This window comes from Salvelinus namaycush, chromosome 21 (assembly GCF_016432855.1).
Source record: "Salvelinus namaycush isolate Seneca chromosome 21, SaNama_1.0, whole genome shotgun sequence".
Classification (NCBI taxonomy): domain Eukaryota; kingdom Metazoa; phylum Chordata; class Actinopteri; order Salmoniformes; family Salmonidae; genus Salvelinus; species Salvelinus namaycush.
Window position 1 is genome coordinate 45,372,459 of NC_052327.1, and position 144,179 is coordinate 45,516,637.

The 144,179-nt window shown below is 42.7% G+C and overlaps 5 protein-coding genes and 1 pseudogene across 5 annotated transcripts; 2 read left to right on the forward strand and 4 right to left on the reverse strand.

The window, feature by feature from the left end:
* Positions 1-4,457: 4,457 nt before the first annotated feature.
* On the reverse strand, positions 4,458-37,678 carry LOC120066756 (transcription factor RFX4-like). Its single transcript, XM_039018225.1, has 18 exons — positions 37,593-37,678; positions 35,268-35,354; positions 34,668-34,728; positions 32,478-32,601; positions 31,121-31,182; positions 30,586-30,799; positions 29,683-29,760; positions 29,146-29,309; positions 28,735-28,835; positions 28,503-28,561; positions 28,240-28,384; positions 26,978-27,072; positions 24,605-24,722; positions 20,276-20,395; positions 16,667-16,828; positions 16,192-16,357; positions 10,620-10,758; positions 4,458-6,028 (listed from the first exon to the last, which is right to left on the reverse strand). Exons 1-18 carry the CDS (start codon positions 37,633-37,635, stop codon positions 5,756-5,758), a joined length of 2,211 nt encoding a protein of 736 aa, XP_038874153.1. The 5' UTR covers positions 37,636-37,678; the 3' UTR covers positions 4,458-5,755.
* Positions 37,679-43,277: 5,599 nt separating this feature from the next.
* Positions 43,278-88,040, reverse strand: polr3b (polymerase (RNA) III (DNA directed) polypeptide B). Its single transcript, XM_039017774.1, has 28 exons — positions 87,969-88,040; positions 83,706-83,738; positions 83,494-83,550; positions 82,637-82,701; positions 82,316-82,391; positions 82,002-82,102; positions 81,724-81,815; positions 81,327-81,444; positions 80,522-80,630; positions 68,534-68,656; positions 67,052-67,168; positions 66,327-66,461; positions 64,292-64,453; positions 63,729-63,929; positions 63,186-63,348; positions 62,291-62,444; positions 62,058-62,132; positions 61,768-61,866; positions 61,513-61,640; positions 60,258-60,467; positions 59,831-59,989; positions 59,467-59,584; positions 58,844-58,986; positions 52,858-52,961; positions 45,891-46,057; positions 44,455-44,568; positions 43,965-44,138; positions 43,278-43,824 (listed from the first exon to the last, which is right to left on the reverse strand). Exons 1-28 carry the CDS (start codon positions 88,038-88,040, stop codon positions 43,695-43,697), a joined length of 3,399 nt encoding a protein of 1,132 aa, XP_038873702.1. The 3' UTR covers positions 43,278-43,694.
* Positions 88,041-92,488: 4,448 nt separating this feature from the next.
* Positions 92,489-93,600, reverse strand: LOC120065923 (annotated as a pseudogene).
* Positions 93,601-95,797: 2,197 nt separating this feature from the next.
* LOC120066757 (tubulin alpha-8 chain-like) lies at positions 95,798-97,384 on the forward strand. The gene is made up of 3 exons (XM_039018226.1): positions 95,798-96,014; positions 96,178-96,326; positions 96,407-97,384. The coding sequence occupies exons 1-3, from the start codon at positions 95,834-95,836 to the stop codon at positions 97,382-97,384; spliced, it is 1,308 nt and encodes a 435-aa protein (XP_038874154.1). The 5' UTR covers positions 95,798-95,833.
* Positions 97,385-98,269: 885 nt separating this feature from the next.
* LOC120066759 (transmembrane protein 263-like) lies at positions 98,270-102,851 on the forward strand. Its single transcript, XM_039018227.1, has 3 exons — positions 98,270-98,547; positions 100,373-100,446; positions 101,039-102,851. The coding sequence occupies exons 2-3, from the start codon at positions 100,380-100,382 to the stop codon at positions 101,335-101,337; spliced, it is 366 nt and encodes a 121-aa protein (XP_038874155.1). The 5' UTR covers positions 98,270-98,547; positions 100,373-100,379; the 3' UTR covers positions 101,338-102,851.
* Positions 102,852-138,272: 35,421 nt separating this feature from the next.
* Positions 138,273-142,256, reverse strand: LOC120065924 (carbohydrate sulfotransferase 1-like). The gene is made up of 2 exons (XM_039016964.1): positions 142,115-142,256; positions 138,273-139,417 (listed from the first exon to the last, which is right to left on the reverse strand). The coding sequence occupies exons 1-2, from the start codon at positions 142,254-142,256 to the stop codon at positions 138,273-138,275; spliced, it is 1,287 nt and encodes a 428-aa protein (XP_038872892.1).
* Positions 142,257-144,179: the final 1,923 nt, after the last annotated feature.

A 144,179-nucleotide genomic window follows, 5' to 3' on the forward strand; every position in this document is an offset into this window, starting at 1 on the left:
CTGCGCACAATTGGCCCAGAGTCATCCGGGTTAGGGTTTGGCCGGGGTAGGTGTAACAGTATAACTTTAGACCGTCCCCTCGCCCCGACCCGGGCGCGAACCAGGGACCCTCTGCACACATCAATAACGGTCGCCCACGAAGCATCGTTACCCATCGCTCCACAAAGGCCGCGGCCCTTGCAGAGCAAGGGGCAACACTACTTCTAGGTTTCAGAGCAAGTGACGTAACTGATTGAAACGCTAGTAGCGCGTACCCGCTAACTAGCTAGCCATTTCACATCCGTTACACTCACCCCCCTTTCAACCTCCTCCTTTTCCGCAGCAACTAGTGATCCGGGTCAACAGCATCAATGTAACAGTATAACTTTAAACCGTCCCCTCGCCCCGACACGGGCGCGAACCAGGGACCCTCTGCACACATCAACAACGGTCGCCCACGAAGCATCGTTACCCATCGCTCCACAAAGGCCACGGCCCTTGCAGAGCAAGGGGCAACACTACTTCTAGGTTTCAGAGCAAGTGACGTAACTGATTGAAACGCTAGTAGCGCGTACCCGCTAACTAGCTAGCCATTTCACATCCGTTACATAGGCCATCATTGTAAATAAGAATTTGTTCTTAACTGACAAGCCTAGTTAAATTAAATAAAGGTTAAATAAATAAATACAATCTTACCGTAAAATGCTTACTAATAACAAAAGGGTTAGGGTTAGACTTTGCTAACATTCTACAATTGTCAACAATCAACTCGTCATTGCAGCCCAATCAGCCAGGTAAAACATTCCTGAGCGAAAACAAATCTGCCCAATTAGTGGATTTGGTAGATCCACCCTCTTCTTTTGCCACTCCCACTTTCAGACACACTCCATGTATGCAATTACCCATGACTCACCATTGAGTCTACAACCCATAGGAATCCTCACACTGTTGACTACTTTGACTACTTTAAAATAGCGGAAGCATGGTGGACGCCCACAATGTTTGGCCACTAGAGGCCTCTATCATTCTCTATGGGCTAGCTACACCCCTCTTTCGTGTTTCAACTTTCAACTGTAAACGTCACATTCTCATCGAACGAGTGCACGCGGCGTTCAAGACGTGCAATGATGTACAGTAAAAGTGCGTCAATATTACATTTTTATTTTAATGGGGTTTTGTCTTGTCTTCTTTGCCCTACTAACCATACTGCCGACAGACTTTGTCTTTGTCTATCTACACTCCAGGCATTTTCAATACTGGCCAGTAGATCACAGAATCAAGGGCATAACATGGTCATAAAAATGAATCACAAATCATTCATAGCCTAATGCTGAAAAGTCGGAGTTGAGACCTGGGGAATTGCAATGGAGTTGCCAAAATATAAAAATAAGAAATAAATTGTTGCGTTGTTCAGGATAGGCAGGCAAGCTTGATCTCTCTTTTGACAAACATATCAAGAATATTTCAAGGACAGCTTTTTTCCATCTTCGTAACGTTGCAAAAATCTGAATATTTTGTGCAATAATGATGCAGAAAAACGAATCCATGCTTTTGTCACTTCTAGATGAGATTACTGCAATACTCTACTCTCCGGCTACTCGATTTAAGCACTAAATAAACTTCCGTTAGTACTAAACACGGCTGCTAGAATCCTGACTAGAACCAAAAAAGTTTGATCATATTACTCCAGTGCTAGCCTCTCTACATTGGCTTCCTGTTAAGGCTAGAGCTGATTTTAAGGTTTTACTGCTAACCTACAAAGCATTACATGGGTTTGCTCCTACCTATCTCTCCGATTTGTGAACGGTATGTGTAGCCTATCTATCTGATGCTGTCTGGTCTAAAAGAGTATGACATTGTTGATGCCCGTAGCATTGAATGCAAGGGAAGCCAGTGAGCATTTGGCCTCCCTTGATAAAAAATAATAATTTCATTATAGCCAATCACAATTGGGCTAAACTGAGTGACCTCAGCTGTGAATGGTCCTTAATCCACCAAAAAAAAGTGTCAAGCGATGCCAGTTTGGATTTGGCTTCAGACCAATTACATCGGAAGCCAAACGTCATTGACAGAAAAAAACTTGAATTGTTGCATCTCGTGTCGTTGTCCTCTGGTGGCTAGCTAGCTAGCTAGCTAAAATCATCCTCCCCCTTTCCTAAATTAGCCATGGATGGAGATAGGGATTTGGTTTTACTGAATTCTCCACTCTGGCCAACCATGAGTTCATATTGTTCCCCTGGCCTGAGAGGATGGAAGTTCAACATGTAGCTAGATGTAGTATGCTAATGTTTACGAGCTGGCCTGGCGTAATGTTTCCCATGAAAGAAAGTTAGGCTAGCGAGCAAGCATTTTAGCCAGATAGCCTAGGACAACAAAAACAAAAAATGTGTACTGTATGACAGTCATAGACCATTTAGGCAACATGAAAGAGGAGGATGGCATTGGCATTTCTCTACGAGTAGCGTGAGTCAACATGTTTTTTCTACTTGCACGCACATCACACACACAAACACACACACACAGAAATCAGTACCATGGACAGCCACATCCTATTTAGCTTATGTTGATTGGACTAAATCATTTTTGGTATCTTTTAGTTGTCACTGTATTAGACTAAGCATAGCTGATTAGATTATGTTGAAGTTGAAATGGTGCTGGAATACTGGAGGCAGCTCCTGTTTTCTTTACATCTTGCGGTAACTCTCCGTGGTTCTAAATCAATCGTTTTTAGTAGTCCGAAAATGTCGGAGATGTTATCTTGCTTGACCATGCTGTAGGTCATGTAACTGTTTGTTACATGCAATATGTTTTGTGGACTTAACCAGACAGATATTGATTTCCGGTTTTGTAATGAAACAAATTTGTGGTTGAATTTATTCTGTTTTCTTATTGTCTCAGCCTTGGGCCTATTGTCACGCCCTGACCTTAGAGATCCTTTTAATTCTCTATTTGGTTAGGTCAGGGTGTGACTAGAGTGGGCAATCTATGTTTTCTATTTCTTTGTTGGCCTGGTATGGTTCCCAATCAGAGGCAGCTGTCTATCGTTGTCTCTGATTGGGGATCATATTTAGGCAGCCTTTTCCCACCTGTCGTTTGTGGGATCTTGTTTTTGTGTAGTGCCTGTTAACACTGCAATTACTTCACGGTTCGTTTGTTTTCTGTATTTGTTTTGGTGACTTTCATTGATTAAAACATGTGGAACTCTACGCACGCTGCGCCTTGGTCCAATCATTCTAACGACCGTGACACCTATATATCACGGTGTCAAGGCATATGAATTAACCGGTTATAGAGCAAACAGCACAATTATCACAACACATAGGTTGTAATGTTTTTTTGGGGGGGGGGGGGCTTGGCTTCCCCAGTGATTTTACACATACACCGCTACTGGATAGAGGGTGTCTTTATCCTTCCCTTGCGCCCTACCGGCAAGCTAGTCAGTTATGAATTCAATCCCCATTCTGGAACTGGAAATAGAAATTCTCATAGCTCTTGAATTTGAAATTACAATTTTCTAAATTAACTCATCCCCTACAAGGGGCAAAGGATTTTAGATATGGTAAGCAAGTGCCAAGGGGGTATGATATTATAGTTCTGGTTCTTATCTGCATTCTGACACCTCCCCAATGGCCCAGACTGCTCTAAGCTGGTGTCAAGTGTTTGTGATAAGGCCTATAGTCTTTCAGGACTGTGTGCTTTTCCCATGTTCATTGCATTTGTAACCATTGTACCGAACGGGCCTCCAGCATGCTTGGTTGTGAACTTTTATGGTGTCCAGGAAAATGGGCTCACAGCACAGAGGATCTGCATTCAAAAAAAATTAAGAAAACTTGAAGGTCAAAGGTTACAGGACCGACGTATGATGACCACACCCCAGCAGGAGCTGCTCTTTATAGAAATGTAATTCTTTCCGCAGTGTGGCTTTCGCTTCTCGCCAAGCCCCCACTGGGTTCCCAGTCATCCCAATGCTGGCAAGTGATTGGAGCAAAAATCAGCTCAGAGGATTTGAAAAGATTTGGTCTCCTTTGTCAACATCAAACTCAAATTGGGTTTTAAGGCAGGGGGAGTTGTGCAAAAATATACAGATATACGCCAGATATACAACCAAGAGCTACGATGTGGTGATCCTTTCACGCAAGCCAAACTGCAAGTCTGTTAAGGTGTGTGGTGTGTCATTGCATTTTAATACTGAACACGCCCCTAAAAATGTATTGATCAATATTTCCAAAGAATGATTAGTGTATCATCAATATCAATAAATAATAGTGACAGTTTATCAGTCAGACAAGTTACATTTGAGAATTTCAGTGGAAAGAAACTAGCCTGGCCAAAACTATGAGGTTGAACAAGGTTTGTAGGCTATACACAAACGGACTGCAGAACAGTGAAATGTTCATTACCAATGGTATGTGTTTGAGAGAAGAGAAGAAATAAATGAGAACACAATTCACATTTGCATTGGGGTTTTAGAAATTATTTATGTGGCAACAAATAATTCCACATACATATCAGTTTAAACTGTAACAGTTGTCACCACTGAAGTTGTCGAGTGCTTGTATTTACAGAAAAAAGTGACTATAGTTCATGTGTGTTACACTTTGATATTTGTTCCTTTTTATTCCTACCCATAGGGTAATAGGTCCACAGTAGCTTTGAGTGCATTATAAAACACACACAACTAGGTTAATGTTTCCTTGACTATATCCATAAAAAAACGAAAACAAAATACCAACTGTAACACAGAAAACAAAAAAGAACACAATGTTACAAAGTTACAGAGAATATATCTATAGTGTCTTCCTCCTCCCACAAATACAGCAACAGAGGTTGTGACACAGCACACAAATTATCTGGCTGAGGCACAGCACTCGATCATTAAAAAAAACTATTCATGTGAAACTGACAAGCTAATAAAGGCTCTCCACATGTTTAGCTTTGTCTCAGCCATAAACTTCTCTCATAGTTTTTTGGCTGTATGCCAATTGACATGACTGGGCTCCAGTGGTGAAACATTAAGGCAATCCATCCTGGGTTGTATTCATTAGGCACCAAACGGAAGAAAACAGACAAACGGAGCGACAACCTTAACTTATCACATAAGAAACATTCATGTTCATTTTCCGTGAACTAGGTTAGCATGTCTTCTGGACAATGTCTCAGAGGCCTACTCTGAGTAAGTGTTGACCAAGAGAAAATGGTGTGCATCGTTAAGATACTGTACTGACGTCAGCCACAGTATACAACGTAAACAGAGTTGCGTACATTAGTGTCCCAGTACAGGGAGGGAGGGGTGATGATCAGTGTTTGTTGACTTGGCAGGTTGCCGGGCAAGGATGGGTGTTCATTAATTGAAAAGGCACAGCTGGGCAGTCTCACACTGCACACTTCCACGTGAGATTCTTCCGACTGCCTCTGTTTCTATAATCCCAAAGGGTTTGCACAGCCATTTTCTGCAAACAACAAACAGCACCACCATTGAGGCGATTATTGCCTTCAACAGACTAGGCCTACGCCACAATATTCTGATTGTGTAATGTGAGAAGAAGTCCTGAATCTTGTTTGTCTGTGCTGTGGCCTGCGGATCAAGTTAACAAGGTTACCCAGTTTTGCTACTCTCCAGCCTCTCTCCCCTACCATTACACTGATACTCCTGATTAGGTGCCTCTGGGTCGTGTTGGGGAAAGGCAGTGGGACGTTTGCATCCATAGGCTTGGCAGGCTGCATGGGCATGACTGTGCCCAGGACAGCTCCGCTCTCTGAGGGCTGAATAGGAAGCCTACTTGGCCCAGCCTGTGGTGGCCTCTCCATTGATGTAAGCGAAGCCGGGAAAGTGTTGTGAGTGTTCGTACTCAGAGTTCCTGCGAGGGGCCAGGGGGGAGTACATGTCTCCAGAGGCGGCGTAGCGGGAGGAGTGCATAGGGGGACTGGTGTAACAGCTGTTGGCTGGGGAGACATCCGCCCACCGTGGGGCCACGGGCGTAGGGTGCAGCCGAGGAGCACCTCCCATCAAGCATGGCTCCATCCGAGACATCTGGCTATTGAGCGGGTACTGCCGAAGAAGAGAAGAGAACAGAAGAGAATATTGGGTTTTAGGGTGATGGTATTATATGTAACATGTATGTATCATATCTAGGGCTGGGCTTTTCCCTGAATGCATGACCTGACAGGAGAAACACCAGCCCCTAGTTAGGCTATAGCTGAACTCCAGAGATTTTCCTGGTCACGTAAAATGACCAGGCAAAACTCCTGGCCCTGATGTAATAATTGATGTGAAACATAATAACATATCCTTACTTTCTCTGTAACACTATGATGTTTATAATTCACAATGAATACATGCGCCGAATACAACAGGTGTAGACCTTATAGTGAAATGCTTGCTTACAAGCCCTTAACCAACAATGCAGTTTTAAGAAAATACCTAAAAAAGTAAGAGATAAAAATAACAAATAATTAAAGAGCAGCAGTAAAATAACAATAGCGGGGCTATATACAGGGGGTACCAGTACAGAGTCAATGTGCGGGAGCACCGGTGTAATTGAGGCAATATGTACATGTAGGTAGAGTTATTAAAGTGATTATGCATAGATAATAACAGAGAGTGGCAGCAGCGTAGAAGGGGGGGGAAATGCAAATAGTCTGGGTAGCCATTTGATTAGATGTCCAGGAGTCTTATGGCTTGGGGGTAGAAGCTGTTCAGAAGCGTCTTGGACCTAGACTTGGTGCTCCGGTACCGCTTGCCGTGCGGTAGCAGAGAGAACAGTCTATGACTAGGGTGGCTAGGACTAGGAGTCTTTGACAATTTTTAGGCCCTTCCTCTGACACCGGTTGGTATAAAGTTCCTGGATGGCAGGAACCTTGGCCCCGGTGATGTGCTGGGCCGCACACACTACCCTCTGTAGTGCTTTGCGGTCGGAGGCCGAGCAGTTGTCATACCAGGCAGTGATGCAACCCGTCAGGATGCCCTCGATGGTGCAGCTGTAAAACCTTTTGAGGATCTGAGGACCCATGCCAAATCTTTTCAGTCTCCTGAAGGGGAATAGGTTTTTGTCGTGCCCTCTTCACGACTGTCTTGGTGTGCTTGGACCATGTTAGTTTGTTGGTGATGTGGACACCAAGGAACTTGAAGCTCTCAACCTGCTCCACTGCAGCCCCGTCGATGAGAATGGGGGCGTGCTTGGTCCTCCTTTTCCCGTAGTCCACAATGTATGGTGTAAATGGTAGACATAAATAAGACACTTCCTGGAACTGTTGGACTAGGATAAGTGGTCAACCGGTAGTATTTTCGTTGCCCAGGGTGACCAACGACTAACAGCGAGGACAGAATCAGCTCCTCTTACAAAATATTTGGGACTGGTCGGGAAATCCAACAAAGTGTTATCTCCTTCCCTTCCTCTTGAGAGACCCTCTTACACAAAGCACACACATTGTGCCCGATTTAAGTTCAGAGCAGGGTGGAAAAAAGTGGAAGTAAAAGTATTTCCTCTTTATTCCACTAAATATAAACACACAGGCAACAGTCAGTTCTATTATGAGGGATGGTGGCATGGAAAGAGGCCGTCATCACAGGTCAGGGAGAAGGATGGGTGGTTCAGCGACCTCTTGTTCACGCGCAGAAAAGAGACCATTGAAAAACAATATTTTAATAAACGCCCCCCCTGCCCTGGTCTATGAGTTCTATGGCCACTGGCTCAGAGAGATGAAGAGACTATTGAGTGGTGTGAAGGGGATGCACAGTGGAGCACAGAGCTGGGCCCCTCTGGGCTGGGTCCTGGGCCCCCGGCCAGATCACCTCCCACTGTCTGCTGCTTCCGCTGGTGTGGATAGGAGAGGAGGATTCAGACTGCTGAGGCCCAGCGGATCTCTTCCCACTACAAAAATTAACACCATTCACTGCTGTGGCTAACAGTGTATGAGCTCCACCACCATCACCACCACCACCCTGCTGCTGCACCCCTCCACCTCTCGCCTGCTCTTACTCTTCTTTTTTCTTCTGTTGACCTTCTTGCTCAGTCTCTCTCTCTCTCTCATTCTCTTTCTCTCACCCTCACCAGGGTAAATGTTCTCCTGGCTCTAACTAACCACTCTTGGTGCCACACCAGTTCTAACTCTCTGTCTATCCCCAGAGCATGCCACACTGTTGGCACCAACGCTATAAAATGTGTTTTGCATACTAACAAGCCCCGTTCTCCTTTTCACTTCCTGTTCATATTAACATTCCTCTCTGATTTACTGCCTGTGAAAAATTCAACCTTACAAAAGCTAGGATGGAATTTATGTCCCGCCTACAACCCAACCGGGAATAAACTATCACTCTTCGGTATTATATAGGGAGGTGGATAGATATAAGTGCATAGATATGAGAGGGAGGTCATTATAATGGCATGTTGAAGAAAAAGAAACAAGAATCAATGTAAAAAAAAATGTCATAGCTTAGCATGACTTCTGATTCATTCTGCTTGATTCAATGCCTAATATTTCAATGGTTCTTGCGCCTCTGTAATGATGTACTATGGTGATTAGGTGATTTCCAGGCTTTTCTATAACACAAATAACCCAGCAGACAGCCTCATTTTGAACAGTCTCTTTGTAATGGATTTGATACAGTGTTGCACTGCCTTTCTTCCTGCTCTGCTCTGACGTCAATTAAATACCATGGAGTCCACTCCAGGACCCAAGCCAAGAACAACTATTGCCACCAACAAAGTCTAACAGGTGTGGTGAACAGTGTAAAAAAGCGGGAATTGTAGACTCTGTGGCTAAATGTCACCATCATCAAACAGGCCATAAAGATATACAGTATGTTGGAAGTTTGACAAAGGGTCTTAATGTGTTGAGTAAATATAAAGCCAATCTCGGCACCCAGAACCAAATCTCGTGTGTGCTCTGAGAGACTTATATAGGGCTATGTGCGTAGTATAATGGACATGCGTAGTATAATGGACGTGTGTAGTATAATGGACGTGTGTAGTATAATTGATGTGCGTAGTATAATGGGCGTGCGTAGAATAATGGGCGTGCGTAGTATAATGGACGTGTGTAGTATAATTGATGTGCGTAGTATAATGGGCGTGCGTAGTATAATGGACGTGTGTAGTATAATTGACGTGCGTAGTAGAATGGACGTGCGTAGTATAATAGATGTGCGTAGTACAATGGGTGTGAGTAGTATCATGGACGTGTGTAGTATAATGGACGTGTGTAGTATAACGGACGTGCATAGTATAATGGGCGTGCGTAGAATAATGGGCGTGCGTAGTATAATGGACGTGTGTAGTATAATTGATGTGCGTAGTATAATGGGCGTGCGTAGTATAATGGACGTGTGTAGTATAATTGATGTGCGTAGTAGAATGGACGTGCGTAGTATAATAGACGTGCGTAGTACAATGGGTGTGAGTAGTATCATGGACGTGTGTAATATAATGGACGTGTGATATATAATGGACGTGTGTAGTATTATGGACGTGCATAGTATAATGGGCGTGCGTAGAATAATGGCCGTGCGTAGTATAATTGATGTGCGTAGTATAATGGACGTGTGTAGTATAATTGATGTGCGTAGTAGAATGGACGTGCGTAGTATAATAGACGTGCGTAGTACAATAAGTGTGAGTAGTATCATGGACGTGTGTAATATAATGGACGTGTGTAGTATAACGGACGCGCATAGTATAATGGGCGTGCGTAGAATAATGGCCGTGCGTAGTATAATGGACGTGCGTATTATAATGGACGTGCGTAGTATAATGGGCGCGCGTAGTATAATTGATGTGCGTAGTATAATGGACGTGCGTAGAATAATGGGCGTGCGTAGTATAATTGGTGTGCGTAGTATAATTGATGTGCGTAGTATAATTGATGTGCGTAGTATAATTGATGTGCGTAGTATAATTGATGTGCGTAGTATAATTGATGTGCGTATTATAATGGACGTGCGTAGTATAATTGATGTGCGTAGAATAATGGGCGTGCGTAGTATAATGGGCGTGCGTAGTATAATGGACGCGCGTAGTATAATGGACGCGCGTAGTATAATGGACGCGCGTAGTATAATGGACGCGCGTAGTATAATGGAGCGCGTAGTATAATGGACGAGCGTAGTATAATGGACGCGCGTAGTATAATGGACGCGCGTAGTATAATGGACGCGCGTAGTATAATGGACGCGCGTAGTATAATGGACGCGCGTAGTATAATGGACGAGCGTAGTATAATGGACGAGCGTAGTATAATGGACGCGCGTAGTATAATGGACGCGCGTAGTATAATGGACGCGAGTAGTATAATGGACGCGAGTAGTATAATAGACGCGAGTAGTATAATGGACGTATGTAGTATAATGGGCGTGCGTAGTATAATGGATGTGCGTAGTATAATTCATGTGCGTAGTATAATTGATGTGCGTAGTATAATTGATGTGCGTAGTATAATTGATGTGCGTAGTATAATGGACGTGCGTAGTATAATGGACGTGCGTAGTACAATGGACGTGCGTAGTACAATGGATGTGCGTAGTATAATGTCACTGAATTATCTCCACTGTGATTCCATCCAGTACACCGTTAGTAAATCCTCAGGTGAATGTACAGTAGGTGCTGTGGCCTGATTTGTGATTGGGAGTCCAAGTTGGGATTGACCTGTGCAGAGGTGCGGTGGTAGGCGGGATAGTGGAGGGGGGCAGGGATGCCTGGTTCGTGGGCCAGACTGGGGTACTGGCTCTGGATGGAGTGGGGGTGCTGGTTAGAGTAGCTCCCGTAGTTATAGCTCCCAGTAAACCTGGAGAGAGTACACAAAAACAGGTCAACATCATGTGTTCAATGTGGCTCAGTTGGTAGAGCATGATGCTTGCAATGCCAGAGTTGTGAGTTCAAATCCTACGGGGACCAGTATAAAAATGTAAGTCACTCTGGATAAAAGCGTCTGCTAAATGACAACAATTTTAATGGAGTACTTTAAATGTCTTCTGTCTATTTTTGAGTAAGAAATCAGATATAGTGCCTTCAGAAAGTATTCATACCCCTTGACTTATTCCACAGTGTTACAGCCTGAATTCAAAATTGATTAAACATATTTTTTTCTCTACAATCTACACAAAATACCCCATAATGACAAAGTATTAAAAAAAACATGTTTGTAGAAATGTTACAAAAAAAAACAAAAAAAAATCATTAACATAAATATTCACACCCCTGAGTCAATATATGTTAGAATCACCTTTGGCAGCAAATACAGCTGTGAGCCTTTCTGGGTAAATCTCTAAGAGCTTTACACACCTAGATTGTAACATATTAACAGATTATTACAATTTTTTTAATCTTCAGACTCTGTCAATATGGTTGTTGCCATAGATTTTCAAACCAATTTAAGTCAAAACTGTAACTAGGCCACTCAGGAACATTCAATGTCGTCTTGGTAAGCAACTTCAGTGTACGTATATTATTCGTAGCCATCTATTTACCACCACAAACCGATGCTGGCACTAAGACTGTACTCAACGAGCTGTATAAGGCCAGAATAGATTTTTTATTTTTATTTAACCTTTATTTAACTAGGCAAGTCAGTTAAAAATAAATTCTTATTTACAATGACGGCCTAGGAACAGTGGGTTAATTGCCTTGTTCAGGGGCAGAACGACAGATTTTTACCTTGTCAGTTCAGCAAACAAGAAAATGCTATTCCAGAAAAGGCGCTCCTAGTGGACGGGGACTTTAATGCAGGCAAACTTAAATCTGTTTTACCTCATTTCTACCAGCATGTCACAAGTGCAACCAGAGGAAAAAAAGCTCTAGACCACCTTTACTTCACACACAGAGACGCATACAAAGCTCCCCCTCACCCTCCATTTGGCAAATCTGACCATAATTCCATCCTCCTGATTCCTGTTTACAAGCAAAAACTAAAGCAGTAAGTACCAGTGACTTGCTCAATACGGAAGTGGTCAGATGACGTGGATGCTACGCTACAGGACTGTTTTGCTAGCACAGACTGGAATATGTTCCGGGATTCATCCAATGGCATTGAGGAGTATACCACATCAGTCATCGGCTTCATCAATAAGTGCATCGACGACGTCGTCCCCACAGTGACCGTACGTACATATCCCAACCAGAAGCCATGGATTACAGGCAAATTCAGCATTGAGCTAAAGGCTAGAGCTACCGCTTTCAAGGAGCGGGACACTAATCGGGACATTTATAAGAAATGCCGCTACGCCCTCAGATGAACCATAAAACAGGCAAAATGCCAATACAGGATTAAGATTGAATCCTACTACACCAGCTCTGACGCTCGTCGGATGTGGCAGGGCTTGAAAACGATTACGGACTACAAAGGGAAACCCAGCTGCGAGCTGCCCAGTGACGCGAGCCTACCAGACGAGCTAAACACTTTCTATGCTCGCTAAGAGGCAAGCAACACTGAAGCATGCATGAGAGCACCAGCTGATCCAGACGACTGTGTGATAACGCTCTCGGTAGTCGATGTGTGCAAAACCTTTAAACAGGTCAACATTCACAAAGCCACAGGGCCAGACGGATTACCAGGACATGTACTTAAAGCATTCGCGGACCAACTGGCAAGTGTCTTCACTGACATTTTCAACCTCTCCCTGACCGAGTCTGTAATACCTACATGTTTCAAGCAGACCACCATAGTCCCTATGACCAAGGAAGCAAAGGTAACCTGCCTAAATGATTACTGCCTCGTAGAACTCACGTCCGTAGCCATGAAGTGCTTTGAAAGGCTGGTCATGGCTCACATCAACAGCATCATCCCAGATACACTAGACCCACTCCAATAAGTAATCCGCCCCAACAGATCCACAAATGACGCAATCTCAATTGCACTCCACACTGCCATTTCCCACCTGGACAAAAGGAACACCTATGTGAGAATGCTGTTCATTGACTACAGCTCAGCGTTCAACGCCATAGAGGCAGCAAAGCTCATCGCTAAGGACCCTGGGACTAAACACCTCCCTCTGCAACTGGATCCTGACGGGCCGCCCCCAGGTGGTAAGATTAGGCAACAACACGTCTACCACGCTATTCCTCAACACTGGGGCCCTACAGGGGTGCGTGCTAAGTCCCCTCCTGTACTCCCTGTTCACCCACGACTCCAGCACCATCATTAAGTTTGCTGACGACACAACAGCCTGATTACCGACAACGATGAGAGCCTATAGGGAGGAGGTCAGAGACCTGGCAGTGTGGTGCGTACGGCACAGTACATCACTGGGGCCAAGCTTCCTGCCATCCAGGACCTACAGTTGAAGTTGGAAGTTTACATACACTTAGGTTGGAGTCATTAAAACTCGTTTTTCAACCACTTCACAAATTTCTTGTTAACAAACTATAGTTTTGGCAAGTCGGTTAGGACATCTACCTTGTACATGACACAAGTAATTTTTCCAAAAATTGTTTACAGACAGATTATTTCACTTATAATTCACTGTATCATAATTCCAGTGGGTCAGAAGTTTACATACACTAAGTTGACTGTGCGTTTAAATAGCTTGGAAAATTCCAGAAAATGATGTCATGGCTTTAGAAGCTTCTGATAGGCTAATTGACATCATTTGAGTCAATTGGAGGTGTACCTGTGGATGTATTTCAAGGCCTACCTTCAAACTCAGTGCCTCTTTGCTTGACACCATGGGAAAATCAAAAGAAATCAGCCAAGACCTCAGAAAACAAATTGTAAACCTCCACAAGTCTGGTTCATCCTTGGGAGCACTTTCCAAATGCCTGAAGGTACCATGTTCATCTGTACAAACAATAGTACGCAAGTATAAACACCATGGGACCAAACAGCCGTCATACCGCTCAGGAAGGAGACGCATTCTGTCTCCTAGAGATGAACATACTTTGGTGCGAAAAGTGCAAATCAATCCCAGAACAACAGCAAAGGACCTTGTGAAGATGCTAGAGGAAACAGGTACAAAAGTATCTATATCCACAGTAAAACAAGTCCAATATCGACATAACCTGAAAGGCCGCTCAGCAAGGAAGAAGCCACTGCTCCAAAACCGCCATTAAAAAAAGCCAGACTACAGTTTGCAACTGCACATGGGGATAACGTGGTCTGATGAAACAAAAATAGAACTGTTTGGCCATAATGACCATCGTTATGTTTGGAGGAGAGGGAGGGAAAGAGGGAGGAAAGGGAGAGGCTTGCAAGCCGAAGAACACCATCCCAACTGTGAAGCACGGGGGTGGCAGCATCATGTTGTGGGGGTGCTTTGCTGCAGGAGGGACTGGTGCACTTCACAAAATAGATGGCATCATGAGGAAAGAAAATTATGTGGATATATTGAAGCAACATCTCAAGACATCAGTCAGGAAGTTAAAGCTTGGTGGCAAATGGGTCTTCCAAATGGACAATGACCCCAAGCACACTTCCAAAGTTGTGGCAAAATGGCTTAAGGACAACAAAGTCAAGGTATTGGAGTGGCCATCACAAAGCCCTGACCTCAATCCTATAGAAAATTTGTGGGCAGAACTGAAAAAGCGTGTGCGAGCAAGGAGGCCTACAAACCTGATTCAGTTACACCAGCTCTGTCAGGAAGAATAGGACAAACTTCACCCAACTTATTATTGGAAGCTTGTGGAAGGCTACCCAAAACATTTGACACAAGTTAAACAATTTAAAGGCAATGCTACCAAATACTAATTGAGTGTATGTAAACTCCTGACCCACTGGGAATGTGGTGAAAGAAATAAAAGCTGAAATAAATCGTTCTCTACTATTATATTGACATTTCACATTCTTAAAATAAAGTGGTGATCCTAACTTACCTAAGACAGGGCATTTTTACTAGGATTAAATGTCAGGAATTGTGAAAAACGGAGTTTAAATGTATTTGGCTAAGGTGTATGTAAACTTCCGGCTTCAACTGTATATACTAGTGTCAGAGGAAAGCCCAAAAAATTGTCAAAGACTCCAGTCCCCAAGTCATAGACTGTTCTCTCTGCTACCGCACGGCAAGCGGTACCAGAGCACCAAGTCTAAGACCAAGGACTGCTGAACAATTAATTAAATGGCCACCCAGACTATTTACATGGACACCTCCCCCCAATTTGTTTTTACACTGCTGCTACTCGCTGTTTATTATCTACGCATAGTCACTTTACCCCTACCTACAAGTACTGTACAAATTACCTCGACTAACCTGTACCCCCTGTATATAGCCTCGTTATTGTTATTTTATTGTGTTACTTTTTAGAATTTTTTACTTTAGTTTATTTGGTCAATCTAATTCTTGAACTGCATTGTTGGTTAAGGGCTTGTAAGTAAGCATTTCACGGTAAGGTCTACACCTGTTGTATTCGTCGCATGTGACAAATAAAGTTTGATTTGATTTGGAATTAATAACTTCACCATGCTCAAAGGGATATTCAATGACTGCTTTTTCAAAAATATTTTCCAATGTACCTATAGGTGTCCTTCTTTGCGAGGCATTGGAAAACATCCGTGGTCTTTGTGGTTGAATCTGTGTTTGAAATTCACTGCTCGACTGAGGGACCTTACAGATAATTGTTTGTGTAGTCATTCAAAAATCATGTTAAACTCACTGAGTGAATCCTGAACTTTAGGCTTGCCATAAAAAAGGGATTGAATACTTATTGCCTCAAGACATTTCAGCTTTTCATTTTTTATTAATTTGCAAACATTTCTACAAACATAATTCTACTTTGACATTATGGGGTATTGTGTGTAGGCCAGTGAAAAAACATCTCACTTCAATCCATTTTAAATTCAGGTTGTAACACAACAACATTTTGAAAAAGTCAAGGGGTTTGAATACTTTCTGAAGGATCGGAAAATCTCAATGAGTTTATAACCCCTCTATGAGAGCTTAGCATTCCCCTGTGAGAGCTCATAATTCCCCTGTGAAAGCTCATAATCCCCCTATGAGAGCATATAACCACCCTATGACAGCTCATAAGTCATCTATGAGAGCTCATAAGTCCTCTATGAGAGCTCATAGCCCCATGACAGCTCATAACCCCCTATGAGAGTTCATAACCCTGCTATAAGAGTTTAAAACCTCCCTATGAGAGTTCATAACTCCTCTATGACAGTTCATAACCCCTATGACAGCTCATAATTCCTTTATGAGAGCTCATGACCCCCCTATGAAAGCTCATAACCCCCATAAGAGCTCATAACCCCTCTATGTAAGCTCATAACGTCCCTATGAGAGCTCACCCGTGCTCGTCCCTGTGGGCGTAGACTGGCAGTCGATGGGTGGAGGAGGGAGGGGGCACGGGTGCACCGCTGCGCATGCAGGGCTGCTGCTGTCCGCCCTCGGGAGGAGTGCCGCCTGACGTTGTCACTGTGTACGTAAGGGACCAGGTATATGACTGAACAGCGCCTGGCACACACACGTAACACATACACAGACAGAGACAAATGGATTGGCACAGAGGAATTTACCATGCCGTGACCATTAGAAACCAACCCAATGCATGAGCACAGGCAGGATAGGCCCATTCTAATTAACCATTTAATTCAACTGTCACGTATTAATTAATGTATATTATGTTGGACATGATCATAACATTACCTACAGAACATGACCACTGACGAGTGACATTGCTTCTATTGTAGCTCCAGTATAGTAATAGCTCTATATCCAAGCAACCCTCCCCAGTCCCCCAGTGTTGCTGTCTGTCTCTCTCACCTGTGGTGGCTGTGGCCCCTGTGTACTCTGGGGACTGGGCAGCGGTGGGAGAGCTTGCGGCTGGAACCCCAACTGAGGTGACAGACTTCGGTGGGGAAAATGGCCCTGGGGACGTGGAGGTGGGCGTGGTCTCTGTCAGCATCATCTCTTCCTCTTGTTCAGCTATTAAAGGAGTCAGAGGTCAATAAGCTATTAAAGAGACAGCAGGTTCTTATGTCCTCAAGAGTCAGTGTACTAAACAGCATTCAATATTAGTATTGTCAATAGAGAGGGTGCAAAGCTGTCATCAAGGCAAAGGATGGCTACTTTGAAGAAGCTCAAATAGAAAAAATATTTTGATTTGTTTAACACTTTTTTGGTTACTACATGATTCCATATGTGTTATTTCATAGTTTTGATGTCTTCGCTATTATTCTACAACGTAGAAAGTATTAAAAATTAAGAAAAAATCTGGAATGAGTAGGTGTCCAAACTTTTCACTGGTACTGTACATTTTTGTTGTTGTTGTTAAAATGCATTTGTTGTTGCTGCAGCAACAATACTGATGGTAGCAGGAAAGGTTATTCCAAAGTCCTATAAAGTAGTAGTAATAGTAGTAGTAGTAGTAGTTAGGGTTGCACATTTTGGGGAATATTCAGAGGTGGAAACTTTCCGTGGGAATTATTAAAATATGGGAATTAACGGGAATATATGCAAATTAATATTAATACCATTTAAATGTAGATGTGTTTGGCATTGGATATATTTACCATACCATATGGAGACAGAAACACAAACCTTTTTACCTTATCATAAGAAAGACATAATTGCAAATTATTAAATCCTTCCAATATATATATATTTTTTTAACGAATTGAACTTTAATTAAATTAGTTGACTTTTAACATAGGATTATTTCACTGAACAACAAAAGAAAGGGAATATTGAAGGATCCTCATTGATCCATCGCATCTCCCAAAAAACATTTTCTACATACATCCGTAAAATGATAGTCTAGAAACTAAAGCTTGGTTGTCTTCCTCTCAGGCTTCCATGTCTTCTCCCTGGACCTCCTCAATGTCCACCTCTTGAACATCAGACTCTGAGGCCTTATCTTCACTGTCACTTTCCAACCTTGTTGAGGATGGCTCGTTGTCAGGCTCAAAAAGCCTCAAATTTGCCCGGATGGCCACCAATTTTTCAACTGTTGTATTGGTCAGCTTGTTGCGTGCTTTGGTGTATGTGTGTTCCCAAACAAGGACCAGTTGTGCTCTGAGGCGGCTGATGTTGGTGGGATTTGGAGGATGATGGAGGCAACAGCCTCAGATCCACTAAGTCCCTTCCACCAGGTGGCTGATGAGATATGTTGGCACGACTGCCATATTGCATCTCCATCCCAAAGCCCTTGCTTGGAAGTGTACTTCGCCACACTGCCAAGAACCTTGCCCTCATCCAGGCCAAGGTGATGAGACACGGTAGTGATGACACCATAGGCCTTGTTGATCTCTGCACCAGACAGGATGCTCTTGCCAGCATACTTGGGGTCCAACATGTACGCTGCAGCGTATATGGGCTTCAGGCAGAAGTATTCAAGCTTTTGAATGTATTTCAGAACTGCAGTTTCCTCTGCTTGGAGTAAAAGTGAAGTGGGCAGGGCAGTACAGATTTCTTCTCTTACATCTGCAAGCAAGTCTGAACATCAGACAGAATGGCATTGTCTACCTCAATCCGTGCAATGGCTACTGGTATAGGTTTCAGGAGTATCAGGCTGCTTACCATTCTCTCCCAAAATACATCATCCAGGAGGATCCTCTTGATGGGGCTGTCCATATCGGCAGAGAGACTCCTTCCCCTCCAGGAGACTGTCAAACATGATGACAACACCACCCCAACGGGTGTTGCTGGGCAGCTTCAATGTGGTGCTCTTATTCTTCTCACTTTGCTTGGTGAGGTAGATTGCTGCTATAACTTGATGACACTTCACATACCTAGCCATTTCCTTGGCTCTCTTGTAGAGTGTATCCATTGTTTTCAGTGCCATGATGTCCTTGAGGAGCAGATTCAATGTATGAGCAGCACAGCCAATGGGTGTGATGTGAGGGTAGGACTCCTCCACTTTAGACCAAGCAGCCTTCATGTTCGTAGCATTGTCTGTCACCAGTGCAAATATATTCTGTGGTCCAAGGTCATTGATGACTGCCTTCAGCTCATCTGCAATGTAGAGACCGGTGTGTCTGTTGTCCCTTGTGTCTGTGCTCTTGTAGAATACTGGTTGAGGGGTGGAGATGATGTCGTTAATTATTCCTTGCCAACGAACATTCAACCACCCATCAGAGATGATTGCAATACAGTCTGCTTTCTCTATGATTTGCTTGACCTTCACTTGAACTCTGTTGAACTCGGCATCCAGCAAATTAGTAGATAAAGCATGTCTGGTTTGAGGGGTGTATGCTGGGCGAAGAAGCATCAGAGGTGTGAGCATCAGAGGTGAACCAGCTCGAGCAAGACATTCATCAGTATTTCTCTGACTACATTCCTCCATTGAGTCAAAAACAAAATCTGATTCCAGGAGGACCATGAGCTGTTGCTATCGATATAAATGATTCATCATTTTCACCTCGAATAGAAGTAGAGGGACTTTGCAGAGGTTGCTTGTTGTGAGTGCTGAGAGAACTTTATGCACTTGGCCAGATGATTCTGCAACTTTCTTGCATTCTTCACATATGATTTGGCACAGTATTTGCAAATGTCCTTCTACATTAGCTGCAGTGAAATGTCTCCACACATCAAATAGTACCCGTGGCATTTTCCTGTAAAGATTAGACAAAAATTAGTAAAAGATAACCAAATACAATTCCATGTACAGATAAATAGCTAAGCAATTAGATTAAACAACTCCTTTGTAAGATACATGTTTTAAAATGAAACATGTATGGAAACAGGTGAATTAACACTCCTCAGTTAGCAGGCTCAAGCAAGCTAAAACCCACATGGTAGCAAAAACTAACTAGCAGAAATTGTTAACAAGTTAGAAATTATTTAAACGCACTTTGCTGTAGGCTACTATTGACTAGTTAACAAAAAATCATGTATGTCATATAAAATATATTCACCCCACACAGTATTGTAATCAAAACTTACCAGAAAGCATGTAGTCCTTGGCTCAGACAGTGTAGTAGTGTGAGCTCAATAGCAGCTCATTAGTGTGCAAGATCTTGAGAATCAGCTGTACATGTGATGGAAGAGTGCACTGCACATGTGATGGAAGAATGCACTGTGCATGCAGAGGGTTGCAATTTAATTAACTTGGGCATAGTTTAACCAAAATATGCCACAAGACCTAGAATTGCCTTATGTGTATCCCACAAAAAAAGGTTCACTGTTATGAGCTAACTTTTTTGATGAATTTAAGCAAAATTCCCCAAATTCCAGGGCTTAACTTCCCATGGAAAAATTCCGGAAATTTACCAGAAATGTTCCAACCCTTGTAGTAGTAGCGGTAGTCGTAGTAGTAGGAATTGTTGTTGTTGTGATTGTAGTAATACTAATAGTTGCAGAAGTAATGCAGTGCTGTAGTAGCAGTGTTGAAAGCAGCTCCAGTAGTAGTTGTTGACAGGGTGGAGGTCTAACCTGTGCTGCCCTCTGCCTTCATGGCCCTCATGAGCTCGTTGGCCCTCTCCTGGCAGTGCAGGGACTCCAGCAGGTACAACACATAGTCATCAAACATCAGGTGGATCAGGTGGAACGAGCCTACAAACAGGAAGAAAGAGAGAGAGAGAGATTAAGAGAGAGTGAGCGAGAGAGAGAGAGAGAGAGAGTCTCAGAGCATTCACAGTCAGCCCAGCAAAATCACAGTCTACCTGAACAGAGCAATACTCAATCATGAGGCATCAAAGCCAAAGGAACTGCACAATATTAAGAAGTGCTATAGATGGAAGGAAAGTAGTGTAGAAACCTGCCAAAAAATAATCAGGCAACAACAAATTCAATCCAATTTGGACAACTTCCTGGACAAAACATTTCACCGTAATAGTGAAGGTGTAAACGTGACAGTAGAAAGCCTAAACAGTATATTTGACCTTTGAGCTTCCATATCAAATAAAAAAAAATCAAGCAGACAACATAAGAAAATTAACAACAATGACAAAAGGTTTGATGAAGAATGTAAAAACCTAAGATAGAAATTTAGATACCTATCCAACCAAAAACATAGACACCGAGAAAACCTGAGTCTACGCCTTCACTGTGGTGAATCACTAAAACAACGTAGAAATACATTACGGAATAATAAGGAACAGCACGTCAGAAATCAGTTCAATGTAATTGAAGAATCCATAGAATCGAATCACTTCTGGGAAAATTGGAAAACACTAAACAAACAACAACACGAAGAGTTATCTATCCAAAACAGAGATGTGTGGATAAACCACTTCTCCAATCTTTTTGTCTCTATACAAAGAATGAACAGCAAAAACATATGCATGATAAATTACAAATCTTAGAATCAGCTATTAAAGACTACCAGAATACGCTGGATTCTCCAATTCCATTGTATGAACTACAGTACAAAATACAAACCCTCCAACCCAAAATGTCCTGCGGTGTTGATGATATCCTACATCAAATTATAAAATATACAGACCACAAATTCCAATTGGCTATACTTAAACTCTTTAACATCATCCTCAGCTCTTGCATTTTATAATATTTGGAACCAAGGATGATAACCCCAATACACAAAAGTGGGGACAAATTTGACCCCAATAACTACTGTGGGATATGCAGCAGACTCGTACATTTCCTCAGTGAAAACAATGTACGGAGCAAATGTCAAATTGGCTTTTTACCAAATTACTGTAAAACAGACCACGTATTCACCCTGCACACCCTAATTGTCAAACAAACAAAACAATAGCATAGTCTTCTCATGCTTTGTTGACTTCAAAAAAGCTTTTGACTCAATTTGGCATGAGGGTCTGCTATACAAATTGATGGAAAGTAGTGTTGGGGGGGAAACATGATAAAATCCATGTACACAAACAACAAGTGTGCGGTTAAAATTGGCAAAAAACACACACATTTCTTTCCACATGGCCGTGGGGTGAGACAGGGATGCAGCTTAAGCCCCACCCTCTTCAACACATATATCAACTAATTGGCGAGGGCACCAGAACAGTCTATAGCACCCGGCCTCACCTTACTAGAACCTGAAGTCAAATGTCTAATGTTTGCTGATGATCTGGTGCTTTTGTCCCCAACCAAGGAGGGCCTACAGCAGCACCTAGATCTTCTTCACAGATTCTGTCAGACCTGGGCCTGACAGTAAATCTCAGTAAGACAAAAAATAAAGGTGTTCCAAAAAAGGTCCAGTTGCCAGGACCACAAATACAAATTCCATCTAGACACCGTTGCCCTAGAGCACACAAAGAAATGTACATACCTCGGCCTAAACATCAGCGCCACAGGTAACTTCCACAAAGATGTGAACGAGCTGAGGGACTAATTATCAAAATCCAGAAAAGAGACGTTAAATTCTACAACCACCTAAAAGGAAGCGATTCCCAAACTTTCCATAACAAAGCAATCACCTACAGAGAGATGAACCTGGAGAAGAGTCCCCTAAGCAAGCTGGTCCTGGGGCTCTGTTAACAAACACAAACAGACCCCACAGAGCCCTAGGACAGCAACACAATTAGACCCAACCAAATCATGAGAAAACAAAAAGATAATTACTTGACACATTGGAAATATGTATATTTTTTTAACAGAGCAAACCAGAATCCTATTTGGCCCTAAACAGAAAGTACATAGTGCCAGAATACCTGACCACTGTGACTGACCCAAAATTAAGGAAAGCTTTGAGTATGTACAGACTCAGTGAGCATAGCCTTGCTATTGAGAAAGGTCACCATAGGCAGACCTGGCACTCAAGAGAAGACAGGCTATCTGCACACTGCCCACAAAATGAGGTGGAAACTGAGCTGCCACTTCCTAACCTCCTGTCAAATGTATGACCATATTAGAAAAACATATTTCTCTCAGATTATACAGACCCACAAATAATTCACAAACAAATCCAATTTTGATAAACTCCCATATCTATTGGGTGAAATACCACAGTGTGCAATCACAACAGCAAGATTTGTGACCTGTTGCCACAAGAAAAGGGCAACCAGTGAAGAACAAACACCATTGTAAAAACAACCCATATTGATGTTTATTTATTTTCCCTTTTTTACTTTAACTATTTGCACATCGTTACAAGACTGTATGTAGACATAATATGATATTTGAAATGTCTTTATTCTTTTGGAACTTGTGTGAGTGTAACATTTATTTTATTGTTTATTTCACTTTTGTTTATCCATTTAATTTGCTTTGGCAATGTAAACATATGTTTCCCATGCCAGTAAAGCCCCTTAAATTGAATTGAAATTGAATTGAGAGAGAGAAACTAAGGAAACAGTCCTTGCCAGGATGGATCAGTGTCCCTATCATCCGACCAACAAGTCTAATCATTTTAAAGGGAAGTAATGAGCTATATAAAGTTCAAATGAAGATTCTAAGATGTGCAGTGTATTTGAGTGTTGTCTGTGGTTGTGGGCCTAGAAATCATCCATTCAAAGCTATGAACACACACTTATACATTTGAAAACACAGTTTACAAAAAAGCCTGAAAGATCAGACTGTGTGTTTCATTGATCAATCAATCAAATGTATTTATAAAGCCCTTTTTACATCAGCCGATGTCACAAAGTGCTATACAGAAACCCAGCCTAAAACCCCAACAGCAAGCAATGCAAATGTAGAAGCAGGGTGGCTAGGAAAAACTCACTAGAAAGGCAGGACCCTAGGAAGAAACCTAGGGAGGAACCAGGCTCTGAGGGGTGGCCAGTCCGCTTTTGGCTGTGCCGGGTGGAGATTATAACAGTACATGGCCAAGATGTTCAAACGTTCATACTGTAGATGACCAGCAGAGTAAAATAATAATAATCACACTGGTTGTAGAGGGTTACTAGTCCTTCCAAACATCTGACAGACTGCCTCATAGCAGCACCCCTAACTCAACAGGCAGTGTGAGGGAGCAGAACGACTGGGCGGTCATTGTCATTAAAAGAGACAGGGGGGCTGTTTCTTGTTTCCTGGTACAAAGTCCTTGCCCCAAATATGACGGCCGACCCCTGGGTCGGGTATGGGAGATGACTGAGATTGTGGCTGGAGAAGGAAAGGAGCGTGACACAATCATGACATTGTGCTGGTCACTCCAGCCACCGTGTGCATAATAAACACCAGCGGCTTTTCAGGGAACAGAGGAGTGCAATACTGCCTGGTCATAAATTGGAAAAGACAACAACAAAAAACATTGGGGAAGAGGGGGCTGGGGGGTAGCCATTGTTAATTAGCTGTTTTCACACAGAGAGCTGCTTTATCAAAACATTGCAACCAGCTGTGGCTTTGATATTCACAGACAAGCCTGAAGGGGAGAGGAGAAGAGGGGGAAGGGAAGCCATTTTCTTTCTTTTTTACAGCCCCTATCTCTTTCAGTGCCTTGGTCATGCACCGCTAGCTAGTAAAGTAAAGGCTAGGGGGGCCATACCAGCAAGGCAGCCATCTTACCACCACGCTTTCCCTGTTTTGGATTGGGAGAACATCGGAAGGCTGAGTCTGCGCAAAACATTCCTATTTCCCCAAATGGGGGGAGGGGCTTAAACTACTTTTGGACCTACATGCATAGTAGTATATTCAAATAACTCAGTTCAGTAAGTTTTGGTGCAGTTTTGGGGCAATGTTCTTCACAAACTATTTTAGTTACTTGGACCAAAACTAGAACTAGGCAACTTCTGTCTGACACTCATGACACCAGAAATATGGTTCAATAACATTACATAACCCCCTAAAAACAATTTTCCTGGTGTTGGCTGATACATGCCCCAGCCCAATGCTAGATTCAACACTCACCGAAGCTAGGCGCACTGTGGAGGGTCATATCCCGGATGACTCGGGTCCCGAAGCACGACCACATGAGCAGGAACTGTTGGGCCACCTTCTTCAGGCACCCGGGCCTCTTTCCTGCCACCTTAAGGAGATATTTCCATGAGAAAAGAGGGGGAAGGGAAGGGAAGAGTTGGAGAGGGAGGGGGGAGAGAATTAACCACTGGGTCCGTATTGGGGCTTAACCCTCAGGAACGAAAAACATGTCAACAAGTCAACTATTTAATTTGCCCCGGGGGACACACCTTCTCATTGAACCATTGTCTGGGGAGTCCGTGACGTTGCCATGGCAACCACATTTTACAAGCCCATATCTGGCCGCAAATGGGAGCCATGAAGACAGCATTAACTAGGATGGCAGCTCGAATGTGGCTCTGCGTCAGCAAGTCATGGAGAGATGGCCATTAAAATGCATGGTTATTTTTCTGAAGGGCCATAATCCTTACTGATTTGCTGTACAAATATACTTCAACAATAAAATAACACATGAACGGTCCAGAATGGCCTTGGTAAATGCAAAACAAACATCACTGTGGAACATTTTAGGGGGCAACTGAAGAAATTATTTTCTATAGTTTCCACTTATGATTAGCCTACAGCATACAGTAGCCATAGTAGAAAGCACATGCCTAAAGATGATGGCTGGAAGTTTTCTAATGATGCACCCTAGATGTTAAAAGGGGTGTGCACCTCTCGGTTAGGGGCTCGTAAGTAAGCATTTCACTGTAAGGTCTACACCTGTTGTATTCGGCGCATGTGACTAATACAATTTGATTTGATTTTGATTTGATTTTTATATAAACTCAGCAAAAAAAGAAACGTCCTCTCACTGTCAACTGCGTTTATGTTCAGCAAACTTAACATGTGTAAATATTTGTGTGAACATAACAAGATTCAACAACTGAGCCATAAACTGAACAAGTTCCACAGATACTGTATGTGACTAACAGAAATGGAATAGTGTATACCTGAACAAAGGGGGGGTCAAAATCAAAAGTAACAGTCAGTATCTGGTGTGGCCACCAGCTGCAGCAAGTACTGCAGTGCATCTCCTCCTCATGGACTGCACCAGATTTGCCAGTTCTTGCTGTGAGATGTTACCCCACTCTTCCACCAAGGCACCTGCAAGTTCCCGGACATTTCTGGGGGGAATGGCCCTAGCCCTCACCCTCAGATCCAACAGGTCCCAGACGTGCTCAATGGGATTGAGATCCGGGCTCTTCGCTGGCCATGGCAGAACACTGACATTCCTGTCTTGCAGGAAATCACACATAGAATGAGCAGTATGGCTGGTGGCATTGTCATGCTGGGGGTCATGTCAGAATGAGCCTGCAGGAAGGGTACCACATGAGGGAGGAGGATGTCTTCCCTGTAACGCACAGCGTTGAGATTGCCTGCAATGACAACAAGCTCAGTCCGATGATGCTGTGACACAATGCCCCAGACCATGACAGACCCTCCACCTCCAAATCGATCCCTGTCCAGAGTACAGGCCTCGGTGTAACGCTCACTCTTTCAACGATAAATCCGAATCCGACCATCACCCCTGGTGAGACAAAACCGTGACTCGTCAGTGAAGAGCACTTTTTGCCAGTCCTGTCTGGTCCAGCGACGGTGGGTTTGTGCCCATAGGTGACGTTGTAGCCGGTGATGTCTGATGAGGACCTGCCTTACAACAGGCCTACAGGCCCTCAGTTCAGCCTCTCTCAGCCTATTGTGGACAGTCTGAGCACTGATGGAGGGATTGTGCATTCCTGGTGTAACTCGGGCAGTTGTTGTTGCCATCCTGTACCTGTCCCGCAGGTGAGATGTTTGGATGTACCGATCCTGTGCAGGTGTTGTTACACGTGGTCTGCCACTGCGAGGACGATCAGCTGTCCATCCTGTCTTCCTGCAGCGCTGTCTTAGGCGTCTCACAGTACGACATTGCAATTTATTGCCCTGGCCACATCGGCAGTCCTCCTGCCTCCTTGCAGCATGTCTAAGGCACGTTCACGCAGATGAGCAGGGACCCTGGGCATCTTTCCTTTGGTGTTTTTCACAGTCTTATTAAAGCCTCTTTAATGTCCTACGTTTTCATAACTGTGACCTCAATTGCCTATCGTCTGTAAGCTGTTAGTATCTTAACGACCGTTCCACAGGTGCATGTTCATTAATTGTTTATCGGTCATTGAACAAGCATGGGAAATAGTGTTTAAACCCTTTACAATGAAGATCTGTGAAGTTATTTGGATTTTTACGAATTATCTTTGAAAGACAGGGTCCTGAAAAAGGACCCTGTCTTTCAAAAAAGTTTCTTTTTTTGCTGAGTTATATGAAGTATTTACATCCTCAACTGACCTTGACAACACAGCGGTCCACCATGGAGTCCAGCCACTCGATGTAGGCCTCTATAGGAGACTGCTCCTCCAACAGACGGTCAAACTCCTGGTACACTGAGAGAGGAAGGAGACGAGAGCTGCATTTAGCCACAGTTTGTCAACACATAGCCTATGTCATCCTTCAGGGGACATATATTTGTAACTGGTGGAGAAAGCTCCATACTTGTCTACACAAATTGGAGTCTTGGCAGATAGCAATTTGGATCAAATGAAGAGGTTGAATAATTGTCGTGTGTGACTATGGACCTAAACTACCCTTACTTAAATCAATCAAACTACCAAAACCAGCAGCATATACAGTATGTCTTGTATATGAGGCTGTGTCTTATTTGTTGTCATAGTCACCGATCGCTGCAGCTGTACACAGCCCATCTGTAAATAGCCCATCTAACTACCTCATCCCCATATTTGTTTTTTGTTTTTCTGCTCTTTTGCACACCAGTATTTCTACTTGCACATCCTCACCTGCACATCTAGCACTCCAGTGTTAATTGCTAAATTGTAATTACTTCCCCACTATGGCCTATTTATTGCCTTACCTCCTTACTTCATTTGCACACACTGTATATAGATTTTTCTATTGTGTTATTGACTGTACGTTTGTTTATCCCATGTGTAACTCTGTGTTGCTGTTTTTGTCGCACTGCTTTGCTTTATCTTGGTCAGGTCGCAGTTGTAAATGAGAACTTGTTCTCAACTGGCCTACCTGGTTAAATAAAGGTGAAATAAAATGTTTAAAAATGGTGCAAAATGTCTCTCTGTCTAATAGAACAGAACGAGAGTGGGACGTGGAAATGGCCTCTTTATGCCAATCTGTGAACTGTGACCCTAGCACGGCCATTTGAGGGGGTTGACGCTGAAACGAATTTGAAATGGTCCACGGGGTGTTTCAGAGTAGAGTCAACTTGCTTAACCTTTTAGCCTTCATCATTAAGGCTTGACTTTCCTGGCCGTGGGAATGATTGTCCAATGGCTGACATCTACTGTGTGTTATTGACAGCTGTGTGTGTGGGAGTGAAGTGCATTTCTCTCCTACAATGCTATGAGGGAGAGCAAGCAATTTAAGTTAAAAGTATTGGAGCACAATAGGGTTTTTTGGAATGTGGATTCTAGGCTTTTGGACTAAACGTAACTTATTGTGAATGCTACTACAGGGATTGTGTGTGTGTGTGTACATTTGTGTGTCTGCATCCGTACATGTGTGCGTGTCTGTGGCCTTACAGTTGATGATGAGCCGCCGGTGCTCCTCCCATGTGTCCTCCATGGTGTAAAGTGTCTGCTTGGTGATGCTGTTCAGGTCCACGTTCCGCCAGTCCTCCATCATCTGAAAGGTGATGTCTGCACTGTGGATCACCGTCCGTGACGCCTGCCCAGAGACAGATCAACAAACACACACATTATTAGATAGTGATACACACTGCATATACCTTTATCAGTCATATTTTCATATGGATTTCATTACATTTATTCAGTGAAATAGCTACCTGACATAGATGGTTCAAAGATGTCTGCCTCTTGAGAACTTGAGAAAATCTTCTAGATACTGTGGATAAAAGGGAGAGGAAATATTAACTGTTATGTTTTCTACAGTATAGCATTTGCTTATTAAAACCTGTTTCTAAAATTAGTGCATTCTCCTTTTTCCAAGAATCAGTATATCATCGTTGTCATAAAACCAGGAGAGTAACGACTGTATTTTTCAATGCAGACTCCTACATTCAAATTTGATATTCCTCAGGTTTTCAGGCAGGTCGTGAAGTGCTACTTTAAGCCACTCATCCAGCTGTTTGGCAAACTTCCGGATCACCTGGGTCAAACTGGAACAAATCTACATTACATCACAAATAACCAAGGTTGTATAACACAAAGGTAAAAGTCAAGTTGTCCTCATAGCCCTTTTTCTCTATAGAGACTGTAACTCAGTGCATGTCGTTTCAGTCTTTTTAAACAAACAATATGCATGTCAAATATGTTTAGAACAATTATGTGGATCTCATGGACTGTCAGTCTTTGCATTTATATCTATGTCTATGAATTTGAAATGGAATGAAACAAAAACTCAGGATTGTGGCTTCAGTGATTGCTGGGGAAGGGAGAAGAGCTACACTACACTAAACAAGCACTCACCTATCAGGCAGTGCTTGCAGGACGGTGGGCATAAGAACCCCAGAGATGGCCTTGTAAAGAATGGAGTCACAGACGCCCACGATGTTGACCACAGTGGAGGAGCCCAGGACAGGGAGCATGTGCGGGGGCATGCCCTGCCAAAAGTGCAGCAGGAAGCTCTGGACCTGGAGACACCCAAGAGAGGAGGGTCATTCTCTCAACGTCACGTACAATACAACTTAAGAGACTAAAGACACTAACCCAACTTTTCTAATGAGATACATTTAGGCTAGAAGTAGTTTATTGTGACAGACTGGTAGCACAACACATTTGGTTCAGTGTTCTGAGATTAGGTAAGAACTAAACCGATTCTCATGAAAATGGGGTATCTTCATTTAGAAGTCTAAGAACATTTAGCTCGTAATAATTTTTTGTGACCACATTCAACAAGAGAGTTAAGTTTTACAGTTAAAAAAAATCCTAAACAAAGTCCTGTCACATTTAATGGGACTGGTAAATAAAGGTGCAAAAGATGGACAGATATGAAAAGTGTCTTGCCTCATCAAAGTTGGCGCGTATTACTGTGTCCAGTATCCTCTGGCAGTGAGTTCTGTACATCATGATGAACGTTGACACCTGTGGGAAAACATAAAGAAGACTGAGTATAAATGAACGGCTGTAACGTGGTCCAAGTCTGTATAAGGTTCTATCTGCATTTTAGTCAAAATTGAGCTATTGACATAGCCTTGTTCTGTTCAATGTTCTCTACCTATATAGTACTCTAAATACCCCAATTCATGTTGTTAAGTTCAAAAGAATACAAGATAAAAATCACTGCCACCATTCAAACCAAGGAGTGTTCTGAATGTTAAAGCCAATTATCTCAGAATCATATTCCTGCAGATAGAACCCATAGTACCAAGCTCTCGATCAAAGGCACATACTGTTTCCTAGTGATAGTCTTAGTGAATGACCAGGATGCTGCTTCAGTTAAGATACATTCTAATCTGAGAACTGGGTTCTACTGTCTACCGCACAGTATAGCTAGTGTTTTCAAGTGATATCATACATCAATGGATTGATACGAAAAACAAGACAATAAATCCTATCCAAAAACATCGGCACCAATAAATACCTGCAACAGGTCACACACCAAAACTACATAAAACCGTCTTTAGAGTTCAGCAACTGACAAACCATTGAAAATCATGGCCTCCTCATTTAAAGCTAGACTGTTAGTGGCTGTCTTTTGTCTGGATCTTATTATCTCCCCACAAGATTAAGAGTTAGTGAGGAGCCAGCAGCAAATAAATCCTCAAGGTCCTTCTTCTCTAAACTCAGAGTCAGTGAAGGTCCAGGGCAGATAAAAGGGGATAGCCAGAGGGGGCGAGAGGGGCGAGGGGTTGGTTGGATAAGGGAGGAGGGGGTTGTGGGTCTGGGACGTTTTAGAGTCCTGTTTACCTTCTCCTCTGGCAGACTGGCGGGCAGATTTAAGTCTTTGACATTTGGAAACTCTGGCAGGAGCGTCCCCAGTTTGGAGCGTGGTGAATACGCCACTGTCTGCTTGATGACCTCCTTCTTGCCTGTCTCGTTCACCCACGCCGCCCCCTTCTTGGAGTACATCACATCGTAGTACTGGGAGCTCTCCTTCACAGCGATACCATAGTAGTGGTACCTATAGGGGATAGTTGACAGTTAGAGAGGTGTAGAAATGGAAAAGAAAGTTGCACACTCATCTCTCCTTGCTGTGGATTTACATAACCAACATTTCAGCTAAGGACTCTTCATCAGGGTGTGAGACAGTTGCTTGTCATCATGTGATTTTGAGAGGTAACGTCCTCAAATCATAGACTTGGTGAAGATTACCGGCTTGAAGAATCATTAAAAACAGGCCCTCCACTAACACAATGATACTCCTCTTTCAATAGTGAAACACAAAAATCAAAACCAGTGTGCAGAAAGAAAGAAAGAAAAGTAGGAGACAACATTGACTTACTTTGACTGGCCCCTGGTGCCCAGTCTTCTTGTGGTCAGTTGTGGAAACTGTTGTCTAATAATCTGTTAGAATCAGAGAATTAGAATAAGTCTATCAGTGATTTCTTCTCTGTGAGATTCTTCATGTTTTTGTATGTGTATATCCCCTATGTAAAGCACCTGATGAAAATGTGTTTTCACTCTTGACAGTGCTATCATACTGTAGATGTAAGGGAAGAGATACTGTACACTTAAAAGTCCACAATTATCTCAGCTAGCGGCTGAAGTAACTGCCCTATCCAGAATGATTTCTAACCATGTACAGCTCATACAGAATGACATGAAAGTCCACATTGAACATATCAATGAATCAAGTGAAAGTATGGTCTATTCTAGACGTGAAGAGCTGTGAAGTTCCCAGAGCCTTAACCCCAGGGAGGTCTCCACTGGCTGTGGGAGAAAAAGGCTTTGGGAGCCATCCATTTTTGACACGTTCAGGGATATTATTTTTCTACATTAAAAACCTCTCCAAAATCTCTCCCTCTTGTTCCCTCTCCTCCTTCCTCCCCTCTGTCTCTCTCTCTCTTTCTTTTTGTCCATGAGATTGGCTCCTTGGTCCAGCTCCTGGTACAGAAACTTTAGCAAACAGTGGAGCTTTCCATTGTGCGGGATGAAAAAAGAGGCCAAGCTGTGAAGTTTCTGTCAGGCCCCGCTTGATAAATGAGCAGACAGGGAGGCAGGCGGGGCTCTCACTCGTTTTTTTGTCCCGAATCAATGAAGCCTTCCTAAAGGACACCCCACACTGCTCTAGCCACTGATCTAACATTCCGCAACATCTCACCCTTCCAAATTTTCTTTAATTACACATTAATCCAGGCCCCTTCTCTTTTTCAATATCCTCCGACAGGAGCTGGGGAGGGGTGGTGTGGAGGATGGATGGGGGGGGGCTAGGTCCGGGTGTTGGGGGGTGGCTGGGAGTATGTGGGTAGGGGCTTTTCTGGGTTGTGGGAACAGAGACAAGCATGTTTCTTCTAGCTGTGTAACCCATCTAGCGGTTTTCAGGGGAACCATCAGTGGGCCGTTCCGTTGCTTCCCAATAACTACATGTGGATTTTACTTTTCAAACACACCGTAACAAGCCATGAGACTGATCTACATGCATCAGTAGGCATACTTTTTCAATGCTATACTTATTTCTCCCTTTCATGTTTTACTATACTGATAGATGGTAACCTTCCTACGCACGTATAACCTACTCCACCAAAGGGACCATTTCATGTACTCTTTCTGTGATGTATTATGTTCACAAAATTAGTTTGGGCTCAATCAAACAGTCCCTCCTAAATGTCCTGTTAAAGTGGTCAGTAACTGTATCCTACCTTCCCAAAGCTGGCGGCGTTGACAGGCTGTGTGTCGTGCTTCTCACAAAAGTCCAGGTAGTGCATATAGAGAGCACTGCGGGGGATACAAACCCCTTCTGCAATCTCATAGTTCTCCTCCAGCCTGTAGGTGAAAAGCAGACCTGTCAATCAATCCCCATAGAATAACATGGACTCTGTACAGACCACAAAGACATCTCTAGACTGGCATCTACAGTATCTACCGGTATCAAAATAAACTGTTATCAAGTTTACTCCTGTTCTTATTCAGTCAAGGGCAGGTTATTTACTAGTGGACGAGATTAGAGAAATAATCGAACCTGAATTAGGAGCTACTATGTGAAAGTACATATGTGGATATATTTTATACCATCTGGGAAAGGCGGAACTACAACCATCTCCTTGGTTGAATATGTCTCTACTGTATAGCCTAAATACCTCACAAAACGAAGCATTACAATGTGAGAGAGGAGCTTCAAAGTGCTAGAAAACACTTATCAATTGCTCCCATAATAAATAGAAAAATAGATACATTTGGGAATATAAAGTTGTGATCAAGCACCCTTAATAATATACATACAGTATGTTATAAAATGTAGTATGATAAGAAAAGCTATTTCTAACATCTCGTGAACATAAAAAGAAACGTGATGTCTGTATTACTCAATAACTCTAAATACACCTGTATTTTGAGTGCAAAATAAAGCAAAGACTGTTCGTTCATCTGTCAAATTTCAGAGCAAAGTAAAATATGAATATTTTACAAGGATCCTCAACATTATTTCTCATGAACACCTGCCTCAAGCAATACACCAAAATAAAGCAGGCCATTTCAGAAGTGAGTTGAAAATGGGAAGTTCCATTACTGCTGTTGAAGTGTGAAGGACTGTGTAATCCCTGGGGACCTACAACGCTCCTCTACATTATATTCGCATGGACTCAGACTGTCTGTGTAGACCAGGTATGTCTATTTAAATAGAAATATATGTGTCTGACAACAACACTACACAAAACAACGCGCCTCCACGAAAGTCACATGAAAATGACGTCTCCAAGGAAGAGACTGGTCAAGTATTTCACCAGTGTGGAATTTCCACCAGAGGGAATGCAATATCAAATATAGACAACAAATGATTAAAAGAAGAATAATGTATTGATATAGCCAGCTTCCTGTTTTAACTGAGTCTAATACATATTATTATCTTCTGAACATAACAGGTGCAAATGCACAAGTCTCTGGTTCTATGAAGGTAAACAGATACTGCTATTTTGGTGAAGAAGCCTTTTTTTATTTTTTTATCCCATTTTCTCCCCAATGTTCGTGGTATCCAATCGCTAGTAATTACTATCTTGTCTCATCGCTACAACTCCCGTACGGGCTCGGGAGAGACGAAGGTTGAAAGCCATGCGTCCTCCGAAGCACAACCCAACCAAGCCGCACTGCTTCTTAACACAGCGCGCCTCCAACCCGGAAGCCAGCCGCACCAATGTGTCGGAGGAAACACCGTGTACCTGGCCCCCTTGGTTAGCGCGCACTGCGCCCGGCCCGCCACAGGAGTCGCTGGAGCGCGATGAGACAAGGATATCCCTACCGGCCAAACCCTCCCTAACCCGGACGACGCTATGCCAATTGTGCGTCGCCCCACGGACCTCCCGGTCGCGGCCGGCTGCGACAGAGCCTGGGCGCGAACCCAGAGACTCTGGTGGCGCAGTTAGCACTGCGATGCAGTGCCCTAGACCACTGCGCCACCCGGGAGGCCCTCAAGAAGCCTTTTTAGTAAACCATCCTTCCAGCCCAACAGTGGCCTGCCATGTCATATTGTAAATGTAAACTGTAAGCAACCTCACGATGCTCGCTAAAGTTGACAGTTCTCTTCTCAAAAGGTGCTGCTCAAAGGTACAATTCTGTCCTTCATCTTTACATGATCAAATTATGTGACCCTACATGAGGAGACTGCATACAATCCTTAAGCATCAGACAATATAAGAACAAAATAGGGAAATGCACTTGTAAACTTTATCAACAAACAAAAAGCTAAATTGTGAATGCCCCAAATAATAGAAAATAAATGTTGTATAGTTTATGCATTGAGAACATTAAATTACAGCATTACAGCTCTAGAATAAGAGCTTTAGGATTAACATTATATAAACAGGTTGGGAAAGAGGTGAATTATAACCAACACTTACCATTGTAGGGTAGCTGGTGTTGAATGGGGTTTAGAAGCCCTGTTGTTTTCTTTCTCCTCATCTTTTATAGACAAAAAAGAAACGTGTCAACTATTTCAAATCAATATCTTCAATTAAGTAATGGGCAATAAAAATATATATAAAAAAATAATCAATTGCTGTGAATATCAAAAAAACAGATATCTTTGATCTAAACTGAACAGGGTTCGAAAAGGTTGAAGTTTGATGCAGCACACAAAAACAATGATCATTTCTCTCTTTATCCAGCAATTCTATTGTGCAACAATATTATGATTAATGTAAATCAGTGGATTATCAGGGACATCTTATTGACACATGTTTTGTGATGTTTTGTAAATAAAGGTGTGCACTATTTGATCAAATTCCAAACATAGTCTACAAGTGAAAAACACTAATCTTTGCCATAATTTGCGCACCAAGCCTATTATAGCGCACCTTATTATAGCAAATATCAATTTATTTTAATCAATAGGAGTCTTATTTTAGGCCTATGACAATAGATTATTTCAACATATATTTATCCATTACTTTATGACTTGCAGTAATACAACATTAAAGCGTTACACGGTCACTGCTTACTTTCGTCATTGGACGTATTCCCCAGGGACGTGTGACTGGAATACCGCTTGCTCTCGCTCTCGTTGAGGCATCTTTCAATCCAGCTCTCTAGAAAAATGCAAGATGGCCCACACATCAGAGAAAAGCCTACAGGAATTTACAATTGTAGGTTTCATTTCTATGGCCCACATAAAGATTAATTCGCATAGCCCATTTATTCATTTGGCTAAAGGTCTATATGGCGACTATTGGGTGGTGGTATGATTTGTCCAATATTTGGTTACTCTATTGGCCCTAATCAATAAAGGGCCCTATATTATACAAAAGTTGACTAAATAAATCAAGATCTAACAATCATATTCGGATAGGTTTATCAAAAGTATACTTTACTCAAGCTGCATCTGCAACAGGTGGCTTTTTTGTAAATACATTTTGAGACAAATGTTGCCAAATGCAAAAAAATACGTGACAGGGATATTCGACTATAATCGATTGTGGGGGTGTTAGCGCAGCTGTGTTTCTATTTGAAATGTTTTCACCAAAACGGCAGGAATCCTTCATTGTTCTTGGGGGGACACAAGCGCGCACACTTGCCCCAATTGAGCCCGCGCTCATTGCTAGAGCAGCCTCGCGAGCGACACAGAAGCCTTTGTCCCATTCTAATTTCTACGTAGAAATAGCTCAACTGGTGTCCTTTCTTGGGACAGAAAAACGTATATTTATCGTAGTCCTGTAGATCCTGTTTCCCGCCATGACTGCAATCACCATAGTAGCAGTTGCCAGGATTGACTGTTGGCAAGGCAACCTGTTGCATCTAATGATATACAGGTTCCATCCCATCAGAAGGGGATAGAGAAGATGTCGTGGAAATAGAAACGTTTAGAGACTGCGAACTTTTAGGATAAATGAATATCAGACACCTTTTGGCTGATGAGTGTCATGCTCATTTAGAATAAATTGCCTAAAAGTAGGCTAGAATGCTTTTTCTCATGAATAAAATAAAAAGAGTAGCCTATGCCTAATTTATCAGCTCTGATCTTTGCAAGGCTCTTATATTCAATAGCATAAGGCCAGGCATTAGGTTTTAATTGTAAGAACAGAAAATTATGGTAAGGCTACCTAACATCGTTGACCAAAGAACACGCTGTCATCAGTTCCATATAGGCATAAGTTTAACAGTATTATCAAATTAACAAACTAAAATTATAATTATTATCATCATCATCATTGGCCTATTTGTAATCAACATAATTCATTATTATTATTAGACCAATTATTACAATTAATTGAAATACATTATTAGGAAGACTTGTAACATATTTCAATGTCTTGTGCATTAGCCTAGCTGATACTTCAAATAGGTTTCCCCAGTCATTGATGAAGTTAGTCCACTGAGGTGACAATAATTCTCTATTGTAGCACTTATCCTTAGGCTGTAATTGAATCATTTGCCATGAGCACAGATAAAATAGAGCTCTAAATAACTGGATTAAATTCAATCAATGGACGAAACGGATCTCTGATAATGTATTTAAGGAATACACTCTTTCATGTTAACCAACTCAACACCAGACAGTGAATTCGTATAAACATTAGGGGGGAAAACTCCCTGATGAATATTCAATAAAGTAAAATAAATGAGCCTATAATACAGTTATTCGGTAGGAAGTTAGATTGAGAGCCCAAGTAGAAAAACTCTTAGCTAAAGCAGCAACATTCATTACTTTACGCAAATATGTAGTTTTTAATATTTAATTGAATTTACTTTAGGCTAATTCTTGCGTCACGCCATGCGACTTTATCCTGCTCCGGGCACCATACCTCACTGGACTGGCAGCTTATTTCCCCCAAGAAGTCGTTTACAAGAAGCAGGTGCATCACAGGCTACATGCGCCTCGAAGGCTTGGAAGATTTTTTTTCCCCCAAAGAGATTGCATTAAATTGCTGAATGTAGGGCTGTCTAAGAGTTGAAATTACTGCTCCTTAATAAAGGTTGTGGCACAAATGAAAGGCCCTAATGTCCTTCCATAATCAAACCATCCCTCAAAACTGTATTATTGTTGGTATAGATTTATCATGAATTAATGGCACAAATCCACAAGGCCACTTTTGTTGACATCTGAAAAAACCAAAATCGAACAAATGCAATGCCATGGTGAGTAATCCCTCACATTAACAACAAATGCATTCATCAACAATTCACTCAAAAAAATTCTCTAAAATGGTTGTAGAGAAAGTCACAAATTCCCAGGGGCCCAGTTATAGTGATCCACAACATAGAGTGGTTCCCCATGCATCCCGATAAGTCAAGGCAAAGCTGCAGGGTTGCAGGACAGCAGGACCAACCTGTGGAATCCATATCAGGCTCCTCCAGCAGCCCACAATGCATCCTCTTCCCATCAATGGCAAACTGGCTCCTCCAAGAAAATGTCTCTGTGTACGGCTCCCCCTCCTCAGTAGGTCTTCCCTTGTCTGGCTCCGCTTCCCCGTGACCACTGCCTATCCGTGGCAGGAGATGGTGAGGCTCTGGGCTCCGCCGAAAGAGGGGTGGGTGTCGGTGGTGATGGTGAGGGGAGGTGGTGAGGGGAGAGGAGGGTAGAGACTCTAGAAATCCAGCGGGGGGGAAAGCCAGACCCGTCAAAATGTTTGCTGATGTTTCATGGGAAAGTGTCTGATTTTATAGCAGCCCTGATGGGGACATGTCATTGATAGGCTCGGAAGGCTGATGAATGGCCTCGAGTCAGATGGGGATGTGGCAAGGCTCACTGGAAGCCTTTTGTGGGGCTGTTTTGAATAAGAAAGGCTCCCTCCCCAAGAAAAAAAGAGGCTTAGATCTACGCAATCCTAGCACTGTGGCCTCCCCGTCTTCCATTATAGCATTTAATACGTTTTTATACCCCCCCCCCCCCCCCCCACACACACACACTCCTCCAACCCCTCTTATTTAAAGTCCCAGCTCCTATGAACACTAGTTGGCCAGTTTCAGAACTTTTCTGAACTGTGTCTTCCTCCACTGGCCCTGGGAACTCCGACATGCCCACATGATTAGGTTTTTACTTTAGATTGTATTTTTCCACACATTACGATCACTTTCTCATTTCAATCCCCCATCTTTGCTAAGATGCCTTTTAATTTTTTTCTCAAAAAAGTCGCCTACCGAAAACCATCGACATTTGATCAGCTACACACTAGAAATTAGTCCTAAATGGCACAAGTGTGATTTTTTTTTCAGTTTTCCCCATACTCCCTCTCTCCTTGAGGCAACCTTATTTTAGTGAGCCTCGGAGGAGAGCGCTGGCCACAAAGGGGGGAAGTAAAAGTGCAAAGCCTGAGGCTGGGGGCTCTGATGGAGTGCCTGTGAGCTGGAGAAGGGAAAGCTGTGATTAGAATATGAATGGAACCACAGGAGAGGGGGGAGAGGGGGAGGGAGAAAGGAGGAGAAAAGGGGATTACGGCTGAATTACTCACCACACCGTGGATGGCAGTGGAAGACTTTCTCCTCCTCTTCAGGGTTGCCAGTCCGTAGGCGTGGGGACACTGTCGGGGTCAGTGCTCCTACCATGCATCCAGAACAGTTGGGATAGAGCATGTGGGAGAATATGTGTGGTGTCCATGAGAGCACAGGTCATGTGGAGACTCACCAACATGCAGTACAACACACTATATTTATAGCTTGCTATGCAGGATATACAGTGCCTTCAGAAAGTATTCATACCCCTTGACTTATTCCACATTTTGTTGTGTTACAGCCTGAATTCTAAATTTACTAAATATGATTTTTTCCTCACCCATCCACACACAATACCCAATAATAAAAACATATTAGAAATGTTTGCGACTTATTGAAAATGAAATACAGAAATATCTAATTTACATAAGATTTCACACCCTTGAGTCAATACTTTGTAGAAGCACCTTTGGTAGCGATTACAGCTTTGAGTCAAATCCAGTGTAGATTTGGCTTGTGCTTTAGGTTATTGTCCTGCTGAAAGGTGAATTAATCTTCCAGTGTCTGTTGAAAAGCAGACTGAACCAGGTTTTCCTCTAGAATTTCCCCTGTCCAATTTACAGAACTTATAACAGTGAAGGAATATTGTTGTTTTGAGGAGAGTGCACAATTATAAACTTGAAAATGTATTAATAAACCAATTAGGCACATTTGGGCAGTCTTGATACATTTTGAACAGAAATGCAATGGTTCATTGGATCCGTCTAAAACTTTGCACATACACTGCTGCCATCTAGTGGCCAAAATCTAAATTGCGCCTAACCTGGACTGATACATTATGGTCTTTCTCTTGCATTTCAAAGATGATGAAAAAAACACGTTTTTTCTTTGTATTATCTTTTACCAGATCTAATGTGTCATATTCTCCTACATTAATTGCACATTTCCACAAACGTCTAAGTGTTTTCTTTCAAATGGTATCAAGAAAATGCATATCCTTGCTTCAGGTCCTGAGCTACAGGCAGTTAGATTTGGGATATGTCATTTTAGACAAAACATTTTTTTTTTAAAGGTCCGATCCTCAAGAGTTAAACTCCGTAACTGTTTTAAAGTCACCATTGGCCTCATGGTGAAATCCCTACACGGGTTCCTTCCTCTCCAGCAACTGAGTTAGGAAGGACGCCTGTATCTTTCTAGTGACTGGGTGTATTGATACACCATTCCAAAGTGTAATTAATAACTTCACCATACTCAAAGGGATATTCAACATCTGCTTTGGAACTTTTTTACCCATGTGCAAAGGTGCTCTTATCATATATCCTGATGCCTAGTCACCTTACCCCTATACATATCTACCTCTATCACTCCAGTATCCCTGCACATTGTAAATATGGTGCTGGATCTGACTGACCTTGTATATAGTATGCTTACTAACTTTCTTGTGTTCTTCTTATTTTTATTTCTTGTGTGTTTTTGTTCTACCTTATGTATTTTTAGTATTACATTGTTATTGTTGACGGCATAGTTAGGTTTAGAGCTTGCAAGGCATTTCACTGTACTTGTGCACATGACATAAAAACTTGAAACTTCTTTGCAAGACATTGGAAAACCTCTCAGGTCTTTGTGGTTAAATCTGTGTTTGAAATTCACTGCTCGACTGAGGGTCCTTACAGATAGTTGTATGTGTGGGGTACTTGTTAAGCAACTTTTTACTCCTGAACTTATTTAGGCTTGGCAAAACAAAGGGTTGGAATCATTATTGCCTAATTAGTACTTAATTAATTTGTACAAATTTCAGAAAACACAATTTCACTTTGATATTATGGGGTATTGTGTGTAAGCCAGTAACACAAACATCAGGCTGTAACATAACTGTGGAAAAAGTCAAGGGGTGTAATACTTTCAGAAGGCACTGTATCCAGAATGATCAGGATGTGTATAGATCCGAGACACTCTACAAGTGAGTTACAACACAATACAGCCCTACCAAGCAAAAGGCAGTAACTGCTCAATGCAGTTACTGCTAACATCAATCAATCAATCAAATGTATTTATAAAGCCCTTCTTACATCAGCTGATGTCACAAAGTGCTGTACAGAAACCCAGCCTAAAACCCCAAACAGCAAGCAATGCAGGTGTAGAAGCACGGTGGCTAGGAAAAACTCCCTAGAGAGGAACCAGGCTATGGGGGGTGGCCAGTCCTCTTCTGGCTGTGCCAGGTGGAGATTATAACAGAACATGGCCAAGATGTTCAAATGCTCATAGATGACCAGCAGGGTCAAATAATAATAATCACAGTGTTTGTAGAGGGTGCAACAGGTCAGCACCTCAGGAGTAAATGTCAGTTGGCTTTTCATAGCCGATCATTCAGAGTATCTCTACCGCTCCTGCTGTCTCTAGACAGTTGAAAACAGCAGGTCTGGGACAGGTAGCACGTCCGGTGAACAGGTCAGGGTTCCATAGCTGCAGGCAGAACAGTTGAAACTGGAGCAGCAGCACGACCAGGTGGACTGGGGACAGCAAGGAGTCATCAGGCCAGGTAGTCGTGAGGCATGGTCCTAGGGCTCAGGTCCTCCGATAGAGAGAAAGAAAGAAAGAGAGAGAATTAGAGAGAGCATACTTAAATTCACACAGGACACCGGATAGACAGGAGAATTACTCCAGATATAACAGACTGACCCTAGCCCCCCAAACACAAACTATTGCAGCATAAATACTGGAGGCTGAGACAGGAGGTGTCGGGAGACACTGTGGCCCCGTTGGACGATACCCCCCTTTTCCCCAAAACACAATAGAGGCAGGATACTTGTCCACATGATTAAGCATACAATTTAATGTAGCAAAAAATACATTAACTCATTTTTGACCAAATGAGCAGTAACTGCCTTTTTGCTTGGTAAGGCAAAATAGTACATGAAGCAAAACTGCTAAACATAACATTGGTATTACAGTATTACAGGTTGGGCTACTAAAGAAACCCGTTATCTAATCAATGTATGTGTGTATTTATAGTCGGCAATCAAATCACAGCCTTTAATGTTAGCTAGGTTTCCATCCAACTGGCGACAGATTTTCATGCGAATATTCTAAAATCAACATAAAAACAATATCCGCATTTTCCCACCAGAGATGTTTCGATCAAATTGACTTTTTGCAGATAAGACTGTGTGTGATGATCACATAAAAATACCATTTGCGGTCACAAAAAAATAAAGTTAAATGGGTTTCCATCGCATTTTCAACTCTGATGGTTTAAAAAAAAAACACGTTGAGTTATTTGCACACTTCGGTATTGGCACGTGTGGTCTAGCCAACAGCGCACATTTTGCCTACATAATGAGATTATTTGTATTTAACAAACGGCAACCACGCATCGATGATCATGTCACTAGAACAAGACTCTCGATATTTATTGGAAAGGAGTATCAAACTCCTCACATGGCACTTTCACCACCCTGTGAAGTTCAGAATGTATTTAATCTGCAGCCTAATAAACTGCATGCTTTCCTGATTTACTTCAATATAATGGCAATTATATCAATATTTTTCCCATAATTAATTTTACCGATACAAAAATATCCCACCTTGTCGACAAAACAAAATACGCTAGACATTTGGAAAGTTTACCATACATTTTTCGGTTTCCATCAGACCTGTCATGACATTTTATCCGACAAGTAGACTACTTTCTCGTGTAAAAAGGTTGGCTGGAAACTTGTTTGAGAGATGATCTGCTCGGTCAACAGTTTGCCTGCTGATAGAATAGGAACTGGACCAATAAATCTGTAAATAACCCATTAGTTAACGTTATAACCGCCTAATTAAGATGTCTTCGAGAGCCCATATAAGGCTCCTGCATTGTCAGAACATCAACATCAAACGAGCCCAGAAACTCCCATTGAGTTGGTCACGGTAAGCTACGGCCCTACATGAGGATCTAATTAATTTAGTAAAAAAGGAACAAGGAGGCGGAGTCTTGTCTCCCCCTCGGCGGACATCCTTTTCCCATCCTGCCCTTTACTGGCTCATTAGCGCCTCATTAGCTAGGACAGGTGCAGCCACCCACTCTACCCTCCTCGCCGTCCTATTGATGTGCACTGCTTTTGTCCAATCAAAAAGCTTCAATTAAACTTTGTGGGTGGGGGTAAACTTTAAACTGTGTATGTTTGTGGTGTTAAAGCTTTGCATTGAAACGGGATGACACAAAATAGTCAATGTATTGCTAATAAGAGAAGGACAATAGGCTTTTTTAGTGTTCACACTGAACACATCCTCAGTGGTGTCTGGTATTCAGTGTGGAGTGTCAAACTCATCTACCCATACACTTTGGGTCATCCTGTGTCTGAAATGTAAATATCCTCACATTTGTTATCATTAGTCATAGAATACTGCTAAATGACAACCAATTTCTTATGTACCTTAATAAGATTCTTGCCCATATTTTACCATTCAAAACTATGCAATCAAAGAGAGTAACTTCAAAATGTAATGTCCAATATCCCATTCAAGATGAGTTTTGTTCCTGTATATTTTAACAACGTCTCCAACTATTTGAAAGGATGTTCTGAGGTCCACAATAAAAATACAAAGAAAAAAATGTTTATTAAGTAAACAACAAAACAAGTCACAAAAGTGTAAATGTAGCTAAACATGCATTCAAAACTCCTGAAATGTTTTAGAAATATTAAAACAATCAAAAATGTCAAACAAAAGCAAACCAAAAAATGTATTCCAGTAGCCAATATTTTGCTGTTCTGCAAACAAAAACAAGTGCTATTTGTATGCTTTTACAATAACTCATTTTCTGACATACTGTAGCCATTCCATTATTGTAACAGTGCTATAGTATTTCCTGCTTCATTATATTGACAGTTATCAATTTGGATAATCAATGCCGCTTGTTGTTGTCTGTCTCTTTTCTAGCTCCACCCTCCAACAGCCAGCTCCCTCCCTCCCTGTGTCAAACTCGGTATGTGGTAGCAATATGCCTGGGGACAAGGTTACTCGTTGTAGCGTGCCAGTTTGAGGCGGGGAATGATGTTCATGGACTGCAGCTCCTGGAAGAGCAGTTTGCAGGCGTAGGGTATCCGCAACGAGGACACGTGACAGGAGGACTTACAGTAGTGGCACCTGAAGACACACATCAAATACTTTATTGGTTGTAAGCAGTTAAATCTGCAGCTACAATACATGGAAACAGATCCTTGGCATCAACGTCAAGTCTGACTACTATTATACAGAATCACAGACGGACCAAAAAGGACACTCACCACCCGGAGTATCCCAGCAGGCCACACTGACCGCACACGTCCACCTCGAAGGCGTCACTGGAGATCATGAGGCGCTCCAGCAGCAACATGCTGGCCCCGTAGCCAATCAGACAGTCACGTTCCATCTCCCCCAGACGTAGGCCTCCGTCTCTAGAGCGCCCCTCCGTGGGCTGTCTGAGGTGAACAGCAGCATGAGACACGGCAGGTAAGATGGGGGGGGGGGGGTATTGGGTCAGGTATGGCTCAAGGATTACTTTCTGTACTTCGTGGACAAATTATTTTGAAGTTTCAATATGACGCAGTGTACAAAACTGCAATATTAGATAGGGGAGGTATCATACAAACACAGGCAAGTAGACATTTTGAGGTCTATGGTATTACTACATACCAACCATTTTTTTTTTTTAACTGCTAAAATGGCATTTTGAGTAAAAGTTAGCCAAACTGCATATATTGCTTTGTCTGCATATAACTTTGGGATTTATCTTACCTGGTGAGCACAGCTCGGGGGCCGCGGGCTCTGGCGTGCATCTTGTCCAGCACCATATGCTTTAGCTTCTGATAATAAACAGGTCCAAAGTAGATATAGGCCTCAATTGGCTCTCTGAGGGAGAGAACAACCCATCAAATTCTGGGACTTCACAGATAGCGCAGTGTTTCTCAACCCTAACCCCTGGGGACCCAAACAGGTGCACATTTTTGTTTTTGCCCTAGCACTCAAGACACCGGATTCAAATCAATGGCCTGATGAGTTGAATCAACTGTGTTAGTGCTAGGGAAAAAACAACCCGTACCCGTTTGGGTCCCCATGACCAGGATTGAAAAACACTGAGCTAGAGAATGACTATAATAGTGGACACTCAGTGGCCAGTTTATTAGGTACACCCATCTAGTACCGGGTCGGACCCCCCTTTTGCCTCCAGAACAGCCAGAATTCTTTGGGGCATGGAAATGTTGCTCAATTGGTATCAAGGGACCTAACGTGTGCCAGTAAAACATTCCCCACACCATTAGACCATTACACCAGCAACCTGTACTGTCGACACCAGGCAGGATGGGGTCATGGACTCAAGCTGCTTTCGCCAAATTTTGACTGCCATCAGCATGACGCAACAGGAACAGGCATTGGTCAGACCAGGCAATGTTTTTCCACTCAATTGTCTAGTGATGGTGATCGCGTGCCCATTGGAGCCACTTCTTGTTTTTAGTTGATAGGAGTGGAACCCAGTGTGGTCGTCTACTGCAATAGCCCATCCATAAAAAGGACAGCCGAGTTGTGCGTTCCGAGATGAAGTTCTGCACACCATTTTTGTACTGCGCCATTATTTGCCGGTTGGGGCCTGCCTGTCAGCTTGCACGATTCTTGCCATTCACCTTCGACCTCTCATCAACGAGCTGTTTTCACCCACAGGACTGCTGCTGACTGGATGTTTTCTGTTTGTCGCACCATTGTCGGTAAACCCTAAACACTGTCGTGAGTGAAAAGCACAGGAGGCTGGCCGTTTCTGAGATACTGGAACCAGCGCGCCTGGCACTGACGATCATACCAAGCTCAAAGTCGCTTAGGTCACTTGTTTTGACCATTCTAACGCTCAATCGAACAGTAACTGAATGCCTCGATGCCTGTCTGCCTGCTTTATATAGCAAGCCACAGCCACCTGACTCAGTCTGTAGGAGCGAAGCATTTTTTCATGAAAGGGGTGGTGTGCCTAATAAAGTGAATAATACTGTTAAATCAGTGGATACAGAAGTCATGTTCGCAGCCATGCTGTAATGCCCATACATTCATAAATACAACTAGCCTGGTTAAACCAGACTGAATGGACTAACCATTGTTTCACTTCTTGTATCAAACAGTACGATTTAACCAGGCTAACATACTCATCCATTCCATGTCTCCTACTCAAAACATGTCTGTGTGTTTACCCAGTGATGCCCGAGGTGACGTAATCCTTGCCCTGGTAGTTGTACCCATAGCGGATCAGGTCCTCGCACACGTCCTTTACCTTGCTGCCCCCGAAGGCCGTGCCGTAGTGGAACCTCCCGTCCATCACCCCCGCTTTACCAGCCAGCAGCTCAATCAGCTTCCCCACCTGGTGGAGGAGATTGGTGCCTAATGAATAGGACCCTAACAAGGCAAAAAAAGACTGAAAATGGGAGGGACTACCTGAACTTGTCCGATAAGGAATGCTAATTTTCTAAACATTTTGCTACGGTGTGCCCTAATGAATACAACTTGTCTCATCACAATCATTTCAAGACAGTACATAAACTCAGCAAAAAAAGAAACTTCCCTTTTTCAGGACACGGTCTTTCAAAGATAATTAGTAAAAATCCAAATAACTTCAGATCTTCATTGTAAAATGTTTAAACACCGTTTCCCATTCTTGTTCAATGAACCATAAACAATTAATGAACATGCACCTGTGGAACGGTCGTTAAGATACTAACAGCTTCCAGACGGTAGGTCACAGTTATGAAAACTTAGGACACTAAAGAGACTTTTCTACTGACTATGAAAAACAAAAAAGAAAGATGCCCAGGGCCCCTGCTCATCTGCGTGAACGTGCCTTAGACATGCTGCAAGGAGGCAGGAGGACTGCCGATGTGGCCAGGGCAATAAACTGCAATGTCCGTACTGCGAGACGCCTAAGACAGCGCTACAGGCAGACAGGACGGACAGCTGATCGTCCTCGCAGTGGCAGACCTTCGTGTAACACCTGCACAGGATTTGTACATCCAAACATCACACCTGCGAGACAGGTACAGGATGGCAACAACAACTGCCCGAGTTACACCAGGAACGCATAATCCCTCCATCAGTGCTCAGACTGTCCACAATAGGCTGAGAGAGGCTGGACTGAGGGCTTGTAGGCCTGTTGTAAGGCAGGTCCTCACCAGACATCACCTGCAACAATGTCGCCTATGGGCACAAACCCACCGTCGCTGGACCAGACAGGACTGGCAAAAAGTGCTCTTCACTGACGAGTCACGGTTTTGTCTCACCAGGGGTGATGGTCGGATTCGCATTTATCGTCGAAGGAACGAGCGTTACACCGAGGCCTGTACTCTGGAGCGGGATCGATTTGGAGGTGGAGGGTCCGTCATGGTCTGGAGCGGTGTGTCACAGCATCATCGGACTGAGCTTGTCGTCATTGCAGGCAATCTCAATGCTGTGCGTTACAGGGAAGACATCCTCCTCCCTCATGTGGTACCCTTCCTGCAGGCTCATCCTGACATGACCTGCCAGCATGACAATGCCACCAGCCATACTCGTTCTGTGCGTGATTTCAAGCAAGACAGGAACGCCAGTGTTCTGCCATGGCCAGCCAGCGAAGAGCCCGGATCTCAATCCCATTGAGCACGTCTGGGACCTGTTGGATCGGTGGGTGAGGGCTAGGGCCATTCCCCCAGAAATGTCCAGAAACTTGCAGGTGCCTTGGTGGAAGAGTGGGGTAACATCTCACAGCTAGAACTGGCAAATCTGGTGCAGTCCATGAGGAGGAGATGCACTGCAGTACTTAATGCAGCTGGTGGCCACCAGATCCTGACTTACTTTTGATTTTGATCCCGCCCCCTTGTTCTGGGATACATTCCATTTCTGTTAGTCACATGTCTGTGGAACTTGTACAGTTTATGTTCATACAAATATGTACACGTTAAGTTGGCTGAAAATAAACAGTTGACAGAGAGAGGACGTTTCATGATGATAATGAACAAAACTGTTTAAGATTAGATAAAAGAGCAATAACAGTTGTGTTGTAGAGCGTTTACTGTTACAGGCCTACAGGTTCAGTGGTTTATATCCTATTTTAATGAGACTAATTTAGAACTGGATAACCAGTGTGTGCATTCTCTAGCTAATCAATAACATTGATTGATCAATTCAGGGCCAGAGAGAGAAAAAACCCAGCAGGAGTGTGGCTGTTGTGGGTTGTGCAGAGCAGTAGCTACCACTAAGGTCACAGGCAGACGGACCCCCTGACCTCTAACTTTAGCATATATGATCATCCTCGCCGGCCAACCATTGATGTGTCCTGTCCATGACAACGCTAGCCAATGATGGACTACTGTCAACAAGGCAGATCAAATTAAACTGTATATAAAACAAATGTAAACAGAGGCAGTATAAGTGCTTAATTCAAGTTCCCTAATTCCCTGGACACCCAAAAAAAAAATGAAAACGTGACTGATATTCCAAGAATTGATTAGTGTTGGGCCGGCCTGGGTTTAGTTTATGGTGTGATTAACATTGTAGCCAATATAAACCATGGCAATTGCTGTGGTGAGTGAGAAGCGCACCTGTATCGCTCACAGAACTAGTATAAGATTTTCTTTGATCGTTTTCTCTTCCCCCTCTGCTCTGATAGACATGTAACTTTCATCCCTCCAATGTTGCACGTAAATTATTTCCTTATAGAATCATAGCCACGGGAAGGGTGCTAGAGGTGCCCCAGCATGCTTGATAAATTGAAATACATTTGCCAAAGTTAGAATTACTGCTGTCTGTTCAGAAATAAATTCAATAATGCCTCTTTAAAAAATTGCCCAGCTGTGGATTGTGTTCAGCCCAATAACAAGGCATAGCGTAGTTGGGAACGGGCAGCAAATCTGTCAGTGTCAAATGATGATGGCGCCGAAGAACATGGTTGATGTTTTACATTCTCCCAACCAATTGTGCTATTTTGTTAATTTTTTAGCACAACTTATTTTTTAACTTATTGTGTACATAATGTTGCTGCTACCGTCTCTTATGACCGAAAATAACTTCTGGACATCAGAAAAGCATTTACTCACCGCGGACTGAAATAAACTTTTTCCTTTAACGAGTCCGACGAGAAGGATATCCTGCTTTCACTGGAACAGGCCCAGATCCACACCTTTTGCATGAAGAAAAGACGCCGGAAAAGGGGCCGCAGATCAGGCAGCCTCCTGAGAATCTGGAGGCGAGCAAGTAAACTCCCACTGCCACCCGTTCTTCTTGCAATCATTGGAAAATAAAATGTATGACCTACGATTAAGATTATCCTACCAACGGGACATGAAAAACTAACATCTTATGTTCCCCTGAGACGTGGCTGAATGAAGATGCAGACAATAGAGCTAGCGAGATTTTCCATGCACCGGCAGAACAGAGACGCTACCTCTGGTAAGACGAGGGGTGGTGGTGTGTGCATTTGTCAATAACAGCTGGTGTGCGATGTCTAATATTAAAGAAGTTTGAGGTATTGCTCGCCTGTCTATAATATTCGTAGCAGTCTACTTACCGCCACAGAACGAAGCTGGCACTAAGACCGCTCTCAACCAACTCTACAAGGCCAATAGCAAACAAGAAAATGCTCACCCAGAAGTGGCGCTCCTAGTGGCCAGGGACTTTAATGCAGGCAAACTTAAATCAGTTTTACCAAATTTTTACCAGCATGTCACATGTGCAACCAGAGAAAAATAAAATCCTAAATCACCTCTCCCCCACCCTCCATTTGGCAAATCTGACCATAATTCCATCCTCCCAATTACGGCTTTTAAGCAAAAACTAAAGCAGGAAGTACCAGTGACTCGCTCAATACGGAAGTGGTCAGATGACGGATGCTACACTACAGGACTGTTTCGCAAGCACAGACTGGAATATGTTCCGGGATTCATCCAATGGCATTGAGGAGTACACCACCTCGGTCATCAGCTTCATCAATAAGTGCATTGACGACATCATCCCCACAGTGACTGTACGTACATATCCCAACTAGAAGCCATGGATTACAGGCAACATCCGCACCGAGCTAAAGGCTAGACCTAACGCTTTCAAGGAGCCCACTCCACTGCCCTTTCTCACCTGGACAAAAATAACACCTATGTGAGAATGCTGTTCATTGACTACAGCTCAGCATTCAACACCATAGTGCCCATGAAGCTCATCACTAAGCTAAGGACTCTGGGACTAAACACCTCCCTCTGCAACTGGATCCGGGACTTCCTGACGGGCTGCCCCCAAGTGGTAAGAGTAGCCAACAACACGTCTGCCACGCTGATCCTTAACACTGGGGCGTCTCAGGGGATTGTACTTAGTCCCCTCCTGTATTCCCTGTTCACCCACGACTACGTGGCCAAACACGACTCCAACACCATCATTAAGTTTGCTGACGACACAACAGTGGTAGGCCTGATCACTGACAACGATGAGATGGCCTATAGGGAGGTCAGAGAACTGGCAGTGTGGGGCCAGGACAACAACCTCTCCCTCAATGTGAGCAAGACAAAGGATCTGATCGTGGACTAGAGGAAAAGACGGGCTGAACAGGCCCCCATTAACATCAACGGTGCTGTAATGGAGCGGGTCAAGAGTTAAGTTCCTTGGTGTCCACGTCACCAACGAACTGTAATGGTCCAAACACACCAAGTCAGTTGTGAAGAGGGCACGCCAAAACCTTTTCCCCCTCAGGAGACTGAAAAGATTTGAGGATCTGGGGACCCATGCAAAAAAGGTTCTACAGCTGCACCATCGAGAGCATCCTGACCGTTTGCGTCACCGCCTGGTATGGCAACTGCTCGGCATCTGACCTGAAGGCACCACAGAGGGTAGTGCGAACGGCCCAGTACATCACTGGGGCCAATGTTCCTGCCATCCAGGACCTAAATAATAGGCGGTGTCAGAGGAAAGCCCATAAAATTGTCAGACACTCCAGATATAGACTGTTTTCTCTGCTACCGCTGGTTCCGGAGTGCCAAGTCTAGGACCAAAAGGCCCTTCAACAGCTTCCATCCCCAAGCCATAAGACTGCTGAAAAATTAATAGAATAGCCACCGGACAATTTACATTGACACCCCTCCCCCTTTTGTGCACTGCTGCTACTCGCTGTTTGCTTGTTATCTATGCATAGTCACTTCACCCCAAACCTACATGTAATCTCAACTAGCCTGTACACCAACACACTGACTCAGTACCGGTGCCCCCTGTATATAGCCTCATTATTGTTATTCTTATTGTCTTACTTTATTTTAGTCTACTTGGCCCCCCACATTTTTTTTTACCAACAGTGCAGTTCAAGAAGAGTTAAGGGCTTGTAAGTAAGCATTTCATGGTGAAGTCTACACTTGTTGTATTCGGCACGTGACAAATAAAATTGGATCTGAATTGAACAGCATGCAGACAAAAACAGGCCTTTCGCAATATTTCAAATACAGGTTGGAAAGCAAACGGATCCTGTTGAAAAGAGAAGACTAATCTGTCTTTAGGCTACCAAGTTATTAACTTCCAAATAGGTCTATTGAGTGAACAGCATTATTTTACAAAGTAAAACAAGAGAAGCTTTTGGCACAAGCGAATCGGCCATCACCGGTGAGTGAGCTGCGCATCATTGGGTGAGTCAGTGAAACTGGAACTGTAATGTCCTCCTCATATTGTACAATATTTCTGACTTCACACACCTAGGCATAGACTATTGATGGATTCAAGACAAGGTTGTTTTTATTGATCTCAGATTGAAATTACAGGCTACATTAACACTGACAATCACTTGAGGTATTAAAAAATATTCTGCTCAAGTCTCCAGTCTTCTAAAATGATGTGGAATTGCATGAAATGCGTTTCTCCAGAAAACCGTCCTCTGCAAAACATGCCGGTCTCGACAACAGGCTCAAACACCACTAACGCAATAATCATGTGAAATGTAGTCGAGTGCTCAAAACAAACCCGACTCAGACATTGCAAGAGGCTTTTGCCCACGGCACACCACATGGCAAAGAATCACGAAGATGGAAGGAGATAACAGCTGCCGTTACAATTTACATCTACAAAGACATGGCCCCAATTTACACGGTCGAGAAATGGGGGTTTCGTGAGTTGGTGGCAACAATCGACCCAAGGTACCAAATTGATATGGGACACGTATTAATGCCAAAATAACATGCAAGCTCATAAAAATATATATAAAATATATTTTAGGCCTCTATTTTGTTTGCAACTATAGTTTAAGTGTTTATTTACCTTTTTATACATTAATATTTTGTTACATGCTTAATTGAAAATTTGCACAAATGTTCTAAATAAAAGGAGATTGTCTTATTACATGTTGAATTATTATACTCAACAAATAAAATGTACTTAGTCAAATATGACTAAGGCCCTTACATGTGGTCATTAAATACATACTATTTATTCATTGAATTTACAGAAAATGCGCTATATCGTGATATGCATCGTTATCGGGATATGAGATTTGGGCCATATGGCCCAGCCCTATAGTGAACAGTAAACCTGCTTACTGTTGTCAATGGAGGTAATTTTTTTATTTAACGAGGCAAGTCAGTTAAGAACAAGTTCTTATTTACAATGACGGCCTACCCCAGCGACGCCGGGCCAATTGTGCGCCACCCTATGGGACTCCAAATCACGGCCGGATGTGATATAGCCTGGATTCAAACCAGGGACTGTAGTGACGCCTCCTGCACTGAGATGCAGTGCCTTATATCGCTGCACCACTTGGGAGCCCAAACCCAGCCAATGGACGTGTGTTCTGGAGGACAATGATACTCCAGCCAATAGAGTAGGGGGAATAATGAGCGCTGTGTCTCAAAAAGGGCCAATTGAAACTTGTGAAGAATGAGAGACAACACAACAGCTTCTGTTGGGCTTCTGCTTGTGTTGGGTATCAGAAAGAAATTAAGTGGATAAAGTGAGTGAGAGCTATCAAAGGCTTTGGGGGCTAGGTTTCAAACTATAAACTCTTAACAAAACAAAATAATTCATTTTCCGCACAAGTTAAAAGCCATGTGAACCTTGGGATATTTTGATAACCAAACACAAAGTCTTATCTCTCACATTCATTTCCCATGAGTGGGTCCTTGTATCCCCCAAAGCAAAGAATAGGTGATGTTGAATTGTGTGGTGGTACCATACCGTCATTCTGGAGGGGTAGCCGTGCGGGTTCATGATGATATCAGGGCAGATGCCCGAGTCACAGAAGGGCATGTCCTCCTGAGGAACGATAAGGCCACACACACCTGTCACAAACCAGAGAGGGAGATAGAGTTAGAGGCCCAAGTGTAGGTACAGATTATACTGGATATATAGCATAAGCGTATCAGCATTTTTAATGCGTGGATGAAAAGTACCCACTGTAATCAATAAGATATGCTATAGGTGAGTGACGTGAGCTTGCAATGCTGAAGTGTCTTTATACACTTTAAGTCCATTTCAAGAGTTTCTAGCCACATCTCTGAAGTGTTTTCAATTGCCAGTGTCGTGCGCTTTTAATTTCTGCCTCTAGCAAAGAATACTAAAAACACCAATAACCGAAGAAAAACATGACACTTGCAGGGTAGTTCCACGCTAACCTTTACCCCCAGTGCAACATACACTTCCATGCTGCTGTGGTCTGGTGGGGCCTTCTTTAAAGTCACATGATGTGAGAAGGGCTCCAGACCACCGGTAGCTGCCTGGGACTGGAGGCCTTAAGTGTGAGGGTAAATGTTTGCCCAGGGGCCGAGGCACTCTTCCATACCTGGCCAGAGCAAACAGATTGTAGGCCCATTTGCAAATTTAAAAAAAGAGTAGAGCATGAGCAGGAAGTGGAGAAGTGCTTAGTCTGACAGTGAGACCAGGAATACACACACAGCTTTGTCAGTCCAGCCCAGAGAGGAAGTGGAGAGGGATCAACTCAACTGGACATAAAAAAATTAAAATAAATTCAGTGCACAGGGGAAAATTCAGTCTCGCAATACACTCTAGGACCGGTTGCTCTCTAGATGGTGAATGACACGCACTGGTTCAAAACATCACTTAAACAAAAGTTCCTGTAGTTGTGTATATTATACGTGAGGATAACAAAACTAAGTTATAATATTACATAAAACAGAAATGCCTTCAACCCAGTTCCCTGGAGTGACATATAGCATTAAGATGTGGAGCAGTCATTCACTAGTGCATGACGGTGTTGTCGTCATACAATTAAAATGTGTATTCTACATATGCTTTTGTTACTTCTAGGTTAGACTACTGCAATGCTCTACTTTCCGGGTACCTGGATAAAGCACTAAATAAACTTCAGTTAGTGCTAAATACGGCTGCTAGAATCCTGACTAGAACCAAAAATTTGATCCTATTACTCCAGTGCTAGCCTCCCTACACTGGCTTCCTGTTAAGGCAAGGGCTGATTTCAAGGTTTTACTGATAACCTACAAAGCATTACATGGGCTTGCTCCTACCTATCTTTCCGATTTGGTCCTGCCGTACATACCTACACGTACGCTACGGTTACAAGTCACAGGCCCCTACTGTCCCTAGAATTTCTAAGCAAACAGCTGGAGGCAGGGCTTTCTCCTATAGAGCTCCATTTTTATGGAATGGTCTGCCTACCCATGTGAGAGACGCAGACTCGGTCTCAACCTTTAAGTCTTTACTGAAGACTTATCTCTTCAGTAGGTCATATGATTGAGTGTAGTCTGGCCCAGGAGTGTGAAGGTGAACGGAAAGGCTCTGGAGCAATGAACCGCCCTTGCTGTCTCTGCCTGGCCGGTTCCCCTCTCTCCACTGGCATTCTCTGCCTAACTCTATTACAGGGGCTGAGTCACTGGCTTACTGGGACTCTTCCATGCCGTCCCTAGGAGGGGTGCGTCACTTGAGTGGGTTGAGTCACTGACGTGATCTTCCTGTCTGGGTTGGCGCCCCCCCTTGGGTTGTGCCGTGGCGGAGATCTTTGTGGGCTATACTCGGCCTCGTCCCAGGATGGTAAGTTGGTGGTTGAAGATATCCCTCTAGTGGTGTGGGGGCTGTGCTTTGGCAAAGTGGGTGGGGTTATATCCTTCCTGTTTGGCCCTGTCCGGGGGTATCATCGGATGGGGCCACAGTGTCTCCTGACCACTCCTGTCTCAGCCTCCAGTAGTTTATGTTTCGGGGGGCTAGGGTCAGTGTTATATCTGGAGTACTTCTCCTGTCTATCCGGTGTCCTGTGTGAATTTAAGTATGCTCTCTCTAATTCTCTCTCGGAGGACCTGAGCCCTTGGACCATGCCTCAGGACTACCTGGCATGATGACTCCTTGCTGTCCCCAGTCCACCTGGCCGTGTTGCTGCTCCAGGTTCAACTGTTCTGCCTATGCTACAGTTTCAACTGTTCACCGGACGTGCTACCTGTCCCAGACCTCAACTCTCTAGAGACAGCAGGAGCGGTAGAGATACTCTTAATGATCGGCTATGAAAAGCCAACTGACATTTACTCCTGAGGTGCTGACTTGCTGCACCCTCGACAACTACTGTGATTTTTATTATTTGACCATGCTGGTCATTTATGTTCAAATGTTCATCTTGGCCATGTTCTGTTATAATCTCCACCCGGCACAGCCAGAAGAGGACTGGCCACCCCTCAGCCTGGTTCCTCTCTAGGTTTCGGCCTTTAGGGAGTTTTTCCTAGCCACCGTGCTTCTACACCTGCATTGCTTGCTGTTTGGGGTTTTAGGCTGGGTTTCTGTACAGCACTTTGAGATATCAGCTGATGTAAGAAGGGCTTTATAAAGACATTTGATTTGATTTAAGCCTGTGTCTATCTGCATTGTACATTAAAAAAGTAGTCTAACCTGGAGTATTCAGTGTAGCGGGTGTGGATGTCACACCATACATCAAGCAGTCCTAAATCCTGCAATATCCTATTTATCTTTTTAGCAACTAGACTAATTTTCCTATTTTGATTTGTGCTGTCCAATTGAGTTTAGAATCCCCTCCACAGACAGAATAACAGTGAAGACAAACTACAATGTAGAAAATAGTAAAAAGAAAAGAAAAACCCTGGGTCGCGGTAGAGAGAGGGGGGGAAAGAACAGGTGTAACGAGAAATGAGGACTGGAAAAGGGCAGAGCAACAGGCAGGAGAAAAATAGGCAAGAGGACCAAGGTGAGAGAGGAGCAGGCAAGAGAGATAAATGAGAGAGGGAGAGACTAGTTCTCATAGCAGACATCCTTGGTGTTGTTGGTTGTGTGTGAAAGTGAATGATAAAGAGGCATATAAATCAAAAAAGGCAAGACAACAGTGAGGGTCCAGAGGCCTCCATCACACCCTATACAGGTCCACACTGGCAGCAAGGACAATGGGCACACAGCACTCAACAACCCCCATCCACCACCCCTGGACTGCACAGCCAACAGCTTTGTGTGGTAAATAATTAACTTATTCTGCTGACCAGAGAATATGAGACTAGTATGAGACTGACCAGCTAGACTAGGGAGGGGGGAGGGTTTAAAGAGATTCTCAGGTACTTTTATATACTTTTTAGCCAGTAGTTCTAAAAGTAGTGCTCATGAGCCAAAAGTGGTCAAAAATTGCAGATACAGTTGAAGTCAGAAGTTTACATAGCCAAATACATTTAAACAGTTTCTCAATTCCTGACATTTAATCCTAGTAAAAATTCCCTATTTTAGGTCAGTTAGGATCACCACTTTATTTTAAGAATGTGAAATGTCAGAATAATAGTAGAGAGAATGATTTATTTCTTTCATCACATTCCCAGTGGGTTAGGAGTTTACATACACTCAATTAGTATTTGGTTGCATTGCCTTTAAATTGTTTCACTTGGGTCAAACGTATCGGGTAGCCTTCCACAAGCTTCCCACAATAAGTTGGGTGAATTTTGGCCCATTCCTCCTGACAAAGCTGGTGTAACTGAGTCAGGTTTTTAGGCTCCTTGCTCACACACGCTTTTTCAGTTCTTGTCCACAAATTTTCTATGGTATTGAGGTCAGGGCTTTGTGATGGACACTCCAATACCTTGACTTTGTTGTCCTTAAGCCATTTTGCCACGGCTTTGGAAGTATGCTTGGGGTCATTGTCCATTTGGAAGACCCATTTGCAACCAAGCTTTAACTTCCTGACTGATGTCTTGAGAAGTTGCTTCAATATATCCACAATTTCCCTTCCTCATGATGCCATCTATTTTGTGAAGTGCACCAGTCCCTCCTGCAGAAAAGCACCCCCACAACATGATGCTGTCACCCCCGTGCTTCATGGTTGGGATGGTGTTCTTCGGCTTGCAAGCCTCCCACTTTTTCCTCCAAACATAAAGACGGTCATTATGGCCAAACATTTCTATTTTTGTTTCAACAGACCAGAGGACATTTCTCCAAAAAGTATGATCTTTGTCCGCATGTGCAGTTGCAAACTGTAGTCTGTCTTTTTTTAATGGCGGTTTTGGAGCAGTGGCTTCTTGCTTGCTGAGCGGCCTTTCAGGTTGTCGATATAGGACTCGTTTTACTGTGGATACAGATACTTTTGTACCCGTTTCCTCCAGCATCTTCCGAAGGTCCTTCGCTGTTGTTCTGGGATTGATTTGCACTTTTCGCACCAAAGTACATTAATCTCTAGGAAACAATGAGTCTCCTTCCTGAGTGGAATTATGGCTGTGTGGTCCCATGGTGTTTATACTTGCGTACTAATGTTTGTACAGATGAACATGTTACCTTCAGGCATCTGGCAATTGCTACCAAGGATGAACCTGATTTGGAGGTCTACAATTTTTTGGCTGATTTCTTTAGAATTTTTAATGATGTCAAGCAGAGGCATTGAGTTTGAAGGTAGGCATTGACATACATCCACAGGTACACCTCCAATTGACTCAAATGATGTCAATAAGCCTATCAGAAGCTTCTAAAGCCATGACATTTTCTGGAATTTTCCAAGCTGTTTAAAGGCACAGTCAACTTAGTGTATGTAAACTTCTGACCCACTGTAATTGTGATACAGTGAACTATAAGTGAAATAAATCTGTCTGTAAACAATTGTTGGAAAAATTACTTGCGTCATGCACAAAGTAGATGTTCTAACCGACTTGCCAAAACTATAGTTAGTTAACAAAAAATTTGAGGAGTGGTTGAAAAACGAGTTAATGACTCCAACCTAAGTGTATGTAAACTTCCAACTTCAACTGTATATGCACCACGTCACTGTGCTCTCCCTCACTCTGCTGTGTGTGCATCTTGCTAGCTGTCACTCAAATGGTAAGAGGCTGAAGCTCATTGGCAAACATATCTAGGGGGCTGGCCCATGTAAATTACTAGTTTGAGACATTTTACCCCTACAAAGCTAATTCCATCCCAACAGTAGTCAGCCAGAACATAACCTTCCTGAGGATGGCTGCAAAAACATCTCTTCAGCCCCAAATAACTCTTCAGTGCAGTAACACCAAACAACCCAAAACATTCCACCACTGCCACAGTACAATGTTACCTAAAACTACCATTTCTTCACTCCATCCTTTCCCCAAATCTAGCATTGCACCTCTCCTGCTAGGCCTAACCCCTTGGAGACCCTTCACTCCTCCTGTAAGAGACAGTGGACATAGTCACGGGACTATAGTGACCGGTCTGCCCCAGCAGCGATCCCTTAAACGAAGTGAGTAAATTATGCACGGCACCAGTTGGCTTTCTGATTAAAGCATCATACAGGCCTCATCTAGAGGGAGGTGCAGCAGCAAAACAACGGTGGTTGTAAACAGTTCTCAGGAGAAGCAGTGTACTGCTAGGGTGTAATACATTTGCATAGTCTGGCGTAGAACAAAGAGCCAATTAATTGAAAAGAAGAACCCCTCTAAAAGATGAGAAGGGGGGGGGGGGCTGGCTCAACACACGTGCACGCACACACACAGATTGTTGCAAAGGAATGTCCCATTTCAGTTTGTAAACAATGTGTAATATGTATGCCCTCTAGTGTCAGAGTTCATGCAGATGTCTCAGGCCTTGACACCACCCCCACCCCCCCCCCATGAGTACTATATGAATATGGCTTGTCCCACCTAGCAACCTTAAGATGAATGTACCAACTAAGTGGCTCTGGATAAGAGCGTCTGCTAAATGACTAACATGTAAATTGCCCTGAGGGCAGATAAGATAGGGTCAGTTGTACCTTTCTGTCCGTGCCGACTGCTGAACTTGTCTCCTATCTCTGGTCTCCTGGTCTGTCTCAGCAGGATCTTGATGAGGAAAGCATCGTCTGCATTGGAGGAGATCATCACCTTCTCGATGTAGGAGTCTGTGGAGCCCTTGTAACTGTAGACAAGAGAACAAAGGCAACAGCTGACCTGATCTGACAAGGCTGAATACGTGAAGAGCGGACCTGAAAGGACTGGGTTGTTCACCGTCATATGGGGGAAACTAAGTATTTTGCTCAACGGTCAGAAGAGATGGTAGTAGGGCCGGGACAAAACCAGTATCAGGATACTCATTAGTATCGTGCTAAGGAAACAAAAACATTAAGGAGATTTAACTTCTTTAAGAAGACAGCCCTAAAATGTTGGAAACAGCATTTTTTTTTTTTTTTTTAAACAGGCCCAAAGAGTGAAGTCTGCTTCATGTTAAAATGTTTGCCATGGTAAAAAAATATTGTGATAGCGGTATAGTCATAGCCCTAGGTAGATGAGGAACAAACATTATATTAATAGTTCAGGGAGTTTGGGGTATTGTTACTCTGAGTGGTGTGGGGTGGGAAAGCAGGGGTGTATGAGTGATGAGGGGAGAAGGCACACCCACCTGACGGGCACATCTCTGTACTGGGGCTGTCCTGGCTGGGCACTGCCCTCCAGTGGTGTCTGGGTGACAGTGGGCATGGACTTGTTCACCAGCACCTGCTTATTCTCCACCTTCTCACCTGGGAGACACACAATATTGATGAATACCATATTTACTAATTCTGTATGCATGAATATCAAATCAAAGACATCAAATGTTTTATGTTACTTTATACATAAAACACATACATCCTTCAACACGTTTCCATGTGGAGAAAAGGACGTAACCAAATAGTTGTAATAATAAAATGGGTGACAGTGAGATTCTAGAGTAACAGAGCCGGTTGGGTCCTTCTCCAGGAGTCCTGCTGAAGGGTGCTACTCACCAGGGCAGCAGATGCCGTCAGCATCCAGGATACTGTGCCTCCAGATAGGCTTGCGTGTGGCCGCGTCCAGCATGGGACCCATCACCTTGTCAAAGGTCTGATTGGTGTAGCGCCTCAACGTGCACTTGGCGTTCTTGTAGACCAGGCATCTTCCAAATCCTGAGGCAGAATAAATGGAAGATGAGGGACCGAGTTCAGTATCGCAAATAATTACTTATACCAGAACTTTTTGTATTTCAGTACAGTAACAAGAAGACTACATCTAAACTCCATCAATGACTATGTTCAGAAAAGGGCAGCAGCCAGGAGGGCAGCAGCCAAGAAGTTAGTGACACTTGTACTCCCAATACAATGTAAAGTGTTTAAATTACATTGCTAGTTTCTCAAATTTTCCTTCTTAGCCTATAGACATAGATCAGTAACTCACCTCTGTCTAGAGAGGCCTTGTTGAGGATCAGAGCGTCCTCTATGTCGTAGCCGCTGTAGCTCATCACAGCCACTGTGGCGTTCTGGCCCGCAGGCAGCTTCTCAAAGTCTATCAGCTCTATGGTCCTAGTCTTGACCATGGGCTTCTGAGGGTAGCCCAGCAGGTACATCAGAGTGTCTATACGGTTCCTCTGGTTGTAGCCAATCGTACCTGACAGGAGAAACCATGGAAATAAAATTACAATGGATTTTCTCCCCCCCCCCCCCCAAAAGGTAAAATATTTGATTACTCGATTGTCTGAGAAAAATCATTCAAAACTCATTCAGTGCATCTTAAGAGCAAAGAAAAAACAAAAGTAATTACTAATTTTCAATTTAAGGAAACATATTTAAATCCCAGATTTATTCCATTGCTTGTGTGACTTAGCCAAATAGTGTATCACATCAGAGAGTATCCTAAAAGTGGACGAGTGGTTTTTAATCCTGCTTCTCCAGAGGCCGGGGTTGAGCCAGGGCCAGCTCCCGGGTACAAACACAGTGGAGAGGAGCTGGGCAGGCCATGGAATAATGGCTGGCCTCCCTGGAAGCCTTGACATTTGTCAGATGCTATTACTTCACAATTAGGCAACAGAGCCCTGTGATAATAGGCCCCTGGTCACACACACATATTTGCACATGTATAGGCCTGGCCACACAAAAACAGACACAGCAGAGGATATTAGGCCAAATATAGTCCTAGTCACAGTGTTTTTGTGTTAAGATGGGGAGGGAGAAGGAGGGGGTGAATGGAGGGAGGGGGATGGGGGTGACTGGGCTCGTGTGAATGATAGTGGAGTCATTTGGAGAAGTTTTGGTTCAGGGAGTTCCTGGGCTCCTCTGTGGTCTCTCCCTCACAGCTGTACACACTGACCCCCTGAGCACACTTAACAGCAGACACAATGAATTGCTAATGACACTGGGTGACTAGCAGGGAAAGGCCTCCGTGCACACACAGGACACAAAGGAGGGCCTACGCAGGCACCTCATGTTTGGATGTCCATGTGCAGATGTAAAAAAATAAAAAATAAAAAAAACACTCCATCAGACACACAAAATGCATTCTGACAAGAAATGTGTTCACATCGGTACACACTGCTCCCGTGGAGGATGTTTGAGGAGTCCTGATGCCTGATCAAAGGTGCAGCTTAAAAACAGCCACCCTCTACAGACCGAAGCAGAGGAACCAGAGAGTCTGTAGAACTGGAGAAGTGTCTCACCCATGGCCTGCTTGCCCATAGCACACTGGTATGTGTTCCTGGGGGACTGATTGTGATGGGGGTAGGGGATCAGGCCAGCACAGACCCCTAGTAGTGTGAAGGGCTCAATCTCCAAGTGTGTAGTGTCCCTACGTACAAAACAAGAGCATTGGGACTGAGAATTACATCCAGCGGCAGAGACTATATTGAGTACATATGAAAACTAGACCAGAGGGGCCTAACGTGTCAGACAGTAGAGCCATGGCCAGAAGTTACTTATTAATCATGTGCTCATAGAGGGCGATCTGACAGTCATTCTCCTCGTTCACGTCCAGGTACTCCACCAGGCTCTCATGGAGGAAATCTTCAAAGGTTCTGACAGCAACAAAAACAGAAAGATCATCAACACAAGCATTTCAAAAAGCCCACAACGTCCACCACTAATGTAAACAAGTACACTTGGCTGAGCTTAAAATCCAATCATATACAAGTTAAATTCATTGGTGGCAGATGCTAGTTTCTTTGTATTGAATAACGTTAGCTGTATGAGATAAAACGTAGCCCACCTGTATCCCTGGGTCAACTCCTCGATGTGTTTGTTCTTAACCATCGGCTGTCCTTTCTTCACAATGATATACGGTCTGGCAGGAGCAAGAACATCAGTTTAAAAATGAGTTAAACTCAATTATAAACCTTCAAAAATGTTTTGAAACCGTTTTGGTGCTGAACCCAGGCTGTGTTATAACTCTGCTCCATGCACAGACAGTGGTGGGGTGTCATGTCCTCCTGGTGCCCCTACCTGCAGAGGCGTCCTCCGTCTGAGGAGACGTAGACACAGCGGTCGGTAAGGTTGGTGGAGATGGAAACAAACTCGTTGATGAATCCGGCCCGTCGCATCAGTCTGAAGGTGTACACCAGCCTTTGGTGGTCCCGGATCACCCCCAGGATGTTACCTGTGAACAGGATGGACACACCCAGAGAGACCGACTTTGAGGCACAGAGCTCCTTACACTAAATACTTACGGACTTGACTTTGTTAGGGGTTATTTGACAGGGACAATGCAATGATCAACATTTCTCTAAATGTGTCAGATTTAAATCAGCTGGCACATTTGCCTCTGCAGTCCCCCCTGGACTACAGATGAACACACCCACACACAGAAATAATGCATAATCCAGGACTTGGAGCTAGCCACTGAATAAATCCGATGTGTGCAGGGCCACAGACTCCAGCAGGGGATCTGGGCAGAATATGAAACTTGAAGAAACAGAGGAGCCACAGTGTGGAAGGGTTTGCGAGTGCTCTGTGGTGCTTTGACACCTGCTGTTACTAATTAATAAAGCCTGGTTAGTCAGTAAACATAATTTGACAGTTATCATTGGCTAGAAAAACAGAGACTAATTAAAGGAACCAGTCCAGTCTTTCTCATGGTGCACTAGTAGCACTAACTGAATAGCTTATCATCAAAACACACAACATATGCATTCTGGAAACTGGACGTTCCATGTTCTTTCCCTTCATGTTTGAGGCATTGTATTGAAAAGCAGAGGAAGGGTTGAGATTTAAGTAATCAAACAAGGGAAAAGTCAACAGCAACAACCATCCTGGCTTGAGAGCCTACTGCTGGTTATGTGTAACAAGTGTATGCCTCTGGATGTCTGGTGTGTATGCGCAACTGTGTGTGTGCAGTCACCATTGAGGAAGACCAGGAAGACACTTGGGTAGGAGAGCTCCTCTCCACACAGCAGGTTGACATCCTCCACTCCCAGGTTGAAGGCCAACTTGACGATGGGGCCGTCCTCCATGTCTGTGGTGATGTGGGTCATCAGAGCCAGGTTCTTCACCAGACCACAGGCCTAGGACACAACAACTGGTCAGAAGCTGTTATACACAGGCCAAGGCAACACCACCTAGAACTGGGTTAAAACTGGCATTAGGGTTAGGGTTGTCCACAGCACCTTGTGAGCTGCAGTTCAAATTTCAGACATGTTAGTTTTTACACAGTAGGAGTGTTTGCATGATAGTGTGTGTATGATGTTTATGCAGGCCATGGTGTGTGTGTGTGTATGGAGTTTATGCAGGCCATGGTGTGTGTGTGTGTATGGAGTTTATGCAGGCCATGGTGTGTGTGTGTGTGTATGGAGTTTATGCAGGCCATGGTGTGTGTGCTTGCTTGTGTGTGTATGTTTGCCAATGTGTACGTGTGTGACTGTCTGTCCGTGTATCTCTGACTCACCTCTCCCTCAGGGGTGTCGGAGGGGCACAGCATGCCCCACTGGGAGGGCTGCAGGGAGCGGGGTCCGCTGACCTTCCTGGTCTTCTCAAACTGGGAGGAGATCCTGGTCATCATGCCCAGAGCAGAGATGAAGGAGAGACGGGACAGCACCTGGGTCACACCCTGACGGTCCATCTTAAACCTCTTCAGGGACCAGTTCCCCTGGGGGGCACAGAGAGAGAGACAGGTCAACTGCTTGGATCCATAAACATATTTAGCATGTGTGACAACACTGCTGATGTTAAAAAGGCTTTAAAAATAAACACTTTATATTGATTGATTGCTCTAACTGCAATTCACTGTGGCATCAGCTTTGACACAATATCTTCATGATATTTACAAAAATGAAAGAAAAGACCAACCTCACACTTGTGTAAGGTACAGAAACATTACATTCAAAATTGGATGCAAAAAAACCTGACAACCTAGAATTCCCTTTTGACCTACGTCAATCCGTATGGATAACTTTGCACTGTCTGGCATAAGGGACCAGAGCTTGAAATGGGGCGGAGAGCAGCACTCACGGTGGAGATGGCGTTGACCATGCCGTTGGTGATCTGGTCCTGGCGCATGTGTTTGACAATGTCAAACTGTGCCGCCCGCTGCTTGGGGATGATCTGGTCTGAGATCTTTTTCAGCTCAGAGTTGAACTTCTTAAAGAGATCCTCAAACAGCAGAGACAGCAACTAGCCAGGTGGGGCGAGAGAGTGTCAGTAGTACAGTCAGAACCATACGTATTAAGTGTCTCAGAGTAGGAGTGCTGATCTAAGATCAGGTCCTCCCTGTCCATAAAAGTCACTGTGATCTAAAAGGCAAAACTGACACAGTGGAAACATCGAGTCTCTGATGCAACTAACTAGACGTGAAATAACAATACTCAGAGAGCTAGTCGTATCCCCTGGAGACACAGGCAAGGTAAACCCTCTGTTCTCCTGGCTTCTGCTCACAGCTGTTCTGTTCCTCTCCGCTATCAGCTCAGAGACAATGACCATGTCCTGGGAGACAGATTTAATAACCAGGTGTGCCAACCCTGAGATAAGCCTGACCTGGCCTCTCTCCCAGGTCTCTCTCCTCTCCTTAGTAAGGCCTTTAGTGGGGCACCTCTCTATCTCTCAACCCCCAACAAATTTGCATAAATCAAAACAAACAAGCAGTCCTGGCAAAATGTATAATAAAGAAAAAAAGCTTCCGTCACACAGCCAGGCCAATTAGCTGAATGTCAGGGAATCATAATTGGAGAGACGAGAGATTGCTGGGCGTTGTGAGTACTTAAGCCCTCTATTGAAAGGAGGCCCTGCGCCCCCCTCCTCAATCAGAGAAGGTCGGGTGGGGGGAAATTAAAGGCCTTAAGACAGCCGTAATTACATTATCAGAGCCGGGGCCTGTAGGATTAGCTCAATCGCTCCAGTCAAGGCGGCCATTCCTTTGTCAAAGCTCGGGAAAATGCCTCCGCTTCCCCGGCCCTGGGATTTTGGTGCTGCTGCTGCGTAACTCTCCCCCCTGACAACACTAGCCGAGGCGGGAATACAGAGCGAGGCGGGGAGGGATGAGGATGAAAACAAAACAGGCAACAACAAAGTGGGAATTAATAGAGGGGTGACAGACAGGTGAAAGATCAGGGCACGGGGAGACTGGTGTAGAGACCGTATCGATTAGCACAGGCCTGGGATCAGTTCTCAGAGAAGTATGAAGCACTGCATATAGAGAATTGTTTAGACTGGGGAGGAAGAAAGGATTAAAACCTCTGTGGGATGAAGAGACTCTGGACACAGTACGGTTACATGCACACAATAATATGATTATTGTGAATACTCAGATTAATATAATAGTTTGGCAAGAAGAAAGAATTCCCTAATAATCCTGTTTACATGGACACATCTGAAAATCAGGCTACGAATGGAACTTGATAATTGTAAAACATAGCAAATAAAAACTTTCTATCAGTGACAGGAAGGCTATTTGATTGAGTTCGGAGACAACGTTTGTATGTAAAACTACGTCTAAGGTGCATAGTTCTATACAAAGAAACTAGCATCATCGTACGCAAAAGAGGCTCACGCTGCTGCAAAAGAGGCTCACCTGTACAGTCACACAACCTACCCTTTAATCCATTAGTAATAAATGCTGCAACTCATCTTTCATTTAATTACAGAGCAGCGTGAGGGAGTCCTACTGTGTAGACAGACCCAGAGAAAGCTCTGCTTACTGTGGAGCTGCATACTGTAGGCCACTGTGCTGGAGGAAGGCTGTGCAGGCAAATGTGGTAAAGGAAGTCTGCACAGGCAAATGTACTCAGGTAACTCTGCGCCTCCCGATGTGATAGAGTAAGTCACATTCGCACAGACAATGTGCTGGAGTCCACTAACGGAGGGTGTAAACTAAAAACACAGAGGGTCACAGGAGTTCTATTTAGCGTACATTTGATTATTCCATGGGACATTCAATGTAGCGTAAGGGGTCAGGAGGACAGAGGTTATATTAGGATAGAGACGAACAGACACTGGTGCTTCAGATGGAGCTACAGTAGAGGAGACAGAAGACCGAGACGTATTCATTCACCTGTCCAGCCAACTCCAGGCGCTTGTTGCCATAGTAGTCTCTGTCGTCCACCTTGTTCTCTCCTTGGGCTAGGATCACCCTGCGCACCATCACCGCGAGGTAGATACACTTGGCCCGGAAGTTGAACTCCTTCACCTGGAGGTGGAATATGTTAACTCGAAATGACACAACGACAAGGTTCCAGTTTAACAAAGTTTACTCTACTATATGAACACACTACAAGGTAGCCATTACACTCCAGGCTAGGTCCAACAACCACAAGACTTCCTGCGCATGCGCACTCTTGACTGAGTGAAAGCCCCGTAATAACAGAAATATAGGGATACTTAAAACATGAACTTAACAGAATAGAAAGAAATGGGATTGACTCAAACCCTGTTATGTCAATTCAGGGAGTAAACTGAAATTGTAGTTTCTTCTCAGAGAATTGAGGAAAATTGGAATTTGAACTTTAGTTTAGTTCCTGAATTGACCCCAACCCTGGTAGTAAAGTCACTGAATCATGTTAACACAAGTGTGTACCTTACAAATGTGTCCACTCATAGCCATATTAATAAAGAATAGATAAGGGTACAGGTGACAAAACTAAATCATCTTATGGTATGGTGAGCACAGTGCTTTAACCCTATCAACACCTGATACTACTGATTGTTCCATAGTAAATCCCGGGCCAGAGAGGTGTGTATAAAGCGTATTTTTGGTGTGGTCAATCTGACAGCACTTACAGGTACATGAGTGAGGATGAGGGAAGCCAACAGCTCTCTGGCCTCCTCCATCTTGGTCTTCTTGGGCCCTCCCCACATGCGCTGTCTCCGCACCTTATTCCCAATGTATTTCAGAGCCTAGGGAACACAGAGGGATGAGAAAACAACATTTTAACTGCACACCATTAATAAAAATACAATATCTCAGATCAAAGAGACAAACTTAAAAAGAACTGGAGACGTAATTCTAAAGTGATGAAAATGTGTGACATGCACGTTCATTGTGTCGAGAAGAAAAGGACCCAAATGAACACTGAGGGATCAGAGTTGTAGCGGGTCAAGTGAATCACAAAAAGCCACAATCAGATATGAGTCAGCCCTTATGCCCCCACACAACTATCACACCTGTGTCAGTAATCTTCTGTGTCATGCTCTAGAGAGAAGGTCAGAGGTCAGTGAGACTGAGCGCATCCTCCAGACCACCCACCCTGCAGGCTATAACTATTGGCTACTGAGGACAACAGTGAAGAGGCATGCCATCCTGACCTGTGTATTATGCTACCATAACGGCAAAGGCAGTCACTCAGAACAGAATCACAGTTTATGTTAATGTGTAAAAACACGGGTAAATTCTGCATGGCTCTGTTGAATTTCAAAGTTTCAATGTGACTCTGGAGCCAACAGGTTTGCCCACCCCTGGACTAATATCTATTTTATAGGTCTACTGAGGCTTAGCTTGACATATTGCGCATCAGAGGTATAATAACACTGAACAGGCATGAAAAACATGCATTCAAATCTAGTCCAACGGCCATTGCTAGGATGCTAATATGGCCCTCATCAATACATTGCTGGTTCCTCCTGCTAGACAAGGTTCTTATTTTCAGACAAATTGGTCCACTGCATTCAACAACATATGTCAAAGAGCACATGTTGGCCTATTAAGTAATGACTTGAGGCGGAATATTCTTTAATTGCTAGGCATTACAAAGGCCGTGTCCCAAACTCAAGACATCTCCTCATAAGAATACATTATATTGAGAGCTGTTAAAATCCAGGTATTTGAAACAGTCAAGTCCTACTCCTCAGACAATATAAGTGGATATAATCAGGTCAAATGGTCAGGGGAAAAGGGCCTAGTAAAGCCATGCATTCACTGGTTGTCAGAGATAGTTCACTCAAATCACAAAATTACTTTTCCTTGCTTTGAAAGAACAGGACAAAGGAGACACTACAATCCATGCTTTCGGTTTATTTACCTAACCACTGTCACCAACTTTGTCAATGTACCCCAAATAACAATGCTATACATGTAATTAATTCCAAAATCATCTTAAAGTAACTTGAAAAACAGTTTTGTTGCGTTGAGCATCACAACATGCTAACAACTTAAGCTACATGTATCACCTGTACCTCCCAGGCCAGTGTGATTCAGAAACCTCTGACATAGGTTCACCATACCGCAGCAGGTTGCAGAGAAGGCAGAGAGAGGGAATCATGTACCTGTATCTCAGTGAAGATCTGGGCTTTCTGGCACTCTTCCAGGCTGGGGGAGAAGTTAGCCATGACGTGCTCCTCTGTCCCAATCATCTGCACTATCTCCTGGTCACTCTCCACACCCATAGCCTGTGTGAGGAGGATAGAGGGGGTTGAGCTACAGGAGGACATTATATTAGAGGGTTTGATATAAAGGAGATGACATGTGGGAGGGAAGGGATGGAGGGAAGGTATGAGGGCAGAATAGAGGAGGTGGTGGAAGTTTAAGGGCAATGATTGAGGTGGATGACAGAGGTATCAGGGAAGTATGGAGGAGTAGGGGAATTTGAAGGAGGGCATATGGTGGAGAGGTACAAGTGAAAGAATGATGAAATGGAAGAGAAAGAGGTATAAAGGATTTGACAAAGAGGATGGGAGAAGAAAAGAGGAGTGGCTGGAAGATGGAGGAGATAAAGGGAGAAGTACAGACTAGAGGTCGACCGATAAAAAAAATGAAATCGGCCCCGATATTAAGTTTTCATAACAATCGGAAATGGGTATTTTTGGGCGCCGATTTGCTGTTTTTTTATTTTTATTTTTTAAAACACCTTTATTTAACTAGGCAAGTCAGTTAAGAACACATTCTTATTGTCAATGACGGGCTAGGAACGAGGCAGAACGACAGATTTTTTACCTTGTCAGCTCGGGGGATCCAATCTTGCAACCTTACAGTTAACTAGTCCAATACTCTAACACTGATTACATTGCACTCCACGAGGAGCCTGCCTGTGCTGCGAATGTAGTAAGCTAAGGTAAATTGCTAGCTAGCATTAAACTTATCTTATAAAAAAAACAATCAACCAATGATTGTCATTGCTCCAATGTGTACTTAACCATAAACATCAATGCCTTTCTTAAAATCAATACACAAGTATATATTTTTAAACCTGCATATTTAGCTAAAAGAAATCCAGGTTAGCAGGCAATATTAACCAGGTGAAATTGTGTCATTTCTCTTGCGTTCATTGCACGCAGAGTCAGGGTATATGCAACAGTTTGGGCCGCCTGGCTCTTTGCGAACTAATTTGCCAGAATTTTTCGTAATTATGGCATAACATTGAAGGTTGTGCAATGTAACAGGAATATTTAGACTCATGGATGCCACCCGTTAGATAAAATACGGAACGGAATAAACGTTTTATTTTCGAGGTGATAGTTTCCTGATTAGTCAAAGGTATATGGTTTAGAGAGAAATAGTCGACGCGTTATAATTCCTGTAATAACTTGCGGCTGAACTTGAAAGGGGTTCCTTCATTATTTTACAGTTCATGTCTTCAATAGAGAATGTCTTGATCTACTTCAAATAAGGTCTGTGTTTCGTGCAGGCTTAAACCGCCTCGACTTTTGATACCCGTGTAAATCTCACTAGGATAAGGTAACGTTTGTCAACATATTTTCATAAATCCACTCTACAAAAAAATTATCTTCGCTTATATTTAGCCAATATTGATCAGAGTTACCTTGTCCTATGGATATCTACACAGTTATAAAATTGGCACGGTGATGTAAGCCTACACGAAACACAGACCTTATTTTAAGTGAATCTAAAAAATATCCTATGGAATAAATGAAGGAACCGCTTTTCAGATTTTGCTAGGTGTCATGGTAATTATGCATGAGGGCAGGATGCATGAGGGCAGGAGAAACAAACCAGCAAGGCCAACACGCCACACTGGTGAAAAGACAAACTCAAAATGCTACACTGCCACATTGGACATGTTGTTTGGAGAGGGCTGTCCAAGGGGAAAATCATTGATGACACTGCTGCCAACAGGTTACTTGAGACATTTTAATCTGAGTCACGGATATGGACCTTATTGAGTGACATATGTCCACATCTGTAAGACTGAAATGTACATACAGTCCCCACAGTGACTGTACGTACATACCCCAACCAGAAGCCATGGATTACAGGCAATATTCGCACTGAGCTAAAAGGGTAGAGCTGCCTCTTTCAAGGAGCGGGACTCTAACCCGGAAGCTGATAAGAAATTCGGATATGCCCAACGAACCATCAAACAGGCAAATCGTCAATACAGGAATAAGATCGAATCATACTACACCGGCACCGAAGCTCGTCTGATGTGGCAGGGCTTGCAAACTATTACAGACCACATGTACACCGAGCATGCGCTGACCAACTGGCAAGTGTCTTCACCGACATTTTCAACCTCTCCCTGTCGGAGTCTGTAATACCAACTGGTTTCAAGCAGACCACCATAGGCCCTGTGCCCAAGAACAATAAGGTAACCTGCCTAAATGACTACTGACCCGTAGCACTCACATCTGTAGCCATGAAATGCTTTGAAAGACTCACATCAACACCATTATCCCAGAAACCCTAGACCCACTCCAATGTGTATACTGCACCAACAGATCTGATGCAATCTCTATTGCACTCCACACTGCCCTTTCCCACCTGGACAAAAGGAACACCTATGTCAGAACGCAATTCATTGACTACAGCTCAGCATTCAACACCATAGTGCCCTCAAAGCTGATCAATAAGCTAAGGACCCTGGGACTAAACACCTCCCTCTGCAACTGGATCCTGGACTTCCTGACAGGCCGCCCCCAGGTGGTATGGGTAGGTAACAAGACATCCGCCACGCTGATCCTCAAGACGGGAGCCCCTCAGGTGTGTGTGCTCAGTCCCCTCCCGTACTCCCTGTTCATTCATGACTGCACGGACAGGCACGACTCAAACACCATCATTAAGTTTGCTGATGGCAACAGTGGTAGGCCTGATAACAGACAACAATGAGACAGCCTATAGGGAGGTCAGAGACCTGACCGTGTGGTGCAAGGACAACAACCTCTCCCTCAACGCGATCAAGACAAAAGGAGATGATTGTGGAGTACAAGAAAAGGAGGACCTAGCGAGCATGCCCCCATTCTCATCGAGGGGGCTGTAGTGGAGCAGGTTGAGCTTCAAGGAACTCAATTTAACCTTGCGCAATACCCTAGATGCAGTCGCACCCCTAAAAACCAAAAACATTTGTCATAAGAAACTAGCTCCCTAGTATACAGAAAATACCCGAGTTCTGAAGCAAGCTTCCAGAAAATTGGAACGGAAATGGCGCCACACCAAAATGGAAGTCTTCTGAATAGCATGGAAAGACAGTATCATGAGGTATCGAAGAGCCCTCACTGCTGCTCGATCATCCTATTTTTCCAACTTAATTGAGGAAAATAAGAACAATCCAAAATGTATTTTTGATACTGTCGCAAAGCTAACTAAAAAGCAGCATTCCCCAAGAGAGGATGGCTTTCACTTCAGCAGCGATAAATTCATGAACTTCTTTGAGGAAAAGATCATGATCATTAGAAAGCAAATTACAGACTCTTTAAATATTGCGTATTCCTCCAAAGCTCAGTTGTCCTGAGTCTGCACAACTCTGCCAGGACCTTGGATCAAGGGAGACACTCAAGTGTTTTAGTACTATACCTCGACACAATGATGAAAATAATCATGGCCTCCAAACCTTCAAGCTGCATACTGGACCCTATTCCAACTAAACTACTGAATGAGCTGCTTCCTGTGCTTGGCCCTCCTATGTTGACCATAATAAAATCTCTCTATCCCCCGGATGTGTACCAAACTCACTAAAAGTGGCAGTAATAAAGCCAAACCTTGACCCAGAAAATATAAAAAAACTATCAGCCTATATCGAATCTCCCATTCCTCTGATTTAAAAAAAAAAGCTGTTGCACGGCAACTCACTGCCTTCCTGAAGACACACAATGTATACAAAACGCTTCAGTCTGGTTTTAGACCCCATCATAGCACTGAGACTGAACTTGTGAAGGTGGTAAATGACCTTTTAATGGCGTCAGACCGAGGCGCTGCATCTGTCCTCGTGCTCCTAGACCTTAGTGCTGCTTTTGATGCCATCGATCACCACATTCTTTTGGAGAGATTGGAAACCCAAATTGGTCTACACGGACAAGTTCTGGCCTGGTTTAGATCTTATCTGTCGGAAAGATATCAGTTTGTCTCTGTGGATGGTTTGTCCTCTGACAAATTACTGTAAATTTCAGTGTTCTTCAAGGTTCCGTTTTAGGACCACTATTGTTTTCAGTATATATATATATATTTAACCTCTTGTTGATGTCATTCGGAAACATAATGTTAACTTTCACTGCTATGCGGATGACACACAGCTGTACATTTCGATGAAACATTGTGAAGCCCCAAAATTGCCCTCGCTGGAAGCCTGTGTTTCAGACATAAGGAAGTGGATGGCTGCAAATGTTCTACTTTTAAACTTGGACAAAACAGAGATGCTTGTTCTAGGTCCCAAGAAACAAAGATATCTTCTGTTGAATCTGACAATTAATCTTGATGGTTGTAAAGTCGTCTCAAATAAAACTGAAGGATCTCGGCGTTACTCTGGACCCTGTTCGCTCTTTTGACGAACATATCAAGACTGTTTCAAGGACAGCTTTTTTCCATCTACGTAACATTGCAAAAATCAGAAACATTGTCCAAAAATGATGCAGAAAAATTAATCCATGCTTTTGTCACTTCTAGGTTAGACTACTGCAATGCTCTACTCTCCGGCTAAAGCACTAAATAAACTTCAGTTAGTTCTAAACATGGCTGCTAGAATCTTGACTAGAACCAAAAAATCTGATCATATTACTCCAGTGCTAGCCTCTCTACACTGGCTTCCTGTTAAGGCAAGGGGTGATTTCAAGGTTACTGCTAACGTACAAAGCATTACATGGGCTTGCTCCTACCCATCTTTCCGATTTGGTCCTGCCGTACATACCTACACGTACGCTACGGTCACAAGACGCAGGCCTCCTAACTGTCCCTACAATTACTAAGCAAACAGCTGGAGGCGGGGCTTTCTCCTATAGAGCTCCATTTTTATGGAATGGTCTGCCTACCCATGTGAGACGCTGACTCGATCTCTAACTTTAAGTCTTTACTGTAGACTCATCTCTTCAGTGGGTCATATGATTGAATGTAGTCTGGCCCAGGAGTGTGAAGGTGAACGGAAAGGCTCTGGAGCAACGAACCGCCCTTGTTGTCTCTGCCTGGCCGGTTCCCCTCTCTCCACTGGGATTCTCTGCCTCTATCCCCATTACAGGTGCTGAGTCACTGGCTTACTGGTGCTCTTCCATGCCGTCCCTAGGAGGGGTGCGTCACTTGAGTGGGTTGAGTTACTGACGTGATCTTTGTCTGGGTTGGCGCCCCCACTTGGGTTGTGCCGTGGCGGAGATCTTTGTTGGCTATACTTGGCCTTGTCTCAGGATGGTAAGTTGGTGGTTGAAGATAGTTACGTTCATGTTTTAAGTATCCCTATAGTTCTGTTATTACGGGGCTATCACTCAGTCAAGAGTGCGCCTGCGCAGGGAGTCTGTTCGTGGATGGCCCTGGCCTTGTGTAATGGCTACCTTGTAGTGTGTTCATATAGTAAACTTTGTTAAACTAGAACCTTGTCGTTGTGTCATTTCGAATTAACATTGGTAGCAGAGGATGGTTAATAACTACAATGTGCCACCTCTCTTCGACGAGAAGAGGTCGTACGAAAGTTGGAAAAATGAACTTGCAATCTGGACACGAAAAAGCAAGCACTTGCGGTGGTATTATCGCTCGAGGGAAGAGCGAGAGATACAGCACTGGAAATATCCGTTGAGGATTTGAACAAGGATGCAGGTATGGGAACTTTGATCACAGCACTGGATTCTGTATTTCTTAAAGAAGAGAAAGACCGTGCCTACGAGGCATATTCAAACTTTGACAGTGTTACGAGAGATATTTCAGTTGCAATGACTGACTACATCATTGACTTCGAACAGAGGTACAATAGGATGCGCAAATACGACATGGTTCTCCCGGATGCAGTGTTAGCTTTCAAGTTGCTAGATACTGCCTGTCTAGATGGTAGGGAGAAACAGTTGGCTTTGACTGCTTGTACTGTGCTGACTTTTGCATCAATGAAGTCGGCACTAAAAAGAAGTCTGTCGCGCCAATAACAGATGGAATGCAAGTGAGTGACGCAGCATATTACACTGAGCAGCAGTGAAAAGGCGCCAACAAGTCACGTTCAAGACAACCAGAAGAGGGTGCCATTTCCCAGCACAAATATGGAAGGAGATCAAAATGTGCTATTTGTCAAAGCACTTACCATTGGGTTAAAGTCTGTCCTCATAAAAATGAACAAGTTAAACTAACAGAAGAAAATGTAAACACAGAGATAGAGCAGTGTAACATTACACTGTTTTCAAATGAATCTGATACTGAGATTTTTATAGTTGAATCCTTAGGATCTGCTGTGATTGATACTGCATGCACACAGACAGTGTGTGGTGAAAAATGGCTTGATAGCCATGTCAGTGAACTAAATATGAAGGAAGTACAAAATATGATTGACACACCACGCAACAGAGCTTTCAAATTTGGAGATGGGAGAATTGTCCATTCTACCCAGAGTTAAGATACCAGCAAAAATTGGTCAGACTAAGTGTCACACTGAAACAGAAGTGGTCCCTACAGATATCTCCTTACTATTAAGTAAAGCTTCCCTCAAGAAGGCAGGGGCTGTACTAGACATAAAAAATGACAAGGCAGTGATGTTTAAACAACCAGTGACTCTTGAACTTACTACCTCAGGCCACTATTGTGTAAACATTTTGGACAAAGACATCACACAGAGTCCATGCAAAAATGAGATTGACACAGAGAACATGAACACAAAAGAAAAACACAAGGTATTGTTAAAGCTTCACAAACAGTTTGGACATGCTACAGTTGACAGACTTCAGAAGTTACTCAGGAGTGCAGGGAATAATGATGAGTATTTCCATTCTACAGCAGATAGTTAACAGTTGTGAGACATGTCAAAAATACAGCAAACCTAAGCCCAGACCAGCTGTTGGTTTGCCACTGGCTTCCAAGTACAATGAAACAGTGGCTGTAGATCTACATGAGTTAGGACCAAGTGTGTGGTACCTTCACATAAATCGACCACTTCACGCGCTTTAGTGCTGGAAGCATTGTGAATACAAAGAAACCCAGTGAAATCGTCAAGCACTTCATTCATTCCTGGATATGTGTGCATGGCCCGCCCCAGAAATTGTACAGTGACAATGGAGGGGAATTCAATAATAATGAAATAAGAGAACTTCAACATGGAACTAAAGACAACTGCTGCATACAGTCCATGGAGCAATGGACTTCTGGAGAGACACAATCAAACACTCACAGAGATCATGCTGAACGTGAAGCAAGACAATGGATGTGACTGGAACACAGCCCTAGATTGGGCTTTGATGGCAAAAAACTCAATGCACAATGTTCATGGTTACAGCCCATATCAATTAGTGTTCAGGCAGAACCCTAATCTTCCCTCAGTACTGGTTGACAAGCCACCAGCACTAGAAGGGACCAGTGTGAGTGCATGGGTGGGACAGCACCTTTCAGCACTACATGCAGCGAGAAAAGCATTCACTGAAGCAGAGTGCTCCGAAAGAATTCGCAAGGCTCTGCGGAAACAGCTTCGACCCACCGATGAGAAGTACGAGACTGGAAACAGAGTGTAGTACAAACGAGTTGACTGTCAAGAGTGGAAAGGACCGGGAGTAGTCATTGGCCAAGATGGTGTGGTGATATTTGTGAGACACGGAGGCATCTTTGTCTGGGTGCATCACTCAAGATTGCGGAAAGTAAATGATCAACAAGATAGAGGGGCTGTTGCTGAGAATCAGTCTCCTAATGAAAATGACAAAAAGGACACAGTAACAGACACAAACCTACCAGATGTCACATCCAATATGGACACTGAAACAGGAAATGAAGCAGAGACCTTCAACCATGCCACAGATACTGTTGAATGTTTTCCTCATTTGAACGCTCAACACCCACATGTGTTAAGAGAACATGGTTGTTCCAATCTGAAAACTGGACAAACTGTTAAATACATGGACAGAGAAAGTGGTATTCCACATACAGCACCCGCCATTGGACGAGCAGGAAAAGCCAAAGGAAAACACCAGATCTGGTACAACTTGCAGTACTCTGAACCAGCTACACTTTCTGGTACAACAGGGTCAGCTGACCTGCCACTTGTAGATAATATCAGAATTGAACCAATGGAAAATCGAGAAAAACAGAATGACATTCAAAATGATGATGTACTTGAAACAAAGGACGTGTCATTTGACTCAGCTAAGCTAGATGAGCTCAGTAATTGGAGAAAAAAAAGGGAGTGTTTGAGGAAGTCAAAGACATTGGCCAAAAGTGCGTCTCAACAAGGTGGGTGTGTACCCTTAAAGAATCCTTAACTGGAATAGTGCCTAAAGCACGTCTAGTGGCTAAAGGTTTTGAGGAGCTGGCTGCTAAAGAACTCCCAAAAGACTCACCAACATGCGCCTCTGAGTCACTCAGATTGCTGATGTCAGTGATCTGCCAGGAAAAAATGGAAACTTAATTCCATAGACATCAAATCTGCATTTTTGCAGGGAACAGAACTGTCAAGGGATATTCACATCCGACCGAAGCTAAAAGCGAAGGAACACTGGAAAATAAAAAAGTGTGTGTATGGACTGGCAGATGAGTCACTCTACTGGTACAACAAAGTCAAGGCAACAATGCTGAATACAGGTGGAAAAATGTCACAAGTGGATCCTGCAGTCTTCTATTGGCTTGATCAAGACTGCAATGTGACTGGAGTACTTGCCTGTCATGTTGATGACTTTATCTGGGGTGGCTCACAGACCTTTGCTACAACTGTGATTCCAAACCTCAAAGCTGTTTTCCAGGTCGGCCGTGAAGAGCATGATAACAAAAATTATGTTGGCATAGAGTTTATTACAGTCGAAGGAAAAATACTGATGCAACAGGAGAGCTATATCAATAATCTTCAACCCATTCATATGGATTCTTCAAGAGCCGTACAAAGGAATTCCCCTCTGTGTGGAATTGAAGCTGATCAATTGAGGTCGAAGATAGGACAAATTTTATGGGTTGCTAGACAGAGTAGACCTGATGTAATGTTTGATGTTTGCAACTTGGCATCTAACACAAAACACGCCACTGTACAAACCATTCATGAGGCAAACAAAGTTGTTCGTAAACTGAAATCACAACAAGTGACTTTAAAAAGTTTCAACATGTTGGAAAAGATGACTCTTTGAAACTAGTTGTCTTCAGTGATGCTTCGCTAGGGAACCTTACAGATGGAGGCACACAAGGTGGACATCTAATCGTGTTAATGGGTGAAGGAGGAAGGTTCTCAGCTATCTGTTGGCAGTCAAAAAGGATCAGAAGGGTTGTCCGAAGCACACTTGCTGGAGAAACACTTGCTCTTGCGGATGGAATTGACAATGCGATCTCTTGCAACTCTGTTCTCAGAGCTTACCACTGGTGAGACAAAACGGCACTTTCTGGCTGTAGTTTGTGTCACTGACAACTACTCATTAGTTGATGCTGTGAAGTCAACCAAGTCTGTCACAGAGAAAAGACTTCGTCTTGAGATTAGCAGCATCAAGGAACTTATTCAAACACAGAGAATCCAGCGGATTCTGTGGTCGACCACAAAGGAACAGCTTGCTGACTGACTAAAAAAGGAGCATCCGGTCTTGTGCTCCTACAGGCTCTCAGTAATGGAAAGTGGCAGCTTGAGTAATACAAATAAAAACTGTCACACAACCCATTTGTAATGGGGATCTTGAATAATACTTGGACATTTAATTATGTTGTTGATTATTTATCTGTCATTAAAGACAAGGGGGAGATTGTTAAGTTCATGTTTTAAGTATCCCTATACTTCTGTTATTACGGGGCTATCACTCAGTCAAGAGTGCGCCTGCGCAGGGAGTCTGTTCGTGGATGGACCTGGCCTCGAGTGTAATGGCTACGTTGTAGTGTGTTCATATAGTATAGTAAACTTTGTTAAACTGGAACCTTTTCGTTGTGTCATTTCGAATTAACAGATATTCCTCTAGTGGTGTGGGGGATGTGCTTTGGCAAAGTGGGTGGGGTTATATCCTGCCTGTTTGGCCCTGTCCGGGAGTATCGTCGGATGGAGCCACAGTGTCTCCCAACCCCTCCTGTCACAGCCTCCAGTATTTATGCTGCAGTAGTTTGTGTCGGGGGGCTAGGGTTAGTCTGTTATATCTGGAGTATTTCGCCTGTCTTATCCGGTGTCCTGTGTGAATTTAAGTATGTTCTCTCTAATTCTCTTTCTTTCCCTCGCTGAGGACCTGAGCCCTAGGACCATGCCTCAGGACTACCTGGCCTGATGACTCCTTGCTGTCCCCAGTCCACCTGGCCGTGCTGCTGCTCCAGTTTCAACTGTTCTGCCTGCGGCTATGGAACCTTGACCTGTTCACTGGTCATGCTACCTGTCCCAGACCTCAACTCTCTAGAGACAGCAGGAGCGGTAGAGATACTCTTAATGATCGGCTATGAAAAGCCAACTGACATTTACTCCTGAGGTGCTGACCTGTTGCACCCTCGACAACCACTGTGATTATTATTATTTGACCCTGCTGGTCATCTATGAACATTTGAACATCTTGGCCATGTTCTGTTATAATCTCCACCCGGCACAGCCAGAAGAGGACTGGCCACCCCTCATAGCCTAGTTCCTCTATAGGTTTCATCCTAGGTTCTGGCCTTTCTAAGGAGTTTTTCCTAGCCACCGTGCTTCTACACCTGCATTGCTTGCTGTTTGGGGGTTTTAGGCTGGATTTCTGTACAGCACTATGAGATATCAGCTGATGTAAGAAGGGCTTTATAAATACATTTGATTTAAAGTTCCTTGGCGTCCACATCATCAACAAACTCATGGTCCAAGCACACCAAGACAGTTGTGAAGAGGGCACAAAAAATATATATTCCCCTCAGGAGACTGAAAAGATTTGGCACGGGTCCTCAAAAGGTTTACACCATCGAGATTACATTTACATTTAAGTCATTTAGCAGACGCTCTTATCCAGAGCGACTTACAAGTACATACATTCATACTTTTTTGTACTGGCCCCCCGTGGGAAACGAACCCACAACCCTGGCGTTGCAAGCGCCATGCTCTACCAACTGAGCTACACGGGACTACACGGGAGATCATCCTGATGGGTTGCATTACTGCCTGGTATGGCAACTGCTCGGCCTCTAACCGCAAGGCACTACACAGGGTAGTGCGTACGGCACAGTACATCACCGGGGCCAAGCTTCCTGCCATCCAGAACCTCTTTCCTAGGCGGTGTCAGAGGAAGGCCCTAAAAATTGTCAAAGACTCTAGCCACCCTAGTCATAGACTGTTCACTCTGCTACTGCACAGCAAGTGGTACCAGAGCGCCAAGTCTTGGTCCAAGAGGCTTCTAAACAGCTTCTACCCCCAAGCTATTTGCATTTCCCCCACGCTGCTGCTACTCTGTCATCTATGCATAGCCACTTTAATAACTCTACCTACATGTACATAATTACAAACACCCTTGCCTCCGCACATTGACTCTGTACCGGTACCCCCTGTATATAGTTCCGCTACTGTTATTACTGCTGCTCTTTAATTATTATTATTTATTTTTTTTGGTTTTTCTTAGAACTGCATTGTTGGTTAAGGGCTTGTAAGTAAGCATTTCACTTTAACAACACCTGTTGTTTTCGGCGCAGGTGACAAATATCATTTGATTTTATGACAACAAGATAATCACAAACATTTCAGAAAAATTGTGTTCTGCAAATCTAATTTTGAACTCAAATTAGAAGCAATTGTCACACAGAGCTAATGGCTGCAGCATGTCCATAAACTTATTTTGATTTTAGATTAGCTAATTAGTTCTTAATTGGTACCACAAGTGGGTTCCACTACCAACACATTGAACAACAATTCTGAACAGGGTAGAGAGGTGGCAGAGCCCGGCAATATCTGTATTTTGTAGTCAGACTGTAGTCATATTCTGTAGTCGGACAGTGCCACCATGTGGACTTGACATTCTTACCTTGAATATAATGGCAATGGGGGCGTCCTCTGACAGTGCGTTGTGTCTTAGGTAGAAGCGTCCCTGCTTAACGATCATATTGGTCCTGCTCTTCTTCTCATGGGTGGAACTGTAACCTCATGACAAAGCAGTTTGAGTGGAGAATGGTGGTTAGTGAACTGAGGGTTGGATAAACACATGCGGATACAGAGCATACAGTCTTACAATGATAAAGCCCTCAAGTTAGCAATACATGAGAAAACAAACTGCATCAATCCTGAAAGAAAGTAGGTATTGTTGGGTTCTGAGAATATGAAATATACTGATTCATGTCACTAAGGGAGAGAGGGTAATGTATAACGTTTACATTATGTCAGGATATGTTATTGTAAGCCATCAGGGATCCTATGGGAGGGATCCTCTGGGAGAAGAGACAGTCTCGTACCAGTCACCATGACAGCCGTGAGTTGGGAGTGAGCACTTTGGGGCAGAGGTCAGGTCAAATGAAGTGAGGAAGAACAGATATCACTAAGGTTCTGCCTAGCAACAGAGATGCATTGGCTGTTCAGATGTGTAGGAGGAGACTCAGTATAGGAGAAAGGGTTAAATATCAGTGCTTGTGTGAATATGTCGTCATCTGTACAGCCGTTTGACCCTTTGGGATGAATAAACTTGGTTTAAGCTTTCATAGTGTCTGTCGAGTTGTTCATCTAATAATGAGAACTTAACAGTATGAAAATACCAACAGGAGCAAAGTGTTTCCACCAAACTGCAGCCTAAGTAGGGAGGCTAACAATCGGGTCATTCTAAATATGAGTGACATCACCTGGTCACAGAGGCTCCTACTGCCCCCTTCCTGTCCTGCTCCACAATGATGCGGTTCTTTGACAGCTGCTCCTGGATCAGAATGACCTTCTCCTGACCTTTGACAATGAAATAGCCCCCTGTGGATGTAGAGACAAGGACACAAATTCACACCTATGCATTCTGATGCTCGACACTACAGCAATCATTCTTGGGATGGGCAATTCTGGTCCTACAAGGCCACTGTGTGCATGTTTTTGATCTAGCCCAGCTCTAACACACCTGGTTAGACTAATGTGGTCTAAATTGAAAATCGTCACTAGTTATTTACTTGAATCAGTGCTGGGCTGGAACAAGTCCTGCAGGTGGCCCGAAGAGTGGCTCCCCCATGCAAAAGTGTTCAGCTAGGTGTTGCTTACCTGGGTCCAGAGGGCACTCGTTGAGTTTGGAGTACTCCATGGACGTCTTCCCCGTGAGGACACAGTTAGAGCTACGCAGCATGATGGGCATCCTGGGTAGAATATAGTTCAACGCACCGTTAGTAGGAAAATCTCAGAGTGGTGCAAACAATACACATTCTATAGGAAGTTACAAACATGTACTACCGAAGCACTGAACTTCAGTGAGGTAAGAACTGGTTAGTACCTTCCCCATAGCGTGATAAAGAGAGGGTTTGCAGAGAGGGAGAGAGCAGTACCTTCCAATGGGCAGAGCATTGCGGATGATTCTCTGACTGCCACGGGTGTACTCGATGTCCACTGTGATGGGTGCAGAGTAAGTCATGTCCCTGAGACGACACTGGTGGAAACAATGCGCCTTTAATGAGTTGTATTCACAAATGTTCATTTTTATTTCAAAGTGTGCTAAAATTCAGCCGTGGGTTGAGGAAGACCCAATATGTATATATTGTAATGTCCTCCTAGTTAAGCACAGAGACTATTCAACTGTGTGACACTATTGTGCAATGGTTTGTGATATTTTTGCGGGGAAGGGCAAACAGACTAGATTCACCTCGTGTGGAGACACTGGTCTGGTTACATTGAAGCTCTCTTCAACATCAGGCATGCCAACGTATATATTGAGGTACCTGGAAATGGGACGCTGGTGTTATTTTAGTTTTAGAAATGATAGTGTAGTTTGCCATGGATTTTAAGTAAGCCCATTATTCTTTTTTTTTTTTTTTTTTTTAAATAGTCTTGACTGCTTGTTGCATGTCTGCCTTGTAAGTAAAACGTTGCTGGTCTAAGAAGGATTTGAACCAGCAACATCGCATTCCCACCAATGTTTGTTGTTGTTGGATGGCATGTATAGGGAGTAGGACCAGCAGCTTACTTTAGGTACCACATGGGATCAGCATCACTTGTGATCTTTTCATTTGCTTTCATTATCTTCTTTATCTGTAATAAACCACACATATGCTCAAATTTAGACATAGCTTGGGTAGCTACACAATACACTTGCAAAATACTGCCATATGGAAGTAGGCCTTGAACCAGAATTTGGCCTTACAAGAGACTTTGATATGGCAAAACTCCTTTAAGCCCAGGAAACAGCCATTCACCAGCTTTTCAAGCTTAATGTCAAAATACGTTCGTTACTCACCAATTATGGAGTTTTGATTATCAACTATAGTAATTTACTGCAGTCAAGGCCAGTGTGTACTTCCAAAAAAGATCTAAATACAAAGTTACATGCAGCTGAAAAAAATGCCTCCTCGGCGCCTCCAAGCTGTTGAAGACTTAAAACATGTAGCACTAAGGTTTGTGCTATTGGGGATCCTTGGGACGTGAGCAATTTACATTGGCGTTGTAACCTTACTGCCATGCACAGGTCATATGTCTCCAGCTCACTACAGAGGTGCCAAAGAGGCATTTTTTCAGTTGCATGTAACCTTTTATTTAGACCTTTTTTGGAAGTACATACCAACCGTGACCGTAGTAAATGACTATAGTTGCTAATCGAAAATCCGTATTTTGTGAGTAACAAATGTATTTTGATATTATTAATCCTGAAAAGCTGGGTAATGGCTAATTCCTGGGCTTAAAGGAGATTCACCATATCAATGTCTTCTGTAAGCCCAGATTCTGGTTCAGCCCAGCCTCAACTGCTGATATGTTTATTCACGTGGCCATTCTATACATTATATTTCTATCCTTATGTTACACCAAGTGATGAAACCGTTGCTTTACCTCCACATTGATGAAGTAGTTGAAGGAGTCAATGTGCTGTTTCACCAGACCTTTCACCTGAAATATCAGACATTAACAGAGGGACTACAGATGGCAAACAGACAGTAAAAGTGAAGAATGAAGTGAAAGACAATTATCCGGGTTCATGTGGAATTCACTATCATTAGCTATATCCACTATATAGTAGAAATAGCAAACAAACTCTTCCTTACCTTCAAAAAAGCTGGCAATAGTTTCCATTTTTCCTATGGAAAAAAACAAGCAGTTGCAGAGATCCAAGTAAAGAAACAATAATACACATCAGGATGTAGCTAGGAGTTGTTATCTAGCTGGCTCCCTAGGCAGCATTCTGCCTTCTCCCTACAGTTTTCAGCCATTAGCTTCGCCCACGACTGGCTCATGTGAACTACAATCCCGACACTGTTTTAAAACATCAATAATCATCTCTTGCTATGCAGCTTTCTAAACATTTGGCCCTCATCTTTCAGTTTTGCACAGATTCATGCAGCTATGAGTGCCTCCATCCGACGAAACTTCTGCTACACTTCCTGAGATACCCCAGGGAAGAAGAGGTGAAGAGAGCAGCCCAACTCAGCAGAAAATCTGTCTCCCTCTAACAGGTGGTGCTGTTTTTTTCTTCGTTTTTCCACACACCAAGCTAGGAGTTTTTCTATGGAGGTCAATGAGAAAGTGTCAAATTCGGCCAACAAAAAAAATGAATGGCTTATTTTATTAAATAGAAATGTCGTAATGCTTAGGTTGTTACAAGTGTACTGCTATATGGCCCCCGAGTGGCGCAGCGGTCTAAGACACTGCATCTCAGTGTAAGAGGCGTATTACAGTACCTGGTTCGAATCCAGGCTGTATCACATCCGGCCGTGATTGGAAGTTCCACAGGGACTGGCCGTCATTGTAAAAAATAATGTTCTTAACTGACTTGCCAAGTTAAATAAAAATGTATACAAGTAGGACATGTGACATCAGCGCAGCTTAGCTTTGAGAAAAAACACTATATCGGAGTGGTCTCGAGATGGCTATGCATATTCATGCAATGAGGCTAGTAGCATAGCATCTCTTTCTCCATTGAATTGACATCACAACCCTCATCATATTTCTTTAAGTATTAAAATGAGATGTATCCAATCCAAAGAAAGGCATGAGCTACACAGCGCGATGTGCCGTTTTGTATCTTGTCAGTATATCCATAAGCTTTGGTTACGCTTACACACAGGTGTTCAGAGCATTCTAGATAGCTAGTTGTCTTCCGTAAACAAGTGTTATAACACTTGTGGCTGTGTGGTAACACTAACCCTATCATGGTGTATCATTTTAACCTTTTGGTTTTTGAAAATTATTTATTGCTGATATGAAAGATAACGACACCTGTTAGTGTTCAGATAGAGCATTGCCACTCCCAACAAAACTCCCCCTTACAGAAGACGCTTTGTCCAATGATTTATGTGTAATGGAACTGAGTTATGATCAAGAGCTAGTATCTAGCTACCCTGGCAGCCAGAAATAAATTGGAATCAGGTAAGTTTCCTATTAGGACCTCTACAAGACAGAATATTGAATAATTTTTAAAAAGTTGCCCGTACAGTTGGTCCTTTTGGCAGTAGGAATGGGAGACAATATAGCCACAGGAAAGTAAAATAACAAACTTTTCAAAGCGCTGGTAGCGCATTCAACTTTCTATCAACTGAAGCATGCGCACAAGATACAAATACATGCACCAGATGCATGCATGCATACTTCGAGATTGTGCACGTGTTTACATGGTTCTGCCCATATGATTTTTATCAACGGGTGGGTCTAATCCGGAATGCTGATTGGCTAAAACCAAATTCCAGCCGGTGTCTATTCCACAAATTATCACCAGCTAAATCTATGACATTAAAATGACTATTTACTCTGTTCCATCTGACTGCACAATCCACTGTCTCATCAGCCCAGCAATTTATATACTTGATCTCCACTATAAAAACCATCTAGAAAGTCTTTTAGACTAACGTTTAGTTTTCAACAGCGGAGAATTGTATAAACCTTGCTATCCGTCTCTCCGACATTGTTTCAATATTCAAAGTCGATCTCCAGCTGTCCCATATAAATGAACGAGTCTGGAGGAGACAGATAGTCAGGCAGCCGAAATCATGAATCAGCTGGCATCCATTTTTATGGATATATACAGTCGTGGCCAAAAGTTGAGAATGACACTAATATTAATTTTCACAAAGTCTGCTGCCTCAGTTTGTATGATGGCAATTTGCATATACTCAAATGTTATGAAGAGTGATCAGATGAATTGCAAAGTCCCTCTTTGCCTTGCAAATGAACTGAATCCGCCAAAAACATTTCCACTGCATTTCAGCCCTGCCACAACAGGACCAGCTGACATCATGTCAGTGATTCTCTCGTTAACACAGGTGTGAGTGTTGACGAGGACAAGGCTGGAGATCACTCTGTCATGCTGATTGAGTTCAAATAACAGACTGGAAGCGTCAAAAGGAGGGTGGTGCTTGGAATCAATGCTCTTCCTCTGTCAACCATGGTTACCTGCAAGGAAACACGTGCCGTCATCATTGCTTTGCACAAAAAGGGATTCACAGGCTAGGATATCGCTACCAGTAAGATTGCACCTAAATCAACCATTTATCAGATCATCAAGAACTTCAAGGAGAGCGGTTCAATTGTTGTGAAGGCTTCAGAGCGCCCAAGAAAGTCCAGCAAGCGCCAGGACCGTCTCCTAAAGTTGATTCAGCTGTGGGATAGGGGCACCACCAGTACAGAGCTTGCTCAGGAATGGCAGCATGCAGGTGTGAGTGCATCTGCACGCACAGTGAGGCGAAGACTTTTGGAGGATGGCCTGGTGTCAAGAAGGGCAGCAAAGAAGCCACTTCTCTCCAGGAAAGACATCAGGGACAGACTGATAATCTGCAAAAGGTACAGGGATTGGACTGCTGAGGACTGGGGTAAAGTCATTTTCTCTGATGAATCTCCTTTCCGATTGTTTGGGGCATCCGGAAAAAAGCTTGTCCGGAGAAGACAAGGAGAGCGCTACCATCAGTCCTGTGTCATGCCAACAGTAAAGCATCCTGAGACCATTCATGTGTGGGGTTGCTTCTCAGCCAAGGGAGTGTGCTCACTCACAATTTTGCCTAAGAACACAGCCATGAATAAAGAATGGTACCAACACATCCTCTGAGAGCAACTTCTCCCAACCATCCAGGAACAGTTTGGTGACGAACAATGCCTTTTCCAGCATGATGGAGCACCTTGATAAGGCAAAAGTGATTACTAAGTGGCATCTTGGAACAAAACATTGATATTTTGGGTCCATGGCCAGGAAACTCCCCAGACCTTAATCCCATTGAGAACTTGTGGTCAATCCTCAAGAGGCAGGTGGACAAACAAACACACACATTCTGACAAACTCCAAGAATTGATTATGCAAGAATGGGCTGCCATAAGTCAGGATGTGGCCCAGAGGTTAATTGACAGCATGCCAGGGCAGATTGCAGAGGTCTTGAAAAAGAAGGGTCAACACTGCAAATATTGACTCTTTGCATCAACTTCATGTAATTGTCAATAAAAGCCTTTGACAATTATGAAATGCGTGTAATTATACTTCAGTATTCCATAGTAACATCTGACAAAAATATCTAAAGACACTGAGGCAGCAACCTTTGAAAAACGAATATGTGTCATTCTCAAAACTTTTGGCCACGACTGTACAAAGAAATGTCAATTGAAAAAAGGTCAAATGAAACTAAGGGCAGCTAGTTTGCAGTCTTTCCAGCTTCGGTTTGAAGTGATTGTGTTAACTGAGTTGTTGGCTAGCTTCTCTGAACAACCGTGTCCAGTGACGAGTGAGCACATGTTCGATTCAAGGCAAAATTGCGCCTCATTAGCTAATTTTTATCGATGTATCCAAATAAATGTCACTAGAAAACAGCTTAAACAAATACGGCTACTTTGCTGTTATTGATTTATAACGAACGACCAGCCGGCTTGGGTAGCAACGCTAGATGTGTCGTGACTATATCTTGTGGAAGGATGAAGTAGTACGCACAAATTCATCAAAATAACTATTTGAATCTAAATCTGTCAATCATTATTTGAATGTTGGTAACCCGTTGTACAAAAGTGATAATGGCCGAGAAGGCGGTGTTTGGAGGATATATTGGCACGGTTTGCCGGCACTCGACATCGTCCCGGGCCTAACACCCGTGCCAATATGTCCTCCAAACACCGGCATCTCGGGCATTTCTTTCCTGATTCAAACGCAAATGTCTGCCGTAGAACTCAATGCAATTCAACGTCGGGTTTCTAGGCAAGTAGCTAGCTAACTTAGCTAAAAACTACATGCGTTTGCGAACTTTACATTGAAAATGAAAACAACATGTGCAAACTGCACACCACTTTGGCTTATCTTTTCGCCCAGTCATCCTATTGTGCTAATGCAACAATATAATTACCTCTATAGTATTGACAGGAGCCGCAAGCTGCTGGGGAGTCATATCTCCAAACTCCTCTCCAAGAATTTCCATGTTTTTTACTGTTTGTGTGAAAACGTGTAAACACCAGAACACATTTCCAATGTTTCTCCTGCAACCGGAAGCCGCTACAGCATGTACGCTTCGATGTGTCACAGCAAAAGACTACCGTGCTGAACAAGAAAACGTTAACAGATACTTCTAATGTGGTTTTTATATGGTTGTTGGCAGACATCTTTAAGGTGCATGACCGTGACCAACTGGACTGGAGTGTGGACCAGACAGGGAAGGTATAAATGCGAAACGAAATACATAATTACTTACACCCCCTGAAGATTTTCTCAGCAGTTCACTTATGCTTGGCTCTTCAACACCATTACTCATTAAATCTGATAACAATCTCTCCCTTTCCCTCCCATATGGCTGGCACTGAAATAGCACATGTTCCACTGTCTCCATCTCCTCATGACAGTGATCACACTTCCCAGTCAATGTTTTCCTACCAATTTCAATATACTGTTGTGTGTCCCAGTCTCAGTCTTGTGATTACACTTTCTCCCTTCTCTCTCGACCAGAGGACCTCCCCGCCCCCATCAGTGCATATATTCAAGACACCATAGTACTGAGTTCTTAAATGTTCACTTACAATATTTACTGGATCTACTCCTTCCTCACCAGCTCTTACCCTCTCAAGAAACCCTAGGTTTATAATTGACTTAGTGAGCAACCAAGGTGGGATAGCAGGAAGAACCACAGAGGGGCCGAACTCCTTCCCAAACAGTTCCATCTCTGTCACCATGGCCCATGCCATTACCTATCCACCCAAAACTTGCATTCAGATCTCGTTCATGCTCCCAGCCCTCTAGGAGCACTTTTTTTGTAGGATGTGTAACCTTATGCCCTTGAAGATTTACCCAATATGTCATGGTTAGTTGTTGTTGTCTTGTTAACTTTAACGGCATTATCAGATACTGAGTGTCACAAATATTTTTACCACACATGTAATCCAGCTAAGGAATGTATAGGGCAATAACGGAACTGGGCTGAATTGCTCAGTAGAGTACAGTACAGAAGAGAACAGTAGAGTACATACAGCAGTACAGCAATACTCAACTTTTTTTAAACTTTACTGTTCTCTACTGTACTGTGTTCTCTAAACTTGTGAAAACTTAGACGTCTACGATTGGTTTAGATTTGGTCCGGTCCGGACCATATCTGAACCAATCATGGATGTATAGGTTTTGACCAAATCAAGGCTGGTCTGAACCGGACCAAAAATCAACATCTGTGGACGTTGAAAAAAACCATAACAAAAAATGACGTCTGTGGACGTTGAAATCAAGGCCAGGGGGTACTGACCAAATTTCAACTACTTCTCAAGGTCCATGGACGCCCGGTGTTGGTCGGTGCTCAGTGGGTAAGGATACTCGTTACAGTAAAGGAAAAGAGAGGTGGCATTAGGGAGAGAAATTTGTAAATATCTCAAAGAAATGTGGGATTTTGGTAATAAAATTTCAAGGCACAGGGCAATGTTTCTTATACTTACAGAAGGCAAATAATTTATCCAAAACTAAATCAACAGTGCATTCGGAAAGTATTCAGACCCATTGACTTACCCACAGTTTGTTACGTTACACCCTTATTCTAAAATTGATTAAATAGATTTTTCCACCTCATTAATCTACACACAATACCCCATAATGGCAAAGCAAAAACTGAAATATCACATGTACATAAGTATGCAGACCCTTTACTCAGTACTTTGTTGAAGCACCTTTGGCAGCGATTACAGCCTCAAGTCTTCTTGGGTATGATGCTACAAGCTTGGCACACCTGTATTTGGGGAGTTTCTCCCATTCTTCTCTGCAGACCCTCTCAAGCTCTGTCAGGTTGGATGGGGAGTGTCGCTGCACAGCTATTTTCAGGTCTCTCCAGAGATGTTTGATCGGGTTCAAGTCCGGGCTCTGGCTGGGCCACTCAAGGACATTCGGAGACTTGTCCCAAAGCCACTCCTGCGTTGTCTTGGCTGTGTGCTTAGGGTTGTTTTTCTGTTGGAAGGTGAACCTTCACCCCAGTCTGAGGTTCTGAGTGCTCTGGAGCAGGTTTTCAACCAGGTTAAAACTCTGTACTTTGATCTGTTCATCCTTCCCTCAATCCTGACTGGTCTCCCGGTCCCTGCCGCTGAAAATCATCCCCACAACATGATTCTGCCACCACCATGCTTCACCGTAGGGATGGTGCCAGGTTTCCTCCAGACGTGACGCTTGGCATTCAGGACAAAGAGTTCAATCTTGGTTTCATCAAACCAGAGAATCTTGTTTCTCGTGGTTTGAGAGTCCTTTAGGTCCCTTTTGGCGAACTCCAAGCGGGCTGTCATGTGCCTTCTACTGAGGACTGGCTCCCGTCTGGCTACTCTACCATAAAGGCCTGATTGGTGGAGTGCTGCAGAGATGGGAGAACCTTCCAGAAGGACAACCATCTCCACAGAGGAACTCTGGAGCTCTGTCAGAGGGACCATCGGGTTCTTGGTCACCTCCCTGACCAAGGCCCTTCTCCCCTGATTGCTTATTTCTGCCATGCGGCCAGCTCCAGGGAGAGTCTTGGTGGTTTCAAACTTCTTCCATTTAAGAATGATGGAGGCCACTGTGTTCTTGGGACCTTCAATGCTGCAGACATTTTTTGGTACCCTTCCCCAGATCTGTGCCTTGACACAATCCTGTCTCGGAGCTCTACGGACAATTCCTTCGACCTCATGGCTTGGTTTTTGCTCTGACATGCACTGTCAACTGTGGGACCTTATATAGATGGTGTGTGCCATTCCAAATCATGTACAATGAATTGAATTTACCACAGGTGGACTCCAATCAAGTTGTAGAAACATCTCAAGGATGATCAATGGAAACAGGATGCACCTGAGCTCAATTTCGAGTTTCATAGCAAAGGGTCTGAATACTTATGTAAATAAGGTATTTCTGTTTTTTTATTTGTAATACATTTGCAAAAATGTCTAAAAACCTGTTTTCGCTTTGTCATTATGGGGCATTGTGTGTAGATTGATGGAAAAAAATATTTAATCAACTTTAGAATTTGGAAAAAGTGAAGGGGTCTGAAAACTTTGATATTAGCTGGTAGGAGTCTTTACTTAAAGATGATTGTGTATTTCTAATACCTTTTTAGACTTTTTCTGGTAGATGTTTTCTAAGACCCCCTTTCCATCTGTTTGATCAGAAGTCAAAGCCTTTATTTTTCCTAATATTTAGGATAGAAAATGGTTGAAAAATTAAAATATGCCTCCATTTCTTTTTTGGACTCTGATTTCATTTGGCACAAGATTTGACATGTTCCTATGAACTTCACATGTTGGCGCTCATGGGTCCTTTTACATGGAAATGCCATGTAGCAAGCCTGCAATCTGTTTGCAATAGGGTGCAGTGCCTTCAGAAATTATTCATACCCTTTGACTTATTCCACATTTTGTTGTGTTACAGCCTGAATTCAAAATGGATGAAATATTTTTTTTTCGTTCTACACACAAGAGTTTCTCTCTACACACCATACCCCATAAGTGAAAGCATGTTTTTAGAAATTTCTGCTAATGTATTGAAATGATATACAGAACTATCTTATGTGGGGCGGCAGTGTAGCCTAGTGGTTAGAGCATTGGACTAGTACCCGAAAGGTTGAAAGTTCAAATCCCTGAGCTGACAAGGTACAAATCTGTCGTTCTACCCCTGAACAGGCAGTTAACCCACTGTTCCTAGGCCGTCATTGAAAATAATAATTTGTTCTTAACTGACTTGCCTAGTTAAATAAAGGTAAAATAAAAAATATACATTAGTATTCACACCCCTGAGTCAATACATGCTAGAATCACCTTTGGCAGTGATTACAGCTGTGTCTTTATGGGCATGTATCTAAGAGCTTTGCACATCTGGATTGTACAATATTTGCACATTATTCTTTTTAAAATTCTTCAAGCTCTGTCAAGTTGGTCGTTGATCATTGCTAGACAGCCATTTTCAAGTCTTGCCATAGATTTTCAAGCTGATTTAAGTCCAAACTGTAACTAGGCAACTCAGGAACATTCATGGTCTTCTTGGTAAGCCACTCCAGTGTATATTGGCCTTGTGTTTTAGGTTATTGTCCTGCTGAAAGGTGAATTTGTCTCCCAGTGTGTGTTGGAAAGCAGACTGAACCAGGTTTGCCTGTGCTTAGCTCTCTTCCGTACATTTTTATCCCAAAAAATATGAAGTGGTACTCAGTGATGTGTTGGATTTGCCCCATTGATACACCATCCAAAGTATAATTAATTACTTACCCATGCTCAAAGGGATATTCAATGTTTGCTTTATTTACATTTTTACCCATCTACCAATAGGTGCACTTCTTAAATGGTTCTTCTGTTCTACATGTTATGTCTGATGGTTTAATGGATACTGCTACTGCTCTCTGACCTAACCTGACCTCCTACCTCTGACATCCCTCTGACTATCAGAAAATGTTCAGTTAATCTTTACCATGTTCAATTTTCCATTGGGGCTGTTGAGCACAGTGACACCAGCAGCTGTGAGGGCACTAACTGCCAGGGCCATTAGGTGCTGTAGAGAGCTCTCAGCCTCCTCCCCCTGACAGGATGGTCCACAGGCACATATTTAAAACTGTGCCAGAACCTCCACAGGAACACAGTACCTCCCTGGAGAGCACAGGCAAGATGTAACCAACTACCTGGCCACAAAACCAAAGCATGAATTGCTGTCTTACCTTTTCCATAGACAACTTAGGGTAAGGAAACCAATGTATAATTTTCTAAGATGGGTGAACAATCCCTTTAATATGTTCAATTTAACTGCCACATTGATTACTTCTTATGACAGATTTTAATATTCTAGTGTTGTATAGAATACATACAACAAACAAGTGATTGGTGGAGCACTTAGCATTTGGCTATGTACATACCTATTAAGGACAATACATCCATCTTGCTGACCATTTTCTCTTTCTCAAGCTGTTGCTTGGATCCTTCTTGGTTGAAGACCCTTGACATCATCAGTCCAAAGATGGACCCAAAGATGTGGAGCAGCATGATGGTATTCAGGGACCCTGCCTGTGTGTTGACATTACAATTACATTACAATCCTATAGATTTCGTTGTTTTAGCTTTGAAACAAATTGAACGAAGCCAAGTAAAACCAAAAACCAGATATTTCCTGTAATACAAAGACTCAAAGCCATTTAGGATAACTGCCCACTACACAGCCATCGCTGCCACCAGGAGGGTAAATCCAGATCCACTGAAACTATATCGCACCAGTAATGTGGCCAGAAAGCCAAATCCCAGAATCACCATCATATTCAAACCTGGAATTCAGTATATAGATAAAAATGGTACACATAATGTTGGTGTCATAGAAAGGAAGGGAGAGTGGGGAAATAAGTGTAGACCCTACAATATCATCCATTAAATGTCAATAATTACAACAAAACAATTTAAGGGTACGAAACTTCTACTGAGCACTGTTCATGTCACCTGCTTTTTGAGGTCTACCAGGGTGGCTTGACAGGTCAGGGTGGCAGGCCTGACCTCCTGGATGGACTTACCTAACCTCCTGCCCATCAGGCCTGTTACGGAAGACTATGAGCAGGTTTCCCAGACAATGATTAAGCATAGTCCTGGACAAGAACAAAGAAATTCAGTGGAGAAACTGTGTAGTGCCTTTTATTTCCCCTCCTTAAATAAAACACACCATTTTACATTTCGATCACATACATCTATGCTCTAACTAAACTAAAACTATGATAGAAATTCCAATAGTAGTGTGTCTTAATTTAAATAAATTCAATGTTTTCAATGAAGATCCCCATTTTGTCATTTTTTTCCAACTTCTAGAAAGATTTTAACCCACTTAATCCCAAAAAGCTTTCACCATCATTTTAAAGCCCTAGTTTTGTTACTTGAGAAAGTCATTTCTGAAGATTCTTCAAGAGGAACATGTGAATTGTGATTTATTTACCCGCTGGTTTAAGGTCAACCCTGTAACGTGTGTTATGCCGGTGAATGAGGACCCAAAAGCGACGTAATAGAAACAGAGTCTTTATTCCAGTCTTAAACAAACAATGATTCTCCTGGATATTATCAAAGGTAAATCCAAAACAGGAAACTGAAATCCTCTCGTCAGTAGAGAGGAACGACTGGAGACGCGACCACAGACTGCAGGTCGCTACAGGAAGGCACAGGCCGTAGCTGACATAGACACCTGCTCACACGCAGCATCTGAAGAAGGCAAAAACACGACAGGGCGGAACAAGGACACAGAACAGCAAACATAAAACAAGAATCCGACAAGGACAGAAGCGGAAGACAGAGGGAGAAATAGGGACTCTAATCAGAGGGTAAAATAGGGGACAGGTGTGAAAGAGTAACTGAGGTAGTTAGGAGAATGGGAAACAGCTGGGAGCAGGAACGGAACGATAGAGAGAGAGAGCGAGAGAGGGAGAGAGGGAGGGGGAGAGAGAGGGATAGAAAGAGGGAAAGAACCTAATAAGACCAGCAGAGGGAAGCACAGGGACAAGACATGATGATCAATGACAAAACATGACACGTGAACTGAATTCTAGTTTTAATATGGTAAAACTATTCCTTTAAACTTTTTTATTTCAAAAGTACTATTTAACATCTTTATAGTCACTTTTACAGTAATTCTTTGTAATTTAACCTCTTGAGATGGGAAAAAAATGTATGTCATGAAGTTGAATATGTGCTCTTCGTGACAATGCTTTTGGGGGACCAAATTACTCTATCCAAAAGGCACTCTATTCATTGAATGACCCCTCTATAGAAAGTTCCTTTTAGTCCAGTACTAGGCTCCTAAGAAAGTCAGAATGGCACTTCCATTATTGAATCATGAAATAGATAGGCTATAGCAGTGGTATTCAAATCCTACCCAGGAGGTGCAGAGTACTGCTGGTTTTATGTTCTAACATAATTAACTGCACCCACCTGGTGTCCCAGGTCTATGTCAGTCCATGATTAGAGGGGAATAATAAAAGAAAAGCAGTGATACTAGCTTGGAGATCCAGATTTGAATTTGGGGGGGGCAATAGTAAAACCTGATATCACTCTATTGTTAGGTACAACTTGGTAGCTAAAAATGACATTAGCCCTTTAAGTCAATTGAAAGCCACACCCCCACAATTGATTGCTGAAGCATCTATAAGCCAGGCCCATTTGACAATTTGTTTTGTGTTTTAGGTTAGTGGGCTGTTGTGGTGTGCTTTTGACAAATCTGGTTTTGCTATAACTTAATGGTTGATATGAAAATATTTTCTATTGTTTGCACTTGTGATTTACATGAAGAATCTGTTGAACTGTCATTCCTAAATTACATTCCATTTGTAGCTGCTGAACAATGGTAAGCTGAAGTTTACTAAAATGCTTTGGCGTCTTACTAATTTAGTGATCTTTTCAAATCTAATACCGATTTTGAGCTTTTCTCTGGAGTTATGTTTGTGCTAGTGGAGGCTGTTGCAGGGAGGATGGCTCATAATGGTTGAGACTGCATCAAACACATGGAAACCACGTGTCTTGTATTTGATACCATTCTGCTACAGCCATTGCATGAGCCTGTCTTCCCCAATTTAAGGTGCACCAACCTCCTGTGGTTTGCACTAGTATTCAGGCCAAAAGTACATTTTAAGTTGAGCAACTTTGTCATGACCCCAAATAGTTGGGCTACAACATGCAATATAGCACAGTTTTGAAAATGTTAGGCTATGCACTTAAAATTCAATTACTCTTGTCTTGACAGAGGGAGTGCATTTCTATACACATTGGCCAAGCAGGTGTCCAGATGGGCAATGCATGTTGGGAGTTGTATTGCCTGGAGCATGGTTTCCAACCAGATGGGAGACTACATGAATCCAGTACTGCTTCCCTGGCTGATTCTTCGTTTGGTACCTTCTTTAGTGAGACTGGCAGTGGGAAATATGTTCCCAGGGCTGTCTTCATAGATTTGGAGCCTACAGTTGTGGGTAAGGAACATATAGTTGTATAGCTAGCTCTACAACCTCAATGGTATAAAATGTCATGGTGTACATTGACATGTAATATCTTGATTTGTTTGTATGGCACCTAGTTTATTTTTTATTAAACACTACTGGTCTTTTCTGCATATGCCAATATAATGTATTCTAGATGAAATAAGGAATGGACACTATCGTCAGCTTTATCACCCTGAACAACTCATCAGTGGCAAGGAGGATGCTGCCAATAACTACGCACGTGGCCATTACACCATTGGCAAGGAGATAGTGGAATCTGTACTGGACAGAATGCGTAAAATGGTGAGTGGTTCAATCTCTAGTTGCAAGTCCCACCATGGTGAAATTTGGATGAATTGTTAATGAGTGCTCGTTCTCCTCAGGCTGACCAGTGCACTGGACTACAAGGATTCCTTATATTTCATAGTTTTGGAGGTGGGACTGGCTCTGGCTTTGGTTCGCTCTTAATGGAGCGTCTGTCTGTCGATTACGGGAAGAAGTCCAAACTGGAGTTCTCAGTCTACCCTGCGCCCCAAGTGTCCACGGCAGTTGTGGAGCCCTACAACTCCATCTTGACAACGCATACCACTCTGGAGCACTCTGATTGCTCTTTCATGGTGGACAATGAGGCCATCTTTGACATCTGCAAGCGTAATCTTGGTGTGGAGCGTCCATCTTACACCAATCTGAACCGCCTCGTTGCCCAGATCGTCTCCTCAATTACTGCCTCTTTGCGCTTTGATGGCGCACTCAATGTGGATCTGACAGAGTTCCAGACCAACCTGGTTCCTTACCCCCGTATCCACTTCCCCCTGGTCACTTATGCTCCCATCATCTCAGCAGAAAGGGCCTATCACGAGCAACTCTCTGTTCCTGAGATCACAAATGCCTGCTTTGAACCGGCTAACCAGATGGTAAAGTGCGATCCCAGGCATGGCAAGTACATGGCCTGCTGCTTGCTGTACCGTGGTGACGTGGTGCCCAAAGATGTCAACGCAGCCATCGCCCACATCAAGACCCGCAAATCCATCCAATTTGTGGATTGGTGTCCGACAGGGTTCAAGGTGGGGATCAACTACCAGCCGCCTACTGTTGTGCCTGGGGGTGATCTGGCCAAGGTGCAGAGAGCTGTGTGCATGCTGAGTAACACCACAGCTATTGCAGAGGCTTGGAGTCGTCTGGACCACAAGTTTGACCTGATGTATGCCAAGCGGGCCTTTGTGCACTGGTATGTGGGGGAAGGCATGGAGGAGGGGGAGTTCTCTGAGGCCAGAGAAGACATGGCTGCTCTGGAGAAAGATTATGAGGAGGTGGGGGCAGACTCTGGTGACGGTTGTGAGGCGGAAGAAGATGAATACTAAATATGCCTCCCAACCAGCATTTATACTTGTTCTCCAAACAGCCTCTTGTCTAATTATAATAAAACTCAAAGCGTTTGAATTCTTGCATGTGTCATTTACTTTTGATTTTTTTTACTTGATAAATCTGACGATTTGGTTGGCAGGTGTGGCTGTAACTAATGAAGAGGTCCTGGAATGGCTTATACACTTTGTGGGTGGCATGCAAATTGGTCATGGAAGATTAGCGCTTGACAAGATGGCCCGAGTTGTTGGTACATTTGCACTGAAGATTTTGCGTGCATTCTGACTACTTGACTGTAGTTAAGCCTTTAACTGTGCATCTTGCACCATAACTATGATGGGGAGGAATATCTTCATAACTGACTAGTGTAAATCAAGCTTTGTCAATGGGACCACAACCTGTCCGTGACTGCACATATTATGCATTACATTGACAAGTCTGACCCTGATACTGCAATATGCAGATAAAGTGCATTCTCAGCTGTGTCATCGAGTGGTTGCCTGTTTAATATGCAAATAGAAAAAAATTGCTACTTTTGCATTACGTGCGTTAAATTATACCCAGTTATCATTGTAGAGCTATATATATATATGAAGACATTTTGAAAGATTAGCTATAGTCTTTCTCAAAGAATAAAACATTTGTACTGCTACGTTAAATGTGCCAAGTTATGCCACCACAGCCCTGAGCTGTTCCACCCCGTTAATATCGGGCAGACTGTGTCCGCGCATGAGGTCTAATACAAACATGCTCCGGGAGACAGTTTCTGTCTACAAGCCATCAGACTGCTGAACACGTGAACTGGGCTGACCACCTGCACCGTAGCATACATTCATGCTACACACACACAACTGCTGCTACCAGACTCTGGTAATAGCTAAATACTAAATGTGAACACTTTCCCCCAAATCCCGTTTCCTCAGAACACTAAATATTGGACTATAAATTGTTCCTGTATTATACTTATGCAAATTGTTTTGTTCTATTATACTGTGCCATTTACTTAGTATTATCTTTTATTTCTTATCGTGGCGACAAAGTACCTCGTTTACTGGCTACTTTAGCCATCTCCACTGTAGCTAGCTCGTTCCTAACAAAAAACCCCCCCGTTGCTGACAGTTGAGGATATCTGCAACGTCAGAGAACAGACAGAAAAAACAAGGTAATTGTACTTTTGTTAACGCGCGGTAATTTAAGACATATGAATCGATTTATATAAACGTGTTATAAGATAGAAAAAGCCATTCTACACTTGCAATCTCTAAAATAAATTAACGTTAACTAGTTTGCAAATTATCTAGCTACTGTTAGTTAGCTAACGTTAGCTATCCATGCAGTTTCCAATGAGTGATTTCGCTAGTTACCTAGTAAAAAGTTGGCTAACAAAGTTGCTTTTCGCCCTTGCCCCACTAACTAGCTAATTTGAAACTATATATATATATTCAGACAACTGTTTCAAGTAGAACGTTTTGTTTCAAATTGAGCTAGCTAATTGAATGAGAGGATAGCTATTTTGCTAAAACACAAAGCTAATTAACGCTAGCCAACCATCTATGCTAGCCTTGCTATTGAGCATGCTAACTAGCCTAGCTAGCTTGTCAAACTCAGTTGAAACACAGAGTTTGGTTGGGTCATGGCTTGCTAGTATTACTATTTATTTGTATTCATCAGATAATAGTACCCAGCTAGCTAAATAATCTGATATTTTTCAAATGGGAAATTAATTATGTACTGTAACAAGTGTATATGTCACCTATCCACTGTAATTCATTTTGGAGTTAGCCGAATGACATTGGCTGCCACGTCAGGGACCATACCCAGCTAAATAACAACTCTTATTTAAATATTTTAGATTGAACGTATTTTGGATGTTCATTATGCTCACAAAACGATTTTCAAGTAGCTAGTACTTGAAAAAGTGAATATATTTAATTTATTAAATTGTCTCCATCTCCACATATCTGAGTTATGTACCACAAATTCTGTCTACTGAAACTATATTCACACCAGCTTGGCTCTATGCCTAACTAGGCCTAAAAGGTGGCTTTATTAACGGTCTTTAATTGTTGCTTACTTAAGCACAACTGGACCCCTAACCCTTTTACTGTGAAATGAAGGTACTCTAGCCAGCACCTAGATATTTTTTGGTCCATTTCTAATTTCCAGACTAGTGCTATGCCTAAAAGAAATAGGATAATTAAAGCTTTTACACAATGGTGTATCTGTGAGTTTGCTATGTTGAACTGTGGGGGGCACGTGAAGAGCGAAGTTTGCTTATAGACGAGGCTAGTTTACTGTAGTGTGAAGTACAGTTTGATGCCACTGTAACTGCCACATAGGAATGCCCTACAGGCTACATGCACATAGAGCTGTTGAACAGCACATGTTTCTACAACACTAATTAGGTCCATAAGATCATGTTCAAAGGTCCTCAGCAAGCATATGACTTATGTTGACTCTGTTCAAGGCTTCCCTTCTAAGAATTAGGCTTTATCATGTCTTTGTATTACTATCATGTGCATATCTTCTGTTTGGTGCCGGTAACTTGCCGCTCTGGTCTTGAAATGTCTTTGTGATCCTACTTTGCAGATGGTGCGCTCTGTCAAATAAGAACAAAAAACAAAGCTACCGATTGAGTAAAATAAATGAATTCCATGTTCTGTAAATTTCTTGATTTTCATCTTGTTGAGTTGAACATAGCTGAGAGCCCAGTCATTTTTTCCCCCCACTGGCTCTCTGAATCTGTCTCTCTGTCTGCTTATTCTCTGTGCTTCAACAGTAAACAGGTCTGCCTTGTCAGACAGAGGAATGGTTAGTCCAAAGGCAATCCATCCCCACCTTGTTTTTCAAGAACTTACCTAACCTAACGCCCAACTGCCAGAGGCAAAATGTTTACTCTATGGTGCCTCATTTGGGAAGAAGTAATGATATAGCCTACTTAAGAGATAATGAATTGGTTGACTTTACCTGTTTTCTCTCCTGCCTAGAGGGAAGATGAGTCAAAGCGAGCAGCAGCAGCAGGATGAAATCCCAGCATACCTCAAAGACGAGCATCCAACAGGTCAGTTCAGTCTCTTTAGTTACCAATAACAAGCTGATGAACATTGAATGGACAATGATAATACGTATTGTACACTGACACTCAGTAATGTAGGAGGCTACGTAACAGTAACTTGAATGCCATCCTATCACTGAAGATCTTATTAATAGGCCTAACTATAGTAAACCTGAACTTTTTTAAATGTCCTCACAAATTCGATGTCTGAGTGAATTTGAGGCATTTTTATTTGTACCAATAGGTGGCATTACCGTTCCATCTTCTGCATTGTTAGTGGCTCTACAGTTTCTGTCTAGCCCACCACACACTGATTCCTTTGTCATTAGAAGCAATGAGGGCTATTGAGGGCCATCGTAACTATATTTAGCTTTATCTTTCTAGTGGAGCTATTACTCTATCATGTGGTCACAATAGACCATTCTAAGCAGAAGACATGGTTCAATGACACAAACTTCCATGTAGGAGCCTATTCATCATTCTATTGTGGCACTGTCTGTACAATGTGGAACGGAGATCTTTTTCCATAAACTGGGGAAGTTGCTCTGTTCCTCTGCTTAACTTCTCTCAACACTAACACCCTATTGTCTCTCATCAGACGGTAACAAGGATCACCCCGCGCCCCAGCCAAGCATGTTCTCCAGAGTGACTGGAGGACTCTTCAGTGTCACTAAAAGTGCTGTGGGAGCCACTGTGGGTGGGGTGGCCTGGATAGGAGGGAAGAGCTTCGACCTGACCAAGACTGCCGTCACCTCAGTGGCCGCTGTACCTGGCATTGGGGTGGGGCTGGTGAAAGGAGGGGTGTGTGCTGTAGCTGGAGGCGTTTCTGCAGTAGGCTCAGCGGTGGCCAATAAAGTTCCTATCGGAGGAGGCAAGAAGAAGGACAAGTCTGACTGAGGAGGGGACGGACGGAGATGCCGTTTTGGGTCTCATGTCTGTTTCATCTACAGTGTGGAGGGGCCTGGAGGCTACAGAGGATTCAAAGTCGTGTGTGTGTGTTCTCTTTTTGTGGAGGCCTACACTCTGATCCGAGAGTGTCTATGGACCACTCTCATTATGTGGCCTGGTCACCGAGGGGGAGACTAAATAAGGGGTTTCCTGGTCAGCAGTGCAGGGGCCACCCCACCTGTCTTTGTCTGTAATAATAACCAGTGCCTCAAACTGTTGGAATATGAAATGACTGACTGTGAATGTTGTATTTACTCTGTAGATAAAAACCAGCCAAGAAAATATTAGGCCTATTTTATTGCTTAGTATTTGTTCCATCTCCTGGTCGCTGTTTAAGAAACAGGCCAAGAACATTTTCAGAATGTTTAAGGCGGTGTTCATGTTCATTGCTGTGTTTGGCAGTCAGACAATCAGTGATCGATGCCTAGTCCGGCACCTCTAACAGTAAATAAAGAGGATCTCATGGGGGGGGTTTGGTGCTGGGACTGCACAGGGGGTTACTACCTTGACCCCCGAGCTGAGGTGTGGTTCAGATCGAAGAAGCCAGCACCAGGCTGCTCCAACCACCGAGGCAGCGCCTTGTTTTGAAAAGCATTGGTGACGGCGGGGAGTTGATGGCTGCACTCCATCTCTCTGATTGATTCTATTTCTGAGATTACGGACTCTGTGCATCTGGGGCCCAGCCGCTCAGCCTTGGTGCTCTTTCCCACAACAACACTCATCACTCTCCCGCCGCTCAACCAATAATTACCACGGCACGCTGGGGTTTTAACGCTACCTGCCAGGGCTATTGTAGACTGAACACTGCTAGGGAAGTCAATGTTCCTGACTAGATGTTTACGCTGGTGGATATTGTTTTCTTTTGTTTTTTCTTCTTCCCCTGTAAAGTATACGATTTATATCTCAAACTCCCCGTTCCTGATGTGAGGGGGATTTTTTTTTTCTTTTTTCGTAGGGATTTTATTTCTCCACCAGGGAAATGCTCTAAAGTGGAAATGTTCATTTCCATTCATCTTTTTCATCTTCATCTTTTGGTGCAAGTAATGTAACCTCATGTTTTTCAATGACGGAGTAGTTTTAGGATCCGTTTCCCCTTTGATGGTATGAACTCTTAATTTTTTCACTGATGGTGCGTTGAATCACGGAGCTCTGTCACTGCTGTTCCTTCCTCTCGCTATATTTTGATCTTTCACTTTACAACAAGGTGCCTTATTCCCACAAAAAAGCCTGAACTAAAGTAACTTATTCATTTTTTTTTTTAACCTACCACTAATATATCTATCATCTTATTCCGTAGTCCACATGTTGTTCTACTGCCAAAAAACAAACTAGCCTACTTTAGCATTTTCCATTTTTGAATCAATTTAAGAAGTTGTATTTTTCTATTGTTGGTATTAGAAATAAAATGTATTCATATTATCAATATACAGTTCCAGTCAAAAGTTTGGACACACCTACTCATTCAAGGGTTTTTCTTTATTTTTTCTATTTTCTACATTGTAGAATAGTGAAGACATCAAAACGATGAAATAACACATGGAATCATATAGTAACCAAAAAAGTGTTAAATAAATCAAAATATATTTTCGATTTGAGACTTCAAAGTAGCCACCCTTTGCCTTGATGACAGCTTTGCACACTATTGGCATTCTCTCAACCAGTTTCATGAGGTAGCTATCTGGAATGCATTTCAATTAACAGATGTGCCTTGTTAAAAGTACATTTTGGGAATGCCAATCAGTTGTGTTGTGAAAAGGTAGGGGTGGTATACAGAAGATACCCCTTTTTGGTAAAAGACCAAGTCCATATTATGGCAAAAACAGCTTAAATAAGCAAAGAGAAACGACAGTACATCATTACTTTAAGACATGAAGGTCAGTCAATATGGAAAATTTCATCAACTTTGAAAGTTTCTTCAAGTGCAGTTGCAAAAACCATCAAGCGCTATGATGAAACTGGTTCTCATGAGGACCGCCACAGGAAAAGAAGACCCAGAGTTACCTCTGCTGTAGAGGATAAGTTCATTAGTTACCAGCCTCAGAAATTGCAGCTCAAATAAATGCTTCACAGAGTTCAAGTACAAGACACATCTCAACATCAACTGTTCAGAGGAGACTGTGTGAATCATGGTCGAATTGCTGCAAAGAAACCAGTACTAAAGGACACCAATAATAAGAATAGACTTGCTTGGGCCAAGAAACACTAGCAACGGACATTAGACCGGTGGAAATCTGTCCTTTGGTCTGATTTTTAGCCTTTGAGAAACGCAGAGAAGGTTAACGGATGATCTCTGCATGTGTGGTTCCCACCATGAAGCATGGAGGATGAGGTGTGATAGTGTGGGCTGCTTTGCTGGTGACACTGTCTGTGATTTATTTAGAATTCAAGGCACGCTTAACCAGCATGGCTACCACAGCATTCTGCAGCGATACGCCATCCCATCTGGTTTGCGCTTAGTAGGACTATCATTTGTCTTTCAACAGGATAATGACCCAACAAACCTCCAGGCTGTGTAAGGGATATTTGACCAAGAAGGAGCATGATGGAGTGCTACATCAGATGACCTGGCCTCCACAATCACCCGACCTCAACCCAATTGAGGTGGTTTGGGATGAGTTGGACCGCAGAGTGAAGGAAAAGCAGCCAGCAAGTACTCAGCATATGTGGGAACCCCTTCAAGACTGTTGGAAAAGCATTTCAGGTGAAGCTGGTTGAGAGAATGCAAGAGTGTGCAAAGCTGTCATCAAGGCAAAGAATCTAAAATCTATTAAGATTTGTTTAATACTTTTTTGGTTACTACATGATTCCGTATGTGTTATTTCATCGTTTTGATGTCTCCACTATTATTCTACAAAGTAGAAAATAATACAAATAAAGAAAAACCCTTGAATGAGTAGGTGTGTTCAAACTTTTGACTGGTACTGTAGTTCTCTACCAAAGGATTTGACTATTAATCAGTGAATTCTTAAAATTGGGTGTGTAACATCACATGGATATTTCTTTTGTTCAAGATTTGTCTATAATTTAATGGAAAAATATATGAAAAATGAATAAGCCTCAGAGCAGTTGTTTTGCCCGTTTGTCATTAAGGTTTGACGGTGTGAATAGGAACTAGGATAATCAGTTGTTTTCTATTTGTTTGGCTTGTCAACACTGCAGAGATGCATTTCAGTATCCCCCTCCCCTAGCTCCTACCTCTCTGTTCTCTAATCTAAAAGGTCTGTATAGTCAATATAACAGTAGAGCCACCTAGCCTGTAAAATAGGCTGCCTAATCCCAAATCTGCCCCTTAGGCACTTTGTGTAGATGTGAGAGGATTGGATTAAGCAATATGTTAATAGTGCCACGTTTCCGTCTGATATCGCTCTCCAATCCTTTCAGGTCTACACACATGCATAGTGGGTAGAGCCTGGTTGAGCCTGGAATTAAACATTTGTGGTTCGCCTCCACCATGTCTCTTTTACTTACTGTGTATCTCGTCTTCTGTGAACACTGAATGGGTAAGGGCTAAGTGAAGGGTTTAGAGTCCGAAATGGAACTGGTTCCATGACGATCAAAATGACAGTTATATTTTCAAAGCCAAACTGGTGGACGTTTCATCTTGAGATATTTCAGCAACAGAGCAGTAAATGAGTCCATTTGAGTGCGTTCACTCTGTTGCTTGCAGTACAGTTCCAGAGTCCAGTTGTAATATCAGTATACTGTCTGATAGTCTACTCTCAAGGCGAGGCAACCTCAGGCTGTTATACTGGAATTACTGATTCCTCACCACGCTACATAGACATAGGCAAACAGTTGTGGTAATACAGACCTTTCACACTTTTCCAAAGCAGTTGTACACTGAGTATACATTAGGAAGACCTTCCTAATGTTGAGTTGCGCCCAGAACAGACTAAATTCGTCAGGGCATGGACTCTACAAGTTGTCAAGTGTTCCACAGGGATGCTGGCCCATGTTGTCGCTAATGCTTCCCACAGTTGTGTCAAGTTGGCTGGATGTCCTTTGGGTGGTAGACCATTCTTGATACACACAGGAAATTGTTGGCTGTGAAAAACCCAGCCACGTTGCAGTTCTTGACACAAACCGGTGCGCCTGGCACCTACTACCATACCCCATTCAAAGGTACTTAAATTTTTTGTCTTGCCCATTCACCCTCTGAATGGCACACATACACAATCCATGTCTCAATTGTCTCCAGGCTTAAAAATCCTTCTTTAACCTGTCTCTTCCCCTTCACCTACAACGATTTGAAGTGGATTTAACAAGTGACATCAATATGGGATCATCATTTTCACCTGGATTCACCTGGTCAGTCTATGTCATGGAAAGAGCAGGTGTATTTCATGTTTTTTTATACTCTGTATATACTGTATGGCACTCACATAAAAACAAATTACTTGTGGAGAATGAATAGCCAAATGTTGTATGATATGGCTTCAGGTTGAGCAGTTTCTTTTACGGACGAAGCATGTATTTCAGTAGGAAAGTACAACTGAAATAGTACTAGATTTTGTATAGAATCTGCATGTCCATGACTCTCGTCATGAACTGTGTTAGTGCAGCATTTCAAGTCCAAATGTTCTCAATCTCAAACCTTTTGTCTTAGAAATGTCTCTGTTTCTCACTTGTTATGAGGAAGAGGTGGTGAGAAATCCAGAATGGATCTCCCCTGCCGTCTAGACAGTCTAGAATTCACACACTTACATCAATGTGTAACTGGGGGCTTTTCTTCTTCCCTGTTCCACTGTCTATCAGTGCCTGGAGGGAATTGACATGCGGCAGCTTTACACAGGGACTGTAACCTTGAGCCCCCTGTGCATTAGTCGTATGAGTTAGTGGCGATACCGTAGCTTTCACACTCGGCAGATGAAGGAGATGAAATGCCCCAGCCTTTTCCTCAGCTGCTAACAAGGTTGTGATTCAACCTTTTGGAGGAATCAATAATGAGGCCCATTGGTGCGAAGTCCAGGAGCTAGAGATTTTACACTTCAAAGACCCAATTTAAGTGGTGGCTGCTGAGAGCGAGGCTGAGGTGACTGTTCCAAGAGTGAAGAAGAAATAAATCACATACCTTTTCATATCACTGCTCACTAGTGCTCACTGCTCCGCTTAACACTGTCATAATACCTCTTGACCATCATAGAAACAGAATCTAAGTAGGCCTATATGGGTCATTGTAAATAGTGGTTGATTAGTTAACAATCAGAAACCATCTAAGTAGACTTATGTGGATCATTGTAACTAGCGGTTGATTAGTTATGTGTGATTAAAATATGCTCTAAATCTGAGACCTTGCCGTATTCTTTTTAATTGACCAGACTTGGAAGCTTGTTTCGACCCAAGAATCATAGATGGTGAAGATTAAGTTGTCTTTTTTGCCTTTTTGATGTTGTCCCCATTTAATTACCCTAACCTGGCCTGATTACAGACACTGGGTACCTTCATGAATAGAAATCAGTAGAGAGCTAACTAGGGAATAAGGGAGATATATGCCTCAAGGCTATTCAATTTCCTAGACGCAGATGTGGTTCGTGGAAAAATACTTTTCCAAAATGGTTGTTCGCTAAAGCCAGACTTAAATGGTCGGTGACAGGATCCTGCACCAGTATTTGAAATTCTATGTCGTATTTCACAGAACCAAGTCACCTCAGACTGAATATGCTTCAGTGAAAGCTGACCAGGTGAAGAGCCAATTTGGCCACCTAATCTCTGGGATTAACTAACAGGCCTGTGATAATGAGATCACCTCAAATAGCATCAGAATCTCACTGTCCCCTGCTGCCGGGCTGCCATGAGTTTCATGACTCTTAAGTAAGAAAAATAACTATCAAAGTCTATACACTTACTTCTGTAAATCGCTCTGGATAAGAGCGTCTGCTAAATGGTTAAAAGATGTAAAAATATATACAGTATGTGTGTGTATATATATATGTACACACACACAGAGAGAGTGAGCTCCAAAAGTATTGGGACAGTGACACTTTTGTTGTTTTGGCTCTGTTCTCCAGCACTTTTGATTTTAAATGTTACAATGGTTAAAGTGCAGACTGTCAGCTTTAATTTTAGGGTATTTTCATCCATATCGGTTGAACTGTTTAGAAATTACAACACTTTTTGTACATAGTCCCCAAAAGTATTTAATTCACCTATGTGTATTAAAGTAGTAATGAATTAAGCATTTGGTCCAATATTCATAGCATGCAATGACTACATCAAGCTTGCAACTCTACAAATGTGTTGGATGCATTTGCTCTTTGTTTTGGTTGTGTTTCAGATTATTTTGTGCCCAATAGAAATGAAAGAAAATAATGTATTGTGTCATTTGAGAGTCACTTTTATTGTAAATAATCAAATCAAATCAAGTTTATTTTATATAGCCCTTCCCACATCAGCTAATATCTCGAAGTGCTGTACAGAAACCCAGCCTAAAACCCCAAACAGCAAGCAATGCAGGTGAAGAAGCACGGCGGCTAGGAAAAACTCCCTAGAAAGGCCAAAACCTAGGAAGAAACCTAGAGAGGAACCAGGCTATGAGGGGTGGCCAGTCCTCTTCTGGCTGTGCCGGGTGGAGATTATAACAGAACATGGCCAAGATGTTCAAATGTTCATAAATGACCAGCATGGTCAAATAATAATCAGGAGTAAATGTCAGTTGGCTTTTCATAGCCGATCATTAAGAGTATCTCTACCGCTCCTGCGGTCTCTAGAGAGTTGAAAACAGCATGTCTGGGACAGGTAGCACGTCCGGTGGACAGGTCAGGGTTCCATAGCCGCAGAACAGTTGAAACTGGAACAGCAGCAAGGCCAGGTGGACTGGGGACAGCAAGGAGTCATCATGCCCGGTAGTCCTGACGCATGGTCCTAGGGCTCAGGTCCTCCGAGAGAGAGAAAGAAAGAGAGAAGGAGAGAATTAGAGAGAGCATACTTAAATTCATACAGGACACCGGATAAGACAGGAGAAGTACTCCAGATATAACCAACTGACCCTAGCCCCCCGACACATAAACTACTGCAGCATAAATACTGGAGGCTGACAGGAGGGGTCAGGAGACACTGTGGCCCCATCCGATGATGGGACAGGGACAGGGCCAAACAGGAAGGATATAACCCCACCCACTTTGCCAAAGCACAGCCCCCACACCACTAGAGGGATATCTTCAACCACCAACTTACCATCCTGAGACAAGGCTGAGTATAGCCCACAAAGATCTCCACCACAGCACAAACCAAGGGGGGGCGCCAACCCAGACAGGAAGATCACGTCAGTAACTCAACCCACTCAAGTGACGCACCCCTCCTAGGAACGGCATGAAAGAGCACCAGTAAGCCAGTGACTCAGTCCCTGTAATAGGGTTAGAGGCAGAGAATCGCAGTGGAGAGAGGGGAACAGGCCAGGCAGAGACAGCAAGGGCGGTTCGTTGCTCCAGAGCCTTTCCGTTCACCTTCACACTCCTGGGCCAGACTACACTCAATCATATGACCTACTGAAGAGATAAGTCTTCAGTAAAGACTTAAAGGTTGAGACCGAGTCTGCGTCTCTCACATGGGTAGGCAGACTATTCCATAAAAATGGAGATCTATAGGAGAAAGCCCTGCCTCCAGCTGTTTGCTTAGAAATTCTAGGGACAATTAGGAGGCCTGCGTCTTGTGACCGTAGCGTACGTGTAGGTATGTATGGCAGGACCAACAATAAGAATATAATATGTTTCTAAACACTGCTACATTAATGTGGATGCTACCATGATTATGGATAATCCCAAATTAATTGTGAATAATGTTGAGTGAAAGAGTTACAAAGGCATAAATATCATACCCCCAAAATGCTGACCTCCCCTGTAATTGTAATGGTGAGAGCTTAGCATGTCTTTGCGTTATGATATTTGTGTGTCTGTAACTCATTTGAAATGGATCTGGCAGACTGTGGCCTTACTTCACAGATAGATGACAAACTCAATGTATTCAAGGCCGAGATGGAGAACTCTGTACTGACATTGAGAGGACACAGAAGAATAGGTAAACCTACTGCAGTAGAGCAGATAAAAGGCCTACCTATGTCCTCACAGTCCAGGATTAATGTCATGTCACATACTGTAGCTGTGGAATGTGTGACGCAGTGTGGGTTTGATTAAACTCCATCACTTAAAATGATAGAGGAACTCAGTGAAGAAAGTCCCTTGATGAAGCTGTAAACATTTTGAGGAACAACTACAGAAACACTTAAAGTAACGAGGCTGAAAACGGAAAAAGTCTCCTGAATGTACAATGGCAAATTCCCCCTCTGGGTTCCAGATGAGAGATTTCAGTTTGCCTCTGAACATGTTTGGTTTCATAAGACTAATCACACAGCGGGGAGTGGGGAGTAATACTTGCCAGGAGTCCAGTGCGTGCATAGAGTCAGTGCAAGAGAGTTTGTTTAAAAAAATAAAAGGTCAATGCAGGTAGTCCGGGTAGCCATTTGATTAGCTATTTAGCACTCTTATGGCTTGGGGGTAGAAGCTGTTCAGGGTCCTTTTGGTCTCAGACTTGGTGCATTGGTACCGTTTTCTGTGCGATAGCAGAGAGAACAGTCTATGGCTTGGGTGGCTGGAGTCTTTGACAATTATTTGTGCCTTCCTCTGACACCGCCTGGTATAGAGGTCCTCGATGGCAGGGTGCTCGGCCCCAGTTATGTACTGAGTCGTACTCACCACCCTCTGTAGCGCCTTGCAGCCGCGTGCCTTGCAGTTGCCATACCAAGCGTTGATGCAGCCAGGCAAGATTCTCTCAATGGTGCAGCTGTATAACTTTTTGAGGTTCTAAGAGGCCATGCCAAATCTTTTCAGCCTCCAGAGGGGAAAGAGGTGCTGTCGTGCCCTCTTCACAACTGTGTGGTTGTGTGTGAACCATGTTAATTCCTTAGTGATGTGGACTCCAAGGATCTAGAAGCTCTCGACCCGCTCTACTACAGCCCCATCAATGTGGAGGGGGCATGCTCGCCCCTCCTTTTCCTGTATTCCACAATCAGCTCGTTTTGTCTTTCTGACGTTGAAGGAGAGGTTGTTGTCCTGGCACCACACTGCCAGGTCTCTGACCTCCTCCCTATAGGCTGCCTCATCTTCATCGGTGATCAGTACTACCACCCTTGTGTTGTCAGCAAACATAATGATGGTGTTGGAGTCGTGCCTGGCCGTGCAGTCATGAGTGAACAGGGATTGCAGGAGGGAACTGAGGGGGCCCGTGTTGATGGTCAGTGTGGCGGATATGTTGTTACCTACCTTCACTGCTTGGGGGCAGCCCGTAAGGAAGTCCAGGATCGAGTTGCAGAGGGAGGTGTTCAGTCCCAGGGTCCTTAGCTTAGTGATGAGCTTGGAGGGCACTAAAATGTTGAACACTGAGCTGTAGTCAATGAACAGCATTCTCACGTAGGTGTTCCTTTTGTCCAGGTGGGAAAGGGCAGTGTGGAGTGTAATAGAGTTTGCGCCATCTGTGGATCTGTTGGGGTGGTATGCGAATTGGAGTGGGTCCAGGGTTTCTGGGATAATGGTGTTGATGTGAGCCATGACCAGCGTTTCAAAGCATTTCATGGCTACAGATGTGACTGTTACGGAGTGGTAGATGAAGGGGAGAAGACAGGTTAGAGAAGGATTTTTAAGCCTTGAGACAATTGAGACATGGATTATGTGTGCTATTCAGAGACTGAATGGGCAAGACAAAAGATTTAAGTGCCTTTGAACGGGGTTTGGTAGAAGGTGCAGTGGCAATTTTAGCATGTAAATCTTGGTGGGGGGAAAAAATGGGATGCATGCCAGCAAAGCCACAACACTAAACAATACATTAATTGCACTATAATGGTGACAAACGGTGCCCACAAACTGTTAGGGCCAACATAAAGCTGTCCCAACACCTTACCACTGCTACACCTGGCTATCAGCGGAGCCTTGTCTGGCAGTGAAACAGTTCATTCAGCCTCATTTACTACCTTTTAAAAAAACATAGCTGATATGGCTGACTTGCTTAAACAAATGTGGTTTCTACTGACAATTGAGAGGTACAAACTATGGCATAAGGGGACGATAAGAGGCAATCCGTAATTTCGATTAAGACATTAATGAGCGAGCTAGGACGGACATAGTCAATATAACTATTTGTTCAGCACTTTTGAAATATACAGTAACAGAATTCAGAACATGGGCCGTTCTTACAGTGTTCTCCCTGTACACCAAGTCAGAACCGTAGGATAAATAAAGGGGGCATATAAGCAGACAATGAAAGCTCTTAAAATATTCAATGATTACATTTGTCAAAAACAGGTTATAGGGTACACGTGCACCACCAAGTCAGAACAGTTGGCAAAATTAAGAGGTGGAAATAGACTAAATTATTAGGAAGAGGCACATGGGCTACTAACAGCTTACTACACAACATACACTTAGTATTACTGTCTTAGCTACAGTATACATATCTCCCTGGCATATTACATTATTTATGCAGCAGCATACAATACATTTGTGGACTCACCTTGTTGTGCTGCGCTCACTTGAACAGGAAGGGGGCGCGGCAGTCCTTTGTGGGCAAATTTTGTCATCAAACTTTGTCATCAAAGACTTGCATTCTCTGGATTTATGGTGCTTTCACAACAACTGGGAACTCAAAAAAAAAGGTTGAATCATGATGACGTCAGTGATCTTCATGTCGTAGCTCTAGAAAGAGGCCCGAGTTCCGAATATACAATTCCAAGTTGGATGAAAGTTCAAAATGTATTTACCCAGTCGTAGATCATTTTTCCCGAGATCCCAGTTGTCTTGAACTCACTAAAGTCAGATTTTGCAGTTCCGAGTTAACAGTTGTTTTGAGCGCGGCACAAATCAGGTTTCATTGACAGCATAGCCAATGTTGAATGTTTATAATTTTAAACTAGAGAAAAGAGACCTGTAGTCTTATATTTGGGACCACACAGCCACTCCACTGAATAGCAGGCTAATGATTGCTTTGCAATACTTGCAGTTAGCCACACTGATTTCTTCCAAACCACTCATTGTTGAATTTGCGATTTCCAACTTGTTGTGTAATGTTTATGTCCAATGGCCGATGAGCACCGATACATTTTATCTATAATTTCTCTTCATTATTTCTCTTCATATGACAAGGATAAAAAAGGATTTGCCAGTAGATTGTCGACTTGATTCATGATGATGACTGCTAGCTAAGATTTTGAAAGTATGATGTTGACATGATCAGTCCAATTAAAGCTACTGTATAATGTGATTTGATGTCATTTTATCTGTGGCCAATAACCTTGAGCCTTCTTGGATGGGCACTTCTAATATAACTCTAGGGCAGCACCCAAGGGGCTAAAATTTTCGAGCTCTACTTGACTTGGCGGTGATGTAGTGTACCCATGAGTGACAGAACACTGAGCCAATCACGGCGCAACACTTCGTAGCACTGAGCTAGGCTGAAACACCTGCATTTTGGAGCTGCCTTACTCAAGAAAACAAAAAATAGACCACATTTGTATGCAGCTTTATTAACTCAATTATATATATATATTTTTTTTTATTGTTTGCAAACTGAAATGTGACACATATTAATTCCAAAATAACATGCAAAACAGGAAACCTACCCTGAATGACAGGTCGCCACTGTATCAAGAACTACAACGCTGCTGGGTTTTTCATGCTCAACAATTTCCCGTGTGTATCATGAATGGTCCACCACCCAAAGGGTATCCAGCCAACTTGACACAACTCCGGCATCCTTGGGATGTCCCTACCCCATTGAAGTTGAAATTTAAAATGGTTACGGTTAGGGTAGCGGTAGGTATTAATGGTAGGGTTTAGGGTAGGGACGTCCTATGGATCTCGGATAGTACTGACCCTTCTTCAGTCTGGCCAAAGTCCGTCGAAGAACAGGAAGTTACTTGTGGTTGTGGTTTTTGACGATGGGTTTATTGGATCGCTAGTCAGCAACTTGTAAACAATTACACATTCCTATAAGTGAGTAGTATTTTAATAGTACGTTAAAAATAATACACTTTGGCTGTTAAGCCAATTATACTTTCTGACTGTTGCCTCCCGTTTTAGTTTATTGTGATAGTAATTGTAATCAAAAACAAACGTCATTACCAAGTGGAAGTAGCTGGCTACAGAATAGCCTAGCTCAAGGATGGGCAACTAAACGATATCATAAACAATATCAGAACTGCCATCGATAAAAGACAGTACTGTGCAGCCGTCTTCATCGACCTGGCCAAGGCTTTCGACTCTGTCAATCACCATATTCTTATCGGGAGACTCAACAGCCTTGGTTTCTCTAATGACTGCCTCACCTGGTTCACTAACTACTTCTCAGATAGAGTTCAGTGTGTCAAATCGGAGGGCCTGTTGTCTGGACCTCTGGCAGTCTCTATGGGGGTTCCACAGGGTTCAATTCTCTGGCCCACTCTTGTCTCTGTATTTATCAATGATGTCGCTCTTGCTTCGGGTGATTCTTTGATCCACCTCTACGCAGACGACATCATTCTGTATACATCTGTCCCTTCTTTGGACACTGTTAACAAACCTCCAAACGCGCTTCTGACCTAGAATATGTTGACAACTATAAATACCTAGGTGTCTGGCTAGACTGTAAACTCTCCTTCCAGACTTACATTAAGCATCTCCAATCCAAAGTTAAATCTTGAATTGGCTTCCTATTTCGCAACAAAGCCTCCTTCACTTATGCTGCCAAACTTACCCTCGTAAAACGGACAATCCTACCGATCCTTGACTTCGGGGATGTACAAATTGGCCTCCAAGCAAATTGGATGCAGTCTATCACAGTGCCATCCGTTTTGTCACCAAAGCCCCATATACTACCCACCACTGCGACCTATATACTCTCGTTGGCTGGTCCTCGCTACATATTCGTCGCCAAACCCACTGGCTCCAGAACATCTATAAGTCTTTGCTAGGTATACAGTTGAAGTCAGAAGTTTACATACACTTAGGTTGGAGTCATTAAAACTCATTTTTCAACCACTCCACAAATTTCTTGTTAACAAACTATAGTTTTGGCAAGTCGGTTAGGATATCTACTTTGTGCATGACACAAGTCATTTTTCCAACAATTGTTTACAGACAGATTATTTCAGTTATAATTCACTGTATCACAATTCCAGTGGGTCCGAAGTTCACATACACTAAGTTGACTGTGCCTTTGAACAGCTTGGAAAATTCCAGAAAATGATGTCATGGCTTTAGAAGCTGCTGATAGGCTAATTTACATCATTTGAGTCAATTGGAGGTGTACCTGTGGATGTATTTCAAGGCTTACCTTCAAACTCAGTGCCTCTTTGCTTGACATCATGGGAAAATCAAAAGAAATCAGCCAAGACCTCAGAAAAAAATTTGTAGACCTCCACAAGTCTGGTTCATCCTTGGGAGCTATTTCCAAACGCCTGAAGGTACCACGTTCATCTGTACAAACAATAGTACGCAAGTACAAACACCATGGGACCACGCAGCCGTCATACCGCTCAGGAAGGAGAAGTGTCTCCTAGAGATGAACGTACTTTGGTCCGAAAAGTACAAAATCAATCCCAGAACAATAGCAAAGGACCTTGTGAAGATGCTGGAGGAAACAGGTACAAAAGTATCTATGTCCACAGTAAAACGAGTCCTATATCGACATAACCTGAAAGGCCGCTCAGCAAGGAAGAAGCCACTGCTCCAAAACGGACATAAAAAAGCCAGACTATGGTTTGCAATTGCACATGAGGACAAAGATCGTACTTTTTGGAGAAATGTCCTCTGGTCTGATGAAACAAATATAGAACTGTTTGGCCATAATGACCATCGTTATGTTTGGAGGAAAAAGGGGGAGGCTTGAAAGCCGAAGAACACCATCCCAACTGTGAAGCACGGGAGTGGCAGCATCATGTTGTGGGGGTGCTTTGTTGCAGGAGGGACTGGTTTACTTCACAAAATAGATGGCATCATGAGAAAGGGAAATTATGTGGATATATTGAAGCAACATCTCAAGACATCAGTCAGGAAGTTAAAGCTTGGTCGCAAATGGGTCTTCCAAATGGACAATGACCCCAAGCATACTTCCAAAGTTGTGGCAAAATGGCTTAAAGACAACAAAGTCAAGGTATTGGAGTGGCCATCACAAAGCCCTGACCTCAATCCTATAGAAAATTATGGGTTAAAAAACGTGGAGGCCGACAAACCTGACTCAGTTACACCAGCTTTGTCAGGAGGAATGGGCCAAAATTAACCCAACTTATTGTGGGAAGCTTGTGGAAGGCTACCTGAAACATTTGACCCAAGTGAAACAATTTAAAGGCAATGCTACCAAATACTAATTGAGTGTATGTAAACTTCTGACCCACTGGGAATTTCACATTCTTAAAATTAAGTGGTGATCCTAACTGACCTAAGACAGGGAATTTTTACTAGGATTATATGTCAGGAATTGTGAAAAACTGAGTTTAAATGTATTTGGCTAAGGTGTATGTAAACTTCCGACTTCAACTGTAGCTCCATCTTATCTCAGCTCACTGGTCACCATAGCAACACCCACCCGTAGCACGTGCTCCAGCAGGTATATTTCACTGGTCATCCTTAAAGCCAACACCTCATTGGCCGCCTTTCCTTACAGTTCTCTGCTGCAAATGACTGGAACGAATTGCAAAAATGACTGAAGTTGGAGACTTTTATCTCCCTCACTAACTTTAAGCATCAGCTGTCAGAGCAGCAGCTGTACACAGCCCATCTGTAAATAGCCCATCCAACCAACTACCTACCTCATCCCCATATTTGTTTTTGTTTTTCTGCTCTTTTGCACACCAGTATTTCTACTTGCACATCCTCATCTGCACATATATCACTCCAGTGTAAATTGTTAAATTGTAATTACTTTGCCACTATTGGCCTATTTATTGCCTTACCTCCTTACTTAATTTGCACACACTGTATACATATTTTTCTATTGTGTTATTGACTGTATGTTTGTTTATCCCATGTGTAACTCTGTGTTGTTGTTTTTGTTTGCACTGCTTTGCTTTATTTTTGCCAGGTCGCAGTTGTAAATGAGAACTTGTTCTCAACTGGCCTACCTGGTTAAATAAAGGTGAAATATATATATTTTTTAAATAAAAACTAATGTCTCAACTTATTGTTGAGATTTAGAGTAGTAGAATACACAAGGTGGAATTTTGAAATTTGGTTGTGCATCAGCAGTTTTTCTCTTGTTAAGTCAGTCAATCAATTAGACCAAGTCTAGCCAGCTATCTAAACTTGTAGAAATAATTTCAATTACCGATCCGGGGGAAAATGTATTTTGTTCGTCACGCTCACTCAGATATCATATTAAAAATGTCAAACCTTTCTCTTCGCCCAATGACAAAATTTGTACAATTGCAGGAAATTAGCTGTAAAACTGCTGATTATTCTCTTCACCCCATGGCAAAATTGGTAGAATAGCAGCCAACGTTGTTTCAACGTCATTTGTCAATGTATTGTGTCATGGAATCTACGTGAAAAATACATTGGATTTAAAAAAAGTAATCAACTAAACTGTTGTTTTGAGAGTGACATTTCAACCCCATGATTATGTCATCATTGTAATCAAATTTCAAATAGACAAACCTTGGCTCAGATGGAACTATCCAAGCAGTAGATACAGCTTCTTGAAATGTTGATATTTGGTCGAGTTTTCAACCAAACAGAATTCAATATGATCTTTTATAATACTGTAAATAGCTTAAGGCTTAACCTATAAGGTTAAGGCTATTTTACAAACTAATGTAACATTCGACCTTAAAATGAGTAACACATCCATGACCACATTTTGAGGTTACTGTAACTATACATTTATTTTTATGTAATCATATAAAGCGTGCATGTTCAGGCCGTCACAACTCAATATCTGACATTGTATTTCCATTTGAACTTTGCTGTGCTTTTAAATGGTTCAAAGCGCAGTGAAGCAAAAAAGAGAAAAACATCTTGTTCGTGAGGGTCTCCCCTTTCCATAGTGTTCCATATTACTTTGTAGCTCAAATGTTTTTTTGACGCTACAGACAGAAGTTGGCATACCGACTTCAGACGAGTCCCGTGACACTTGTGGGGGTCGTAGAGCAAAAACTGAGAGTCTTCGCTTTCCATAGAGTGGTCATAATAGTTTGTAGGCTGGAATTTCTCATGGTCTGACAAACACCGCTGTAGCTCGGCCACCTTCCACCACAGATGCGGAAGGCCGACATAGGCAGATGCATTAGATTATATATATTTTTATCCTGAAAACTCCCCAGTGCTTAACTATTACAAGCATATTTTTTTATTTTTAGTAAATTTTTTACCCCTTTTTTCTCCCCAATTTCTTGGTATCCAATTGGTAGTTACAGTCTTGTCTCATCGCTGCAACTCCCATACGGACTCGGGAGAGGCGAAGGCCGAGATCCGTGCGTCCTCCGAAACACAACCCAGCCAAGCCGCACTGCTTCTTGACACAATGCCCACTTAACCCGGAAGCCAGCCGCACCAATGTGTCAGAGGAAACACCGTACACCTGCTGACCGTGTCAGCGTGCACTGCGCCCGGCCCGCCACAGGAGTCGCTAGTGCGTGATGGGACAAAGACATCCCTGCCGGCCAAACCCTCCCCTAACCCGGACGATGCTGGGCCAATTGTTCGCCGCCCCATGGGTCTCCCAGTCGCAGCTGGCTGCGACAGAGCCTGGACTCGAACCCAGAATCTCTAGTGGTACAGCTAGCACTGCGATGCAGTGCCTTAGAACCCCTGCGCCGCTCGGGAGGGCCCAACGATTACAAGCATACCCATAACACGATGCAGTCACCACCATGCTTGAAAATATGGAGAGTGGTACTCAGTAATGTTTTGTATCAGATTTGCCCCAAACATAACACTTTGTATTCAAGACAGAAATTTATTTGCTCTGGCACATTTTTTTCAGTATTACTTTAGTGCCTTGTTGCAAACAGGATGCATGTTTTGGAATATATACAGGCTTCCTTATTTTCACTCTGTCAATTTGGTTGGTATTGTGGACTAACTACAATGTTGTTGAGCCATCCTCAGTTTTCTCCTATCACAGCCGTTAAACTCTATAACTGTTTTAAAGGCACCATTGGCCTCATGGTGAAATCCCTGAGCGGTGTCCTTCTTCTACAGCAACTGAGTTAGGAAGAACGCCTAAATCTTTGTAGTGACTGGATATATTGCTACACCATCCAAAGTATAATTACGGTAATAACGTCACTATGCTTAAAGGGATATTCAATGTCTGCTTTTTTTTTTTTACCCATCTACCAATAGGTGACATTTTTTGCGAGGCATTGGAAAACCTCCCTGGTCTTTGTGGTTGAACCTGTGTTTGAAATTCACTGCTCGACTGAGGGATCTTACAGATAATGGTATGGGTGGGGTACAGAGATGAGGTAGTCATTAAAAAATTATGTTAAACACTTATTACACACAGCGAGTCCATGCAACTTATTATGTGACTTGTTAAGCACATTTTTACTCCTGATCTTATTTAGGCTGCCATATCAAAGGGGTTGAATACTTATTGACTCAAGACTTCATTTTTTAGTTTTTTAATTCATCTGTAAAAATGTCAAAAAACATAATTCCACTTTGACATTATGGGATATTGTGCGTAGGCCAGTGACAAAAAAATCTACATTTTATCCATTTAAAATTCAGCCTGTAACACAACAAAATGTGTAAAAAGTCAAGGTGCGTGAATACTTTCTGAAGTCACTTTACATGTAAACAGGGCTGAAAAGTGACTGGTATTTTCTCTGTACTATCAGAAGAGTTTTTCCTGACCACATGACCTGATCAGGAAAAAGTCCAGACCCTAAGGCTTTTTCAATCTCACCTCTCCTTTTTCTTATGACCTTAATTCATAGAACAACGCAGGTTTCTTCTACTGCAGCACAGTAGCAAAACAACAGGCCCACTTTGACTCTCAGTTGTAAAGACCAAGACACTCCTTGTATTGTAAAATACCCATTAGAGAACCTGTGGGGTAGAATCCAGGAAATCAAGTAAACAGTTCTCTGAAGGACTGACTTGGTTATTTCCCTTTATGTAGTGGAGTCGTAGTAACTGCACGGATGTGCCTTTGGGAAATACAACCCAGCCAAAGAGGGTTGGGTAACCTTGTTAGTGTGTGCGTGCGCGTGTGTGCGTGCGTGTGGATGTTTGCAGGCGTTTGTGTGTGTGCAAAATAGTTTGTCTGAGGCTGTTGAACCATGTGTCTGGAGTTTCTGAAAATCGCAGTTTTTAGAAGTAATTAGCCTTTCAACTAATTTTAGAGTGTAATATGCTCTAAGCTCTGGGCATGCTGAATGGTGTTGGTACAGAGTCTCATTGTTTGGCCATCAGCAACCAGGTGCAGTCATTATACACAATCATTAAATAATACCCAACGACCTGCATGGATTGACACTAGGGTAGCTGGACTAGACATTCGAACAGGGTTGGATTGTTTGGATTGTTTATGGTTGTCACACTCTTTCTACACCCACGTTGGTGTACTGTACAGTTCAATAGTTAATTGGTCAACTCAGTAGTTCAACTCAGGTTATTATTGATCCCACACCATGATATCTCTCTGGTAAATGTTGTGATTGGTCCTTATTGGTAATTAAATGTCCCCGTTAATTGTCTTCAGGTCCATTTCTCCAGGACACTAGGTCAACAAGAAGGTCAGAGCCAAAGTTATTTTGTTCGTATTGTCTTAATGGCATCTGCATAGTTGATCAAGGTCTTAAACAAAATTGTGGACTCAACATTCACAGATGGTGATTAGTCGAGGTTTCTCAACACAGTTGTCAGGAGACAACAGCAGAGTCCCATCGCAGCAGGTTATGCTCTGCACTTTGTTACGCCAGGCAGAGGGATAGAGAGAAAGTAAGAGAGAGAAGAGAAAGTGAAAAAGAAAGAGAATCCCTGTCTATGATACGTGACACTCCACCACTCCATCGCAAGGTTCTGGCTTATCACACCTCAGAGCTTAAGCTGCTAAATGTTTCCCCTGGAGATGTGCTTAATCATACAAATGTCACCACAACAATATAATGAAATAGGTTGTTTCCCCCTCTAATGACTCCTGCTCCAAAGGCAGCAGTGACACGATAGGTAGTAAGGAGGCATTCTGAGCTTCCTGGTGGATAGCACATGCAGAGGGAAGATGGATTGTGCAAGTAGCAGCAGACCCGCGTGCCTCTATAAATATTCCCCATGTTACAGTCGTTACATAATATCTTTGAGAAATGAGGACTTTGATTTGTGAGTTTTCTCATAGCCAAACTGGTTTTCCAAATGTAACCGGTGGAAATCAAACCTGGGTTTCCGGCTTGCTAACCCAATGTCTTAACCTTCGACTTCCTTCGGGTCGAAGGGCGACAATTGAGTTTATGTCTTCCCTTCGCTATACACAAATATTCCTCAAATTATACAGGAAACCTTTAGCACCTTATACCAATGAAGAAAAAAGACTGTCTTTCTGTATTCTTATAGTTAGCCAGCTTCCTCTCTCCATTTGGCAAGGTATCATAGTACCCAATGGGACAAGGTCATTGATGTTGGATTGTGTAACTCACAACCATTTAGTTAAACAAAGGTACAGATTATGGAATATGATATTATGAGTACTGTTAAATAGCTGGATATTTGACAATTAAATGAACTGAAGGTGAACTGAAGACGTAAACTCAGGTGTCCTGACTCCACACAGCATTCCATTCACTGAGCACCCACTCTCTCAGACAACATTCTAGATAACATTTTACAAGACTGAGATTAGTGAGAAGCTCCCAGAGGCTTTTTAGCTGGTTGATTGCTTGAGAGTTGTTATTGTAGAACACACAAACCTGTTTTGGTTCTTGAATTATGTTCTGAAAGGCTTATTTGTTGTTTTGTTGATGTATTCATGCTCTGTCCCTACTGTATGCAGTCCAGCTCTAAGGATATTGATATGCTCTTACTGTTCCTATTAGCCTGATGGACAAGCCCAGCAATCCATGAATGCACTTGAGAAAAAGAGAGTAAAATACAAGTACCTAAGAAACAAATTACACTGACAGATTACACAAATTGAGAACACGTGGCTTTGAGTTTCTTTCACTCATGGTCATGGCAGTATAAAGGTCTCATTTATTCCCATGTGATCAATAATGATTTTATAACTGGCCTAATTCAACTTGCTGCTCAAAGGTTTCATTGACTAATCTGTCAAACATACAATTTGGGCTGTGTGTATTTTTAGATTCCCCGGGAAAACACAATCGAGCAGAGCGGACAGTTCATCTTGTGCAGACATCCGTAGACACCCTATTCATTCCACCTTTTGCTTTCAGCACACACAGCACAGGTAATAGTAATGGAGAACAAACCCTCAGTCGGTGTTACAAGGAGACTTGTCTTGCCGAAGGGTGTGTTCCTCGAATCTCGTTTTCTCCCCTTGTCTCGTCTTCAACACTTAATACACTGTATGAGTGGGAGGCTGCGGCAAACATGCTGTAAGCCTCTTTTCTCTCCAAAGAAGTGGGTGTCTGGGCTGGCTCTGTGGCCTGATTCCGGGAGAGAAGCAGGGTTCTCCTCCAGCAAAGTCACTGTGGCCCTCCCGGCTCACGTTGGCAATGGTGTGGGTCATGCTCCAGGAGCACAGTCATTATGCTAAAAAAGCCCATAGCAAGATGTAACAACCAACAGCCTCTGCTGCTGCTCAACACAGTTCATATGCAGAGCCCATGGGCTGTGTGTACTGTAGGTTCAGAACTTCTGAGAAATAGCACAATTGAAAATATGTCAAATAAAAATCAGACCTGGATGCTCTTCAGAGATAGATGGGAGGGGTTGAGGGTAGCTGAAGGTAGGGACCAAAAACGAACGAAAGATAACTATTGTGAAAAATACTGTGTCCGTCAAATGTATATAGCATGTATAAGCTGGAAGTAGAATCTTAACACGGAACCCAAACCGGCTGCGCGCGTGCGCCATCGTGCATACATTTATTTTGTCCCCCTACACCAAACGCGATCACGACACACAGGTTCAAATATCAAACAAACTCTGAACCAATGACATTCATTTGGGGACAGGTCGAAAAGCATTAAACATTTATGGCAATTTAGTTTGCACTTGCTAGCTAATTTGTCCTATTTAGCTAGCTTGTTGTTGCTAGCTAATTTGTCATGGGATATAAACATTAGGTTGTTATTTTACCTGAAATGCACAAGGTCCTCTACTCCGACAATTAATCCACACATAAAAACGGTCAACCGAATCGTTTCTAGTCATCTCTCCTCCTTCCAGGCTTTTTCATCGTTTAACTTATATAGTGATTGGCATCTAAACTTTCATAGTATTACCACGACAACCGGCAACAGTTCATCTTTCAATCACCCACGTGGGTATAACCAATGAGGAGATGGCACGTGGGTACCTGCTTCTATAAACCAATGAGGAGATGGGAGAGGCAGGACTTGCAGTGCGATCTGCGTCAGAAATAGGAATTACTTATATTTTAGCCCTTGGCAACACAGACACTAATTGACGCGCGCGAGCAGTGTGGGTGCAATAATTGAATAACATAGATTCCTACATTTATTTTGCAACGCTCGCGCACGCGAAGCGAGCGGTGTGGTCAGCCTGTAAATCTTGTTGTACATTAGGTTACTCCAATTAGGGGAGGGGTGATAGGGTTAGGGGAAAATAATAAAGAAAAATATATACAAATATGTATATTTTATAAATACAGTTGAAGTCGGAAGTTTACATACACCTTAGCCAAATACATTTAAACTCAGTTTTTCACAATTCCTGACATTTAATCTGAGAAAAATTCCCTGTTTTAGGTCAGTTAGGATCACCACTTTATTTTAAGAATGTGAAATGTCAGAATAATAGTTGAGAGAATTATTTTTTTCAGCTTTTATTTTTTGCATCACATTCCCAGTGGGTCAGAAGTTTACATACACTCAATTAGTATTTGGTAGCATTGCCTTTAACTTGGGTCAAATGTTTCAGGTAGCCTTCCACAAGCTTCCCACAATAAGTTGACCTATCCCACAATAAGTTGTCCTAATTTAGGCCTATTCCTCCTGACAGAGCTGGTGTAACTGAGTCAGGTTTGTAGGCCTCCTTGCTCACACATGCTTTTTCAGTTCTGCCCACAAATTTTCAATAGGATTGAGGTCAGGGCTTTGTGATGGCCACTCCTATACGTTGACTTTGTTGTCTTTAAGCCATTTTGCCACAACTTTGGAAGTATGCTTGGGGTCATTGTCCATTTGGAAGACCCAAGCTTTAACTTCCTGACTGATGTCTTGAGATGTTGCTTCAATATATCCACATAATTTCCCTTTCTCATGATGCCATCTATTTTGTGAAGTAAACCAGTCCCTCCTGCAACAAAGCACCCCCACAACATGATGCTGCCACTCCCGTGCTTCACAGTTGGGATGGTGTTCTTCGGCTTTCAAGCCTCCCCCTTTTTCCTCCAAACATAACGATGGTCATTATGGCCAAACAGTTCTATATTTGTTTCATCAGACCAGAGGACATTTCTCCAAAAAGTACGATCTTTGTCCTCATGTGCAATTGCAAACCATAGTCTGGCTTTTTTATGTCCGTTTTGGAGCAGTGGCTTCTTCCTTGCTGAGCGGCCTTTCAGGTTATGTCGATATAGGACTCGTTTTACTGTGGACATAGATACTTTTGTACCTGTTTCCTCCAGCATCTTCACAAGGTCCTTTGCTATTGTTCTGGGATTGATTTTGTACTTTTCGGACCAAAGTACGTTCATCTCTAGGAGACACTTCTCCTTCCTGAGCGGTATGACGGCTGCGTGGTCCCATGGTGTTTGTACTTGCGTACTATTGTTTGTACAGATGAACGTGGTACCTTCAGGCGTTTGGAAATAGCTCCCAAGGATGAACCAGACTTGTGGAGGTCTACAAATTTTTTTCTGAGGTCTTGGCTGATTTCTTTTGATTTTCCCATGATGTCAAGCAAAGAGGCACTGAGTTTGAAGGTAAGCCTTGAAATACATCCACAGGTACACCTCCAATTGACTCAAATGATGTAAATTAGCCTATCAGCAGCTTCTAAAGCCATGACAGAAATATTCTGTCTGTAAACAATTGTTGGAAAAATGACTTGTGTCATGCACAAAGTAGATGTCCTAACCGACTTGTCAAAACTATAGTTTTGACAAGAGATTTGTGGAGTGGTTGAAAAACAAGTTTTAATGACTTCAACCTAAGTGTATGTAAACTTCCGACTTCAACTGTATATATACAAAACATATATATGGGGGATTGGAAATAATGCTGACAATTACGTTGATGGAAGCTGATCTACCCCCAAAAAATCACAATAAATATATATAAATGATGCCCCTCTGTGTTGGAGGGGGAGAGGCTCAGAGATGTAGGCTATTTGCAGGGGGGCATCAAAATCCCAGTTGGGGTTCTTTGCTAAAGTGAACATAAGATAATTCAAGTATGGTAATGGACCACAGATGTTGAAGGCAGGTTTGTGGTGGAGATTGCCAAGAAGAGTTTTTGCCCAGCATTGTGATGTGTTTCCTTGAAATTCATACGCCAAGGGCAAGAATTAGCGCTCAAAGAAGATGCCATCCATAAAAGGATAACCCTGTGCCTACTACTTCTCTGAGGATATCCTTAACCATGGTGACCTGTCTGAATTCAGTAGAGTGAGGTTTAATCCATTCAAGTTTTATCTTCATTTTTTCCTTTTTCAAGTTCCGATCTCTTCTCAGAAAGAAAGATAATGTTGTATGAGATTTCACACTTACCATCATACGACTTAAAGGCCTTTTCAAAATGGTGAAAGTGTGGCTTTCAGAGCCACAAATTTCCTGTGACTTTCGTGTTTATCAGAATAAAGGGGGCCCTTTCATGTTCTGCATGGTTGACAGAGTCAGTATTCATCTTTGGGAGCTGTAGAATGAGAGCCTTTTCATGGCTATATTCTTCTCTTTGACCGCAGAAGTCCTTTCCCTCTCCTGAAACTGGAGATATAAACCAGTAGCCACACTACTAAGGAAAAGGTTGAATGCAGTCTAATGCTAACCATGCTGCATCTCTGTATCTATGGTTTCTGACTTTAGTTGAAAAGTTTTCTTATTGATAATAAAGCCAGGCACTTTAATAACTTGAAAGTATTTTTTCAACCTCTCACAGCCACTCTTGACTTCCAAGAGTTGAAAAGCTAAATTGTTCACTGTTGTAGATGGAAACCGGTGCTCAAATTAAAATGTTTGTCATTTAGCAGGCACTCTTTTACAGAGTGATTTACAGGAGCAATTAGGATTAAGTGTCTTGCTCAACGGCACGTCGACAGATTTTTCACCAGCGACCTTTCAGTTATTGGACCAACACTATTAACCGCTAGGCTACCTGCCACTATCAAATGCACAGAATTGTATTATTCTCTTATTGCGTTGTGAGGTAGCCTACATTTGGCTATAAGCCTATTTCAAACCAATTCAGGTCAGTTCACTCAAATGCTTTCTGAAAAGGCAGCATACTATAGGACCTACAGTATGCTACTACACTAAATAGCTAAGTAAGGCTACTGCTGTAAAGATAATTTACTTTTAAAGTAATTTAATTTCAACATTCAAGCCTACTTGAAGGGGCCTGCCAGCAGACACAAGCCTCAATCATTTTAATCAGATTTTTAAAATAGCATGTGCATGAGCCAATGCTTCTCGGTATCTTCTTTAATATATTTGTCCATTGGCAAGGGCGGATCTACACAATCACAATTTGAGACAAGACCGTTGTGTTTATTCTATTAGTGGCAAGAACTCGGATTATAAAAGCTTGCTTAAAACCCTGCTTTATGTCCCCGATAAGCCAATAAATTCTTCTTCATCAGTTTAATGTTCAAATCCATTAGAGGGACCACTCTCTTAAGAAAAATTACCCAAAATGCTTATAAAAGATACCACTTAAGTAATATGAAAACAGACACACAATACTCCTGGGGTCAGAAAGATATCTGGGGTACAAAAGCCTGCCTCACAGATATCATTTTCAGACAAATCAGATCCTGTAAATGTTTTTCCAATCTTTTGGGGCATATTGTATGTGTGTGTGTTTGTGTGTGTGGGCGCTTGTTTGCATTTGTTTGTGTATCTGCCCCCGTGTGTGTGTGTGTGTGTGTGTGTGTGTGTGTGTGTGTGTGTGTGTGTGTGTGTGTGTGTGTGTGTATATATATATATATATATATATATATATATATATATATATATATATATATATATATATATATATATATGTGTGCTTTTGTGTGGAGACCAAGGCTCAGGTGGCCAGGAAGCATGCTAATTAATTCAGCAAGTGAACTCAACAATGTGAATTGGGCTGGAAATGCCTGTGAATCCCACGCTATGGGCCGCTCTGCAAGGAATGGTCTCCACCAGGTCTAACACATCTATGGGGAGGGAGATGAGATGGTTTACACTAATTAAACATGCCATATGTTGCCACTCTCCCCCAGCACAGCAGATGCTCTGACAAACTATCAATTATTGTGAAAATTAAACCTATCAGGAGGACATAGACAGCAGAGACCTTCAACACAATGATGACTGCTCAAATCTAGGCTGTCCTGGCATATAGACTATATGTTAGCTCAGCTCCAGCACTGAATACTTTGGTTTCTTCTGTTTGGGAGTCATTAACAGGTGCCCATCACTGTCCAAGTACCCATTAGCTACTCTGCTTGTTTATAGTAATCAAATGAGGTGAAGACATAATTTCCCACAGTCTTTCATAATACAAAGTTTCAGAATTCATCATTTGATTTTCTATGAGAATAGATATGATGTGCTTTGTTGGTATTAACACCTAAGGAAACGGTAAGAAACAGCAATGCTCGCTCGGCTTACCATAGCTAGCATCAAGAGCCTCCAGATCTCTTGCTGCGTCTGAGGGCAACGTGAGGAGTAGAGAAGATTTTCTGTTGTCAGGATACTGATGTTCTCAAGGGACTTTCGGCTGCCTACATCTGTGCTAATTAGACCCTCAGTCTTTGAGAACCTGCTAGAACCCGTCAATTGTATCTTTGTTAAGATCATTTGCACCCCGACATGTTTTAAATCTACAGACTGAAGCTCTGGAAGCCTAGTCGATATAGCTAGCGTTCTCATGGACCAAAAGCTGGGCCTCTGGATCGATGATGATGATCCTCAACAACCATCAACTGGGATTACCATTCTCAGGATGCGTTTGAGGCCAAAGTAGCTAAGACTCGTTTAAAGCTAATTAGGTTTGCTATTATTGAGAGTGGAGGCTTTTGAAAGAGGCTCCGATTCAGCAGAACATGTTGTTTGAGCCTATTCAATGACCCTTCCTAAAGATTCTGTCAACGTTGAAAAATGTTAGTACAGGCAGGAATGAAGAGGATAAAGTATGTAAATTGCTAAATATTGGGCAATGGGCATAATAGCTGACTATGGTCAAATTATGAATGAGCCATGCCATTGTTTTCAAGTTCACTTCCATTCATCACTTGTGATTCTTTTAACCAGCAGTAGTCACTTATCTTCTGGTACAGTATATTCATTCTCTTCATCAATGTAAATGTATCTGGTGTAGTTCGAAGCAATACTATTCCCAGTCTCATACACAAAAACAAATAATCATGATTGCAGAGGGGGCATCAATTACTCTTCTATTAACCAATCAATCTAGCTGGGGCATTTTCACTTGTTACTTCCTCCTCCCATTAGATCGGCTGACAAATGGGCTGGCTGAATTGGTTTCCTGTTCATTATTCTTAGGACGCAAAACAACGTTGGGTCTGATGGATGAACATCAATAGCGTGAGTTTGCCATGTGGGCACGTTCCCTGTTCTGTTGTTAATCTGGTTGCAGTATCTGTGTACTCTGAAAAACAGGACAGAGGAGAGAGCAGCAGTATACAGACCCTCTGATTATATTTATGAAATTCAATTACTTTGACATAGACAGATGGAGCCGCTGTCAGGGGGGAGGTCCGTCATTTGTTAGCATCAGCTGATGTGTCAGCCAGGGGTGCCGATGGGACCCAACCTGTGTGACTGGAAACAAGAGGAGTGGGGGAGCAGAGAGGAAAGGAGAGGAGAGAGGAGGTTTGCAGTGAGGGCAGCTGGTCTGTCAGGTTCAGGGCAGATTTTCCATTGGTTGCTGAAAGCCCAGGATTAGACTGTATGCCATCTTTCCCAACAGTTACTCACAGGTCCGTTCAAACTCTTACTACTTCCACTGAGTTTGGATCTGTGGCATAAAAAATATAAACAGCTTTAAAAACACTTAAATGACCACCTTTGAACCAAAAGAGACAGCTTCATGTGTGTGTCACAAAAAGCTATTGCTACAATATCTCGTATATAGTTCTATCTCCCTCTCTTTGCCTGTTTCTATCCCTTTCGCATATTGAAATGAGCAATACCTTGAGACTAGAAAGTCTGACATTTTTGTCAAAAATTAGTTTGTCACGTAATTGATCTTTAGATGGTTCTTCATAAGTCTGTGAAGTTAGATTTTTTGAATAAGTAAGTGAAAAAAATGAACAACTAGAAAATTCTGTCTGCATGAACCCATTTGAATTTATGGTTCTATCTGTAATCCAATCACAAGCCTGAATTTATACAGATGGACCAATCAGAACACGTCTTTGCCATCTCCCTATAAGTATGGTCTAGGCTAGTCTAGCCAGCGATAATGGCACACAAAAAAAACAACTAACCTCAGAAATCTTAAGGTAAATTATGTTGTCACATTGTTGTTCAGTGATGACAGTTATTAATCTTAATGTATTTCATAATGTGTTCTGACTATATCGTGATAAAATAAGGATATAATTTATGTATTCAAATAGCTACAGATTTCTTAACTCAACATGTCTAATTCAGAAGTGTCAGATAGAACCTCAAACCCAGATTGACATTTCAGAGCTTTAAGGTTCTATCTGCAATTGCATCCCCCTAAAGAATCTGATTTACAAATGTCTCAGGATTTTGATACTCTGTACTTTTGTTACCTTTAAAGTAAGGACCTTAATGGGTTATGAAAGAAGAATTCTCTACAAACAGTTCTGAGATCTGGCATGTGAAAACTTTGATTCTCAATATTTCAGAACTATGCTACAGTGCCTTGCAAAAGTATTCATCCCCTTGGCGTTTTTCCTATTTTGTTGCATTACAACCTGTAATTTAAATGGGTTTTTATTTTGATTTCATGTAATGGACATACACAAAATAGTCCAAATTGATTAAGTGAAATTAAAAAAATAACTTGTTTAAAAAAATTCAAAAGAATTACAAATAGAAAAGTGGTGCGTGCATATGTATTCACCCCCTTCGCTATGAAGCCCCTAAATAAGATCTGGTGCAACCAATTACCTTCAGAAGTCACATAATTAGTTAGATTGCACACAGGTGGACTTTATTTAAGTGTCACATGATCTCAGTATATATACACCTGTTCTGAAAGGCCCCAGAGTCTGCAATACCACAAAGCAAGTGGCCCCATGAAGACCAAGGAGCTCTCCAAACAGGTCAGGGACAAAGTTGTGTAGAAGTACAGATCAGGGTTGGGTTATAAAAAATATAAAACTTGGAACATCCCACGGAGCACCATTAAATCCATTATTTTTTTAAATGGAAAGAATGTGGCACCACAACAAACCTGCCAAGAGACGGCCGCCCACCAAAACTCACAGACCAGGGAAGGAGGGCATTAATCAGAGAGGAAACAAAGAGACCAAAGATAACCCTGAAGGAGCTGCAAAGCTTCACAGCGGAGATTGGAATATCTGTCCATAGGACCACTTTAAGCCGTACACTCCACAGAGCTGGGCTTTACAGAAGAGTGGCCAGAAAAAAAGCCATTGCTTAAAGAAAAAAATAAGCAAACATGTTTGGTGTTTGCCAAAAGGCATCTGGGAGAATCCCCAAAAATATGGAAGACTGTACTCTGGTCAGATGAGACTAAAATTGAGCTTTTTAGCCATCAAGGAAAACTCTGTCTGGTGCAAACCTAACACCTCTCATCACCCCAAGAACACCATGTTTTTCATCGGCAGGGACTGGGATACTGGTCAGAATTGAAGGAATGATGGATGGTGCTAAATACAGGGAAATTCTTGAGGGAAACCTGTTTCAGTCTTCCAAAGATGGGCCTAGTCAAAGCCCAGACCTCAATCGAATTGAGAATATGTGGTATGACTTAAAGATTGCTGTACACCAGCGGAACCCTTCCAACTTGAAGGAGCTGGAGCAGTTTTGCCTTGAAGAATGGACAAAAATCCCAGTGGCTAGATATGCCAAGCTTTTAGAGACATACCCCAAGAGACTTGCAGCTGTAATTGCTGCAAAAGGTGGCTCTACAAAGTTTTGACTTTGGGGGGTGAATAGTTATGCACGCTCAAGTTTTCAGTTTTTTTTGTCTTATTTCTTGTTTGTTTCACACCCAAAAATATTTTTCATCTTCAAAGTGGTAGGCATGTTGTGTAAATCAAATGATACAAACCCCCCAAAAATCCATTTTAATTCCAGGTTGTAAGGCAACAAAATAGAAAAAATGCCAAGGGGGTGAATACTTTTGCAAGCCACTATATGCGCAGATTGAACCTTAAAGTCACAATTCGCTGCCTCACTAATTTACACACATCCTATTGAAACAAGACCAAGAGGTAAAGCTAGTTGAAGAAGCATATTACCCAGTTAGGTTCAGTTCCGTTCTGTGCCCTTTGCCAGTGAATTATGTATGAGTTTCCCTGTGAAGATGAGAGTAGTGTGGAATTCATTGAGGAACTGCTGACAGTTCTGGTGCACCTTTATCCAGAGGGGAAAAAGAAACAAAAATAAAAGGAGTCCAATGTAAAGTGAGCCTATCCCCTTCAGGGTGTTGGAATATTAGCATAGAAGGAGAGAGTGCTGCAGCATTCCCCTAGACCCCACCATTATTCTGGCATAGCATGGAAGTTCTATATAAGGGGGCGTGGAGCTCCCGGTAACAGGGGAGAGGTAAATGGTACTAATATAAGCAGCATGTGTGATCTGTTGAGATTCAGGGAGGTTTTGATCCTAGCACACATTCTCACCCTCTCTCAGATATATTATGTCTGAGGTCTCTACCCACTGGGCACAGACATCGTACTTTTTGAAAATCAAATCAGTTTTCCATGTTGAATCACCGTCATCACATTACATTTTTGTGTTGAAATGATATGGAAACAATGTTGATTTAACCAGTTTTTGCCCAGTGGGTAGTCTCTCAACTCCTTACCTCCCCTAATCGTCAGGGTCGGTATTCATAAAGCATCTAAGACTAGGAGTGCTTATAAATTCAGGTCCCCCCTCTTATTCTTTATGACTTAAAAGGCGAATATGATCCTAGATCAGCACTCCTGTTCTGAAATGATTACAGACCCAGCTCTAGAGTTCCATGAAAACAAAACAACTTCCTCCTTGAGATGTCTATTAAAAAGCAAAGCTGGATGAAATAGAAGAAGGGAGAGCTGCAAGCCAGTAGGGAACAATAGCCACGTTGAAAAAAGAGTGTAGCCGCTCACTGTAAGGGATCTGCCTGATGATAGATGTGAGTATCCCACTGAGATTGAAGACTTTTATAGTCTTGAAAAGTTTAGCCGAGAGAAGATTCACAGGCACAAAGCAGCCTTTAAATCAGTGCTCTTAGCGATGTGCATTTCATATGTGAAACAGTGAAAGGACACATACTGTAGCCTACATTTAAAGAGCTACAGAATTTACTCTATAGCATCTAGATTTCCCTTTCTTCTTTAAACTGGAACTCAAGCACTTTAACCGTTTAATTTAATATACAGTATTGTTCCAATTTCAGTAGACCAATGTTATGTACAATAACTACAGTATTGGAATACTCACAACATCTATCCAAGCCTGTGTGAAGGTCTGTTTCTGATTTTGCTCATGGAATTGTCATTCCAAATGTGAGAAGAGAGCAGTAACAGACTGACACCCAGGCTACATCAATCCATACAGGGATGTACATCATGTGTCACTGTGTTTTCCTTTCTATTTCAAGTCCTTATCTCTCTCCTTTAATGCCATACTACATATAAAATACTTAAAATAGCTCTCCCCTCTTTATGAAAATATGACGCCGTTTGAAATGTCATTTTATGACATCTATTACCTCAAATTGTAATATGCCTAATTACCCTTAGCGTTATCACAGCAATTTAGCAATCATCATATGCCCTTGTGGTGCAGCGAACATTCTACTCAATCGGCCGCTAAGGGATGGGATCAATTAGCCATTTAATTATTGTAATGATGTGGATTATTGTAATGATGTGACTCAAGAGAGTCACAGATGTGTGTGTAGTATTTAAATGGGTTGCCGTGGTTGACCTATATGTATAAAGCTTTAGTGCATCCAGTGGTATGGAGTGTTGTGAGTGCTTGAGTACATCATCGTGCTGCCTTTGTGAGCTGTGTAGTGTGTAGTATCGCTGACAGTACTACATTTGGTGTTGCTGGCTCGCATTTAGCTTGAGGAGTTGTATTCAAGACGCTACTCTGCTGACTGGACTGCTCACTATGAAAAGCCTGGCTCATGTAAGTCAACACATAGAAGATACAACGGCTGCCAGCAATGGAATATAGGCCAGAGTACAAGACAATGGAATAATAATAATGAAACTTAAACTTTAGAAACTAATATCTGATAGTGATGTTATACAGTGCCTATGGTGCATGTCAGAGGAGGCTGGTGGGAGGAGCTATAGGAAGACGAGCTCATTGTAATGGCTGGAAAGGAATAAATGGAAACCACGTTTGAATCCATTCCATGAATTCCATTCCAACCATTACAATGAGCTCGTCTTCCTATAGCTCCTCCCACCAGCCTCCTCTGGTACATGTTACGCAGACTGTATATAGGCCTAACCATGTTGAAAAATGTAGTGTGTTTGTGTGTGTGTGTGCCATGTGTGTGCCTTGCCCGTCGTGTGTGTGTACAGTATGCGTGCACCATGTGCACACATGTGCGACCACGTGTGAATGTCAGAATCTTCCCATTAAATCCATCATGAGGATTCCACTGTCAGTGCAGTAGGTGAGGAATGAAATATAGTTGAGGTGTAGGACTATGAGTGTGCTAGAAGTGGTTAGGAGGCAGTGGCGGGATGAGGATGGAGGGTGCATCTCTGAGCAGGAGAAAATAACAGTGTGTGAGTGATGAGGATGACAGAAGCTGATGTGTGCTCAGGGCCTGTGTGGCTCCTGTAATAAAGATACGGAGCCACAGAGTGGTCTCTTAACCGCTCCTTAATCCCTCAGTAAATGACATGTTCGGCTCCCCAAGAGGCGAGTGAAAAATGCTAACAGTTTGTCCACTGTTGGGACCTTGATAGCGTCTGGAAAACATTTTGCATACTGTATAATATCAAGGAGAGATCATTTTTTATTTTGGATTTTGTATAAAATAAATTTGAACCTTTAGGAAGTCTAAGAACAAGGCGTAGCCTAATGCTAGAAATATCAAAGATAGGACAATTGATCATTTCAGCTGTGGACCGATCTTTGAGTGCAAGCTGGATAGCATTTCACAATTGGTTTCCGTAGCCGTTGTAACTGGAAAGTCTGCTTTCTTCTTTCACCAGCACGTGGCCTTTGCTTGATCAATGTTTCCCGAGAAGGAAGTCGTTTGTGTCTTTCACTGAAGAGCAGAGATGGTTCTCTTCTCTCCCCCCATTGGCTGTAAAGTGTCCTCTTTATATTGGAATCAATGGAATGGAGTCAAACACGTTGTCTCCATGTGTTTGGTACCATTCCATTGATTTCATTCCAGCCATTACAATGAGCCCATCCCCCTATATCTCCTCCTACCAGCCTCTTCTGGTGCACACGCACACAAAGCACTCACACTTTACAATGTCAGCACTGCATCTGATGACAGCCAATGGTGATGGCCAGCCTCGATAAGTCCAAATTTGTCAGCAGGGTTAAGGACAGAGAGAAGAGAGAGAGGGGTATCGAGTGTGAAGAGATGGGCGATTAGCTAGCGGACTGAGTCAGGCCACTCGCAGCTTTGTGTGTCAGAGTAGGATGGAAAAGCCAATGAAACACTTCTCTAAGGGTGTCATAAACCCTGCTTTATGGTTGGCTTGTGTAGCCTTGCAGATTAGGTTCAAAGAAAGACAGCTCCTCTCTTTCTCGCCACGCATGTTAAATCCTGTTTCTATTCAGTTTCCTCTGTAGATAGATTCTCAGGGCGGCTGTAAAATATCCCCGGAGTCAGCAGCTATGGAACAGCTACGGGGTCGGGTGAAGTTACATTACCACAGGGACTATTTAACTATTTGAACACAGGAGAGAAGAGCATGAATATGCTAATCAAAGAACACACATTTCTGCCATTTTGGTATGATTTGCTCTTGGTATTGGCATTAATAGTTCCTAAGGAAGCTGAGAATATCTGTGTTCAAAGGGGAAAGCTGCAATGTGTGCACTTGAAAGGGTGGGAAATCAAAATCCAATCAATATTGCTAGCTATATACAATGATTAATGCAATCCCAGCTAGCACATTTGGCTCCTTGGAAGTGGTGGGAACGTACGTTTTTGGTTTCCCATTGGTTCTGGATAAGAAGCCATGAATTTTTAGGTTGCAGGGAGGTTCTGAGAATGTTTTACTATGGTTCCCTGAAAGCTTTGCTGGGAGGTTTTATTAACGTTCCAAGAACAGAAATGGTAGGTTATTTGAAGGCAATTAAATAACGTTCAGAGAACATGTTTCAATAAGACTTTTAATAACACTGCTAGCTTAGGTTGATTGCTTTGAACCAATAAAAAAAGAAATGTGTTTGGATGATTAATGCCTAAGCAAATAACCATGTGTCCTATCTGTGCTTGGAGTTCCCACCTGAACACACTTAACAAGATAGAGGATAGAGAGAGTTATGTTGATGCTGAGAAGGGCATGTATATGTTTTTAAATAAACTTTTTAGAACTCTGAACATTACTGAAGTTTTCTTGTGGGAGGAGGTCAGACCTGGCCGTGTGGTGCCAGGACAACAACCTCTCCCTCAACGTGATCAAGACTAAGAAACAACATGTTGTTTCTTAATGTTCTCTGAACTATTTGAGAACATTCCCAATGACAAACCGGTTGGAGAACATTCCTCGGACATTAACAACGTTTTAATTAAATTGAACCATGTTTGAACTTTTAGGAAAGGTTTTGTTAAAGTAATGAAATAGCAATATTTTTTGTTGTTGTTGTCAAGTTACTTAAATGTGCTGAGAATGTTCCAAAGCCAAGCTACTATCCTACACCATTCCCAGAAAGTTGTGGGAAGGTTGTTTGCAAAATAACCATATGACAACCATGCTATCATCAAGCTCTAAGAAGCATATGGTTTTTAGAACATTATGTGCTAGTTGGGCAATGCGTTTCCTTCAGGAACTACTTGCGGAACTCATCTCAATAAGTAAGTCTGAGGAGAGTGTCTCAACAGTGAAATGGTGTCTCGAGATGGCACGTTACCTCTCACTGTTTTGGGCACTGAGGCCAATTGCAAATGGGAAACCTGGCAAAGGACCCATGGCTGTCTCCTCTCCTGTTTGTGAGATGCAGCCTGCCATAGAGAGGCTGTTAGATAAACTAATTGAATCATAGGCTGCCCAGCTAGCACATTTGGTTCATTGGATGTGGTGGGAACGTACGTTTTTGGTTTCCCATTGGTTCTGGGAACGAAGCCACACGTTTCCTGACAGATAAAACTGAGCATTTTTTAAAGGTTCTGAGAACATGAAAATGAATTTGCTTAGATATTTCAAAGATATTTCTTTTTTTATTGTGGCACGGTGTTGGTGAGATTCGAACTTATGTTCTCTATCCATGGAATTAGTCCACTGTACCATCAGGATAGAGCTAGCATGCCAAGTTTTTTTAAGTCATTCAAAGCTGTTCATTTTAGTCTATACAAACCCCATTTTAATGGAAACAAGCACTCATTAAGATCAGGTGTGGCCAATTAGTGGGTGCGGCCAACACACCTGAACACGCTGAACAAGATAGAGGATAGAATTTTGTTGATGCTGAGAAAGGAATGTATGTTTTTAAATAACATTCTTAGAATGTTTTCTTGTGGGTTTTTTTATGGAACGTTTTCTTAATGTTCTGAGAACATGACTTTAAATAGAACCATGAGGAAACCTGTAGAAAATGTTATGATGAAGTACTGAAATTCTCACCTAAGAAACATATGGTTCTCAGATAATCAGATAACATATGGTTCGCAAAATAATCATAGGAGAACCATGCTTTCACCAAACTTTAAGAAACCTTTAACATTATACATCAATTCTGTCCACTAGGATTCTCTCAGAGTCAATACTATTGATTGTTTATTTCCCCACATCAGCAATGACAAGATTTAGGTTTGGTTTGAAGACAATCCAAATTTGATAGGAGCGGAAATAAAATGATAGATGTTGAATTAGCACCAGGCTCAGTTACATAAATTATTCTAACCACAATGTCCTTGTCTGTAGGTTTTCATTTTGATATTGAAGGATTGTCGTTTGACTGACTTCAGCACAATTAGCCTAACTTAATCAAATAAACACAATTTGTTTATGTTAAATCGATTTATTTAGAAAATATTACATTTATAAACATAGCTTTATGATATTTTGACAAACATGATTTACAGTTGATGGTTACAGACTTAAGACAAAGCACTGACACCTTTTATTTTAATAACACATATATTATAGTATATACAGTGTACCAACCAAAGGCCTCTGTCTGAAGTGTTCTGAAGTGTACATTTGAAATCAGGTTGCAATACAAAGTAGGATACAGGCTCTGATCTTCATGGTGTGGTTACCTGTGACATTTTAAGCCGTTTCCAGGCATCATTCAGAGCATTTTCGAAGATGCTTTGTCAGGCAAGCACTATAATTTTCATTTCACAAAAATCCCCTCCATCCCTTTAAGGTGAGCATAAATGGATGACCTGCATCGAGCCATTCTCAGAAAACATAACACCATTAGAGTGACTTGAGGCTAGAATTACTGTACTAAGCGCTGGCATCAGTGCAACGTCAGCAATTGATATTCTAGGAAATAAAACATGAATACAAAGTGTTGGACATAGACACATTGAATTTCCAGGAAAAAGAACATAGAAACAATATTATTTCCAGGATTAAAAACATAACATTCTAAGGTAAAGTATAAATATGGCCTTAAGTATACATGTAGCTTCCCCGGGTCATTGCTGTGAAAGAGAATATGTTGTCACTCAATTTACCAGGTAAAATAAGGGTGAATAAATAAGAGCAGAGCCAGGAACTTTGAATGGAGCAGCACATAAACACGTACACTAAGAAGCTTTATCAAAGACAACTCAAAAACCTGAGATTCTCCTCGATACTGTCAGGTAACATACTGGACTGGCAGTTGAGTTATGTCGGTTTTTGGAGTGTAATTTTCAAACCACATGCAAACTGTAAATGAAATGCATTTAAATTCCCAACAATTTTGGGGGTAAATATCTTAAATTGCTAGGCATAAACAAAACATGCTTGGAGATATTAAATGCAATGAAGACACACACAGACAGAGTCATAATCATAGTCATAAAACGTTTTTGTGAAATAAAACGTATCATTGGCTGCATTTACACAGGCAGCCCAATTCTGATTGTTTGCCCAATTATAGGCAAAAGAGCTGATCTGATTGGTCAAAAGACCAATTAGTGGTTAAAGATCAAAATTGGATTGCCTGTGTTCGAGTGAAGACACAGACAACATATCAGTTACACTATGGAGCTCTTGTAGCATTATATCCAACCACCTGCATGGTCACAGTTATACGAGAGTCTGAAAAGGCCTGGGCTCCACCAGACTATTAGACATGTTTCTCAGATCAGCCACAGAGTGGACCACCCTGTAGCCTAAAAGAGAGAGTGTATCATTGCACAGAGTCTGCAAAGTCCTCACTATATCAAACCCTAGTCTCAGCCTCCAGCTCTCTGCTGTGGCTTTGGAGTCTCTGGTGGTGGAGTACTTATAGTTCCACTCGGATGTAGGAGGCGCGCTGTTGTTGGTGTTATGTGCGATCCACGAGCGCACGCTTTCATCCATCTCCAACCCCACAAACCTGTAGATCTCCTGAGCCTTCTCCTTGGGGTTGAGGGCCAGGTCCTCGTAGCGCACCAAGAGGTAGCGTCCACGCAGCCACGCCGGCCTCTGCAGCATTGTCTCTGCTGAGTCTGCCATGTCCCTGCAGGTGCTGGTGATCTGAGCTAGGTCTACGTAGCGCGGCTGCCTGCCTGTAGCGTTCCAGATCTTCCAGGCATGAAACTGCTCAGAGAATGCCATCATGCGCGAGGCCAGGATGGCTCTGGGGTCGCGCACCAGGTGAACGATCCTTAGGTCTAGCCGAGGGTCCTCGGTCAGGGTGCGCAGGTCCCCCACCTCAGGGACACGCACTGTCTTGATGGCCACGTGGCCCCGTGAAAGACACGCGATGGAGGCCAGGGTGAGGTTCAGCGCCCCGCACTTCTTGGGGCACCAGGTCTCATCAGGCTGACTCCCAGAGGCTGAGGCCCCTTCACCACCCTCGGGGCACACAGGGGGGGAGCAGAGAGCTCGGCTAGAGCTCCGGCGGAAGAAGGACCCAGTGACGTGGTCCTGGGGCTCAGGGCGGATGTAGTTCTCCAGGAAGCGTAGGTCACAGGTGTAGAGGTTAAGGAGGAGGTCCCGGTAGGCCCCCAGCAGGGCCCGGCGGTCCAGGGCCCGACGCAGTCTGCCACTGGAGTTGGTGAAGGCCTGCTGGACGTGGTAGAGGGGCTCGAACGCGTAGAAGATGGCCGGATGCTGATTGAAGAGCTGACCGGTGAAGGAGGAGCCGCTGCGGGTGGTGGCGAACAGGAGGATGTGGCGCCGGGAGGCCATGGCCGATGTTTCCATGGGCAACGTGTTGTCCTCACACAGAGCTCTCCACCTGGAGTCTAGAAGGACAAGGGGACAAGGAGATGATATCTGTACCCATGTAATACACATAGCCTATTGTACTGTGATAGTTGCAATAACTACAATAGCTGCATATCTTTCTAGAATATGATACAGTTGATTAAGTATTTAAAAAGTCTATATACAACAGTATGGGTCTTAGTTGACTTATTTAGAGGGCAACTTCATGATTGTTCTTTATTTTACTACTTTATAAATAACTGTTCATATTAATTGGTTGACTTTCATACAATTTCAGATAAAGACATTCTGCAACCAATCCTAAGCTCTTGGCACATGGACACGTGGAATGAAAGAAGTTTATAAAAGTAAAATAGAATCCGGTATCATCATCATAACAGAGGACTAAGAAAAACCAACTGAAGACTCTATCCAGCCAATTTGCTTAAATAATTCAGAAAGTAGGCTAAACATGCATGAGTAAGATGCTTGTCTGCCGATGTTTACCCAAGGACTGGTGAAATGTCTCTTCTCTAAATATAGAGCGGATTGCTAACGTGTAATTACTGCTGATGAGGAGTTGATTGCAAAGGGGTCGTTACTTTTATCTGGAGACGAGCTTGACGAAAGGCGTATACAGCCACCCCGCGAAAGCTGATTAATGAGGATAAACTGGAGGATAATTGTCAAATGAATAAAAATGAATCACAGATATTACATCTCTCTCATCCTTTCCTCCATGAAAAGGGGACTTCCCTTGGGTAAGTATTAGCTTACTATTTGCTCTCTCCCTCTGCTCCTCGAGAGTCACTAACTAATGACCCACGCAAACAAACTTTCTTCCTGTATGAATACCACATAAATGTTTTATGTGGGCAAAAATTCACAAAATCAAACTTGTGAACCCTGAATATATATACTCAATTAGGAGGTTTTTGAAATATATTATCAAGCAATTGTAAAATAAAATGTCTATGTATGCCCTCTACTGGTCGCATTTAAAGTGACTGCTGGCCATCAGTTGAGTCACAAGTTATTTCTACTGTCTAATCAGTGGCTGTCAGTGCCGTTTAAGATGAGGGAGGACGATTATTTTTTTCATGAGCATGGCCTTATTTCTATTACAGCATATTGGATGACTGTCATTCATATTCCATTCACCCAGTTCAATGTAACATTGATAGGTTTATGCTACTACATGATACAACAATTTTCCCTATACCCATCATGAGTTTGCTACAACCTAGCCTATGAATGAAAGTTACAACGTAGGTGCACACAGGTCGAGAGGAGAAAGATTTTAGGTGACAGACAGTGACACATGGACAGACAGTGACACATTCAATACCAAGTTACACACAGCCTGTAAGCCGTTTAGTAGTTAAACCGGTGGGACCCGGTGGCAATAAATTAGTAAAACCAAAAGCTTACCTTGACTTGGAAGAGTTCCAGTGTTGGATAGTCATAGCCAGCTAGCTAACATAGCATTCCTCTGTTTGAGCAGGGTGTTTGAGTAGGCTAAACTACAGTAGCTAGCTGCATTTGCTACCTAAATAAGTGAAAGTAAAAAAATATATATCTCACTTGCTCCTCCTTCATTTTTGAATTAATTAATTTGTTCAAAACTGTTCACCTATTGTCTTTCTCTCACTTTGAGTCAACTACTCACCACATTTTATGCACTGCTGAGCTAGCTGTAGCTTATGCTTTCAGTACTAGATTCAGTCTCTGATCCTTTGATTCGGTGGACAACATGTCAGTTCATGCTGTAAGAGCTCTGATAGGTTGGAGGATGTCCTCCGGAAGTTGTCATAATTACTGTGTAAGTGAGAACCATGATCCTCCTAGGTTTTGTATTGAAGTCAATGTACACAGAGGAGGACGGAAGCTAGCTAGCTGTCCTCCAACTACACCATGGTGCTACCCTACAAAGTTGTTGAGGCTCCTGTAGACCTTCGTTGCAAAACTGTGTGTTTTAATTAATTATTTGGTGGAATGTGAATATATTTTGTGTAGTTTTATCTATATAAAATATATTTTCTTAAATGAAATTCACTGTGGAGGATGGTTCTCCCCTTCCTCCTCTGAGGAGCCTCCACTAGTCTAGCTACATAATAGAGGCCTCAGTTTAAACCCTACCAGTTACTGAGCAAGACTAGAACACAGTCTCAATTAAAATTCTACTTTAATTAAAGAACAAAATACATACAGTTGAATGTATAGCTACTTCTGTTTGTTGCTCAGTCTTGTTATGTGCTTTGCAAATAGAGCCTTACCTTTGGGCTGTTGGCTCTCACAGCGGTAGACACACACTAAGTACATACAGTATAATGCAGGCTCCCATGTGTGCTCCCTAAGCCATATATACAGTCCAGCCACTTTGTGCTTGTTCTATATTAGTGGTTACATGCTTGGCAGAGATATGCCTAGACCTTTGGGAAGCTGGCTTTGGCAGTGGTAGACACACACAAAGTAGGCTAGAACATACAGCAGAATGTGTGCTCCCTAAGCCATATACTAGCATAGCCACTTTGTGCTTATTTTTCTGAGTTAGTGGGGACATGCTTGGCAGAGTTTTGACCCTACCTTTGGGGTGTGGGCTCTGGCAATGTAAGACTCCTCAGTAGACACACAACGTAGATACACTGGAATGTATGCTCCCTAAGCCATGTAGAGTACAGCCAATTGTGCTTGTTGTTGTGCATTAGTGGTTTCATGCTTGAGTTTTCTCTTACCTTTGGGCTGTCGGTTTTGACAGTGGTAGACGCCACCGTGGCAGGGCCCGGACAGGGAGTCTCTCAGGGTGCGGATGGCTGTGTACTGGACCCCCAGAGAGGCACACACCAGCAGCAGCACTGTCTTCCAGGAACACTCCATCCTGCGTCCTCCTCCGGCCTTACATCCTTCACGCTGCAGCCACCAGGGGAAACACAGAGAGGTGACACTCCTCACACACTGTCCTCAGGGAGAACAAGAGCGATGCAGAAGAGCAGTCCTCTGGGATTTTAACTTTCTGCAGACATTCTGACCAGAGCAGGAAAGAAAAAAATATTTTACGAGCAGCTTTTTTCCTTCTTCATAACGTTTCAAAAATCAGAAACTTTATGTCAAAAAAGTATGCAGAAAATGTATCCATGCCTTTGTCACAGATTAAACTACTGCAATGCTCTACTATCCGGCTACCTGGGTAAAGCACTAACTAAACTTCAGCTAGTGCAAAATACGGCGGCTATAACCTTGACTAAACCCCAAAAAGTGTGATCATATTACTCCAGTGTTAGCTTCTCTACACTGGCCTCCTGTTAATGCTAGGGCTGATTTCAAGGTTTTACTGTTAACCTATAAAGAATTACATGGACTTGCTCCTATTTACAGTGCCTTCAGGAAGTATTCACACCCCTTGACTTTTTCCTCATTTTGTTGTGTTAACAAAAAAATGTTTGATTTTGAATCACTGGCTTACACACAATAACCCATAATGTCAAAGTGAATTATGTTTTTAGGAATTTTGACAAATTAATTCAAATCAAAAGCTGAAATGTCTTGAGGCAATAAGTATTCAACACATTTGTTTACATTTAAAAAATAATCATTATTTAACCTTTATTTAACTAAGCAAGTCAGTTAAGAATAAATTCTTATTTACAATGACGGCCAAACTCGGACGGAGCTGGGCCAATTGTGCGCCGCACTATGGGACTCCCAATCACAGCCGGTTGTGAGACATTGTTATGGCTAGCCTAAATAAGATCAGGAGTGAAAATGTGCTTAGCAAGTCACACAATAAGTTGCATGGACTAAGTGTGCAATAATAGTGTTTAGCATGATTTTGGAATGACTGCCTCATCTCTGTACCCCACACATAAAATTATCTGTAAGATCCCTCAGTCGAGCTGTGAATATCAAACACAGATTAAACCACAAAGACCAGGGATGTTTTCCAATGCCTCGCAAAGAAGGGCACCTATTGGTTGATGGGTAAAAATAAAAAAGAAGACATTAAATATCCCTTTGAGCATGGTGAAGTTATCAATTACACTTTGGATGGTGTATCAATACACCCAGTCACTACAAAGACACAGGCATCCTTCCTAACTCAGTGGCCGGAGAGGAAGGAAATAGCTCAGGGATTTCACCATGAGGCCAATGGTGACTTTAAAACAGTTACAGTGTTCAATGGCTGTGATAAGAGAAAAATGTGTTTTTAAACAAATTAGAACGTAACTGAAAAGGAGATGAACCATTGAAACGAAACAAGGAGGGGGTGAACAGTGGTAAGTTCTTGACTTAAAAAAAAGAAGAATATAAATATATATATATATATATGTAATGTAACTTGCAATGTATGATATTAATCCAGTTTAAACATAATAAATCAAATCAAATTTGTCACATGACAAATACAACAATGAAATGCTTACTTACAAGCCCTTAACCAATGATGCAGTTTTAAGAAAATACCTAAAAAATAAAAAGTCAAAAAAAGTAAGAGATAAGAAAAACAAATAATTAAAGAGCAGCAGTAAATAACAATAGCTGGGCTATATACAGGGGGTACCAGTATAGAGTCAATGTGCGGGGACACTGGTGTCGAGGTGTTTGAGATAATTATGGACACACAGGTAGGGTTGTTAAAGTGGCTATGCATAGTTGGGGAGGTGCAAATAGTCTGGCTAGCCATTTGATTAGCTGTTCAGGAGTCGTATGGCTTGGGGGTAGAAGCTGTTTAGAAGCCTTTTGGACCTAAGCGCTCTGGTACCGCTTGCCGTGCAGTAGCAGAGAGAACAGTCTATGACTAGG

Coding starts and splice junctions, on each gene's coding strand:
- LOC120066757 (XM_039018226.1), top strand. CDS start 95,834: ATGGGCAATGCATGTTGGGAGTTGTATTGCCTGGAGCATGGTTTCCAA. Junction 96,015..96,177: donor TTTGGAGCCTACAGTTGTGG/GTAAGGAACATA, acceptor AATGTATTCTAG/ATGAAATAAGGAATGGACAC. Junction 96,327..96,406: donor TGGACAGAATGCGTAAAATG/GTGAGTGGTTCA, acceptor CGTTCTCCTCAG/GCTGACCAGTGCACTGGACT.
- LOC120066759 (XM_039018227.1), top strand. CDS start 100,380: ATGAGTCAAAGCGAGCAGCAGCAGCAGGATGAAATCCCAGCATACCTC. Junction 100,447..101,038: donor CAAAGACGAGCATCCAACAG/GTCAGTTCAGTC, acceptor GTCTCTCATCAG/ACGGTAACAAGGATCACCCC.
- LOC120066756 (XM_039018225.1), bottom strand. CDS start 37,635: ATGCATTGTGGGCTGCTGGAGGAGCCTGATATGGATTCCACAG. Junction 28,836..29,145: donor CTGCAAGCACTGCCTGATAG/GTGAGTGCTTGT, acceptor GATTTGTTCCAG/TTTGACCCAGGTGATCCGGA. Junction 27,073..28,239: donor CCGGCGGCTCATCATCAACT/GTAAGGCCACAG, acceptor TTCCTCTCTCAG/TGTACCAGGAGTTTGACCGT.
- LOC120065924 (XM_039016964.1), bottom strand. CDS start 142,256: ATGGAGTGTTCCTGGAAGACAGTGCTGCTGCTGGTGTGTGCCTCTCTG. Junction 139,418..142,114: donor TCAAAACCGACAGCCCAAAG/GTAAGAGAAAAC, acceptor TTGTCCTTCTAG/ACTCCAGGTGGAGAGCTCTG.
- polr3b (XM_039017774.1), bottom strand. CDS start 88,040: ATGGAAATTCTTGGAGAGGAGTTTGGAGATATGACTCCCCAGCAGCTT. Junction 66,462..67,051: donor TCATCCTCACTCATGTACCT/GTAAGTGCTGTC, acceptor TTCCACCTCCAG/GTGAAGGAGTTCAACTTCCG. Junction 44,569..45,890: donor GTCACCTCGGGCATCACTGG/GTAAACACACAG, acceptor TCTCTCCCTCAG/AGAGCCAATTGAGGCCTATA.